This window comes from Orussus abietinus, unplaced genomic scaffold, assembly GCF_000612105.2.
Source record: "Orussus abietinus isolate OABI.00-Male unplaced genomic scaffold, Oabi_2.0 scaffold196, whole genome shotgun sequence".
Lineage (NCBI taxonomy): Eukaryota > Metazoa > Arthropoda > Insecta > Hymenoptera > Orussidae > Orussus > Orussus abietinus.
The window spans coordinates 57,397-186,493 of NW_019394398.1; the positions used below are offsets into that span (position 1 = coordinate 57,397).

The 129,097-nt window shown below is 47.3% G+C and overlaps 1 protein-coding gene across 1 annotated transcript; it reads left to right on the plus strand.

The window, feature by feature from the left end:
* The first annotated feature begins 53,240 nt into the window (after positions 1-53,240).
* On the plus strand, positions 53,241-105,815 carry LOC105700089 (fibroblast growth factor 17). Its single transcript, XM_012425674.1, has 5 exons — positions 53,241-53,411; positions 92,497-92,542; positions 95,241-95,373; positions 102,401-102,507; positions 103,329-105,815. Exons 1-5 carry the CDS (start codon positions 53,392-53,394, stop codon positions 103,755-103,757), a joined length of 735 nt encoding a protein of 244 aa, XP_012281097.1. The 5' UTR covers positions 53,241-53,391; the 3' UTR covers positions 103,758-105,815.
* The last annotated feature ends 23,282 nt before the right edge of the window (positions 105,816-129,097 follow it).

Genomic DNA, 129,097 nt, shown 5'->3' on the forward strand with positions numbered 1-129,097 from the left:
TAGTTTCGGTTAGATTTACGAAAAATCCAGGGATCTGGGGACCTTGGGACACTACTTCCAGATTGTCCGTCAACGCTTCTGCGGGTCGGGGTGCGTCTCGTTGTTGATATCGCGAGATAGGCCGTCGTGGGCCCGCGTAATGCCCCGCCATTACGGAGGACATGTCCGGGCCCTGTTCCTAACCGGTCCCGTCATTTGACAAAGTCCGGAAAGATGAGAACCTCTGCCGCCTCGTTAAACCTATCCCGAGAGCGATTTAGATCGACATCGACACTCCTAGATCTCCCCGAAGATCCATTTGTTGTTAACAAACCTACCCATTTCGCGTTGGCCCTTGGAAAAAGACATCTGCATTCTTACTCAAAATCCCTACCGCGGTAACAATTGCACAGACGGCAAGAAATGTTTGTTATTACGCAAGTAATAATTGCTAATTTAACAAATGAATTTCTAGGAACCGTGGGGGAAAAAAAAAAAAAAGAATATCGTCAACGTTTCATCCAATTAGCGGTACGTGGTATAGTAAAGAATATTGCTACTGTCGGTGTAACAGTTTTTTTTTTTTTAATTGTTCATCCTGGGAATACAGTTGTGCAAAAAAGTGTTATCATTTTCCTAGTGTTCACGTCGAAGTGGCATTTGTTATCAGGGCCGTGAATTATTTTTCTACGCGAACGGCGTGGCCCAGTGGACGTTTCATTTTGCGACTGGAGTAGTCGATAAATTGCCTACGAATTTGATTGTCTTATCAGGGCTGATAGAGCCGCGTTTTTTTTTTTGTCCTTTTTTTTTTCCCCGGGATGTCGCTCCTGACGCACGCTCGTAATCCCGATTATTTCCGATCCCGTGGGAGTGGCGGTGAATCAGGAGGAAGGGTTTACTCGAGTCGATATCTCGCCCACGTGGGTCCGGTACGCAAAATAATTCCGGGAATGATTTCCCGGCCTATGACGCGACATCCGGGGATATAAATCTGATAGAGCGGGGAATCTCCTTTGGAGAGTCCTTAATAAGGAAATATCTCGAAACGTAGCGCTTACCCCCAGGAACCGGCGGGAGGGAAAGAAAAGTACCCATCGAACCGAGGAAGTGTATTGTTAATTCGAAGAATAATTATTAGGCGTCGAGTGAACCGAATTAAATTATCATAATTCCGAGGAAACGTTGCGTCCAATTTATTCCAGTTTACTTGGGTCTGGTAATTATCCCTTGGATGAAGAAAATCCTTACTTTGGTCGATGAATTCTTTTTTCTTTTTTTTTTTTTTTCTTTAAGGTTAAGATGCCGGGACGCGATATCTCTCTCGCGCTTATCTTTCGGCACGAGTTGGAATTGTTGGGAAAAAGGGGGGAAAAAAAAAAATGAAGTGTTAAGAATTCCCGAGCATGAAACCGACGTGGAAAAACTGTGTCATCGCACGTTGTGTCAGGACGGAGCTACAGGGTCTTTCAAAAAGAGCCTTGAGATGTGCTTGGGACGGTGCCAGGCTTGGCTCTTTAAATCTCCCTTTAAAGACGTTACTTCTTAAGGTGATATGAAAGTGTAATATATATATATATATATACATGCCAAAGAGAGAAAATATTTATGAAACTTTTCGCCAAACTGGGTGCGAAATAATTGTCCGCAACCTTAACACGTGATTATGGAGGCTCTAAGGAAGAACGCGCCGAGCTAAAATGATAAAAACAATAAGGGCATAATTTTATAAGAATTTCATAAGGCACATTCTACAAAATCATGAAACGGTATCATCAAATTAGGAGCTCATCTCAGAAAGTTATAAACATCGTCTACCAAGGGACTTCCGAATATAAGATTTATAATTATCCCCACAGAATTTAGAAAATATAACGTGTAACGTTAGAAAAGTGTAAATTTATTATTCGAAGTTCGCAATATATCTATACTAATTCACTTGTAAGACATCGAATTTGTAATCGCATTACAACCTTATATACCGAAAGTGTATGAATTTTATGAATGTTTTTTTTTTTTTTAAACCGTGTTCTTTAATCGTGTTTTACACGTTTCGGTACCCTAAATTCAGAGTTTCATGAACGATTGACTCCTCAGGTGCCACTTTCATGTCACCTTAAGGGAGTTGGCAAGTTCTTTTCTTAGAGTTTCTTTGTAAACCTGCGACACCCTGTACAGGCTGTTATTATTTGTAAGTCCGTGGCATGCATTGGTACGTGCGTCGAGGCGTGCGTGAGCCAAGCGTAGAAAAGCCCGTCTGGTGCGTTTATTTTGTATTTTTTTTTTTCTGTTTTTTTTTTTCCTTTAATTTTATGCTCGCACTGACCTGCCTCAACGCCTGCTCTCGTTCCTTCCCCTTGTACAGACTGCTTGTGTAATGAAATCACTCTTAAGTCCCGCACGTGACCAATTCGAGACCGGGGCAAACGGGCTTCATTACCGTGAGAAAAATGAGATGAAAAAAGGGAAATACTCGGTACACCGTATGATCACGCAGTACCGAAGTTACATTAATTGCCAGTAACGGTATTTCGAAAAGATTCCGCTGGTCCATTATCAACATTTGCTGAAAGCAAGTGGAATAGCTTATCGAGACCGGGAATTATTCTTTTTTTTATTAAGGATACGCGCTTAATTAGAATCGCCCGCGAGTTGACTCTTTGGTTGCTAAGTGCGCCCGACGTTTGGTTCAATATTGCCTGCACGGTCGGACGAATTTCGCCCGTATGTCGAAGTGGGTCCGTGTTCAAAGGGTAAGCAAATTCGGGGGAAAGTTGATTTTTAATTAATTGCGATTACATCGTGGGATGGCGGGAGGGATTTCGAGGTCCCACGGGACCCGGGGCCGAGGTTTATGTCCCGGAAAAATGGTTCCTCGAGAGAGAGAGAGCCAGGGCGGGAGTCAACATCGCCCACGATGTCGCCACCCAGGGGATGCCCATCGCAAATGTCAGGCGATATCGCGGCGATACTCCCACGGGTTTCGGAAACTGGGGCAGAGGCGATTCATTCACTGCTAGTCACGGGGGTGGGAACCGTGGGCGAGTCTTACGAGGTTTCGGCGGAAAAAGTTGGCGAGTCGGACCTCATCAGGAGTCCCGAAATCCGCGGATGACTTAAGGTGAAGTGAAACCCCCTTCAAATCAGTCGATTCGAATACAACATTTTTTTTTTAAGGGTATTAGACCAAACTGTCCGAAACTTTGACACATCACTCCTGATCATCTAAGAATTGTCCTGACGCATTCAAAATTTGGATATTTGGACAAAATTTGTTAACTTAGCCCAGACCAATGCGGATGACTTGAGGTGAAGTGAAACCCCCTTCAAATCAGTCGATTCGAATACAACATTTTTTTTTTAAGGGTATTAGACCAAACTGTCCGAAACTTTGACACATTACTTCTGATCATCTAAGAATTGTCCTGACGCATTCAAAATTTGGATATTTGGACAAAATTTGTTAACTTAGCCCAGATCAAAACCAAAGTGGCGTCGAGTTCTCATATTTCGATCAATATACAATTATCGAAGGCTCTGATATGAGAAACGAAAGGGTCAGGACAATTTTACGACAATTTAGAACACTCCGGTAATCGATAAACTCGCATTTGAACGGGATAAAGGCAAAAAAAGTGTTGTATGCGCTTCTATGCTAAAACGATGAGAAACGATGAGAACCTTCCTTACAGCCTCCACATTCATGTTGCAAGATTTTAAACAATTCGTTACCCCCCCCCCCCCTCAGTTCGATGAAAAGTTTCATAAACAATCGATGTCATTTCCACATCGCCATAATTAAGAAAATTTGGCAAAATTTCAATAAAGCGATTCCCAGATGGAGGTCGGATGCAGCACTCATGGGATGCTCTCGGGAGGGGTCCTATGCACCGGGGTGCATCTCGCGATCGGACTTCCGGTGCCTGAATGGCCGCTTCCGGTCGCGTGCACCGCGTAGCCGGGTGTATCTACATCGCGGAAAAAGCACAATACCGTCTGCGGTATTCTTGCGGCCCGCCACCATCCTTCCCTCCACCTTTTCCCACCCTTGAGGAACTTGGAACTCCGAATTGCACTTCCGGTGCATCTCGTAGTCGGCGCATGCGCCGATTATTATGTCAGAGGGCCCTTAATCGACGCCCGAGTGCATCGGGCCGATCGTAAATCACCTGGCGCTGATAAATATATTTCAAGGAATGATTTAACGGGGCGTTACGTTCAATCCGCGCGGACGCGCCGCGTGCGGTCGGGCCGATCCAGTTATCACCTAAATCATCCGCGCAGCCAATTTGCATATCAAGGCCGATACGCTGCATCGCGATACCTCGCGGTTACCTAGGCTCTCTGGAAAGGTGTCACAGAGTTGCGGAAAATCCCGATGCATCGCCATTGTGGGAATCGCAATCCGGAAAGTCGTCCCTGATAACGGGCGAGACCGTATCACTCCGTACGAAAGGCCGAGTCCTTTGGGAGGGAAAGGATTGTATCCGTAAAATGAGAGGCCATGCTCTCTTCGTAAATCGCGAGATCTCATTTTGCACAATTTACATTTTTATATCCTACATACATACAAGTTATATATATATATATATTAAACAAAGGATGCCTGGAGCATTCGCGGTATTTCAGATATCTCATTGGATTTACGAGCCATCTCTTGGTATTAATATTTCTTGTCGGAGAGGGCACGCATCTTCATGTCATATGTACCCATAATAATGAAAGTGGGCTAAGTCAAAATTAAAAAAAAAATGACTATCAGTTATTTCACGCCATATTATTTCAAACGAAATTGATTCAATGTAATTTCGAAACAAAAAATATATGACTTAGACCACTTTCATAATTATGGGCACATATCACGTATGAAGATTTAAACAAATTAATTGGATCGAATCAAGTACTAAACTGGTTCACTTCGATTGTGCATCTTTTTCTTTGATATACGAAAGAACGCCGCGCTTTTTGATTTTTGTTTTGTTGTTTTTTTTTTTTTTTTAATTCAAGCCGGGAGGGGTATAGTCTCGATTCGGCGACGTGGATTGTCGAGGAGTGTAAAGAGATTTTCGAGTAATTGTTTATGCGTGCCAGGCGAGTTATTTGGCACGTGGCCGCGAAACGGTGGGAGGTGCGATACGGCACCCACGTGGCCGCACCGGCCGGCCGCATGCGGCGCGAGTGCACCCTCCGATGCAACGAGGTGCATCTCCGGCCCCCGAGGTGCATCGCGACTCTAACCCGAACTTACTTTACTGTACTCATTGAACCATTTGATGAAAGTCATGAAAACCATCACGGCCGATCGTCCTTACTCGCAGCTTTGGATACCTCGGGCGAAAATCCCCCGGTGGAGGGCAAAAACCGGAAGTGCCGATCGATTTCCAAAATTCCCGAAATGCAGAAATATTTCCCCCAACGGATAATTTTCCGACCCGATTACCGCTAAGTGCGGCCGACGTTTCCCCGTTAAATGAAAATTGGAAACGGGGAGGTCAATTTCGCGTTGCATTTCGAGTCTGGGCTCTCGAGGGCTGCGCGGGAAAAAAAATGAGATTTTCAATTCGTAACAAAGGGATAGTTGCACTCTCACTGCAGTCATGATTGCACTGACACGAGGAATATTTGCAATCGCGCCAAATATGGTGATAAGGGAGGTACTTTCGGACGGAACGCTTGCTAAGTTAGGAAATGAAATCCATTCCCTTCATTTTTCTTGGTAATTCTTTAATTTTTCATTTAAAAAAAAAAAAAAGAAAAAATGGATCTCCATGGGTTTCAAGAGCTTCCTCGGGACCTCCGGACTCACGAGGTGAAATTTCAAACGATTCGGAAGACCCAGTTCGGAGGAAAGTTTCATAAACGAAACCCCCTCGGTCGCGACTTTCATCCCGCCTTTAAGGGGTGGTTCAAGTTGCCCGATTCGCGGCGTCGGGGGAGAAAAAAAGAAATGGGGAAAAATCGTAAGAAATCGTGAAAAATCGTGAAAACTCGTGAAAAACCGTGAAAAATCGTCCCTCGATCTCGGCTCGGCTCGGGGGGCGTCCTCGACGTCGGCGTCGGCGTCGAGACTTGGGCTGGTGGGGGTTGGTGGGGGTCGAAATAAGGGTAGTTTGCGGGGGGTTCGTCAGTTTCCGGGCCGTTCCGGAGTGCGCGAGGGCGTCGCGAGGGCGTCGCGGGGGCGGCAGGAGCCGCGGGCCACGACGCGACGCCCGGCGTCGCGACGTCAGTAGAGCGCCGCGCTATCGACCACCGGGACGGGAGAAGAGACGAGCGCCGTCGGATCGACGGACTCGAGCGCCGAGAGAGCTCGGAGCTCGCCGGAATCGGAAGTGGCCCTTTCGCCGGCCGGAAGCGTCGCGCGGCCCCCCGCGCCACCCCCCGCCACCCCTCGCGATCCCCCGCGAGTGACTCCGCAAGCGGCGACGGCCCCGCGTGCGGCACCGACCGCTTGCGGCGACCCTGCCGGGACATCTCGACCCGATGACTGTCCATCCAGGGACGACGGGACACACATGTTCTTTATAAGGTCAGTCGGCACTTTCGTCGCGAACATTTTTACTGTGGAGATTTTCCCAAATCCGCGGAAAATGATTTGCAATCGTTACAGAATTGTAAAACCTTGAAAATTAGGCAGCGAAATTATTTTCTGGAATGTTCTTTGTTGCATTGAGAATAATTGCAGGGATGACAGGATGCACATCTTCTTTATAAGACCAGTCGGCACTTTCGTCGCCTACGTTTCTACCGTGGAGATTTTCCCAAATCCGCGGAAAATGATTTGCAGTCGTTACAGAATTGTAGAACATTGAAAAATGGGCAGCGAAATTATTTTTTTGGAATATTCTTTGTTGCATTGAGAATAATTGCAGGGATGACGGGACGCACTTGTTCTTTATAAGGTCAGTCGGCACTTTCGTTGCCTACGTTTCTACCGTAGAGATTTTCCCAAATTCGCGGAAAATGATTTGCAGTCGTTACAGAATTGTAAAACATTGAAAAATCGGCAGCGAAATTATTTTTTGGAATATTCTTTGTTGCATTGAGAATAATTGCAGGGATGACGGGATGCACTTGTTCTTTATAATGTCAGTCGGCACTTTCGTCGCGAACGTTTTTACCGTGGAGATTTTCCCAAATCCGCGGAAAATGATTTGCAGTCGTTACAGAATTGTAAAACATTGAAAAATGGGCGGCGAAATTATTTTTTGGAATATTCTTAGTTGCATTGAGAATAATTGCAGGAATGACGGGATGCACTTGTTCTTTATAAGGTCAATCGGCCCTTTTGTCGCCTACGTTTCTGCCGTGGAGATTTTCCCAAATTCGCGGAAAATGATTTGCAGTCGTTACAGAATGGTAGAACCTTGAAAATTGGGCAGGGAAATTATTCTCCAAGATATTTCTCGTATCGATAATGGAAAGTGATTTACCGGGCAGCGAAAAATTCTAATTCGTAGTTGCAATATTCTGTACCGTGTAGAGTTACGACAGCATATCGCTCATTCGATCGAGGAGGGACAACGACGTCTTTTCGGAGGATTCTAAAAATCCATTTGCCAGTTTACCAGTCATTTCTGCGCGAACGAAATAGTTTCCGGTTATGACTACGTTCCACGTGATTGCGGATATTTTTCCTATCGGTGGGGTCGGCGTTGCAGTCACGGGAAACATGACCGGGAACGTTGTTCCTTCCCGAAACTGCAGATCCAATTTTCCCGGATTTTCCTCTCATTTTCCTCATCTCGAGAAAAGTCGAAAATGACTCTTACCCATGTAACGAGGTTACGTAATTTCCGGTTGCATTTCTCGAAATTCGCGGAGGCGAGTACCGGAAAAAATGTCGGTATACCGACAGCCGGAGGCGATATCGCGGAACCGCCGGGAAATTCGGGCCACCCGGGGGTGAAAATCCGGTGAAAAGCCGGTACTTCCTTCCGGGACCAGTGACCAGAGGGGTTGGAAATCCTGGCTCGGTTCCAACCCCATCTCCCGGACATTACCTGGAGGGGGAGCAGTGGAGTGCACGTCGGCTTGTTTTTCCCCTTCCTCGGGAAAGTATCTCCCTGAATTTTCTCGGATTTCCCCCAGTTTTCCCCGGGATTTGGGCCACTGCGTGCGACCTTTGACACGGTTCCCTGAATTCCCGCGAAAGTCCAGCCGAGAGTCCTGGGAATTTCGCGAATGAGGAGAAAACGAGGAAACGGGAAAAGGGCTCGGAGCGAGGAGGGAACCGTCCTGGCGATAAATAAACACGAAGGTCCTGCAGGACTCGCGGGATTCGCCGAGCCGGTCGCGCAAACGGCTTGCCGTAAAGTAAGGCCCCGGCTTTTGTGGGGCCTCGGGCCCCGCGGTTAAAAAACTCCCAGGACGCTCCTCTTTCTCCCTCGGCGATGCTCGCAGGTCTCGCAGGACTCCCAGGACCCGGGGTCCCACGGTAAACTCGGTTTATACTGCCGCTCATCGAGTCGGCGGACTATTCGCCTACCGATTGTGCGATCCCGTGGACCTCGAGGCTTCATCGATGCTCGTAAAATCCCCGGCATCGCGTTTATGCACCCGTGCACCCGTGCACACGGGAAAAAAGGACATTTGCAGCCCGGGAAAAAGGACGTTTGTCCGCCGAGCAAAGGACAGCGTCGCTGGTCAAACTTCCCTCTTATTGTAATCATTTCGATAACGGCGAAACTAATTAGACTCGTTTGTCGGCGGACGTTTCGAAGAGCTCTCTTTAGAAAATAAGAGGATTAATTTATACAAAGTGAATCAAATTCCCGATATGTTTGTTCTCCCGGGTAAAGAACCCTGCGGCCATGTAACGTAATTTACAAGAAATGCGACAATGCAGTCGTGTACTTGCATCGGGATGCGATAGATTTCCCAGGAGTGTAAATTAATTTCCTCGGTGTTTATTGTTAACCGGAGTTGTCTTTGGGCTCTCGTAGGATTCCATGGGAACTATACTTTCAGTTAGGGAAATGTTTCCTTTGGGCCGATGACATTTCTTCTTTTCCTATCTCAGTGCGATAATGCAGTCGTGTACTTGCATCGAGATGCGATAGATTTCCCAGGAGTGTAAATTAATTTCCTCGGTGTTTATTGTTAACCGGAGTTGTCTTTGGGTTCTCGTCGGATTCCATGGGAACTATACTTTCAATTAGGGAAATGTTTCCTTTGGGCCGATGACATTTCTTCTTTTTCTATCTCAGTGCAATAATGCAGTCGTGTACTTGCATCGAGGTGCGATAGATTTCCCAGGAGTGTAAATTAATTTCCTCGGTGTTTATTGTTAACCGGAGTTGTCTTTGGGTTCTCGTCGGATTCCATGGGAACTATACTTTCAATTAGGGAAATGTTTCCTTTGGGCCGATGACATTTCTTCTTTTTCTATCTCAGTGCAATAATGCAGTCGTGTACTTGCATCGAGGTGCGATAGATTTCCCAGGAGTGTAAATTAATTTCCTCGGTGTTTATTGTTAACCGGAGTTGTCTTTGGGTTCTCGTCGGATTCCATGGGAACTATACTTTCAATTAGGGAAATGTTTCCTTTGGGCCGATGACATTTCTTCTTTTTCTATCTCAGTGCAATAATGCAGTCGTGTACTTGCATCGAGGTGCGATAGATTTCCCAGGAGTGTAAATTAATTTCCTCGGTGTTTATTGTTAACCGGAGTTGTCTTTGGGCTCTCGTAGGATTCCATGGGAACTATACTTTCAGTTAGGGAAATGTTTCCTTTGGGCCGATGACATTTATTCTTTTTCTATCTCGGTGCAATAATGCAGTCGTGTACTTGCATCGAGGTGCGATAGATTTCCCAGGAGCGTAAATTAATTTCCTCGGTGGTGTTTATTATTAATCGGAGTCGTCTTTGGGGTTTTCGTCGGATTCTATGGGAGCCATGGGACTCGGGGCATGGTTGGATAGTCGGGAAAGAGCCGGGGTGGAAAGTGGAAGACGCGGAAAACCGCCAGGAGCCGTGAAAAGCCCCCGTGGCAGAGTTTCCACCTCGGCACCTCCGTAATATGCCCCGCGGTGGGAAAAGAGACACCTTGGGGTGGAGGGCACCTGTGGAGTCCGAAGCCACCGGTGAGAGGAAGCTTTTGTTCTTCCTACTTTCTCTCCCTCGGTCTCTTAACACCGGGTTATCTACCTGTTGTCACCGGCCTAAAGGTGGCTCGCTTTAAAGGGATTAGTCCCGGCTCAGGATAAGGACACCCTCGTAAAAGGAAATTTCTCTTTCCAGGACTTGCATTAGCAGAGAAAAAAATTTCAAATTTCCCCGGGAAAAAAGAAAAGTCCCTTCGCTTGAAGAAACATGCAATACGACAGCGAAATTCTGGGATTTAATGCATCTGAAAATAATGTTAGATCGAATCAAGATATTGATTACTGATCTCATTCCGTTTGATCTCATTTCATCGATATAGCCAACATCTAATAGGTCTAGATTTCTTTAAAGGGATTAGTCCCGGTTCGGGATAAGGACTCTGTCCAGGCCACCCTCGTGAAAGGAAATTTCTTTTTCCAGGACTTGCATGAGCAGAAAGAAAAATTGCAAACTACCCTGGGGAAAAAGAAAATTCCCTTCGCTTGAAGAAACATGCAATGCGACAGCGAAATTCAGGGATTTAATGCATCTGAAAATAATGTTAGATCGAATCAAGATAATGATTACTGATCTCATTCCGTTTGATCTTATTTCATCGACGTAGGCAAAATCTAATAGATCTAGATTTCTTTAAAGGGATTAGTCCCGGCTCAGGATAAGGACACCCTCGAAAAAGGAAATTTCTCTTTCCAGGACTTGCATTAGCAGAGAAAAAAATTTCAAATTTCCCCGGGAAAAAAGAAAAGTCCCTTCGCTTGAAGAAACATGCAACGCGACAGCGAAATTCTGGGATTTAATGCATCTGAAAATAATGTTAGACCGAATGAAGATAATGATTACTGATCTCATTCCGTTTGATCTTATTTCATCGATATAGCCAACATCTAATAGATCTAGATTTCTTCCTCTTCTTTTTCTTTTCTTTCCGTCGCCCAGTGAAGGAGGAAAACTGGAAGGGCAGGGACTTATCGGGGAATGGCCATTTCCATTCGCCGGTTAATAATCCCGGCTATTCCAGCGGGGGGGAAAGTCCGGGAAAATAGGAGAGCCGAGACGCGCAACCCGTCAGGATTCGCCCGGATAATCCCGCCGCCGGGTATCGAAAGGACTCGTTCCTTTTTCTCCCGAGGGAACCCCGCGCCAGGAGCGCCCGAGGAAGCACTCGGTCCGAGTAGAAACTTTCCCGAGATTCGGGGAAGATTCCTCCCCTCCTCCCGAGAAAACAACTGGCTCCCGAATTGCTTCCCAGAGTCGGCATGAATTCGTACGTTCGTATATCCGCATCTAAGGACGAGGGTCCTTACGAGACCCGAATGCACCCTGAGGGGAAAAAAAAAAAGAAACTTGGTTGACTCAGAGATATGCATCGTGGCAGTAAAAAAGTCCTGCGATCAAATAGGTCGAAAAAAGTGTCAGACCGAGACAACGGAATTCATTTAAATCCACATGAATTTTTCCTCTCAACAAAGTAATTGTTTCTTGCAGTTATATATAATTTGGGGAATAATATATATGTTTATGTATTTATTTATTCCAGTCAACCAATCTCTATTCTCTGTACACCCTCGTCTATCATCCTCCGCGTCGTGACTATTTTTTGGAAATACTAGAAATTATTGATTTTTCCTGGTTCACCTTCGTCCTTTTTTTTTTTTTTTTCCATCAAAGGACCTCCTCGAGGATGCTCGAGTCGATTTCCCTCCCGCGGAGGGATAACTTGTGGGTGAAATAATTCCTGGAAAGATAATAACCCCTTTGGAGAAATAATTTTCCCTCACTGGTTGGGAAAATAATTCCCAGGGGGAAAGTCGGCTTCTCTTGCGGTGTCCTGCGATCGCAGAAAATCCTTAAAGTCCCTGCCGAGCGGGATGCACTTTGATCGGCGAATTTATGTCCGGTGCGGTCACAATGCCGCCGACCGTCCATTAAATTCCGCAGCGAGTTGCCGGGCGTAAAGCCGGATTCCCATCGATCGGCGAAGGACCGGCTTCCCTCCTGGAAGTGTCCTTTCATGAAAGGACCTTCTCGAGGGAAGTCTGGAGTCTCGGCGTCGCGACGCCCTTGCGCTGGCTAACTTTTTACTCCGCCCCCGCGAGTCCACCCCCGCCCGCCGATTCGTCTCGCTCGATGTAAAAAGAAATAATAATCGAAGGCCAAAAGTCTCGCCGCGTAATTTCCGCGCACCGAGGACAAAAAACAAGCTCCTTTTTGATTGGAAGAAAAGCATGGTCCCTTTGGAAAAACGCTTATCCGGATTCCTTCGAACCTCCGTTCAAGGAAATCATTTCATTGAGGGGGAAAGAAAATTTGCCATCTCGGTGGACTTCTGCGGAAAAGCGATTTCCATTTTTGGGGGGTGGGAAAATGCTCGCCACCCTTTTCTAGGCGTCGCTCTGGGGAACTAGTTTCATTTAGCGGGGAAAAAAGAAATGTTTCTTTCTCGGTGGATCTCTGCGGAAAAGCGATTTCCATTTTTTGGGGGGTGGGAAAATGCTCGCCACCCTTTTCTAGGCGTCGCTCTGGGGAAGTAGTTTCATTTAGCGGGGAAAAAAAAAATGTTCTTTCTCGGTGGATCTCTGCGGAAAAGCGATTTCCATTTTTGGGGGGTGGGAAAAAGCTCGCCACCCTTTTCCGGGCGTCGCTCCGGGAAACCCGGGCGTGTCTTTACGGCCAGTCGGCGCTGGGGACAATGAAAACATCTCGGTAAATCAGGAGAGACGGCCGGTAAGGAGATTAGCGCAGCTTACACGGCATTACCGGATCCCGAGGGAGGGGAGAGAGAGAAGGAGCGAGTCTCTCGCACCCCGAGAGTCTCTCGACGGACGAGACGGAGTCGAGGGCAAGCTCTCCTCGCTTCTCTCGCCGCTGGCCACTCGCTGCGTCTCTCTCGCTCCCGCGCGGCGCGCGATAGTGCCCTCTCGCTCGCACTCGCGCAGCCCCTGGGAACCGCTCTAACGCGGACTTAACCACCCGTGAAGCGGCATAATATATCTCCCGGATAATTCGCTCGTTAGGCTCCTTGCGTCGGTATTAATTCGCCAGGCTCGAGTCAGGCTCCCGCGAGCCGCGCACAACGTGTCTCCATTCCCCGGAAAATCGGCTCGAGGGTGTGCCCTTGGCGCGCGGACTCTACGCGAGGATCCAATCGTTTTGCCTTTAATTTCTCAGACTTTCCTATTTATTATGTAGAAAGAAAAAAAAATCGTTTTTACTGTGTGCTCTTGGCGCGCGGACTCTACGCGAGGATCTAATCGCGTTTGCCTTTAATTTCTTAGACTTTCCTATTTAATATAGTGAAAAGAAAAATCGTTTTACTATGTGCTCTTGGCGCGCTGACTCTACGCGAGGACCTAATCGCGTTTGCCTTTAATTTCTCAGACTTTCCTATTGAATACAGTGAAAAGAAAAATCGTTTTACTGTGTGCCCTTGGCGCGCGGACTCTACCCGAGGATCTAATCGCGTTTGCCTTTAATTTCTTAGATTTTCCTGTTTAATATAGCGGAAAGAAAAATCGTTTTACTATGTGCTCTTGGCGCGCGGACTCTACGCGAGGACCTAATCGCTTTGCCTTTAATTTCTTAGACTTTCCTATTTAATATAGTGAAAAGAAAAATCGTTTTACAATGTGCTCTTGGCGCGCGGACTCTACGCGAGGACCTAATCGCGTTTGCCTTTAATTTCTCAGATCTTCCCTTTTAACCCGGTGTAAGTGATGCGCTTTACCTACGACGTGAAAAAATTCCGGGGTTTGGAGAACGCCGCGTCGCGTCGCGTCGCCGGCGCCGGGAGAGAAGTCGCCGGGACGGTGGACATTTCACGGCACTTGTCGCGGAGCCGATGCCCGCGATACGGGCTGTCACTTGGCCTCGATTGATCGGTTCTCGCTTCTTTCGATACCTCTCGATGCGTCGATATACGCCTCTCGATCCCTCCTCTCTCTTCCTCTCTCCCTCTCTTTCGCTCTCTCTCTCTCTCTGGGATCCTTTTCTTCTCCCGACCGTGTCTCACTAATTTGATATACGAGAGCGCGGCGAGGCAAAGGCGGCTTCGCGGAAGCCTGGGCCCGGTGGGGCCCGAAAAGTCCCGATAGCCGGGCCTCACCTGGTCGGAGCCATTTAGTTTTATAAATAGTTCCCCTCTTAATTCCGAAAGGTATAAATATTGGTGAGGTTTGGAATACGAGATCCGTGGGGAGGGTCAGCGTCTCGTGGTCCATGGGGAAATTAAAAGGTTTGTTCGCTTTGTCTGCACTTTCTACCCTCGAGGGTAACGAGGGTACTGCACTTATCTTGAAAGGTGCAGAAGGGGTGGATGCACTTTCGTCGAGGTAACGAACGCCGGAAAGCTGAAGAAAGTACAAGATGGCCGATTTAGCGGGACAGTGCGCGATTTTGGAGCTATTCGAGTCGGATGATGATGAATATGCATATATTATCCCTGTCGTCACTTGCTAGAAGATGTAACGAAGGAAGCGTTACATCTTCTAGCAAGTGACGACAGGGATAATATATGCAGTAATGTATAATAATTGTAAATAAATAATGATTATACTTTTCAATGATTACGTAGAAAATTGAGACGCTGAATCGTTCCGGCACACGAAGAAAAATATATTAATCATTATTTCTATTTATATTATGTAGAGATCCTGGAAGATACTTTGTATCTTCCTGTTTGTTGGACTTTCAATTTTCAAATTTCCCGCCGAGTTCAGGACCTACGCTTTTACGGCATCTTGCCTTAGCTCGGAACGAGGGTAGAAAGTCTAGAGGAAGTGCACCCTCGGGATAGGTGCCCTTGCTAAACCAACATCGACGTCTGCGTCGCTTCCGTCAAAACGAGCGTCAAAGTGTATCATTTTCGTAAAAGTGTAGAGAGTGTAGGCACAACGAACAAATCTAAAGACTATGCTCGCGATTTGGTTCGACTTATCGTTAGGGCGCAGTTTAGGGGAGGCGAGAGTCGAGATAACCCGCGACAATGTGCGCGACTATCCTGGGGATCCTTCAGCGGGGCCGTAAAGTGGATTTTTATGGGGTTGTATGGGTTTTCCGAGCGGGCCCCGGCGCCGGGCTCGCGTCCGCGGATTCGCGGATCCGCGGATCCGCGGACTGTTAACGGGAGCCCTTTATGGCGGCCAACTTCCTTCAAACCCTCGTAAAACTTGCCCAGGGAGGCCACAAAGCCACCCTCCAAGCCGGCGAGTCCTTCCTCCCGGGCCGCCGCCAGGGTGGAGCCCCTTCGTAGGACCCGCGAAGTTCTATTGGGTCGGCAACTAAATGATTGCGGATCTCGTCGATAGATCCTTCTTATCAAAAATCCGCAATCACTTAGTTGCCAACCAGATATAAAGAGACGTAACGTCTATATCTTCGATTCCGCGGAAAGTGCCCGCGAAGTACTATTGGGTAGGCAATTAAATGATTGCGGATCTCGTCGATAGATCCTTCTTATCAAAAATCCGCAATCACTTAGTTGCCAACCAGATATAAAGAGACACCTATATCTTCGATTCTGCGGAAGGTGCTTCCTTAATCGTGATCCAAGGATCTCGACTTTTCGCCGATCTAGCTCCGATCCTGCAGGAGAAGGACACTTCTCATCAACTCGAATAACCTAAAGCTCTTTCAATTTCGCAATTAGGGTACATTGTACAGAATGTAGGGTTTTAACGAGACAAGGACTGGTGGATAATTGCTAATTGCAGAGGCGCTCCCTGCATTAGATCTCCAAAAATTCGGTTTCGGTACATGGCTTTATGCCCCCTTAACCCCTTCGCGATGAAACCTCCACCTCATCCCAGAAGGGAAGGATCCTGATCCTTAAGGGGATGTGAGAGTGGCATCGGAAGGCTGAATCGTTCATAAAACTTTCCTACGAACTAGGTGTCTCAAATCGTTTCATACTTTAATACGCGAACATGGAGACCCTAAGATAGGTCCTGAAACTCGCGAAATTTCATTTTTTATAAACTCTTTTTAAAATACCTATAAACAAATTTGAAAAGAATTGAAATTTCATGAGTTTCAGGACCTTCCTTATAGTCTCCCTATTCACGTTGTAAAGTTTCAAACTATTCGGTAAACCGAGTTGGGAGAAAAGTTTTATAAACAAAACCTCTTCGACGGCACTTTCACATCACCTTTGAGCGCTGTGAACGCATAAATGCGTCCGACGTTTGGTCCAATATTGCTTGCACGCCCTGCTGAAATTCGCCCATACGCCGAAAGCGCTCGGCGCTGAAAACGTTAAGGTGATGGCGAAAGCAAGTCTCGTTTATGAAACTTTTCCCCGAATTTATCTTTTTTTTTTTTTTTTTTCATCGAAACTCGCTAAAACCGGCAGGGAGCGAGGTTTTCCTGAGACGTGGGGGAAGGTCGTAGGTTTTTTTTTTTTTTTCATCAAAATTGAAATTTTACGGGGGTCGAGACTTGCCTTACCGCCTCCATATTCAGGTTATGGAGTTTGAAGCTATTCGGTACATCCAGTTTGAGAAAAAGTTGCACGGACGATTCCACCCCTCGGGTGGCACTTTCACGTCCCCTTAAGTTGAATTATTAAATGTGCCCATAATTATGAAAGTGGTCTAAGTCAAAATTGAAAAAAAAAAAAAATGAGTTTATCAGTTATTTCACGCCACATTATTTCAAACTAAATTAATTCAATGTAATTTCGAAACAAAAAATATATGACTTAGACCACTTTCATAATTATGGGCACAAATGATTCCCGATATTATTATTAAACGAAGCCCGTCGGTTTCGGTTTTAAGGTTAGCTCTTCCTCTCTTTCTCCTCGAGACAAATCGAATACGAGGGCGTCACGTCGATGGGCTTTCGGTGTGAGTAATCGAAGGGGGCCCCGAGAAGACGTCACCTAGGTGGCGCTCCGCGAGAGCGAGAGAGGGCGAGGTGGGCCCCAAAGGAGGGGGGTCGGGCCCAATCCTGCCAGGCCAGCTCCCATAATCTGATTGAAGTCCCTCGATGGCTAATGAGCAACGTCCCTGCATTCCGTTCTCACCTTCCCGGGCCCCTTGTACGCGTGCCATTATCCGCTTTCGAAACTTTCCGAGCGAGTTCTCGCGAGTCTTCCTTTTCTGGCCGCGACGGTGCATCGAGGGGCCCTAGGGGCCTTAGGGCCCTCTTGGATTCCGCGGCCTGAAATCCTCGACAAATTGGACCCCGTCGTTAAGGCGATGTGAAAGTGACGAGGTCTCTTTTATGAATCTTTACTCCGAACCGCGGGTACCGAGTCGTCTCAAATTTGACAACGTGGACATGGGAGCTATGAAGGAGGTCCTGACACCCATGAAATTGTAATTCTTCAAACAATTTTCTTTATAGATGTTTTCAACAATTTTTTTTACAAGAAATGACACTTCTCGAGTTTCAGGACCTACCTCAAGCTTTCCATATTCACGTTGTAAAGTTGGGATAGAAGTAGCGTCTGAGAGGTTAATGGTTCGCGAAGGATTCCTCCGAATTGAGTATGCCAATTTGTTTCAAAGTTTACCGCATGAACAAAGAGGCCTTAAGTAAGGTCCCGACACCCATGAAATTTCATTCCTTATATGTGCCCATAATTATGAAAGTGGTCTGTCAAAATTGAAAAAAAAAAAATGAGTTCATCAGTTATTTCACGCCACATTATTTCAAACTAAATTAATTCAATGTAATTCCGAAACAAAAAATATATGACTTAGACCACTTTCATAATTATGGGCACATATAAGATATCCGTAAAGAAATTGTCGAAAAAATAAAATAAGAAACATTGAAATTTGACGGGCTGACTGAAATCTTATGAAAATTTGGTCGTGACGGGAAAGCTTTTTTAAGTGAAATTTGAATAGCCACGGTGGTGAGTTTCATCGGGTTTCCCTTTCTCGGGAGAGAAAAGTATCGGACAATTAAGACCATGGAGACTTGGACGACTTCCTCGGCAAACGGTTCCGAAAGCCAGGAATGGAAAAAAAGTTGGCGTCGCCGTTTCTTCACCCTTCCGATCGCCTATCGATTGCCTATTTATAGGCGCCTATAAATTCCCGTGCATTCCCTCCGCGTTCGGTTAAACCGCTCCAATTCCGCTAGGACGGTCTGACGGGAATTCGGATGTCCAGGAGTCCCTAAATCCCTGGGGAAAGAGAGGGGGGCCCCGAAAAGGACCCACCTTGGGCGTGATTTCTTTCTTGGGGACGGCCAATCCGTAATATACGGTCATACTTTGGAATATACGGTCATATTTGGTTATCTACGGTCATACGCGGTAATATATGGGATACGAGAGATTGCCATCGAGCCGTTACCACGTAATAATCCCGGGATAAACTTTCTTCCTCGGTGCGGTAACACATTTCTCGGGGTGATTATACGCCGAAACCGGTAGGCGGTAATGGTACTACTCGACGAGCGCGCACTTACCGTCCGATCTTGCGAGGAGCTTTTCACTTAATACTCCTGCATGTACTCGCCCTTAAGGTAATGTAAAAAAAAAAGAAAGCGTCAAAGAGGTCTCGTTTATGAAACTTTTCCTCCGAGCTGGGTGTACCGAATCGACTGAGACGCGACAATATAAATATAGCAGGTATATGGAAGGTCCTGAAACTCATGAGATTTTAATTATTAAAACATTTGTCCATAGATATCCTTAAAATTTCCTGTAAAAAAAAGTGAAATTTCACGAATGTCAGGACCCTCCTTATAGCCCCCGCATTCACGTTGGAACCATTCAAACGATCCGATTGAAACGCGACAATATAAATATAGCAGGTATATGGTAGGTCCTGAAACTCATGAGATTAATTATTAAAAAATTTGTCCATAGATATTCTTAAAATTTCCTATTAAAAAAAAAAAGTGAAATTTCACGAATGTCAGGATCCGATTGAAACGCGACAATATAAATATAGCAGGTATATGGAAGGTCCTGAAACTCATGAGACTTTAATTATTAAAACATTTGTCCATAGATATCCTTAAAATTTCCTGTAAAAAAAAGTGAAATTTCACGAATGTCAGGACCCTCCTTATAGCCCCCGCATTCACGTTGGAACCATTCAAACGATCCGATTGAAACGCGACAATATAAATATAGCAGGTATACGGTAGGTCCTGAAACTCATGAGACTAATTATTAAAAAATTTGTCCATAGATATTCTTAAAATTTCCTATAAAAAAAAAAGTGAAATTTCACGAATGTCAGGACCCTCCTTATAGCCCCCGCATTCACGTTGGAACCTTTTAAACGATCTGGCATCCCTTAAGGGGACGCGAAAGTCGCATCCATGGGGTCAATCGTTCATGAGACTTTCCTTCGAACTTTCGTCCGAAATGTTCGATGAACATTTTTCTTCTTTTTTTCCTCTCAAATTATCAATTATGATATTTATGAATTTCCTCCTTTACGATGATCCTCGGTACGTGTACAGTGGCGGACACGAGGGCCTTATCATAGCTTCCTGGGGACGGCACCTCTGGCGTTCGCCTCCACCAGGGTACACAGGGAGGTGGAGACTCGGGGCTAAGGACTCGCGGATAATTGTTTACTAAAACGATTGGTGTTTTTCTTTTTTTTCCTCTCTTTTTTCTAATAATCGCGAGCTCTCCTAGGCGGTCCTCTCGGTGAGTCGAGGAGCTGGGCAGAGAAATTTACGAGCTTTCGGCCATAACCGCGCCGTTTAACGGGACGGTTAAACGAGTCCGATGTAGGCCTGGCTCTCTTTACTGCTCGGGCTTATTTACGCTGATTTTTCGCGCGCCCTTAAATAAAGCCTAAACGAAACGGCCGGACAATTAAGTTGGACTGTCAACCGGCGCGCGAGATTACAATCTCGCCGCTCGTTAAACGGCCGCGGGCGCCGTATAAGCGCCGACATCGGACGAGGCTCGTCGATTTGTTTTAACGGGCCATTTTGCGCGCTGCTCTCTTGCACCGAGTGTCATGCTCGTCATTAGGGTCGTCCCACGGTAACGAAAAAACGGTCGAGGTGGTTCGAAAAGAGGCAACGGCTCCCGTTGGGCCTTATGGGTTCCGACCGAGGGGCCCACACTCTGGGGGATGAGGCCAAATTTGGCGAGCCCCGTGGCCGAAGGTTAGTCGAAGTGTAGGAAATGCCCTAGGCATAACTTAGGCGACGGGAAATCTTCCTTGGATTTCGGGCCCAAAATTCGGAAGGATTCGAAGGGATCGAGTCCGAGAGGATTAAGACGGAGCAATTAATCGGGGGGGCCCGAAGCGTAAAGATGGCAGCGGCGTGGTTTACAGTTACGAAAAAACGGTCGAGGTGGTTCGAAAAGAGGCAACGGCTCCCGTTGGGCCTTATCGGTCCCGATCCAGGGGCCCATACTCTGGGGGATGAGGCCAAATTTGGCGAGCCCCGTGGCCGAAGGTTAGTCGAAGTGTAGGAAATGCCCTAGGCATAACTTAGGCGACGGGGAATCTTCCCCGGATTTCGGGCCCAAAATTCGGAAGGATTCGCTTCGATCGAGTCCGAGGGGATTAAGACGGAGCAATTAATCGGGGGGGGGCCCGATAAGTCCCGCGGCGAGGAGATGTAAAACCCGGGCCCGAGGCGTAAAGATGGCAGCGGCGTGGTTTACAGTTACGGGCCCGGCGAGAGGCCCAGGGAGCGGGCCTTTTTTCTCGGGGCCTTTTTCTTCTGGGGCCGGTCGTATCGGTAAACACGGCCGTGTCGCTGCTGCTCGGCCGCGTGTTCACCGAGATGCCGAATCGGCCTCCTTTGGTAGCAGCTAGGGAGGGGCCGGGGGCCCGATGGGCCCGATGGGCCCGATGGGCCCTCTGTCGCCGTGGGCCTCCTCGTCGCCGTCTCGACGCCGAGGCGTGGTCCTGTCGGGCCCGTTCTTAACATCCTTCGGGACACACGTCCCGGCCGGAGAACACGAGGTGCACGAGCAGCCACCCGAGGCGGGACCGACCCCCCGAACACCCGATAATCGATCGATTAGGCGATCGCCCCCTATTTTTGCCTACCATCGACGAATGTTGGACACCGTCTCCTCCTTTTTCCCACGTGGTTCTGGCCCAGATTTCCCTGGACCGAGGAGACCGTCCAACGACTGCAAACTGGTAGAGCCGAAAGAGTCGCTCCGGAATAACGATCGATTAGGCGATCGCCCCCTATTTTTCACTACCATCGACGATTGTCGGACACCGTCTTCTTTTTTCCACGTGGTCCCGGCCCAGATTTCCCTGGACCGAGGAGACCGTCCAACGATTGTAAACTGGTAGAAAGCCGAAGAGTCGCTTCGGAAATATCGACGAGTTACGTTAATCGATCGATTTTTGCGTACCATCGACGTATGTCGGACACCGTCTCCTTTTTCCCACGTGGTCCTAGCCCAGATTTCCCTGGACCGAGGAGACCGTCCAACGACTCTAAGGCTACGTCTCGAAGAGGGACTTATACCATCAGTGCAAACTGGTAGAGCCGAAAGAGTCGCGGCGGAAAAATCGACGAGTTACAATAATCCATCGATTAGGCGATCGCCTCCTATTTTTACATCCATCAACGAATGTCGGACACCGTCTCCTTTTTCCCACGTGGTCCCGGCCCAGATTTCCCTGGACCGAGGAGACCGTCCAACGACTCTAAGGTACGTCCCGAATAGGGACTGATACCATCAGTGCAAACTGGTAGAGAACCGAAGAGTCGCTTCGGAAAAATCGACGAGGTACGTTAATCGACCGATTAGGCGATCGCCCCCTATTTTTGCCTACCATCAACGAATGTCGAACACCGTCTCCTTTTTCCCACGTGGTCCTGGCCCAGATTTCCCTGGACCGAGGAGACCGTCCAACGACTCTAAGGCTACGTCCCGAAGAGGGACTGATACCATCAGTGCAAACTGGTAGAGAGCCGAAGACTCGCTCCGGAAAAATCGACGTCGAGTTATGGGGACCCATGGCCACTCGCCGGCCCTGACTGAACCGGCTATGGGACCTCCGGGGAGAGATGGACCTCGTCTTCTGGATGTCGATCGACGAAGTACACCTGGAACTCTAGGGCCCTGACTCTTCCCCTTGGTGCACGGGAAGATCGACACTTGCTCAAAATCAGCAAAGCACCCCATTGCGGATGGTATCGTGCCAGGAAATAATTGTATTTTTAATTCAAGGAATAATTACTTCCCTCGAGTTGTCACAATTCTAAACAATAGAGCTACTAGGATTTCTTTTTGCATAGGATGGGCCATTTGAAACCAGTCATTTTGACTGGTCCCGGTAGTTCTAGGGTTAAGAAACGTCCAATTTATTCGATTTTGACTTTGGTTGGATGGATTTTCTTTTTTTTCCTGGGTCGTTCCATGGGCACCATGGGTACCATCGGGCCCCTGGGTCCGCCTTGGCCCTTGGGGCCAATCATAATAAACGGTAACGCAACTTTATTACGTTAACGCTCTCGCGTTAATGGAATTAGCCACGCCGGTCCCTCTCGGCTTCTTATTCGGTGCAAAACCCGGACCTCGCAGCGCTCCTCGTTATAACCCGAGGACGAGGACGAGGACGACACGGCTTTATTACGGCGACGATGTAATGGCCTCTCCCCAGGCTTCCACCGAGGAGTCATTTTCATAAGTTAAACGGCCCCGCGAATTTCAACCTCCGCCGCGGCTGCTCTCGATATGTTTATCGCTATTTATTAATAACGCGCCGAGGAGACCCGGAGGGGGCGGGAGGATTCCCCGATGCTTATCTGCGAGGATTCCGTTTAATCCTGACCCGAGTCCTCGAGGATTCACGGCCTTGGACCGAGACGAGTCGCGGGGACTTTATTAATAAAAATAAAAATCCACACCGAAGGGAAAAGGAAAAAGGATCCGCCGAGGGAAATTAATTATTTATTGTAGCCCCGGAGCAGTTAAGCGTAATGGGCACTCGCGATGATGGTTGACAATCGGTGGCACCTTGTTGCTTTTTCTTTTTTCCTTTCGATCTGGAAGGGGTCGACTTTCGATTTTTGCGATTAGGGGGAGGAGGGAGGGCTCGGATGGGAAATCGTTCATGGGGAAGGCGGGTTTTGGCTCGAATCGATGGGGCGGGGTTCGAGGGGACGTTTACGAAGTTGTTTCGCCCATTTGTCGGGAGGATTTCTGTCGATTGGAATGTTCGATAGGTCGCCAAACTGGTCGCACGCATCGACCGAGAGAGTCCTTCGCCGATCCTCGATGCAGCTCCTCTTTTTCTTTCCCGGGACGATTCGAGTGACTCGGGGCCTTTCTTTTTCTTTTTCGGCCATAAGGCCTCTGGGACGTCGACCCGATTTTCCCTCCGATCGAAATGGGTCTCATGGCGATGTTGCGAATGTTTTCCTCCCTCGCTAAATTCCCGACCCGTGGTCTTTTCTCTTTTTCTTTTTGGCCCTTATGGTCTCTGTGACATCGACCCAATTTTTCCTCTGATCGAAATGGGCCTCGTGGCGATGTTACGAATTTTTCCTCCTACGCTAAATTCCCGATCCGCGGTTTCCTTGGGGCCTTTCAAGGGAGTCCAGAGAGAAACGACGCTCTTCTGGGTCCTCGGGCCCAAAACGTCTCTGTACGTCGGGACGTAATCGCAAGCTCGAGAAGGCCCTGGATCGCTCTGGGAAATTTTCTCCAAAATTCCCTCCGAGGATATGGAAAGTTAATGGCGTTCTCGGATGAGTTTGACGAGCGGTGTCTCTCCGGAGGTTGGGCCATCCCTCGGGATATGACCCCTGACCCCGCGGGAACGTCGGTCGGGGCCTTGCCAAAGGGCCGGGCCCCTTTCCGGGACGTCTCTAGTCGGGCTCGGGCCCTTTGGGACCCTCGTCCCTCCCTTTTGGGACCCGTGAGATTTAATTTCTCGGGCCCCGGGGCCGCATCGGGCCCGTCTCGCGGCACTTCCGAAATTGCAAATTAAATCCCTCCCGGAGGTGCTAGGGGGGCGCCGGTGTCTGCTTTTTGTTCAGCCCGGCGTGTGGGACGTTCCTTGGGCCTTTATTCGCTTCTCAAAGTCGAAAAGGGAAGACTGGACCTTCTCTCGAATTTCTCGGACGTCTCGAAGAATTTCGATTCGGGCATCCGAGTAGCTCGTCCAGGACGGGCTTATTAACGCAGCTTAATCACTACCTATCGCAACCTCGACATTTGCCAGAGAATTTCTCACTCCCTTGTGATCCCGAGATCTCGTTTCTTGATGTGACTCTGACGTCACATTTATTTTTATTCACTTTGACGTCACATTTTTTACTTACTCTGACATGATCGGTACGATAAAGAGTAAGGTTAGTGTACCAGTGGTCGAACACCACCTTAAATATTTCCTTTTATTAAGCATTTCATGGATAATGGCTCTTCAAATACTGGTACGTTCGACTTTTCCACCGTCTTCGCGGCATAAATAATAAATGACTCAATATTTACATATATATATAGCATGCGTTTTGGAAAATGAAGATTCTGTTTTTTACACTGCTTCAAGTCATCTGTACCTCATGTCGGTCTTTGTGCTTAATCTTGATCTGAATCTGAACGGCGTCTTAAGAGGATATGAAAGGCGCTAAGAAATTTAATCGATATCGATAAAGTAAGATTCATCTATTTTTCATTTTTTATTTTCTTTTTCGATAAATGAAATTTCACGGGCAGCGCGCTCTTCCTCGGTGCCTCCGTAACCACGTGTTAATGTTTCAGATAATTCGGTGGACCCAGTTTGAAGAAGAGTTATATAAATATTTTCACTTTTTCTTATGTATATATCACAGTTTTATATCACCTTAAGTGTTTATAAATATTTTCACTTTTTCTTATGTATATATATCACAGTTTTATATAACCTTAAGTGTTTCGGCCACTGGGACACTTACTTGAACCTCGCGGGAAAAACCGATGAAGGTCGGGCACGTGTTAGAAAAGAAGAATTTCATTCCGCAGTGCGGAATTCCTGCGGGATGCAAGACGAAGGAGTCGCAACTCGCGAACGAGCGGAACGAAATCGGCGGAAAGGAAAGAGGAGCGAAGGGGTTAAGGAGCAATTTGTCAAGAGAGTCGACTCGCTTTGGGAGCTTAATCAGGGCCGATTAAGATACCTCGATAAGACGCAGGTTAAATCTGTAATTGGCAATGGCGGGATAAATAAATGAACGAGAAAGCCCGGTCACCGATCGCGGGAGAGAAATAAGAATCGCGGCTCTCTTCGTCGAGAGAGAAAAATGACCGAATTTTCGGGCCCGATCGGCTACTCGTGCTTCTCGGGCTCCTTGCCGTGTAAACGCCTTCCTCGCCCACGCATTTCTTCACACAGCTGACGAGACGCGTGTTGTACACGCCAGCCTGGTTACACACGCACCCACGGTATTCGCGGGTAATTCCGCGGGGCTTAATGCGGCCATCCGCGGGCGTAATCGCGATCTCTCGGTATTTTCTTGCCGATTTTATTGCCCGGATTAAGCGCACCACTTTGTACCGACAGTTACTTATGCGGGGATTTAATTCCGAGGGCCGTTTAATTTTCCCGTGAATTTTTTAATCGCCCCGAGTGATCGGGATCGATCCGCCGAGAGGTCGGGGAGCGTCGATGTTGATTGCCGGTAATTTGAGAGCGATAACGAGATAAGAAGATCGACCCGAACTCGGTGCGAAGGGTTATACGCGTTCGCGGTATCGCGCACCGAGTAATTGAAATTCACTGAACCAAATTAACATTTCGTTTAAATTCAATGAATTACTCGGATAATCTGGAATTAATTGGATGAAACATTTCTTCGGAATTGTGACGGCAATTGTTATTATTACAGCAATTATTGTTACGGCAAAGGGTTACTCGTTCGCGGTATCGAGCACCGAGTAAATGAAATTCACTGAACCAAAGTAGCATTTTGTTCAAATTCAATGAATTACTCGGATAATCTGGAATTAATTGGATGAAATGTTTCTTCGGAATTGTGACGGCAATTATTTATTACAGCAATTATTATTACGGCAAAGAGTTACTCGTTCGCGGTATCGAGCACCGAGTAAATGAAATTCACTGAACCAAAGTAGCATTTTGTTCAAATTTAATTAATTACTCGGATAATCTGGAATTAATTGGATGAAACGTATCTTCGGAATTGTGACGGCAATTATTATTACAGCAATTATTATTACGGCAAAGAGTTACTCGTTCGCGGTATCGCGCACCGAGTAAATAAAATTCACCGAACCAAATTAACATTTCGTTTAAATTCAATGAATTACTCGGATAACCGCGAATTACTCGTTCGCGGTATCGCGCACCGAGTAAATAAAATTCACCGAACCAAATTAACATTTCGTTTAAATTCAATGAATTACTCGGATAACCGCGAATTAATTAGATGAAACGTTTCTTCGGAATTGTGACGGCAATTATTATTATTATTACAGCAATTATTATTACGGCAAAGGGTTACTCGTTCGCAGTATCGAGCACCGAGTAATTGAAATTCACTGAACCAAATTAACATAATCATTCTGAAGTTTCTCTAGACGCATTTGATCACAGAATCTTATAATTGCACGTTTCGATAAATCAATCATTTTTTCATCTAAGGATAGTTAGAGCCACATAAGATCATTTAGAGAAACCGTTGGCAAAACCGGCAAATGGAATATCTAACGTCCCTAATTACCGAATCACCTCGTGTATCCCGTGAAATCAATCAATATCGATACAACTCGCTTCGTAAAGAAGGGCATCGTTTTGACTGATTTCCGAGTGAAAGCCCTTCGAGAATCGATCGGAGTGGTCCACGAGGGTGCAACGTTTATCCGAAGATCTGGACCACCACCGATCCGGGGATCGGCCCTGTCAGCGCGGACATATCGATCTCAATCTGGGCCCGATATCGGCGATCGGGCCTTATCATCGATCGCGACGAAATTATAGTCGAGAGCCGATACCTATACCTACAGCGAAGGGCACCCCAGGTGGAAAAATGATATACGCCTCTCGAGACAGTTATCAGAAGAAAGGAGGAACATTAATCAATTTAATTTGAGGCCCAATTACCGATCTGAGATCGGTCCCGATTTCTCTCCACAGGGAGATTACACTTCCCCGCAGGGAGAGGTTAATGAATCCGTTGGTGGAGGATTGTTTAAAGAATAAAAAGAATTAAAAAAAAGAAAAAGGGACCGATAAAAAGATTCGGGGCTTTCCCACAAGCGAACAGGGCCCGAGGGGACCGTAAAACGTTTGTCCGTCCCGTCGTAAAAACGCATTTGCGTTCGCAAGTCCTCCCCATGGGGAGGGGGGGCATGACGCGTAAGGCCCCGCAAGAAGTGCAAGGGGCGGGGTACATAAAGGCAACTTTTATGGCGATATCGGAACACCTCGGTGAGGCCCATCGGAAGAACTCGGGCCCTGGGAGCGCGGAATTTCTTCCCATGCTGAGGAAACGCGACTCCACCCTGCGAGCACCTTGCGGACCCAACCCCTGGGGCGTCCCTGATATACGCCCTCGTAAACCTGCGGAATTGTGCCAGAAGTATCGGGTGATGTGTCCATTACGGTGCCGGGAAATGCTGAAGAGGACCCTGAAGAGGTTCCCGTGGGAGAAACGGGACAAGAGGAATATATGCACGAAATATCCGGGCCCGATATGCCGGGGGTCGCCCTTTAAGCGACACCTCCACCTGGGAAATTTGCAATTGCATTTTGAATAATGTCACGACGTGAATTTATTCTTTAACGTCCCATCAATTAGATCGTGATTAGCGACCGGGACATATCCGGTAGCTTGTTCTTTCTTGCCTTTTTTTTTTTCTTCATTAATAAGTGGGTCAGCGTTTCGCCGTGTTCGCAGGTTGATTTAGTCGTACACGTGGGTGTCATTGTGAAGTGTATCGTGGGTGGATTCTCGTCTAGGAGTCCCGTGGGGAACCTTGGTTCCGGCTTGGTAAAGGACTTTTTATTCGCGAGGGAGCTCGGTAACACGTAAAAAAAGCTGTTGGACATCGTTGTAAGAATCCAGTCCGAGCAATCGGCGCATCTCCGGGTCCGGTGCACCTTGCAGCCCTAACCGGGTTGACGGTGGTCCCAGGATTGATGCGCTCCCCGGGAATCCCTGATATACGCGACCATAAACCCGCGAAATCGTCCCGTGGCCATCGGCCGATGTTTCCATTACGAGCCGGTGATGTTGTTACGACCTCCCCTTAAAAGTGAGAAAATAAAGGAAGGCTCCCAAAACGAAGGTGATCCAGAAAGCCGACGGAGGGAGGGGGCCTCTTCGGGTACCTCTTCAGGGTCGAAATTCCCTCGCAGCCGAGGTCGGGACGATTTCCGCGAGTCGGCATAACTCGTCAACATTCCTTGCCCTCCCCCCGAATCTTAAGCATTCCTTATACTTCCTTAATTAACGTCTTCGAGTGCGTCTTCGACTCGTGGACTCGGAATTGGGCCCCGGGGTCAGGGCCCCAAGATTGCTCGGCTCTTTCTCGAGCGTACGCTCGCTTCGGTCAGATATATGGAGCAATCGTAAATCGTGGACGGTTTCTCCCTCCTAGTCCCCTTTTCCTCTCCCTCCCCCCGTCGATTCTATTATCTAAATGTGTCTGTTAAGCGCCGATGGCCGTGACCCCCGGTGAACTTCCACCTCGGCCGACGCCGACGACGTCTCTGAGTCATCGGGCATTTTTCCTGGGAGCAAACGCCGTCGCCAAATGCCTCCAGGACTGGAAGAGTTCCCTACGGGCCCCGGGGTGGGGGTGGGGGGAGGGGCCCTGGGGCCCGTTTCATCTTAGAGGGTATTTCCGCGAGTCGGGCTGAAGGGGCCAGTTCCTGGTCGCACGTCGGTTCGCCCTTTGGCTTTTCGTTATTAATTCTTTTTCTTTCTTTTTCCCCCTCTATTCCCGTCCCTTTTCCTATGGGACTTATACTCGCGAAAACGATTTATCTCGCGAGCCTATCGGCGCGGGACCCCTTTCAAATTTTTAGTCGTCCTGTTTTGCGGGCCCCGCGCTACCCCGGCATTCATATGCTAACAGGATCCCGAGATGGGGTTGCCGGGGCCTCATTATCCTGCCGAGGGTGTTCAAATACCGACGGGCCCATTTTTCGGGCCGCACGGCTCGACGGAAGGGGCGGTTGAGATCCCTCGGTAGAGAACGGCTCCGTGCCGAAAGCGCTATAAAAATTCAATCCGAGAATTTTTAGGGGCCTGACGCGACCCTAGGCCTCGTGGCGCTGGAACGGGCCCAAACCCTTGGGCCCGACTCAAGGATTGAGACCCTCTTCCGAGGAACCCCAGAAGCACCGTCGTCAAACTCGATTAGTTGATTTCGCTTTGGGACCCCGGGCCCGAATCTTCCCTGAAAGCCGGACGATGGGTTCCCTCAAAATTTGGGACCCACGGAAATTCACGCCGTCGATAGGGCCCAGCCCAAGCGAGAGATTATTCGTCCCCTGTTCGTAGACACTTCGCAGGAACGTGTAATGAATATAGATTGTAATTCCCTGTCGTTTCGATATTGACTTATCGGGAATTCGTTGGGCCTTATAAGGGCCCCTTTCGATTTTACGAGGTTCCGGGGATTTATTTCGGGATACCGGCCACGTAGATGGGGTAAGTGAATCGCGCGAGTAGTTCTCCCCAGTATTTCGGTAGGATCGGGCCCCCGTTTGGAGTGGGTCCCGAGGGGCCCCTTGACACCTTTGGCCTCTTTAAAAACCACGCAACCAGGACTGCCGATCGACGCGTATCGATTATTTATTATATTTATTCAGGAATCCCTGAACGGGGCGAGCGCTCGGGGCCTTAAAGCGAGGCCCCTTGGGCCTTATTCTCCCGGAATGGATTCCACCCTCGGCCGGCTTATTCGGCGACCGATTAGGTAAACTCGGTTTCGACCGGCCGGGATTTAAATAATTTATCGGCCATCGTTTTGCAGACATTTCTGCCCCCAAGTGCATACCGGTTCCCAGGGGCCTTAACGATGCGCGCGTGGCGGGGCCCGATGAAGAGCTCGTGCGGCCCGATTGATACCCGATCCGATCGCCAATCAACGATCGGATGGACGTATCGTTAACCCCCGACGTCGCGGATCGATTTAATATTCTAACCGGTAATAAAGTCTTCGCTCCGATCCCTGACCGCCCCCCGGGCCCGGTTCGCTCTTGATACGATGGGAAAATTTAATAAATGCCAACTAAACATTTTTATCGGCGCAATCTATGGCGAGCCTGACAATTGCTTATCCCGCAGGAAAGGGGGGCGAGATTTTCAATTTATTTGTACGGTTACGACCGTCTTCCATTTTTTTTTTCTTTTTTTTTTTTTGCTACGGTCGTCAGATTTCCTCCACCTCGAGAAAGGAGCGGTGAGGTGCAACCAGAGAAAGGCAGTCCTTGGGAAACCGCCGATAAATCGGTATCGAGCCATCCAGGACTGTCGTGGGGGGGAACCGAGTGCGTGAGCATTGAATTATCGTCCTTGCATCGCGGTGCCAAAATGTTTACTGCCTTTGCGTCGCGGCGCACTCGAAAACGCAGCTTCAAGAGGAGGCGCCGCTCTCGGCTCGGTTAGTTACGACTTTGCTAAAAAAACGAGCCGCCTTCCTCGAAGAGGCTCTCTCCCCCTTGCTTCCCTCGGGACCGTTCTTTATTTATCCCTCCCATTGTGCCGCTTCATCCCCCCAGGGATTTCGCAAAAATGAATTTCGCGATGGGAGTGATTTTAAAACTCGAAAAAGAGGTTGATTCATTTCTCCCGGCATCAGCCCCCAGGGACTTTTCAAAATGAATGTTAAAGTCCCCCGACAAAGTTTCGCGTGTCATTTACCCCTTGCATCGTCTCGCTACATGGGGATTTCGCAAATATGAATTTGGCGAAGGGACTCATCTTGGACGTGCATCCCCTTATTTTCACACGGACAAATTACTCCTACGGAATCCCCGCGGATATGAAATATGGTTGGGTGGAGGTAAACTTGATTCGTCCGGTTAGGGATGGCGGAAAATTCGGGAATGAGATTTCGGAGCGGGGTTCTATAAAATCCTCATAGGTAGTCGTCGGTATTCCACGGGAGGATCTCGAGCCCAAGGATCAAGGATCAGGATCGGAAGGGGCGAAGATCTCCGCCCACCGACCCCGCGACCTGGGGCCCGTTCGAGAGAAAAGGCGCCGACGCGCCATTAAATAAGCGCCGCAAACGCACCCACACATTCGCCCCCCATAAGGTATGCCCAACCATGGGCACAACCATACCGCACAACCATAATCGCTGCCCCAACCTCGGTACCGAGGTACCGAGCCGCGAGTATTGCCCTTTCTTTCCCAGAGGTGGTCGAATTTCGGCCCTCCTCCTTCTATCCTAAGCCATGATAAGAAGCGCACGATTAAAAAGGACGAAATGGGAATCTAGTCCTCGATTAATTGAGTGTAACCACATTCGCCCTCCATAAGGTATGCCCAACCATGGGCACAATTGTAATCGCTGCCCCAAGGTACCTTGGTACCGCTTCTCCCCCTTGTATCCTAAGCCACGATAAGAAGCGCACGATTAAAAACGACGAGATAGGAATCTAGTCCTCGATTAATTGAGTCTAACCACATTCGCCATCCATAAGGTATGCCCAACCATGGGCACAATCGTAATCGCTGTCCCAAGGTCGGTATCTTGGTACCGCTTCTCCCTCTTGTATCCTAAGCCATGATAAGAAGCGCACGATTAAAAAGGACGAAATGGGAATCTAGTCCTCGATTAATTGAGTGTAACCACATTCGCCCTCCGTAATGTATGCCCAACCATGGGCACAACCATGCCGCACAATCGTAATCGCTGCCCCAAGGTCGGTACCTTGGTACCGCTTCTCCCCCTTCTATCCTAGGTCACGATAAGAAGCGCACGATTAAAAAGGACTAAATAGGAATCTAGTCCTCGATTAATTGAGTCTAACCACATTCGCCATCCATAAGGTATGCCCAACCATGGGCACAATCGTAATCGCTGCCCCAAGGTCGGTACCTTGGTACCGCTTCTGCACCTTGTATCCTAAGCCACGATAAGAAGCGCACGATTAAAAAGGACGAAATGGGAATCTAGTCCTCGATTAATTGAGTGTAACCACATTCGCCCTCCGTAATGTATGCCCAACCATGGGCACAACCATGCCACACAATTGTAATCGCTGCCCCAAGGTCGGTACCTTGGTGCCGCTTCTCGCCCTTCTATCCTAAGCCACGATAAGAAGTGCACGATTAAAAAGGACTAGATAGGAAACTAGTCCTCGATTAATTGAGTCTAACCACATTCGTCCTCCATAAGGTATGCCCAACCATGGGCACAATCGTAATTGCTGCCCCAACGTCGGTACCTTGGTACCGCTTCTCCCCCTTATATCCTAGGCCACGATAAGAAGCGCACGATTAAAAAGGACGAGATGGGAATCTAGTCCTCGATTAATTGAATGTAACCACATTCGCCATCCATAAGGTATGCCCAACCATGGGCACAACCATGCCGCACAATCGTAATCGCTGCCCCAAGGTCGGTACCTTGGTACCGCTTCTGCACCTTCTATCCTAAGCCACGATAAGAAGCGCACGATTAAAAAGGACTAGATAGGAATCTAGTCCTCGATTAATTGAGTCTAACCACATTCGCCCTCCATAATGTATGCCCAACCATGGGCACAACCATAATCGCCGCCCCAAGGTTGGTACCCTGGTACCGAGCCGCTTCTTCTCTTCCTATCCTAGGCCACGAAAATAAGCGCACAATTAAAAAGGACGAGATAGGAATCTAATCCCCGATTAATTGAATCTAACCCGGGTTAGGATCGGGCCCCGTAATTCCAGGTTCGAAGGGGCCCGAGATCGCCGAGAGCCATCGTTACCTCCCCAGGTGGTCGTTAAAGGCGCCGCGCAGCATCCCGGTCCAGCTTTCCGTGGATCTCCTCTCCTGGGGAGGGATTCCGGCTTTTATATAGCAATTAGGCGAATATCGTGCCGGCTAACGCACTTGCCGGAACGTCTCTATTAACTGGGGGGATTAACTTTGGAAGTAACGGCGATGTGGCGATTTTCGCGGCGGGGATGGGGCCCGCTCTCGCCACGAAAGTGGGCCCTCTCGCGAGGGCTGGGGAAAATGTCGAAAAAGCTGGTCCCAAGTATATCAGTCAATTTGATATATACATATTTGTGCCCATAATTATGAAAATGGTCTAAGTCAAAATAAAAAAAAAAAATGAGTTTATCAGTTATTTCACGCCATATTATTGCAAACGAAATTAATTCAATGTAATTTCGAAACAAAAAATATATGACTTAGACCACTTTCATAATTATGGGCACATTTCATAGGATTTAACTTGGAGTTTATAATTATGGAGTCGAGGAAAGGGTTGGACCAGGGGGAAAAGTTAGGCGAAATTTATTTAGGTACGCGTTTACAGTTTACTTAACCCTTTTAATGCCGAATGAAATCGTTGGCACTTTTCGCCGGACGATATATCTCGACATTAAAAGGGTTAAGAAGGGTAATTTTAAGAGTCGTAAAATCCTCCACGCTTATCTGGCAGTCCCCTTGAATTTGTCCTAATTGAAATCTCTCCTTTCGAAGAAATGCGAGGAGATGCCGGAATTTTTTCAAATGTCTACAGGTGTACCTTCCAATTAATTGTCGATTTTAATTCCCGACGCCGCTCGGAAGCGCCACCGAGTTTCCCGGCGAGAGCGGGGCCTTACCGGAGGACTTTGCCGAGGCAATTTGGTCGGGCCTCAGGCGCGAGCTGAGAGTGGCTGGGATCGGTACGCGGCCATATTCGGAGAGACACTCAATCAACGTTAAATCATTGCACAGCGGCTCAATAATGTGAGAGCGGCTTGCATACGGTTAGCGTTTACTCGGTTCCCTTGGGGGACCGATCGCTCGTAAGGCCCCGTTCCGCGCACTCGTAAGGCCCCTTCTTTGCGTACCGGCACCTCTGTAATTAAATCCCGCGAGATCGCTCCTCGACTCTAACGCTCGCTTCGAAAATCCCGATCGGAATTATTGGATTAAAATCATAACTATTGAAGGGTATAAGGCCCTTTTTTTTTCATACATACCGGTGCGTCGGTAATTAAATCCCGCGAGATCGCTCCTAGACTCTAACGCTCGCTTCGAAAATCCCGATCGGAATTATTGGATAAAAGTCATAACTACTGAAGGGTATAAGGCCCTTTTTTCATACATACCGATGCGTCGATAATTAAATCCCGCGAGATCGCTCCTAGACTCTAACGCTCGCTTCGAAAATCCCGATCGGAATTATTGGATTAAAATCATAACTATTGAAGGGTATAAGGCCCTTTTTTTTTCATACATATCGGTGCGTCGATAATTAAATCCCGCGAGATCGCTCCTAGACTCTAACGCTCGCTTCGAAAATCCCGATCGGAATTATTGAATAAAAATTAGTTGTAGGAGGATAATTTTCCAAAGTAGGAGGATATAAGGCCCCTCGGTATGCATACCAGGCCGGTAATTAAATCCAACGAGATCGCCACTCTAGGACTGTCGACTCTGACGCTCGCCTCGGAAATTGCGATCGGAATTGCCCAATAAAAATGATAATTATCGGAGGGTAATTCACGCTCGGAAGAGGGCGGAAGGGCCGGCCGATTTTTCCGCAGTCCCTATTTCCGCCTCGAATCCGCCGGGCGGTCCTTCATGGTGGAGCAGGGGGCTTTTATGTGAATCGCGAGCCGCCGGAATCCGACTGCATAGAGACTTGCCAGACCAGAAACAATTAAGCTCTCTGCCGTTATCAGCACCGGCCACGCGGATGAATTTGCCGGATGCTGGGCCCTATCGAGATACCCCTTTTCCTCCTCCCAGGAGGATTCCGAGAAGAGAGAGGTAAGCCTGAATATTCAGCAGTTGGTCCTACAAAGGAATGACCGATAGAGACCAGCCTTGACACCCTTTCGATCATCTCCTCTTCCTGGGTCCTGAGTCCTGGCAGATGTCCTTTTCTCAGGGAGGCCGAAACGCCCTCCGAGATCCCGTCTCCTTCGTACCTTGAATTCTCCCGTTTGCCTTTTCGAATCTTTTCTTACACTCGAGAAGTAAAATCCCGAGTATTGTTACCGTATCGGTAATTTCCAGCGATTCCCAGCGATCTCCCCCAAGTGTTACCCCGAGAAAAACGAAATTTCATTGAACCAAAGAAATACATCCTTAATTCAAGAAATGATTCTTCGACTCGAAGTGTAATAAATAGCCACAACTCCGAAGAAACGTTGCATAGAATTTATTCAAGTTGATTTCACTCGGATGATTATTCATTGAATTAACTTGAACTTGGAAAAAAGAGAATATTTCCTTGGCACTATTCGAAGAAATATTTCTTTGGTTCAATGAAACCTTTTTTTCTCAGCGTTGGAATATCATTTATTTTTAGTATGTCTATGAAGCTCAAGATGGGCCCGTTGGGCCTAATGCCTCTCTCGGCTGGGCCAGCTGGCGCGTGGCAGGGCCGGAGGGCCGGCGCGAACCTCGCGTGCCACAAATTGCTTTGGCTCTCTCGCCTTCGGCTCGGCAGAGAGCCATTCGCACGCTTACTTACTTACTTAGTTACTTACTTACTTACTTACTTACTTGGCTGCTTACTTAGTTACTTACCCGCGGTCTCTCCGCTCGTATAGTCTCTATAGGCTCGGATGATTCTTCACAGCGCGCGGAGGCGCCGCCACCGGGCTTGCCCGGAACTAACTAAATTCGGATAGTTCCAAATTTTCTTATAAAAAATATGAAATTCCCCAAGGGTCAGGACCTTCCTTGTGGCCTAACTATTCTCACCGCAAAGTTCCAAACGATTCGGAAGACCTAGTTCGGCGAAATTCCAGGAGCGATTGGCGCCTCGGATGCCGCTTTAGCATCCCCTTAAAATGTAAAAGAACTAACTAAATTCGGATAGTTCCAAATTTTGTTATAAAAAATATGAAATTCCCCAGGGGTCAGGACCTTCCTCGTAGCCTAACTATTTTCACCGCAAAGTTCCAAACGATTCGGAAGACCTAGTTCGGCGAAATTCGACGAGCGATTGGCGCCTCGGATGCCGGTTTAGCACCCCCTTAAAATGTAAATCAGGGTTCCAAGAATTTGGGCCTTATCTCGGAAAGTAAGGTCCCGAGGGGACGAGGACCGTTGGGCGGCTCCTGCGAAAAGTAAATTCGGTCCTTTGAGAGCGTTCTCGGCCCGTAAGGCCCAAGGGAAGGAGCAAAAAGTGGGCCCACTCGCGTCTAAATTAGCCGAGTTAACGCCGCGGCGCGAAACGGCGCCGCTCGGTGGATTTGGGCCTTTCGGCGTCCATTAGTCAGGGCCCAGAGCGACGGGAGTCGGAATGGGCGTTGGGCGCCGTGGGCCCGGCGGGCCCGGGGCCTTACGTCGTTCCCGAAACCAGCTACCAGCTACCAGCTACCGGTCCTTCCCCTCCCGCGGCGTATATAACCTCGCGTATGATACGAGAAGTAACCCGTTTTCGCGAAGGCGGCCTCCCAGCGATCTGGGCCCGAGCATAAATTCTGGGCCCGCTTGTTAGTGGGGTAATGGCCGCCTTTCGGCCACGCCGGGGATGCACCTTACGACCCCGGCCTCCCGGAGGGCCAATTGTTTCGAGCATTCCACCGGTTGAGTTATTTTACGCGAGGCGATGCGCACCGGGAGCGCCAAGTCTCGTCTCGTCTCCTCTCGGGAGGACTCCTGGGAGGTCGGGCCCAATTCCCTCCCCCGAGGGGCCTTAACCTTGGGAAGAGAATTCCAGAATTTAAGTTTCAGCTAGAAATTTCATCGCAAGTGCCATTCGATGCTATCGCGGCCTCTCCTCCGAAGGATTCTAACCTCAAAAAGGAAATCCTCGCAAGGAGCCTAACCTCAAATAGAAAATTCTCAACTAATTTACGTTTGATTTCGAGTTCGATCGAAGAACAAAGGAAAATGTAGGGAAATAATGGAGAAGAGGGACCTCTCTCCCTCTCGTAAGTTCCGCTCTCACCTCTGCTCTCGGATTTCGCAAGGATCAATTCCGAGCGCGATGGCGTCTCGACCTCCCATAAATCCTCGGTTGCAAAACCGTTCGGAAAAGTATTACGCGTATTAATAAGCGTTCCTTGTCATAATTCGCGTTATTCGCGGTAGTTTCGGGCGGTATGTTATCGGGAGGATTGGTATCACCTGTAACGACCAGGGCCAGATAGGTGGCGATCGAACCTGGGGATATATTCGTAAGTTAAAAACCGAGAAAGGGGGCGTCGGTCGAGGCGCCTCGTCCCGACGGTTTGCCCTTTCTCTATCACTTAGCCAGATATATACGACGCCGCCTCGTAAACCCGTGACAGTAATGAATAGTAATCATAGGCTATGCTCGGTGCGCAGCCCGCCCCGCTCCCTTAAACCCGAGTACATTGCGTACCGAGCGCGTGCTGGCGGATGTTAAACGCAGAGACTTGTCCAGGAAATCGAGGGAATCTCCTTATAAGGCCCCATATATAGCGGGTAGATTTTTCAGACCCGCCGGCGGACATTTTGCAGGGGTTCGCAAGGGGAATCCAGGGATAAGCCGGGATTCCCGCGGGAAAAGGACGGCTCGAGTTAATCAGCTTATGGCTCCTCTTCGGGGCGCACTTCATGCCGACTGGATTCTGTCGGGATACAGTTTAGTTCGGTTGACACCCGCGACAATGGGACCTCGCCGAGGGGAAGGAAGTAATGGAGGGAGATTTTAAGGGGGTCCAACAATGCCGACCATAAGCGGCGCGGCAACTCTTTTCGGGACCTCCTAAACGCTTACCGGCTGATCCTGCTCGGCTTTGGGCCCAAATGTCACGATCGGCACGAAGAGCTTGACTCAATGCCGAGCACTGGCCCAATGAGGCCCATTGAGGCCCATATAGGGAAGAGGATGAGGTGCCGCCCCGAAGGAGCGAAAATTCTCCGGCCCTATTAATGGGCCTCGTGCCTGATTAAGGGGACGGGAATTACCTTTGAATCTGGCGCGTTTTTGATGATGTCATTGGATCACTTTATTTACTTTCGGTTCCCTCGAAGAAGGGGAGTTTTCGCGCCGAGGATTTCCCGCAAATTAAGACGAGGATCGTCGCCGGAGATCGGAGACGACTTTGTGGTCCATTAGCTCGACTCCGCTGGATCCCAGATTACCTCGGAGATTCTCTCCTTCGTCTTCTGGCCGAGTGGTACAAATTGCAGGGCCGTATCGTGTCTTCTCGACAATTAAGATACGCGCGTACGCAGCGTGGGGTCCCCACGAGGGACGATTCTTCCGCCTCGAATGTCCTCCAGGACGAATCCCGACTCCCCGAGGATCGAGCTCGTGTCGCTTTACGAGCCCGCGAGTTTGCAGGACGTCCTTTTTATTCCTCTATTCCTTGGGGATGCATTTATATTCCGCTTTGCCCCGTGGCGAAGGTGGTTCCATTTTTCCCGAACTCTCATTCGAAATTCTGGCTAAAATCGATGAAATATATTTTTCAGACACGAAAGCTTCACTTTCAAACTTAAGCGTTTCGGTGAGCTCTTTCATTTTCGTCAACCTTGTGTTCATTCCCCTGACTTGTTCATTGGTTTAATATTTTCCTGAACCATGATTAAATATTCAAGTTAAACCCGATGAAATATAATATCAGGACACGAAAGCTTCACTTTCAAACTTAAGCGTTTCGGTGAGCTCTTTCATTTTCGTCAACCTTTATGTTCATTCGCCTGACTTGTTCATTGGTTCAATTTGTCCTGAACCATGATTAAAAATTCAAGTCAAGCCCAATGAAATATAATATTAGGACACGAAAGCTTCACTTTCAAACTTAAGCGTTTCGGTAAGGTCTTTCATTTTCGTCAACCTTGTGTTCATTCCCCTGACTTGTTCATTGGTTTAATATTTTCCTGAACCATGATTAAATATTCAAGTTAAACCCGATGAAATATAATATTAGGACACGAAAGTTTCAGTTTCAAGCGTTTCGGTGAGCTCTTTCATTTTCGTCAGCGGTTTTCACTGGGGTGGTTTCGGGCCACCCTGTGGCGAGCACATTTCTCCCGGGTGTTCGTCGAGGTCCCTGCCCCCGGATCGATAATCGATGGGAGCAAAAAGTCGGAATATGTTTACAGTTTAGTAACCCAAATCAGCCGGCAAAGTCTGTCTCGAGCCGTGGGGGTTGCAACCCCCGGTTTCCTTGCTCCTCGAGGGCGCCGTCACAGCGCCGAGTTTGCAGGGTGCATTTGTCAAACCGCGAAACAAATTGGCAGTCAGCTTTCTCGCTGTCTGTCCTCGTATCCGAGATTCCGGGTGTCTGGGTGCACGCAGCCATCCACCACGAGTGGGTGCAAACCCTCACCCCAGGGTAAGAACGAGTGTTTGCGAGCGCGAGGCCGCGAGATATGCTCCTCGGATGCGAGCAGAAACTACCCCTTTGACTAATGTGTTGTTCCCCCAGGACACGCCTCATGTACTCCACATCGGGGATGGATTTCGCGTCTTCCTTCCTGGACTCCTGGACTCCTGGACCCCGAGGTGTCGGCGAGGTGTCTCCCTCCGAACTCGCAGGCCCCTTCGTGGGCTCAGGGTGGATGAGGAATTCCTACCCTCTGACAATTCTCGTGGGAAAAAAAAAAAACAATAAAAATTGTTCACGGGAGAATTTCGGTTTAATAATGGGATGACAATGAGTGGGCTCATGCTTTCAGGGTAGATTCTCGCAAAACAAAAAAAAACAAAACTAAAAATCTTTCACGCTAGAATTTCAGTCCAAAAATGGAATGGCGATGAGGTGGGCTCATACTCTTCAGGGTGGATGAGAAATTCCTGCCCTCTGACAATTCTCGCGGTAAGAAAAAGAATAAAAATTGTTCACGCTAGAATTTCAGTCCAAAAATGGGATGACGATGAGTGGGCTCATGCTCTTCAGGGTGGATTCTCGCGAAAAAAGAAAAAAGAAAAAATCTTTCCCGCAAGAATTTCGGTCCAAGAGGGATGACGACGAGGTTTCACCGAGAAGAAGCCACGAAGAGGATCTCTTCAGGGTTCTAGACAATGGCCAGGGGGTGGTCCTCGGGGAAACGGAGTTCCAGGGTTCCCCGTCCTGGAAGGACTCGCTCGAAATGGCGAGAAACGTCAAAGGGAATATAATGGGGTGTCAAATATTTCCCACCATATTTCCCCCTTGATATCCAATCGGGAAACACTCGGCTCCGGTTTCGGGATTTCCTTTGCCTGGACACCTCGAGAGCCCTGGGCTCTCTAATCCTTCTGACTCGGCGCTTTCTTTCCTCCTTTCGGCCCAGGAAACGCACCCTGCGGCCTGTCCGCTGCGGATTCGCTGACGGAGGAGCCGCGATTTTATGACTTATTGACTCTCTCCTCCGTGTTTACCGGACCCGGCGCGGCGCCGCGCGGAGAACGCGGCCACCTTTTTCCGCCGACGTTTCCGCGGATCGATCTCTCGGGTTTCCCGGTTCCTTCGGGACCCCCAGGGACTTCCTTTCCGCCGCGGAGAAATGCCAAATCCTTCCGCGGAAACGAAATCCTACCCCCTTGGAGGTATACAGAAATTTCGATAGTGGGAAAAAAAAAAAAATGAAATCTCCTCCCCTAGCAAAGACTCGGCAAGAAAATCTCCCTCCGAGTGCAGTGATAATTGCGATGATATCGAAACTACTAATCGGCTCTGCGGTACCCTTCGTCGCCATTTATCCCCAAATTCCCCGGTAAATAATGCGTCAAGATTTTCGGGTACTCTCTTCCCGGCGGAAATCCGGAAGTAATGATTCCTCCCCTCGAGATTTCAATTCCAGGAGTAGCCTTCCCTCGAAGTCGTTCCTTACCCTGAAGAGGACGTCTCCACTCGACCCGGGCCGTGAACGAACGGCAAGTTTCATTCGACTTGGGCTTTCTGAGAAGTTCTCGAGATGTTCCCCGGGTTCTTCTCCGCTGCGGCGAAACTCGAGCCGCGAGCTCGCCTCGGCGGAATTCTTGCCTCGAAAGCAGATTTTTGCCCGGCGTTATTGGAGGAACGACGCAACTTTGCGATCCAAGAGGGCGATTTGTATATTTTAGTGCCTAACCCTTTGCGACCGGCAAATTTTTCTGATGGTAGTAGTTTAGCTAATCGGATTTTTTACTTTCCATGTATAAATTACAGAAAGACCGTTTCATGATCATTAATGACATGCACTTCTACGACGACTCGCGAATGTCGGCATCGACCGCAAAGGGTTAAATTTAACCCTGGACATGTGTAATATTTTCTACCCTAACTCACAACTAAGAAAAGAAGAAAAAAAAACATTTATCGACCGATTTTTAGCTTAACAAATTCTTAGCTTACAAGAGAAATTCTTAGCTTTGAGCGAAGTATCGTTCGAGGAGACCTAATGGGGAGGGTTTATCCCCTTTTTATGGATTCTAGGGGTAATTGGCAATTATTTTGGACTTCACCCCGTGGAGTATTTATCAGCTCGAGGAATGTCGACTTGCTAAACCCGGGGCGAATGTCGATGACGATTCGATGACGATCGGGAATCCGTATCGAAGGTGGCGCAACTGTCCGTACACGCATCGCGTTTATCGAATGGGATTAGTGCATTTATTGTTGGCGCGACGATTGCGCGGCTATCAGGAGCAAGGTAAACACACCTACGTTCCACGGGGCTTTTTATTTCGCAGCGTTTCCTTGGAAGCGAAAGAATGGCACGCCGGAAGCCGGGAGGCCGGTGATATTGCTATCGGGGCCAATTTTTTTATTGGTCATTTTAACCCACCGCGTGCACTCGCATTCGGTCGCCGATTACTTCATACCCCAGTCCCGATAAGGAGATGAGAAAAGGGAAGCGGAAGATCTACGAAATTCTTAGCAATTATTTCCGTCGTGGTACCCTCAGAGATAAACCATTTTTTTTTTTCGCCAAATACAGCTGGGTACATTTTTTGGATTACTTTGTAGAAACGAAACCCTTGTGTCGAATATTTACGAAACGTTTAAATTGCCTCGAGTAATGAATCTCGCCTGGAAAATATATTTTTTTTTTTTCGTATCGTTAATGTGAAAGACGATTTTCGGGACATCCTGATTTTGATTATCCAATTCAGCAAGAAATATTTAGATAACCACAAGTAATGGATTTGGCTCAGAAAATTTTCGCTCATTATCAATGTGCAGGTCGATTTTAAAGACTTTTCGCTCATTATCAATGTGCAAGTCGATTTTAGAGACTTTTCATTCATTATCAATGTGCAAATTGATTTTATAAACATGACTCTAATTATCCAGTTCCTGGATGTTCCTCCCTCGCGTTGGATTTATCCCTCGGGAGGAAATGGAGGAACGGATAATCGAATGCGGCAAGTGTCGAGAGCGTTATCACGTGCGAAAGGGAGATCGGCAGGACTGTCAGGTTGCCAAGAAATTTCTTTTTCAAGAAATATTTAGATAGCCACAAGTGATGGATTTGGCCTAGAAAATTTGTCCTCCTTATCAAAGTCGATTTTATGAACGTGACTTTAATTATCAAATTTCTGGATGTTCCTCGCGTTGGATTTATCCCTCGGGAGGAAATGGAGGAACGGATAATCGAGTGCGGCAAGTGTCGAGAGCCTCATCTCGCGCGAAAGGGAGATCGCTCGGACGTCGGCAGGACCCTCAGGGTATCCTTAAGCGTCCCTCGGGGAGAGGCGGGAAAATGCGAGGACACGGGGCCTCGTGCAAACACTTTTAACCGGACGTTGTGTGAGAGCAGTCTCGTCGGGCGTGCAAGAAGGCGCGTCTCCACGATGCCGGACTCCTTCTGTTTGCCCGCGCTCGTGTTTGCCCGACACATTCCAGCCTCGGTTTTGCCACGAGCGATTCCCTCGCGTCCAGGCCCAGAAAACCGCTCCGAGGAGTGCACCTCGTCGGTTCCGCGAATCTCGAGAGAGAGAGAGACCACCTCGAATTTCCGCCCTGGCTGCCATTTTGGTACCCCATAACGCTGACACACAAAGCCGGTGTTATATGGTCGCCCGATGACGTTGGCGGGCTACATCGCGGATTAATTCGGAATAACATCGCCGATAAGGAGGCCTTAATCGCCGGACCCGATACGCCGTCTTAAGAGGCCGATATCGGACGCGGATTAAACGTACCGGCCATTCCGCCCCGTCGAGAATGCCGAGGAACCGCACCCGGAAGAGCCCCAAGGGTCAAGAACCTCGAATTCCTCCGTCAAAACTCTCGCGAAAGAGCGGGGAGAATTATTTTATAATATTTCTATAATTATTCCTATTATAATTAATGAGTGATTTTACAATGTTCTTATCGATACTCGCCGGATGATCTCGTTTCGTCGCGGGTTGGAGAGCTTATGGTGACATTCTATACATATATATATATGAAACGTCAAAATGTTCATGAAACTTGCGAAATTTCAGTTATCGAAGATGAACAATTCTTTCGTTTATCCCGGACGAGGAAAGAAAGTAAAGTAATTTCACGGAATTATCGAAATATTTCTTTGGTGTCGTTCTAGGGTATATTTCTCTGGTTAAATGAAATTCTTTTCTCAGAGTATCAACTATCTAGGCAGGATACGGAATATTTCGAAATATTTCTCGAAATATTTCTTTGGTGTCTCATATCACGAAATATTTCTTTGGTGTCTAATATCTCGAAATATTTCTTTGGTCTCGTTCTAAGGTATATTTTTCTGGTTAAATGAAATTCTTTTCTCAGAGTATCAGCTATCTAGGCAGGATACGGAATATTTCGAAATATTTCTCGAAATATTTCTTTGGTGTCGTTCTAAGGTATATTTTTCTGGTTAAATGAAATTCTTTTCTCAGAGTATGAACTATCTAGGCAGGATACGGATCGGTGGATTTTTTTTTACCGAGGAAAGAGCTTTTTTCCTTCGGGTGGATTTTCATCCGAAGGAGAGGAGGGAATGTCCGGCATGCGTCTTTTTTTCTAGACATATCGGAGGAGGATCCCTTATCGAGGAAGCTCGTCTCGAATACCTTGCCGACATGTCGAGTGGCATCAAAACAAACATCGGGCTACTCGATCGACGGATAACGATGCGCTTTAATGAACCGACATTGTGCGCACATCGGGACGATATCACCGACGTGGAAAGATCCGGAAAGCTCGGAAAAAAGCCCGCCGATCGGGAATCTCGAGGGGGATCAGGACGATCCCGGAGAAGCTCTCGGAAAATGTATTTCCAGAGTTCCGCGGAAAATCGAGGAAATTACCGAGGACGATATCGGACCTGAGTTCTCTGAACGTCGGGGGAAAAAAGCTGAAAAAGCTGGAACTCGAGAGGCGGCTCTTCAAGTACGTCGCTCGATGAGAGTTGCATTTTCTCGTCTGCCCTGAGAAAGAAAATTTATTTCTTTCGAGGAAATTATTACTTCGAACGTAGTTGAAGGAAACTGCGGTATAAAATCAAAGAAATGTGGTCTTTGTAAAAAAAAAACCCGAATGTTTAATGTTTCCTTTTTTTTTCTTTAACGTAGATACACCGAGTTGCATTTCCTCGTCTGCCCTGAGAAAGAGAAATCATTTCTTTCGAGGAAATTATTTCTTCGAACTTAGTTGAAGGAAACTGCGGCATAAAGTCAAAGAAATGTGGTCTTCCTTAAAACAACCTCAAATGTTTAACGTTTTGATTTTTTTTCTTTGACATAGAAGTACGTAAAATAAAATGATCATTATTAGGTAAAATTGTCGGAGTGTTATCGAGGGTGTAAAATGAATAGTGAGTAAATTGTGGAGTTCATTAACTCGGTCTGTTATTTCTGACCAAGGTATTAGCGTTCGTAATCAGCGGCCAATCCTCGCGGCCGCAACTTAAGATCGCTCGCAGGTTTCCCGCCTTAATGGAGACCGTGGCTGCGATCGGTTTTATGGGCGGTAAGGCAGCCTTAATCCTCGATTAAATTGTCCGAGATAAGTCAGGCTTTCCGACTCGCATAACAGATACCACGCTTACGTAAAGCGCATCGCGCGTTTAATTAAGACGGCCACCGCTCGATGTTGCGGAATTGCCTGAAGAGGTACCTGAACTTCGCACTCTTAAATTTAAGGCTTAAAATTGACACCCGAAGAGTCTTAATGAAACTTAACTCCAAACAGTATGTACCGAATAATTTCAAATTTTACAACGTGAAGTCCTAAGGAAAGGCCCAACGCCCATGAGATTCCACATTTTCTATTACATTAGTTTACAAGCATTTTCGAAAGATTTCCAGAAAAAATGAAATTTCACGAGTGTTGGGACCTCCCTTAAGGTTTTCGTATTCAGGTATGAAATTTCAAACGATTCGGTCCCTTCATTTCGGAGGAAGGTTCCATAGAACGATTGACTCTTCGGTCTATTTTGTACCGCCTTAAGGTTTCCAAATGAATTTAGTTAACTTTTTTTTTATTTTATGCTCGTTCGGGGTCGTGGGACCCTGAAGAGTTCCGCTGGACGGAAACATTTTCCGCGTGCGATTTTCCTCACTTCTTTGACGGCGACAGATGGGAGGCCGGGCAGATTCCACATTTTCTTCTACATTAGTTTGCAATTCTATTTCGTACCGCCTTAAGGTTTCCAAATGAATTTAGTTAACTTTTTTTTTATTTTATGCTCGTTCGGGGTCGTGGGACCCTGAAGAGTTCCGCTGGACGGAAACATTTTCCGCGTGCGATTTTCCTCACTTCTTTGACGGCGACAGATGGGAGGCCGGGCGAGAGATCTCCGTCAATGGAAATCTTGTGGAACTCTCCGCACTTTCTTGCGCGAACAGAAAATCCATTCACACGTGCGGCTGCGTACAAACACGAGGAGTAATGCTCCGCCACTTATCGAGGCGCCATTCTAAGCGTCCGTTACCTGTTTGCAAATATTTCCTGGCATCCTGGGAGCCGGAAAACCCGGGAAACCTGGAAAACTTCCGGCCAAATTCCATCGGGGGGAGGATCGAAAGAAGGGCTGAAATTCCGAAGAGAGAATCCAACAGAAAAAAAGAAATCCAGCCAATGAATTATTTCTTTAAGGCGGTGCGAAAGTGGCGAAATGAGGTCTTATTTATAAAGCTTTTCTCTCATTTTTCGATCAATATACAACTATGGAAGGCTCTGATATGAGAATCGAAAGGGTCAGGACAATTTTAGGACAATTTAGAACACTCTGGTAATCGATAAACTCGCATTTGAACGGGACACAGGCAAAAAAAGTGTCGTATGCGCTTCTATGCTAAATCGATGGAAATACGAGGTCTCGGAGTGAAAATTTAATTGACTTGGAAATCACAGATGGCGCAGGGGGTCCCTCTGCAGTCAATTAGGGCCTCAGAAACCATGAATCCAGAGGATTTCTGGAGTTTTACTTCGATTTCTTGATATTTATTGTAGAAAAGCGACAGGTGTAGTGTGCCATTTGGTACAATACCCAATATAATTCGACCCAGCTGTCGATATAAAAACCAACGTCGGAAACGTAGGCATTTATAATAAATCTTCTTTATCGACGTCGACCAAGTTCCTCGACGTGTTTCACTTCACCTTAAGGCTCGCAGAATCCGAGTGCGAAAAGTTGAGCGTCGCTGGCACCGGGCCACACATGCAGTATTATTGTTGCAGAGTGGATCTCCAGTCTCTCTCCGCGTGTTACAAGAGGGGGAAGACACGTTCCCTTTACAGAAGAGGCGCGTGTTATTGCAGCGGAAAGTTGTGGTGTCACAAAGCTGCGGTGGGTCCGCGGCGAGTCGCCATTTTGCAAAGGCGAGTTTAAGGTTAAGTGAAACCCCTCGAGGAACTCGATCGACGTTGGTAAAGAAGATTTTTCTAAATACCTACACTGCCGACATTCGTTTTTATACGGACAGCTGTGTCAAATTGAGTACTGTACTAAATGTCGTACTCCATCCCGACATCCATGAAATTTCACTTTTAATACAAATTTATGAAATACTAATACATACATTTTTTAACAATTCAAATTCCATGGGTGCCAGGACCTTCCTTATAGTCGTCATATTCACGTTGTAAACTTTGAAACGATCCGATGCACCAGTTCAGGGAAAAGTTTCATACACGAGACCTCTGTGGAGCCACTTCACGTCACCTCAAGGAAGGATCGCATGAAATTTCCCCATCGCCTGGATCTATGAACAGTGTTTAATTTTCTACGGAGTGAATTTATGAAATATGAAATGTCCCGAGGGTCGAGACCTTCCTTAGAGCCACTAGATTTAAGTTATGACATTTTGAAACGATTCGGCGTGACCTGTTCGGAGGAAAGTTTCATATACGATCGACTCCTCGGATGGCGCCTTCGTGTCGCCTTAATAATTTTCATAAAAATAGGGGAAGGAGAAAAATGGAGGAAGGTCAAGATCTTCCTTAGAGCCTTCAAATTTAAGTTATGACATTTTGAAACGTTTTGGCGTGCCTAGTTCGAAGAAAAGTTACGTATACGATCGACTCCTCGGATGACGCTTTCGTGTCGCCTTAATAATTTTCATAAAAATAGGGAAAGGAGAAAAATAGAGGAAGGTCAAGACCTTCCTTAGAGCCTTCAAATTTAAGTTATGACATTTTGAAACGTTTTGACGTGCCTAGTTCAAAGAAAAGTTTCGTATACGATAGACTCCTCGGATGACGCTTTCGTGTCGCCTTAATAATTTTCATAAAAATAGGGAAAGGAGAAGCGAGCCCGGAGGAAAGTTCCTGCTCGGAGGAGGTCCTGGCGAGGTACTGGAAGATCTAGGCAGACTCGAATTCCACTTTTATATTCGCAATAAGAAAGTAAAGACAAGAAGGAATGCCATAAACCGCGGAGACCAGGATTTCGCTACCGGGAGATCCAAGGACCCGTAGTGAGTCCTAGCTCGCGATCTTCCGCGCCTGGGATGGGAATTCGAGACAAAGCGAGCCATCCCCAGGGAAGCTGGGAGGGCAATAATTTGGGGACCATCCTGGACCACACAGGGTCGAGGACACCCCCTGGTCGGATCTCCAAGAGTCCTCTTTCGAGAGTCCTCGTTATGAGCGAGAGCCTCCCGACACGTTATGGCGCACTAAAGCAGGACCCGCGCGTCACCTGAGAGTTTCTCGATTCCCGCGGGGACGGTTTCCCAGAAGTTCAATCTCTTCCGTGAAAACCTCCACCCTGGGTTTGGAAATCCACCAGTAGAGTTAAAAGCGAACGACGCGAATTTTCGATCAGACTTTTGGGTGGTCCCCATGTATGGGAGTCCCATGAGAGGGACTTTTCCCCTTGGAAATCAAGGGAAACCATTTTCTTTTTTCGTAACCGATTGCCTTTCACTTCATACAATAAACAATGCGATTCGGTAAGAAGCGATGTTCGGTCCGACGTTTGGTCCAATATTGCCTGCACGGTCGGACGAATTTCGCCCATATGTCGAAATGGCTCCCTGTTCAAAGGGTTAAAATGATTTCCAGCTGATTTCCTCGTGATTTCTAGATTTGATCCATGCTCTCCTGTGGGAATATTTCCTCGTTGGTTCTTTGGGCATCATATGGGACTCGAGTTGGGAACCCTTCGACGGTCCCTTTGCAGAAACGAGTGCGTGCACTCGTACTTGCACGCGTCTCGTTGCGCGTGCGGGAGTTGAGTTACGCCTCGAGAAGGACTTAAGGGCGGGCTGCGACCGCAAGCTGATTAAATGCGGTTTCCACCGGCCGCGACTCGTGCGAACTCTCCGCTCGCGTTCCTGAGAACCAACCCGAGTGTCCTCGTGGTTTCCTCGCTTTCGTCTGCGCCTCCGTCCGAAAAATCACCGCCGAAGATGCGTTTCCACCGCACTGAATCTCGAAAAAGACTTCTGACGTTCTCAAAAGTCGCCCTCCCTGCCGATAAAATTCTGGAAATGAATATCGTGGATGCGGTTCATGGAAAAGAAAATGATTATTGCACATTTTACCCTTTGAATACGGAGCCATTTCGACACATGGACGAAATTCGTCGGACCGTGCAGGCAATATTCGACCAAACGTCGGACGCCTTTAGGCACTCTTGGGAGCCAAAGGGCTAACTAAGCATGGTATTGCTGACAAAAATTGCAAAGTGTTTGCAATTTTATCGGACGTAGATGTAACCGCGGAAGAACCTCGTAGAATAAATAATGCCCTCAAAATTAGCAAATGATTTTCTAAAAGTAGCCAAAATGCTACCTTTGCCTCCATCTAATTGAGGGAGCGACATAACGTTGCAGAGTAATTTCCACGCGTTTGCAATTGCCGAATCGAATGAAATTTCTCATCATGAAATGTTTTCACCGCGTTTGCAATTTTATCGAACGTAGATGTAACGGCGGAAGAACCTCGTAGGATAAATAATGCCCTCAAAATTAGCAAATGAATTTCTAAAAGTAGCTGAAATACTATCTTTGCCTCCACCTGATTAAGGGAGCGACATAACGTTGCAGAGTAATTTCCACGCGTTTGCAATTGCCGAATCGAATGAAATTTCTCATCATGAAATGTTTTCGCCACGTTTGCAATTTTATCGAACGTAGATGTAACGGCGGAAGAACTTTGTAGAATAAATAATGCCCTCAAAATTAGCAAATGAATTTCTAAAAGTAGCCTAAGTACTATCTTTGCCTCCACCTAATTGAGGGAGCGACATAACGTTGCAGAGTAATTTCCACGCGTTTGCAATTGCCGAATCGAATGAAGTTTCTCGAAACGATCATGAAATGTTTCCGCCGCGTCTCCTCCGCGCCTTGGTAGGAAAAAATGGTCCCCGAAGAAGCGTCACCCCGAAGCTCGGAAAACGTCTCCGAGAAGGCGGAGACGCCGCGTCGTCATTAATTACCCGGTGTCCCCGATTAACTTTTATCGCTTAAGGTAGCACCGAGACAAGGAGTCGGCAAATCCAGGAGATGTCCGTTCCGGATCCTTTGTTTCCCGGTAAGGATGAGCCGGCGCCATTCGCCGATCCCTGATAAAGCGAGAAGGATTCTCTCCGGAAAGAAAAACGAGGGGCCCTTCTTCTGCCTCCAAAGGGGCGCGAAGGGCCCGTTCGTGTTGGTCCCAGTCCCGGGAACAAAGAGCCCCTTGTATTGTTCTATGATTTACGCCGTGGAAGCGTTCCTCGCGGATGCGAAAAGACCCCTCGGGAGCCCCGCACTTGTCACCTGCGTAATTAAGCTCGTCCTGGGCCTTAAGGGGGGCCTTAACGACGCCGGGCCCAATGGGCCCGACGACTCCTTGGGCCCATCCGACCGACACGGATCCGTCAGTCTCCAAAAGCGAGCTATGGAGACGCTCAAAGATGCCGATCGCTCCTGTCGCGACAATTTGGTCCTTGCTCCTGTATCCTGCCATTAGGATGCTGCCGATTACCTGGATAGATAACCTCCATTTTCTCTCATGTTTTTCGAATCTCCTCGAAAATGGCTGTTTCGTTAATTCCACGCCCGCAGAAAAGAGAAACAATTCGGTTCATGCAACAAATTCCTCTCGGGGCATTCGATTGATTTAAAAAAACGATTCGGTCGAGCGAATTGAATTTTTTGAATTCACTCGACTGAGCTCGTTCTTGAAAAAATGGAAATTTGGGGGTCCACGTCCTTGCGGTTCCAGGACTAATTCGGAGGAGTTTATCCGGGCCAGGTTTGCGGACAAGCTGGTGGAATTTCAAGCCTAGTCCTTTATAAATCCGCGGATCGTTCCGGTGGCGGAGGCGCCGGTATAATTTGTCTCGGGTTTACGAGCTACACGACGTCCCGGAGGGGACAAGCCTAAAGTCCCCTGGAGTCCCGGGTCCCTTTGGCAAACCGATCCCGGAGGATATCTAATAACCTCTCGTTAATCATCTCCAAAATCATCCCAAGTTTAAAAATGGAAAAGATTCCTCCTATCCCTTGCACCGAGAACAAAGACAAGTTCACCGAAATAAATAAATAATNAATAATTCCGTCCCCTCGATCTGACATTTCTTTCAACGTATTTGATCCTGCGAATGATTTTGATTTCATTGTCGTAATATTTCATAGAGTCGACCTACGTATTTTTCCTCAGAGGGCGTGAATTAATAAATCCGTATAATTTGGAGATTTTTAACCAGCGATCTAGGCGAGTTAGTCACGTTTAGGCATTTCGGGCCTTTCGGGTAGTCGGCTAGATGGCCGAAACGAGCTTATCGCGCGTCGCGATAAAAGATACGGATTTTCATAGCGGTTGAGAGAATTCGAGAGAAAGAGAGAGATGGAGGGACGCGCTCGCGTCCGCTTGAAAACAATCCGCGCCGGCTGATAAATTCTATCTGGCGGCTGTCGTCGGCGCGTTTAGCCGTTTAATCGTCGCGATGAACCCCGGAGGCCCCGGGGTCCTTCCTCGGCCGCGATTCCGAATAAACACGGCCAGTCGCAGGCGGCGCTCCGACGACGCGACGCGACGCGCCGCGACGCGTCTCACCGGCCGGTTGCGCAACGCGCCGGTTTTTATTATCAGGGCGCGATAGCCCTACCCTTTGATATCGGGACCGGGGGGGAAGGGTCGCGAAATCACGTCCTTTCGATTAATCGTAGACCGGGAGTGCCGATCGAAAAGGAATATTTATATGTGAGTACAGGAAAAAAAAACAAAAAAAAAATGAGATAATTGTACTTTTGAGAAAGGGTCACGAAATCACGTCCTTTCGGTTAATCGTAGACCGGGAGTGCCGATCGAAAAGAAATATTTATATGTGAGTACAGGAAAAGAAAAACAAAAAAAAATTGAGATACTTGTACTTTTGAGAAAGGGTCGCGAAATCACGTCCTTTCGGTTAATCGTACACCGGGAGTGCCGATCGAAAAGGAATATTTATATGTGAGTACACGAAAAAAAAAAGAAGAAAAAAAAGATAACAAAATGAGATAATTGTACTTTTGAGAAAGGGTCGCGAAATCACCGTCCTGGAATTATTTACAATCGAAGAGGGATATTTATATGTGAGTACGGGAAATGAATAATGAGATAATTGTAGTTTTGGGAAAGGGAAGCGAAATCACCGTCCTGGAATTATTTACAATCGGAAAGGGATATTTATATGTGAGTACATGGAAGTAAATAATAATAATAATAAGATAATTGTAGTTTTGATGAGTGCACATCGATGAGTGCGCATCGCAGTAGGTCCCAGGTTCCCTAACAAACGCATGATTATCCAAACGACAAAAAAAAAATGGTTAATAAAATTTCCCCGGCCTTCGATCGAGGCTTTAAAAATGATTTATCGCTCGAGATCGGAGCGATAAATAATTTCTCGGCATAAATTAAAAGGAAAGAAAGCGGAAGCGAGTAGGGAGGGTGCGAGTCTAGAAAAAAGGAGATGAACGATAAATGCGCATCGACAAGAAAATGGTTAATAAAATTTCCCAGGCCTTCGATCGATGCTTTAAAAATGATTTGTCGTTCGAGATCGAAGCGATAAACAATTTCTCGGCATAAATTAAAAGGAAAGAAAGCGGAAGCTTCCCGGAAGCGAGTCGGGAGGGTGCGAATCTGGAAGAAGGAGACTCGCGACGAGTGCGCATCGCAGTAGGTCCCAGGTCCCGAGTCCGGAGGGTTCCCGGGGGAAGTCTCGGTCTCCTCCTCCGCGTCCCGGCTCGTGCGTGCGTGCGTACGCCCGGTGGAGGGGTGCGTCCCGGGGTGGGGGAATGCTCTAGGCAGTTAGGAGGGCAGGTAAGCCAGGTAAGCGCGGAGCGCGATCGCTAAGCGGGGCCGACGCGGGACCGAGTGGGGCCGAGTGGGGCCGAGACCCCGAGTCTTCGGTGGGACTCGGTGAGGCTCGGAGTTGCCCGGAGTTCGACGACGAGCGCGCGCCGCCTCCCGGCCGAGAGTGCGCGTCCGTGCTGCCGCGAGTCGGCGAGTCCCAGCGGTCCCAGCCAGGAGCCGTCCGCGGTCCGGCCCCCTCGGCTCGCGCGAATGCCCCCCGCGGGCAGGACGCGCGCGCCCCCGCGCAGGATGCGCGCGCCACCGAGGAGGGCCCGTCAGGCCCGCGCGCCCCCGCAGTCCGCGCGCGACTGAGCCCCCGGCGCCCGCATCGCGACCACCTGCGCAGGGTTGCCGGTGCGCCCGGCTTGGGGTAGGTCGCGAGCCCCCAGGCGCCAGACCGCGCGGCGCCGGGAACCCCGGTGGTGAGTTTAGAGTTTCTCCAGTGAGGTGAGAGTTCGACCGACGGGGGTTGGAGCTGTCCCGGGAACTTGGTGCGCTAGTCGGCCGGACGCTTTGGTGCGCGGACCCGAGGCAGGCGCAAGGATTTTCCTAGCAGCACCGAAGGCCAGCCCGACGCAATGCGTCGAAGCTGCTGACGCAACGCGCCTGGATGCGTCTCTCTCTAAGCACGTGAGTGTCCCGAGGGAGGAGGTGGACTTCCGGGCCGAGATGTGCCCGGAAGGGAATCCGACATTTTTTAAGGGGGGCCGACACCTCTCGAACCAAACCGAATCGGTTCGATCTTCGCCACGTGACCGGGGAGACTCCGGACCGTCGGGGAATTTCACGTTCTCTCCTCTGGGACTTCTTAAACGCCTGCCAAATTTTCGAGTCATTTCATCAGCGTCGGGACATTTGTCGGAACCTTCAGATTCACGTCGTGGAGATTGAAACGTGAGGGCCCTGGGAGAGAAGGTGGATTTATGCCCACCGAGATGTGCCTGGAAGCAAATCCGATACTTTTTAAGGGGGCGGAAGTGCCATGCGGTGGGTTATACTTTTAGAATGAAATCCCTTTAAACGGTGAAATGAAATCCTTGAAACCTGGTTCGCGGCTCACGGGGGAATGTTTCGTTTCTGTTTTTCTCTTTTTCTTGGTGCACCGCCGCTCTTTTTCAAGTTCCACTCGTGGTCGGGCTCTTCGGGCATGTAAATCGACGGATCGTTAGCTCGCGGGGAAATTCTCGGCCATCTCCCGCGACGCGGGCCGCATTATACAGGCAACTACGTAATCGTTTTAACGATAACTACGTGCATTTTATTCCTGGCGTATCGACACTCCTGCCTATTATATCACGAGGGAAGCAGCTGGCTAGGTTCTCGCCGGAATAATTCGAATTGCTCGGTGGAGGGTAGTGCCGTCGGAAAAGAAAAAGAAAAAAAAAAGAAAAAGAAAAACGCCGGGAATCCGGAGCGGCAGGTGCCAAACTCCCTGAACCGCCATTTCCCCGAGGAGAGAGAAACTTAACCGGACCAAAGAAATATTTTCCTAATTCAAAGAGTAATTACTTCACTGGAGTAAATATTAATTCTTAATTATTAGCTATTAATCATTTTAGAATTAAACCCCCTTACGTGTCCAAAGTGCAAGATCAAATCCGTATTTCCTAGGTCTTCTTCTCGAGCAATGTCTCTCGTTACGGAGGCGGTTTAAAATAAAAGTCGGAAAAATCGCAGAAATCCCTGAAATTCCTAAAATCCTAAAAATCGCTACCGACTCGTCTCGAGGGTAGAGGGTTCTCTTTTTATATCTCTTTCACCCCGTGAAGGTATTTTTGCAGGCCCCCCGAGTAACGGTCCCCCGGCTCAACCCCGGCGGGGTGGAACCCCCCATGGGGCCCGACGACTCTCCCCAAGAGCGTCTTTCGTGCTTCTAGACGACAATGCGTTTGTTCCGTCTTAATCCAACGGGCGAAGTCGGGCCCAGGGGCCCTTTATTCGATTTCCCTTTGCGCATCCCCATCAGGCCCCTGGATAAAGATTTCTCAACCCTTTAGACGCGGCGACGTTGTCGGGCCCGTCGAACGACTTAATTTCCTCTTTTTTTTTCCCCCATCCGTAGATGAAAGTTCCTCTAAAAATTGGGGCGAGATAAGGCCCCGATTTCGGAGGCCGCGGATAACCACGGAGATCCGCTAAAATTAGGTGGACTTTCGATCCGGCGATAGAGCCGCTCTTATCGAGGTCGATCGTATCGGCCACGTGCCGGGAATTGGATCATACGATCTGCATTCGGGGCCCGGGCCCAGGGTGGGCCCAAAATCCCGGGGGGCCTCATGGGTCGCGATTCTCGAACCGCGCGCATCCCTTGTGCGCATGCGCGGTACCCTCCTAGTCACTCGCGAGCTAGCGTCGCGCAATCGCGCGAGCGGAATTCCATCGCGGCGACGTTTATCGGCAAAGTCCGATCGGCCAGTTGTCGGGCGGAAAATCTCCGATAACCTGACATTTTTGAGATAACGCGGACTCGCCATTAAAATGCCTTAGAGATGAGAGGCGCTAACGTCGCGACATTTCGCAAGGCCCCGACGGGCCCCGGCGAGCTCGACTCGACCAAAAGGAAAACCTGTCCCCTCTCGATTATCCTGATTACCCTGATTACACGTTACAGCTGACTCGTACAGGTAAAACTGTCTCGGGCGAGCCGAGCTTCTTGGAAAAATCTGCCGGGGATACCGTTCGAGGGAAATCTTTCTCGCGGAATTACTCCTAGAGATGCCCTTCTTCGTCGTCGGAGTTATCTTCGCGAAATTGGAGCACGGCTCGAAGGACTCGATCCGAGGAAATAATTCCAGGGAATTATGGATATATTTCGAGAAATTCTCCTGAAGGAGTTTTCACGTTTTCTTCATTCAATGAATTTTACTTTACGCGGATTAACTGGAATGAATCGTTATGATTTTGGGGACATTTTGCATATTGTTTGTTCGGCTTTATTTCAGTCTAATAATTAGTCTTCGAAATTCAATTTCTTTAATTCAATTCATTCAATGATTTATTCCTTTACTCGGATAAATTGAAATGAATCTTTATGATTTGTTCGGCTTTATTTGAGTCTAATAATTAGTCTTCGAAATTACGAAATGTGTACTCGGTATTATTCGAAGGTATCTCTCGATGAGATTTCTTTTTTTTTTCTCAGGGTACGTTGACGGTGTTATCGCGTCTCTTTATTCGTGACTTCCTCGGCGAGTCGGGAAGTGCCGGAAATTCCGTCGATTTCTTAATTCAATGAATTATTTTACTCGGATAAACTGATATGAATCGTTATGATTTTGGGGAAATGTTGCCTCTTGTTTGTTCGACTATATTTGAGTCTAATATTTAGTCTTCGAAATTCAATATCTTTAATTCAATTCATTCAATGAATTATTCCTTTACTCGGATAAACTGAAATGAATCGTTATGATTTGTTCGGCTTTATTTGAGTCTAATAATTAGTCTTCGAAATTACGAAATGTGTACTCGGTATTATTCGAAGGTATCTCTCGATGAGATTTCTTTCTTTTTTTTTTTTTTCTCAGAGTACGTCGACGGTGTTATCGCGTCTCTTTATTCGTGACTTCCTCGGCGAGTCGGGAAGTGCCGGCAATTCCGTCGATTTTGCCGTACCTATTTGCACAACTGCTGATTCGGCCTTCAAGCTCACGATCGGTAACACATCACGTCCATGCTGACGTAGAGCCCGATGGTGCCCGTTGCACCGGGCATTGCATTGCTCCAGATGCGATTAGTTACCCAGATGCGATTTTACGTGGTCGCGATAAGGCCCAGCTCGGGCCTTAAGGCCCCCTCGACTCGCCTTAACGCGTTCCCACGACGATTTCGTAACAGCCGAGTCTGAGGAGTCGACGTTGATGTTTTCCTTCTCTCCTTCTCTCCTAAGAATAATTCCCCCCGATAAGGAGATGCAGTCACTTGGGCGGAATCCCGAGAACCTTAGTTGCACGCATTATCATTTACCCTCTTTCAATATCCGCCAAATGGCCTAAGATTCGGTACTCCCAGAAAATGTTTCGCGGAGGATCGATCCCTCGTATGGCACTTTCGCCTCCCCTTAAGGTGAAGTGAAACACGTCGAGGAACTTGATCGACGTCGATAAAGAAGATTTACTCTAAATGCCTACGTTGCCGACGTTCGTTCTTATATCGACAACTGTGTCGAATTATATTGGATATAGTACCAAATGATATACTCCACCTGTCGTTTTCGTACAATAAATATCAAGAAATCGAAGTAAAACTCCAGAAATCCTCTGGATTCATGCTTTCTGGGGCCCTAATTGACTGCAGAGGGACCCCCTGTGCCAGCTGTGATTCCCAGGTTAATTTAATTTTCACTCCAAGACCTCGTATTCCCATCGTCTTAGCATAGAAGCGCATACAACACTTGCTTTGCCTTTATCCCGTTCAAATGCGAGTTTATCGATTACCAGAGTGTTCTAAATTGTCGTAAAATTGTCCTGACCCTTTTGATTCTCATATCAGAGCCTTCGATAATTGTATATCGATCGAAATATGAGAACTCGACGCCATTTTGGTTCTGGTCTGGGCTGAGTTAAACAATTTTTTCAAAAAATCCAAATTTTAAATGTGCCAGGACAATTCTTAGATGATCAGGAGTGATGTGTCATAGTTTGGTCTAATTCCCTTAAAAAAAAAGTTATTATTCGTATCGACTTATTGGAAGGGTGTTTCACTTCACCTTGAAGGTACCTTTTTATCTGTCGCATTGTTGCAAAATTTCGCGCAATAAATTGACGGTGAGTTGCGAGGATGTCGGGGGGTTTTCCTGCGTTCAATTTGTCCGGGACGCCGCGAGGGAAAACCTCGAGGAGATACCTCGAGGTTCATCGAGCGGATCGTCCATCCGCGCAGCATCCGACTTGGCGCGTCGTCCTTGATGACAAAAGTGGCCACCAGCCGGGGTCACACCACCGGGCAAACATTGTAAATCCCGAGCATACGTGCTAATGCGAACAACGACGGGACAGAGGAACGATTTTAGCATTTCGCTATCCCAACGGCACTTCGGCCGTGGTAATTCGATAGGAATTACAAGGAGACTCGAGGAGCCTTGCCGCTCCCTCGCGACGTCCAGGGGCCAATCGGATCAGGGAAACAAGGCCGCGATAATGCCATTATCCGAGGTGTGTCAGGGATTGATATCGAAACGTCGAGGGGCTTCCCCGGAGCTTTCGTCGGTCCCCCGTTTTGCCCCCTTTCGCGACCCGCCGTTTATTTACCATTTCCTCGGGATCAAGCGCGAGATAATGCGGACCGTTCCTTATCACCGGTTATTTCGATTTCTGACAGAGGATTCCGTTTCGTGGGCCGGATACATCTTAATCATCTTGCCAAGCGTGATCTATAAGGGAATGATTAATTTTTTTTCATCCGCCAGATTGCAAAGGGACATCACTGAAAATATCATTCTGTGTACAAATTCTTTGGATGACATGATTAATTCACGATACAAACATGGTTAAAATTAATGCTATGGTTTTTTCGGTATTTCTTTTCGAAGTTTGAATTCCATCAAATTGACGGCTCCCGTAAACCTAGTGTTAATCATCTTGCCATGCGTGATCTATAAGGGAATGATTAATTTTTTTCATCCGCCGGATTGCAAAGGGAAATCACTGAAAATATCATTCTGTGTACAAATTCTTTGGATGACATGATTAATTCTCGATACAAACATGGTTAAAATGAATGGTATGATTTGTTCGGTATTTCTTTTCGAAGTTTGAATTCCATCAAATTGACGGCTCCCGTAAACCTAGTGTTAATCATCTTGCCATGCGTGATCTATAAGGGAATGATTATTTTTTTTCATCCGCCGGATTGCAAAGGGAAATCACCGATCGTTTTCCCAGTTGCGAGGGTCAGGGCTAGATGTGTACCATCTCGTGTCAGCAATTTTTTTTTGAGCTTCAACGGATGATCCCGTTTCGTGGATCACCTACATCTTGGCCATCCTACCAAGTGCGGTCCAGGGGACTTGTAAATATTCCCAGCATCCGTCCACTGGACCCTAAGGAAAAATCCCAGCCCGTTTACTCGCAACTAGTGGTTGTGATCTCTTCCTGCATCTCGAGTCGGCGTTCTTCAGGATGCTGGGAAAGATGGATCGCCTCGTCGAATCCCCTCTCCCACGCTCTCTTCGGCTCCTCGGATCCAGTTGATGTGTCGGACACCTATGCCTCTTATTGGCCCCCTTGGGAGCTTTTCATTAAATCCCAGAGGTTATTCTCAGGGTCCTAGGTCAAGAGATTATGGATTTTAATGCCAAAAATCACGCGGACTTCAGCTGGAAATCGTTGGAACCGTCATTGTCAGAATGTTACCCCTTTGGCTCCTAAGAGCGCCCGACGTTTGGTCCAATATTGCCTGCACGGTCGGACGAATTTCGCCCCTATGTCGAAATGGCTCCGGATTCGGAGGGTTAAGACCGATGCTTACTTTTTACCGAATTACGTTATTTATCCTATGAAATGATAATAGGAACTCCTCAGGGTCCTAGGTCAAGAGATTATGGATTTTAATGCCAAAAATCACGCGGACTTCAGCTGGAAATCGTTGGAACCGTCATTGTCAGAATGTTACCCCTTTGGCTCCTAAGAGCGCCCGACGTTTGGTCCAATATTGCCTGCACGGTCGGACGAATTTCGCCCCTATGTCGAAATGGCTCCGGGTTCGGAGGGTTAAGACCGATGCTTACTTTTTACCGAATTACGTTATTTATCCTATGAAATTATAATAGGAACTCCTTTCCCCTGATTATCCGAGTGAATATCCCCTCGGTCGCGACAGCGACCTAAGTCGCCGTGTCGCGTAACCCTGAGACGAAGGGCTCCTTCTGCCTCTCCGAGGCACGCACGTCTGTAATCCAACTCCGTGCGTATCGTTACCTTCTATACCGTATTGCTCGAGCACCTCGGTGTACTGCGCACTTACTCGCGGCCTCCGTCGAGAACTGCGGTAGCATTAATTGCGCGCGAGCGAGGTCGAAGTTCCCCTCGAAAGGGCCGAAATGGCTCGAGACCTCCGCCGAAAGTACGCGACCTGGCCCGCCAGGAAACGAGGATTTCCTGGCCCCGTTTCGGTCGTCCTTGCGACACAGAGATATAGACCGGCGAATCGATAAGACAAATCGACGGTTGCATACCGGATGCGCAATCGGTCGATGACGTCCGGCTTATCAGGACGGCGCGAGCTAGCACGCTCCGGATAATCCGGGGGACTTTTTCTCTTTCCCCTCCCAGGGCTTTGGGGCAGGAAAAGTCCCGCCTTTCCCTGTTCGAATGAATTCCGGGGGCCCCATCAGGGGCGACGTCAAAGGCCCCGACACGTGGGGCCCTCGGGAAAAATCAAGGGTATTCCTGGAGGCGCCCGTTCGTGTTTTATACCGTGCCGTATATTCCGCCTGTATATATATACATATTCGTGGGCCCCGTTGACGCTATCCGGCCCCCTGGGCCCCTTAACAGGACAAAAAGGTGCAACATACACGACTTTGTCATTTCATCTCGTGTCGCCGGTCGTTTTTATCCGAAACGGAGGTCGTTTCGACGCGGGTCCTTGCCCGTAATAAACTGTTTCGGAGGTCCCACCCTCCACCGAGGGTTTTCGAGTTCGATAGTCCTGGAAATAGCGCGATACTCCGCGCGATAACGGCCGCGATTGGCCGGGCTGCGTGCATTTTATTAGTCGCATCTCCAGAGCGGAGCCGAGCCAAGAGGGGCCCATTGGTGACGGTCGTTAACCGAACACTCCAGGGTGCATCGGAGCAACGGGCTATATTGCACTTTTAATGCCGCCTTTCTGGGAAATGTCCAAGAATCGGCCGCGGCCGCATATGGAGGGCACCCGCGGAACGGCCGCGCCTCCTCCGCGAGCGGATTAATTCCCTCTTTTTCGCCGCACACCCGGGAAATGTCGTATTTCCCATTTTCAACGGCACTCCGAATTCTTGACGATGTTATATCCTTAAGGTCAAGTGAAACACCTCGAGGAACTTTATCGACGTCGGTAAAACAGGCTTTTATATATTACCTCCCTTGCCGACGATCGTTTTTCTACTGACAGCCGTGTCGAATTGTTTTGGGTATTGTATTAAATGGCATAACGACATCACTGTCGTTTTCCAAATTTTCAAAGTATCAGGATAATTCCTAGGTGCTCCCGAGGCATGTGTCAAAGTTTCGGACAGTTCTATCCAGTACCTTGAAAAAAAAAAAAAAAAACATGTATTTTATTCGAATCGACTGATTTGAGGGAGGTTTCACTTCACCTTAACGCCGGTAAAAATTCCACCGACTGTAAAAATGTGAATGCATAATTCCGTTTGATCCGATTTATTTGAATTTATTTCAATTATATCANATATATATTTCGATAATTCAATTATTCATCGAATTAACGAAATATTTCAATGGTTCAATGACATTTTTTCCTTGGTGCAGAAACTGCCAGGAAAATATCGCCGTCGTTACTCGATCGGCACAAAATGTTATCGCTTGTAAAGAAATGCTGCAAGTCCTAATAGAATTTCGATTTCGCCGTGACGGGTATGGCTTTTTATTATCGCCTTATGAAATAGATTCGGGGAAAAGAATTTCTTTTATCGTTTCCGATCCGTTTCTAAGTGCGCTCGAGTACGTAGATTTGCCGGAATGGAAAGATAGTGGGGTATTGCATGTGATTGTGAATTATCATTTCTGCGTATGAAATTATGGGGTGACTCGTCCGACCAGGTTCACTCGTCCCCGCAAAAAGAAAAAGGAAAAAAAAAAGAAGTAAATGAGGTCCTCGGAATTGCGGAGAGAGTTTCACGGTCTTTGCCGGGCGAGAGCGTGCCTTTAATGCCGGGATTTTGGAAAATGGCCAAGAGTCGGTCGCGAGACCGTATGTGCCATGAAACGCGAGCACCCACCCCGATTAATCGGCCCCCCGCGAAGCGATTTCTCGGGGGGTTTCTAATTTGACATAGGAGGACCTGCGGGTCGTCGCCGGGGAAGGACAGACCTCATCTCGATTATTCGACCCGGTTGAATCACTCCTTTTATCCTCCGAGATCCCGGGGAAATTCGGTCGTGGATTTGCGACACATAAATGATTCACTCGGTGCCGAACCCAAGTCTCGTCGCCACTCGGAAGTGCCGATGATTCACGCTATCTCAAATGGAATAACAAACCCGGCTTCGTTCCCCTGAATTTTAGAGATTTTAAACGAGCCCTTAAGGCGATGCTAAAGCGGCGTCGAAGAGGTTTCGTTTATGAGATCTTTCTTCGAACGGGCTTACCGAATCGTTTTAAACTTTACCATGTGAACATGGAGATCATAAGGAAGATCCTGACCTTCCTGAAATTTCAATTTTCTTTTAAATTTCATTATACATATTCTTAAGATTTTGTGAAATTTCAATTCTCTTTTAAATTTCGTTATACATATTCTTAAGATTTTGTATAGGAAATGAAATTTCACGAGGGTCAGGTCCTTCTTTATGAGCTTCATATCCTCCTTGTATAATTTCAAACGATTCCAGTACACCCAGTTAAGCGAAAAGTATCATGAACGATCGACCCCCCCAGATGCCACTTTGACATCCCCTTAAGGCAGCACGAAAGTGGCGTCCAAGAATCTTTTTTATAAAACTCCTCCGAATTGGGCGTACCGAATCATCTCAAACTTTATAATGCGGATAAGGAGGCAGGTCCTGACACCCATGGAATTTCAATTTTTTTATAAGAAATATCTTTACGCCACATTTCTGACATGACTAAACTCCTGCAATTAAGGTCGACGGTTATCTCGATATCCAGTGGCGTTGATTTTCCCAGATGCGCGTCCTGTCTCGGCTCGAGACGCCCGTGCAGCATCCCTGGTCCGGCCTATCTCCTTTTTTCTCCTCTTCCGTTGAGCGTCTATCAACTAGATCGCATCTTGATTGGCAAAACCTACATAGTTAACGGTAGGAGGTCGAGGGCGTGATGGCGCGTAGGGTGCGCCCTCTTTCCCTGGACCGGCTGCAGGGATGCTGACGAGCCCGAGGAGTGCTCGAAGGAGTGGAGAACCGGAGTTCGGAGATGGCCGACGAAGGCCCGGGTAATTGCCGGGCGAGCTGGTTCAATTAAAAAGTCAATCAGCCGGCGGACTCGCGGCATTCCGCTCGCCCCGAGGACTTCCCCCGCGCGGATCTCGCGAGTCCTTCGAGAGCGATATCTCTCCTTATCATTGTCCACCAGGTCGGGCATCATCCCATTGAAAGGACATTCCCGGACTGGAACGGCACCCCATCCGTTAAATTAAATCCCCGAAATTCAGGAGCTCCTTGCATTCTCATTTTCTTCTCCAGGAACCCCTCTGGTCTGAATCAGCTGTTCGTAATCAAGGGTGTCAGGCTGATACGTAAATGGGGGAAATGAGAGGAAATGAGAGGAAAATGACGAAAAGTCTGAATGGCATTCGTTAAGAAATATGTTTTTATATTTTCTATGTAAGTGGAGTTGCAGCTTCCACGTTCGGGTTGTAATGGGCGAGACGATTAGGTAAACCAAGTTATGAGATAAGTTTGAAGAACGGGTGAGACCTTGGATGCCAATTTGATGTCCCCTTAAATCCAAATTAAGGTGCTTAGGGATTAGGGGTAATAGATTCGGGGGTGGTCAGCCCACGGGGGTGATAAAAGTTCGCCAGAGGGTTACTCTCGGCATCTCCGGCTTATCCTTCGTGTCCTTTTCTGTTAGGGATCGCGCCTATTCCCCGGTTTATCGCCTCGGGTTTTACGGGCTGCGGGATCGTCCTGTCGCCGGCTGCTGGCAGGATCGAGGTGGCCCGGGGTTAAGGAGAAAATAAGGAGTCCTGGGACGGATAAATGGCCGTACATTAGCGCCCGTGTAAACACGACTTGCGCACCGCCGAGCCATCAATTCGCGCATGACCGAGGGCGCATTCGCGTGTATATTAGCTCGAGGTGTCCTGGAAAAAGGACACCTCGTGTGCGGACGTCCTGGCAAAAGAGATCCCTCCACGGTCCTCCAGTTTTGAGATCCCGCCAGAACGGCCAGGAATAATTCCAGAGCGTCGATTCTCTATCTCCGACAAGAGAGCTTCCTCCTCGCCCAATCATCTCACGTGACTTCATTCACTCGAACGTCCTCCCGCGAAGTATCTCACATTTTCACCGCGTCCCCCATGGGTGATTTTATTCACCCGAACGTCCTCCCGCGAAGTATCTCACATTTTCACCGCGTCCCCCATTTCGCTCATTGTCAGTCATCTCACGTGACTTCATTCACCCGAACACCTCCCGCGAAGTATCTCACATTTTCACCGCGTCCCCCATTTCGCTTATTGTCAGTCATCTCACGTGACTTCATTCACCCGAACGTCCTCCCGCGAAGTGTCTCACATTTTCACCCTAGTCAGGGTCACCGAATCGCGGGAAGGCGCTCACTTTTGGGATTTTCACCAGTCTCGAGTCCCAGAATCGAGCATCGGGGATCGAACTCGGAAGTCAAGCGTCGGGGGTGGATAAAATCCAAGTAAACGGGGTAAAAATGGGTATGGGGAGCCAGTAAAAATGCGCCGGGGGGCGAGGGGGGGTGGAAAGAAGCGCCCTCGACATCCGAGCGCGTCTTTCGCGTTTACGAGGAAGGACTTCTTCACTCGACTGGTTTCAGGGGTGGTCCCTGGAGTGTAACGATCCTCTATTATTGAGAGACCTGTTTACAAATTGAGCCCGAGTCGATCGGGCGGTCCCTCCCCCTTTCCCCAGGTTCCTTCCCTGGAGTATCGGAGAGCCGATCGGGGGGCGATCTCCCCCGACAAGTTTTCGGGCGCCGACGGGAAAACTTTTCCCGCTGACTTGTCGCACTCGGTGCGTCTTGTTTTGTCGTGGGACCCCCGGGGGTGTCCTCCACCTCGGGGGCGTTTTCCACCCCGGGGGCCGTCGAACTCGCGGCGTTAGCGTCGCCTTCCTCCCCCTGGGGGGCAACCACCCCTGGGAGACGTCGCAACTAAAAGACACCCCTGGAAAGTGGAGCAAGAAGGAGACGGAGAGAGAGTGCACCAGGAGACGATGATATACGAGAGTGCAAGGGTGACGTCCCCCACTTTTCAATTTCTGTTTTTCCTGTTTTTTTTTCCCTTTCCTTATCACCCAACCAGGAATCTTGTCGTTTAAAGTTAACCTGGCGAATTTAGAGTCCTGAGAGCAGGGTTGATAAAAATCCTGATCGAAATTACGATTTTTCTTTTCAAATGTCTTAATTATTTATATATACTCCTCGTTTTGAGAGATTGGGTTAATTCGATATTACTAAAGAACTGTCGTAATTTGTTTCCTAGATTTGAAAACATACGATCCGATAATTCCCATTTTGTGCGTTGTAGCGTCATCTTCAGAAGTGTTAAGACAAAAATGTTTTCCTTGTCCGCGCTTGTACGTTCAATTATTGGGAATGTATACTGAACAATCAAAAAGCATCTAAATTAGTACTTCCGTGTGAACATTATCGCACTTAAGCTACTCCTCATTTTTACCTTTCCAATATGGCAGTGCAAACAGGGCGATCACTCTTTTCAGTACTCGGATTGTATAACAAAAAAAAACGTGATTTTTCAAACAAGAGAAGTGAAAAATTCACGATGAAAATATTTAAAAATTCACGATGAAAGTATTTAAAAATTCTCGGTGAAAGTATTGAAAAATTCACGATGAAAGTATTGAAAAATTCACGATGAAAGTATTGAAAAATTCACGATGGAAGTATTTAAAAATTCACGATGAAAGTATTTAAAAATTCCCGATGAAGGTATTGAAAAATTCACGATGAAAGTATTGAAAAATTCACGATGGAAGTATTTAAAAATTCACGATGAAAGTATTTAAAAATTCCCGATGAAGGATTGAAAAATTCACGATGAAAGTATTGAAAAATTCACGATGAAAGTATTGAAAAATTCACGATGAAAGTATTGAAAAATTCACGATGAAAGTATTTAAAAATTCACGATAAAAACCATCGATTTTAATCAAATGGTTTCCATCGGACCGAATCTTCCCAGAGGGAATAATTAATTACGCGGCGTTAATACAGTCGGGGCTGCACCGGTGCACTGTGTAGCTCTCCCTCTCTCTCCCTCTCTTGCACCGTGGATGCAAGATGCACGGGGAAGGAGAGAGAGAAAAGAGGCGCCGGGCTCGGACAATATGAGACGACACGCGCTACTATCGCGAGTCGTCTCGGCTCGTAATACGAGACGATAACGATAGCGAGTCCGAGATGCGTTATCGCACGGCGCTCTCCGTATGCACCGGAGTGCATCGTGGACCGGGATGCACCCGGCTGCGCTTTTGCGCTCGTGGCGCAAGGAGCCGCGTGACTTGTGCAACCGAATCGCGGTTGGGGCAGGTCAGTGATCGATCGTAAATATTTAGGATACAAGACCGATACCCGAGGTGGTTCGATGCACCGGGTTCCTTGCACTCATCCTTATCCTCCTCGTCTTTCTTTTCTTGAGGATGACGCGGCCTTTGACACCCGAGGGAAGGCGCAAATGCGCAGGAGATCGTAAAAATCGGGACTTCTACCTCCACGGCGAACATTAAGGCGGGATTAAAGCGCAATCCGAGGGATCGATCGCGGATGCATGTTTTCTATGAACTGAATGCACCGAGTCGTTTAACTCTTTGCTACGAGATTATGGAGGCTGGACGGGAGGTTTTGACGAGCATGAAATTTAATTTTTCATGAAAAATTTGAAAAATGACTGTGAGGAAATTTAAGAAAAATTGTAATTTCATCGTTGTCAGGACATTCCTTCGCGATCAATCACGGATGCATGTTTCCTATGAATTGAATGCACCGATTCGTTTAAGACTTTGCTACGAGATTATGGAGGCTGGAAGGGAGGTCTTGACGAGCATGAAATTTAATTTTTCATGAAAAATTTGAAAAATGACTGTCAGGAAATTTTAGAAAAATTGACATTGCATCGTTGTCAGGACATTCCTTCGCGATCAATTACGGATGCATGTTTTCTATTAATTGAATGCACCGAATCGTTTAACACTTGGCTACGAGAATATGGAGGCTGGAATAGAGGTCTTGACGAGCATGAAATTTAATTTTTCATGAAAAATTTGGAAAATGCCTGTGAGGAAATTTTAGAAAAATTGACATTTCATCGTTGTCAGGACATATCTTAATCTCTATAGTCACGTGGTGAAGTTTGATATGATCCGGAACACCCAGTCCGCGGAAATGTTGCATATACGATCGACCCCACTTTCGTGCCGCCTTAATGGATTTTATTCTGGACTTGATCATATTTTTAGATAGCAGGAAGACAATGCATGCAGGGTAGGGGAACATCGCGAGTAAAGAGGAAATGGCCGGGGTAGAAACGTGGCGAAGACCAAACACTGACGTTTCTCGGAGCGATATCGACTCAGTGACAACGACCTCTTGGGTTCGAGTTCTCAACAATTCATGAGACCGCGAGCGCCTTTATACGCCGAGTCGTAGGTTCCTCCTGTGGACGACCGTCGACTTCCGTTTCCGCTTTTCGAGCCCTCCCCTCCTGATCCGGTCGATAGGCTCTGAATCTTTAAGGCGACACGAAACTGGGGTTCGAGGGGTCTCCCGTATGAAACTTTCCTCCAACTGGGTGTACTGATAAACATATTGACCCTTTCATATCACCTTAACTCTTTGTCTCCTAAGACCCGACGTTTGGTCCAATATTGCCTGCACGGTGAGACGAATTTCGCCCGTATGTCGAAATGGCTCCGTGTTCGAAGGGTTAAAGGCCTCTGATTGTACCTCGGAGAAAAATTCCGAATAAAATTGAGGAAAAAATCGCCAAGTCCGGTAAATCAGAGGATCGAACGATATCGGGACGAGGAAACTTATTCGGAAGGTTTCCACTCGTTTTCACGGAGGCTTGTCATTCCTCGCGACGCCTCTCGGCATCGCGACGCAAACATCACGCCCGCGACCGATAACGATTACGTCTGCCAGACTGCAGGACCGTGCTCGAGAGTCTCGATGATGAGCCCTGCTTTCCGAAATTTCCTCCCAGGTATGGGAAAAGGTATAATTGCGAAAAAAAGGTGGAAATGTCGCGGGTCGCGAAGGTAGGGTCGATGAGGCCCGACGTCGCGCGCATCGGGGCCGCGCATATGGGACCGTCGGATGTATAATATATAAAGCTGAAATTGCCACTTTACCGCAAAATCAATAAAATTTGTTGCAAAATTTATTGCTAATTCATTGCTATTTTATTCCACAAGAAAAAGATTTTTTGCTCTTATACTTTTCCGAAAAATGGTGGCGACGTCAGCTTTATATAAAGCTAGCACTGCCACAATAAAAAACAATTATTAAGTAACTGTTCATCGATGAATTATATGCCAGAATTACATTGCTAATTAATTGCTCGCAGAAAAACCAAATTTCAATTTTTTTGCTCACCCATAAAGGGGTGAATCGCCACCCCCTAGTGATGATCGCAGGGGAGAAACTTGAAAAACATGGAAGAATCGAACTACTTGTTCATTAATCATTCGAATTAATCGCTAATTAATGTAGGTTTGAAAATTCTATTTTTACGAAGATATTGGTTCTTCTCGGAGCAATTAATTAGCAATTAATTCCCACGTGAAGAAACAGTTCGATTCAGGTGAGCAAAAAAATTGAAATTTGGTTTCGCCGCGAGCAATTAATTAGCAATAAATTCTGGTATACAATTCATCGATGAACATTTACTTAATAATTATTTGTTATTGTGGCAGCTTTGTATAAAGCTGACATCGCCACCACTTTTTGGAAAAGTATAGGAGAAAGAAATTGTTTTTCTGGCGCAATGAAATAGCAACGAATTGGCAAGAAATTTTGCAAGAAATTTTATTGAATTGTGCTAAAGTGGGAATTCCAGCTTTATATACATGACCGCCGGGGCCCGGTGGGGCCTGACCTCGTGCCTCGGGCCCCGATGAGGCCCTCTCCTTATTCCAGCATGTGCCGTCGGTTCTCTCGAGGGTGCTTCATGGCATTCTTCGTGGGAAAACCAAACAAACATCTCGAGCCCTCGAGCAGCGGTCGCGTCGGGATAACGGAACGCCAGCGGCGGAGAAAAAAACGCGTCCCATCGTCCGCAGGTCCCCTTTTCGACCGGACCCCTCCCCTTCCCCCCGTGAAATTAATCACTCGATAAAAAAAAAAATTACTACAATTCCTCCAGGGAATTATTAATCCCCCGTTACGCCTCCTCCGACGTTCGCAATGCTTCGAGCTAACCGGATCTCGCTTTTCGATTTATTTCCTGGCAATCGATTCCTTTCCGCACTTCGGCCGAGGGTTGACATTTCCGTAGGAAGGTTCCTGGAGTCGGGAGAAATTTTTGCCCGATTTTCAAAATCGAGCTTTGCACCTTTCACGGGCCAAGGGGAGGGTTCTTCCTGGTTTTCAGGAAGAGTCTCGATTTTGCACTTTCGCTTTCAAGAGTTACCGCCTCCCGGTGTTCCGGTGCATCTTCTCGGCCCTAATAAGGTGGGCAAGGGGCTGGGGGAAGGGATAATAAAAAATCGGCGATCGCAATCGATTAGCCCGGCCCGACAAAACGATCTTTCGCGGCTCTCCTTCTGGCCGCCGCTTAATGGACTGTTATTTGGCGGCCGGGCGGGCGCAATTACATATTCAATCAAAGAATAATAATTTCCGATCGATACATCAGACGCGTAACTGATAATCAAGCATGGCCGATCGGGGAAATCGGGAGAAAGGGGCGAGAGTATCGCTCGAGTCGTTACGTATAGGGCCGGTGTGGTTCCGTCCTTGTTTCACGTCCACTCGTGGCATTTACCCCTTTCTCTGTACTTCCCCTTTCTTTTATTTTCGATTTTCTCTGTTTTTTTTTTATGCTCGAAACCACGTGAAAATCGGCGGGAAATTGTAAGGAAAATTCAGGAGGAAACCGTTGGAATTCACCGGGAGGTCACAATTTTAAGGGGAAGTGAAACACGTCGAGAAACTTGATCGACGTCGATAAAGAAGACTTCTCTAAATGCCTACGTTGTCGACGTTCGTTTTTATATTGACAGCTGGGTCGAATTATATTGGGTATTGTACCAAATGGCATATTCCACCTGTCGTTTTCGTACAATAATTATAAAGAAATCGAAGTAAAACTCCAGAAATCCTCTGGATTCGTGCCTTCTGGGCCCTAATTGACTGCGGAGGGATCCCCTGCGCCATCTGTGATTTCCAGGTCAATTAAATTTTCACTCCGAGACCTCGTATTCCCATCATTTTAGCAAAAAAGCGCATACAACACTTTTTTTGCCTTTATCCCGTTCAAATGCGAGTTTATCGATTACCAGAGTGTTCTAAATTGTCGTAAGATTGTCCTGACCCTTTCGATTCTCATATCAGAGCCTTCGATAATTGTATATTGATCGAAATATCAGAGCTCGACGCCATTTTGGTTCTGGTCTGGACTGGGTTAAACAATTTTTTGGAAAGATCCAAATTTTGAATGCGTCAGGACAATTCTTAGCTGATCAGGAGTGATGTGTCAAAGTTTTGGACAGTTTGGCCTAATACCCTTAAAAAAAAGTGTTGCATTCGAACCGACTGATTTGAAGGATGTTTCACTTCACCTTAAGGCCGATCGTAGCTTCTTATCGAATCACGTTTATCATCGACGTCTAAGGGTGTCGGTTCCCAAAGAAGGAAATCGGTGGAAACGATTCCCGAGGGTATAGCCTCTCGCCGAATTCGAATACGAATCCTGTGGGTCCTTTATTTTTTTCGGTTAATCTCCCGCAGCCATCGTTAGGGGCCCCCAGAGAGAGACAACTCTTTCGGGGCCTGATTGGAAGTGCATCGGCGGCTGCGCTCCGCGATGCACTGGCCCGCGGGCCTGAGCGGCGTCCAAAGTGATTGTAATTACCAGATATTTTGTGCTGATCGCACTTTGCATATCTTAGGGGCCGATATTTATGTCGGAATTATGTTTGGAATGTTGATGCGGCCGGTCGGGCCCGCCCCTGCGGGGCCCGCGAACCGAAGTCGGGGCCCGATCGGGCCCCTCTTCGAGAACGACCTGCGACTCCCGAAACCGCCGATAAAGGCTCCCGGTTTATTCCTGGATTTTCGAAAAAAATACCGCATTCGGGGACCGATCGGCCCCCTCGATCGCCGATCGGACCGATAATCGATGCACATCCGCGGGATGATCGATCGTGCTCTCGATACTCGTTAACTCGCGCCATTTCTTTTGCTCCTCGTTTCGCTCCCTCTGTCGATCCAGGGGCAAACCGATCGATTACATCGATCGGCGCGACGTCCAGATCTCCCGGAATCCCTTATAGATCCCTCGAAAATCGCTGATTACCTTTTATCGCTCGATTTTAGTAGTCAATAACCCTTCTTTTCCTCCTAGTTTCGCTTCCTCTGTTGATCATGGGGCAAACCGATCGATATATTCGATCGGCACGACGTCGAGATCTCCCGGAATCCCCTATAGATCCTTCGAAAATGGTATGGCAAATCGCTGAATACCTTGCTCGATTTTAGTAATCAATAACCCTTCTTTTCCTCCTAGTTTCGCTTCCTCTGTTGATCGATGTAAACGATCGGCACGACGTCGAGATCTCCCGGAATCCCCTATAGATCCTTCGAAAATGGTATGGCAAATCGCTGAATACCTTTTATCGCTCGATTTTAGTAATCAATAACCCTTCTTTTCCTCCTAGTTTCGCTTCCTCTGTTGATCGATGTAAACGATCGGCGCGACGTCGAGATCTCCCGGAATCCCCTATAGATCCCTCGAAAATCGTATGGGAAATCGCTGACTAACTTTTATCGCCTGATTTTAGCAGTCAATAACCCTTCTCGAATCTCCCGCCACTCGGGGCAGAAAAAGGTCCGATTCGCGATCCGTCACGCTCGAGAAATCTCCCCGTTCGAAAGAAAGGAACGCGGGCAAAAGGAGAGGAAAGGAAAAAAAAAAAGGAGAAATCGCGATACGAGGCGCGAGTACAATGCGATTGCGCGAAGATCGATTTCATCGACTTCCGTCTCCCTTGCGATCGTCGCCGAGCAGAGGGACCTGACTTATCGGCAGATTAGATTATCACGGTGCTGACCACAATGGCGCCTGGTTATCGGACGTCTCGGAAAGAACCGGCATTCCGCGAACGGGCAGCCGCGATTCCGCGGGCGGATTCGCGGAACCGATCGCGATATTCGGAGATATTCGCGAGCAAGGTCCCACGTGATAACCGACGACACATATATATGTTACCGTGAATGACCGAAATTGGGGAATGTCGACGTTCACCGGTGAATGTCAACAGATACCAAATACGTCGGTGAAAGATCGAATATTTCATTAGATTGTTGTACATTCGGACCCTCTCCAGTGTGTGTCGACAATCACAGATATTAGTGCATGGTGACTGTCAACATTTACCGGTGTAAGTCAGAAATAAGGGTATTTAGCAAATGTTTCGGACATACACGAAGCGACTATGTGAATGTTGACATTCGCCGGTGAAAGTCGACGTTCTCCAGATTTCGGGGTTTCACTGTAACATATACATTGTGACGTTATTTCGATTTCATGACTCTCAAAAGAAAGCCTGACACTAATAAATGATCTATAAAATAAGCTCCGTCTCTATTTTACCAATAATATATATATATTGTGACGTGGCAAATATTCCGTGACAATAAATTTTCAGGCTAACAAAATGTTTGTGTCACAACTTTCGGGCCCCACGTTGGGCGCCAGTTGTGACGTGAAACGAACAACGGGGCCTTTACTTTAAAAGAGCACAAAATTGCAAAAAGGCAACATAGTTTTACCGAAACCGAATTTTCAGGACTCAGAAAAGTATACCTTCCCAAAACGCCAACAACTGAGGAATTCTTTTGTACATCCAAATTATTTAATCTTGTCGAGCTAAGAAATTTTTCGGGCTTCTAATTTTTCGCACCAACAAATTTCAGAACAACAACTCTCGGGCGACAAATTTTCGAGACAACAACTTTCTAGCGAGAAATTTGTCGCAGCCTAATCTTCATGAAATCGTCCTCGGCAAATAATAAATTTTTAAGCCGTCTGTAATTGTTCGTGGCCACAGTGTTCCGAAAATTGTTGGTGGGAAAAATTAGAAAAATTTTTTAGCTCGACAAGAATAAATAATTTGGATATACAAAAGAATTCCTCAGTTGTTTGCGTTTTGGGAAGGTATATTTTTCTGAGTCCTGAAAATTACTATATATATATATATATGATTGCTAAATCGATTGTTTTGTAAAACGTGGGCAGATCTTCCTTCACTCGGCTTTACCATCTGGATTTTTAAAAAATTGTGAACCTTTCGGGTTTGGCAATTTCCGAGGCACCGATTCCGTCTTTCCGCGTTCTCTCCGCGCGATCGTAACGCCGCGGAATGTCCAAGGAACGTCCAAGGAACGTCCAAGGGTGCCGCGAGGCGATCCGGCGTAGGAAATATCGCGACTCGTTAATTCGACGCGAATTGTCATTAGCGCCGGCATTCGCGGATTTCTTTGAACTGCGTTTAGAGGGGCCCCCTTTGCCCCTTTGGGCCCGATTCCAGCCAATCGCTTGCGAGGACTTGCTTCTCGTGTATTGTCCCGTCTCGGAGTGGACGAGCAAATATTTTTGGCGCCGCCAGTCGGTACCAGCGGCGCGTTTACCGCGTGCTCGGCTCTCGGTACTCGCACGCATCCTCTACGCACTTAAGTAGACCTGTATTGACCGAAGGTATTATCGCGTGATGGTGGAATAACACGCCGGGTTGCTCTTTAAGGATCGAGGAAAATCGCGACCGATCTCTGACCCTCTCCAGTCTCCCCGATAGATCCTAATTGTTAAGTGGTAATCGTCGAAAATTCATTTTTTTTTTTTTTTCATGAGAAATCATTTTCGGGACATTTTTAACATGTTTCGGGACTGTCAATCCTTGAAGGTTTGCACTTTTTGCAATTTTTACTGCATTCTTTTCTTTTCTTTTTTTTTTCCCCCGGACAATTCCACATTTTTCTGACATTCAATTACTCGGTGTGCCCTCCGTTTGCATCTACCCTGTATAAGGAATTCATTAAATTCAGTACATAAGGTTGCAGTAAATTTATGAATTTCATGTCTTAAGAGGGAATTAGTGTACATTTGTTATGAAATCTCTAAGTGAATTCACAATTTTATAACGCCGCGGTGTAATATCATGAAATTGGGGGGAAAAATTATAAATTCGATATTCCAATGTCATTTGTTATGCATTCTTTGGACAATTTTTTGACGAGTCTCTTGATTTTATGATCGTTTACGTAAGTTTATCTTTAAGCATATTTAATCGAAAGATGACAGGTATCGGTGGTACTGGCGGAGAAGCATTGTAGTGACATTCTCGAGCGCGAGAAATATATGAATAATATTTAAAGAAATTCTTACAAACAATGCAAAACTCCGGTAGCATCATGGACACGTACCTGCTACTTTTCCGTGAGTTCCGGGTTCGATACCACGACAATTGCAAAAAGATTTATTACGGCGTTTAAGATAGGGCTGTCTCTGAAATCGTCCTCGAACGTGCCCGGAACATGTCAAATTTGTTTGCAGAAAAAACGTTTAACATCAAGTCCTGATCAACACAAATGTACAACATATATTATAAATTTATTACACAGGCGTACTAAATTTATAATATATGTCGCACATTTCATTTGAAAATATCTCATAAAATTTGTATACCATCTCTGAATGAAACTTCGAACAAAAAGTGATATATCAAATTATAATATCTTTTTTAACGGGGTACGATCGCTCTGGAACGCCCTAGCTCCGCGCGAAAGAAAAAAGAAAGAGAGAAAAAGAAAAGGAAGAAATTGTCATTGCAAGAAGCGTGAAATGAAATGTCGAGAGTGTGTATCTAGGTGATATTAATTCGAGCCCGGAAATTTCTCCGCGTGTAGGCCCGCCGAGGTAGCGGGCCCGACGAGTGTTCCGCAAACACGATAATGTATTTATAAAGGGAGAACGACCCCTCCGCGGGCTCTCCGCGGCGGAACCGCCGCGGCCGAACTGTCACCGGCTGCCCACGTTGACAGTGATGTCAATGACAATGTGTACAAATGGGAGAGTCGAGGCATTTCCTCGAGAGGCCCCGAGATGCCTGCGTTTTTTCCGCCGCGGAATCGCCGCGACCTCTCGCGATCATCTGCCAGGTCGTCGATAGTGCATCTTGACAGTTACGAGGGTTACGGCAGACCCGGGTGGTAATTAGCGCCGCTTAAATCCGAATTAACGAGAGACGTATGAACCCCCTGTATACGAGGAATGCACCTACGCGCCTCTTGCACCTGTGCACCTGTGCCCCGGTGCATCGTCGCACCTGTCGGAACGCCCGCGGCCTCGGGGTATAAATCCAAGTTCCTCCGATTTCCCTGTAGATTTTTTACGAATTTTCTCCATTTTTCTCGATTTCCAGGGCGGCTTTTCCTTCTATCTTAACCATTTGTACACGGAGCCATCTCGACATATGGGCGAAATTCGTCTGACCGTGCAGGCAATATTGGACCAAACGTCGGACGCCTTTAGGCGCTCTTAGTAGCCAAAGGGTTAAAGAGGATTAAGGGACAATGCGATTAAAAATGACACCCAGGTCGTCGATTATCTTCCAAGGGGCACGTACGGCCCGGGGGGTAATTAGTGCCGCTTAAATCTGAATTAAGCTGGCGTACGTGAACGCGGAACGCACCTACGCACCTGCACCTGCGCCTGCACCTGCCGAGCTCTCCCCCTTTAAATCATTCCCGCCTTTCCCGAATTCCGGATCGCGTTTATCGAGGTCCCAAGATATATCTCCCGAAAATTCCTCCGCATCCCTCTGGAAGGCCATTTCACATATCTAGGTGCCGATGCCGCCCTGTTAAAAAAATTCTGGGAATTTTGTAACTTTTTTTAGAACATAGTTTCAAACAAAACATAATAACATGCGTTATAAATTTAGTACATACGTATGTAGTAAAATTATTAAAAAAAAAAAAAAGGTAATAACTTTATAACACGCCTATCAGAATTTTATAGTAATTTTACAAGATTATAAAATAGCGTTATAGAATTGAAAACTCATCTCAGACAATAATAAACAATGCGTACTAAGTGACATCCGAGGATGAAATGTATAATTTTCCCCCAGAACTTCACGAAATTACAATATGATGTTATGAAATTGCGAATTCATTTAGAAGTTTGCAAGAAATGCATACTAATTCACTTTTGAGACGTCAGATTCATAATTTCACCGCGACCTTATGTACTAAGAGTGTACGAATTTCATGAATTTATTTTTTCTATAACAGTGCTTTTTTATAACATCTCGGGAAAAATTCGAGAACGGACGATTTCCGCTGAAAATTCCGCTCTCCTGGCTCCTTCGAAATTTATTTCAGGAGTTACGGGAGAGAGATAGAGAGAGAGTTTGTAATACATTATCCGCGTGTGTTATTAACGATGTAACCGGCACGTTTACCACTCCCTCGGGCGTCCGTCTATTTATTTATCCCCTTGCATTAAGTCGGCCGTACAGGCGCGTACGTTACGCGTGCGGTTATTACTCGCGTCGTGCGTTACGCTCGAAACGCACCGCAATTTGCCGGTTTCGCTCGATCCTCCCCCGGATTTATGCCTCGGGCGTGTGCTTTGCGGCGCGTGCTTTGGATTTATAGTTACCTCGCGACGAACGGGGAGATCACTTCGATCCTTGATCCTCGATCCTCGACTCGCGAGAGAATCGCTTTACACTCATGGATCGCAAAGATCCTCTCGCTCCTCGCTTTCCAGGATTTTCCTTTCATCGATGTTCATCTTCTCAAAAAGAAGTCCAGTTAAAATAATCAGAACTCCGATTAGTGCACCTGGATTCAATTGTTCATGGGGGATGTCATCTTTGATCTCGCTTGATGTGATCTTTGGTCTCGCTTATGACACTTTTCATCGAATTGAGGGCACCGAATCAATTAGGACTTAACAACGTGAATATGGAGGCTGTAAAGAAGGTCCCTACACCCAGGAAATTACATTTTCTTAAACAAGATTTAAGAAATGTCTGCGATGAAATTTAAAAATAGAGGAAAACTTGAAATTTCATTTGTGTGAGACCTTCCTTATAGCCTCCACATTCGCGTTGTGGATTTTGAACCGACTCGGTACCCCCAGTTTGGATAAAAGTTTCATAATGGAGACTTTTGCATCCCCTTAAACCGTGCTCCACTATTTTGCGAGTTAGCATTTACCTGGATTTCATTTTTACCGAAGTCGAGGCGGCGTGTATGGGCCATGGGGCCCAGCGCGAGGGCCCGTTGGCGAGGACCCCCCGCGAAGAGGCGGCGATCGCTCGCGCGGAGACGCTCCTTTTGACGTCACGGATTATGTCATCAAAAAAACCGGAACATGTTGCCATCGGAGCCTGGCTCGCGCGAATTAATCCCCTCGCTCACGGCGTTTTCTCCTTATTTGCATTTACACGGCATCGATATTTGTAGAGTCGATTAGGCGGCGTCTCGATTGTTTGCTCGGCGAGAGGCTGCCGGCGGATGAGCGGGCTCGGCTCGTAAAAAGCGCCGCGACGGGCCCGCCTCCCTTACGGGCCCAATTCAATTCCCGAGCGACCCCTTCGGGGCCTTTTCCCCGGAGAAACTTCGCTACGAAGAGAGCCAGAGAGAGAGAGAAAGAGAGGAAAAGTCGGAGTAGCAAAATCGAGGGATCCAACGAAAGGGGAAAAGTGGGCCCTACGCGGTCGGAATGGGCCAGGGGTGGGCCCCGAGAACGAGAGGGGTCCTGGGCGTGGCGGGCCCGGGTCATAACAAATAAGCCGAACGTTTCAATCCCGACGTAAACGGGGCAGAGGGCCTCCGGGGGCGACCGCCCCTGTGGGCCTTGTGGGTCTTGTGGGTCTTGTGGGCCCTTTGGGCTAGGATCGCCCGGAAAGCAGCGCCCCTTGATCCGTTATAAATTATAACGGCGGACACGCGGCCTTTAAGGCAGCCCGGCGCTCCTCCCCCCTCGTAATTGATTGCTGCTTAGGCCAAGTGAAAACCCGGCACGGGGCCCGTTCTAAGGTATAAATTATAATTGAATTAGCCTGAGCTCTTAATAAGACGCGGTCGGGCCCCGCAGTGGAGACGCGCGGTCGTAAGGACGCGACCCGTCGAGCCCGCGTCGCGTTCTCTGCCTTTCCGCCGGGGCCTTACGATCGGGCCTCTCTCTCGGGCCCCTCGCGGGCCCCATAGGGCCCTCTCTCTTGGCCGGTCCACCTCCCGCGAGGTTATTTACTACGGGGGCGGTGCTGGTGAGCGTCTCCGCGAGATGCGACTCCTCCGCGCGGGGCCGCCGGATTCTGGGCCCGACGGCTACCAGGAGGGCCTCCTCTTCGGGGAACCCGGCTCGAGCGGGCCCCTCCAGGGTGGTCGGAGTTTCTAATTTCGAAACTCCTCGTTTTGCCGGGAAATGGGGCCCAGCTAAGTGGACCGCTCGCCGCTCCGGAACAGATGTCCGGCCGTACGCGCACGGCCATTACGAGTCGTGATTAATACATCGGGCCCCGCGGAATGGCATGCGAAATCCCGACTCCTAACCCCGGGAGGTGGCGGGCCCCGAAGGACCCTTCGACCATTTTTAAGAACCCCATCTCGAGGGCCCATCGGAATTTCCTTCGTCCTTTAGCTTACCTTCCTCCCCACCATCTCGCCATCGGGCCCAATTTTGGGATAAGTCCCAGCGACCTCCACTTTTTCTCCGTGTCGATCGATTGTATCGCCGCCGAAGGGAAGCCGATATCGAAACTGGGACTCGTCGCTCTATATGAGATTACTCCGTCACTGGGTCCGACATGGCGCCGAGAAAAACAAGGCCCCTCTCGCCTGCAATCACGCGGCCGTGTAATTAACGAGATAACTATCTGCACCGCGAATTCCGGCGGTGTAAAACATGTACCGGGCCCCATGACGACGGATTCCCTCCGAGTCCCCTCGAAAGTGGGCCTTACCGCTTTTCCGCTCACGGGTTCCCCGGGACGCCGCTAAGGCGGCGATACCGGGAACTCGTCGAAATGAGGCAAACAGAGTGTCAGTAAAAATAGCCGGGATTCCAGGAGGTCGGCGGTGGCCACCGGTGCGAAAAGTCACCAAAAATATCCGCCATGTTTAATTCATGCCCGCTCGTCCTCTACCCACGCGAATTCGCGAGATAAGCGACTCGCGGCCCACCTGAGGAATCGTGAGAAAATTTCCCTCTAATGGGAAACATCAACATTGATACATATCAAAGATGTTAAAACATGACCATATAAAAGCACTTGGAAAAATCTATAAACTAATCTTAGAAAAAATTTTATCGGTGTCAGGAATCACCTGAGGAATCGTGAGAAAATTTCCCTCTAAAGGGAAACATCAACATTGATACATAACAAAGATGTTAAAACATGACCATATAAAAGCACTTGGAAAAATCTGTAAACTAATCTTAGAAAAAATTTTATCGGTGTCAGGAATCACCTGAGGAATCGTGAGAAAATTTCCCTGTAAAGGGAAACATCAACATTGATATATAACAAAGATGTTAAAACATGACCATATAAAAGCACTTGGAAAAATCTATAAACTAATCTTAGAAAAAATTTTATCGGTGTCAGGAATCACCTGAGGAATCGTGAGAAAATTTCCCTGTAAAGAGAAACATCAACATTGATACATAAGAAAGATGTTAAAACATGATCATATAAAAGCACTTGAAAAAATCTATAAATTAATCTTAGAAAAAATTGTATCGGTGTCAGGACCTTTGTTATAGCCTCCGTATTAACATTGCAAAGTTTGAAGCGATGCGGTACACCCTCTCCTGAGAAAAGTCTCAGAAGCGGGATCTCTTTGACGCCATTTTCATAATGTCTTAAGGGAGCGGGACATCCGTCAAGACTCGTGGATTTCGTTTCCCCTTTGTTTCCCTTCCCTCGGGATTCGGGAGCGGCCAGGGCGGGAAGGGGTTCGATCGTTGAACCTGAGGGAAACGGAGCGATCAGCGATACTGCTCGTAAATCTCCCTCTGCTCGTAAAAACAAAGGAGAATTTCGGGAACACCGAACTTACCCCTCGTAGAACGGGAAGAACGGGAAGGGGAAGACGCGGTCGCGTGCGCGGATACGAGGGCTGGATTCGGGGGATGATTCCTGTTTATCGTGGCGGAGCTCCTTTAATGAGGACTTCACCGATGCTCCGCCATCGACGACCCCCGTTAACTTCACGTGTAAAATTTAAGTTCGACGGGAAACGACCATTCCGGAGATTGGAGAGTTTCCGTGCAAAGAAACCCCCTTAAACCCTGGTCAGCAAGCGGCTATCTCCGAAAGTGGGACCAGCGTCTGATCATCACCGAGCTAGATCCACTTGGCACTGAAATCCAGATCCCAAGGGCCTCCCGCTTAAAATGAGGATTGCAGCCCCCTTTAATCGACCCTGGTTGGCTATTCTTCAATTAAGGCGATGCAAAACACGTTGTCTATGAAGCTTTTCTGATCATCACCGGGCTAGATCCACTTGGCACTGAAATCCAGATCCCAAGGGCCTTAAGCACAAAATAATGATTTAATCCCCCCTTAATCGCCCCTGGTTGGCTATTCTTCAATTAAGGCGATGCGAAAGACCTCGTCTATGAAACTTTTCTGATCATCACCGAGCTAAATCCACTTGGCACTGAAATCCAGATCCCAAGGCCCTTAAGCACAAAATGTGGCTTTAATCCCACCTTAATCGCCCCTGGTTGGCTATTCTTCAATTAAGGCGATGCGGAAGACCTCGTCTATGAAGCTTTTCTGATCATCACCGAGCTAGATCCACTTGGCACTGAAATCCAGATCCCAAGGCCCTTAAGCACAAAATGTGGCTTTAATCTCACCTTAATCGCCCCTGCTTGACTATTCTTCAATTAACCCTTTGACTACGGAACCCTTTCGACATATGGGGGAAATTCATCCATGCTTGCGAGCAACATTAGACTAAACGTCGGACGCCTTTAAGCGCCTTTAGTAGCCAAAGGGTTAAGGCGATGCGAAAGACCTCGTCTATGAAGCTTTTCTCCGATCTGGGTGTACCGAATCGCTTGAAACTGTACAATCGAAATATGAATACCATAAGGAAGGTCCCGATACCCATGAAATTTCATATTTTTTCAATTTGTTTATAAATGTTATGAAGATTTTTTTGTACGAAATGAAATTTCACGGGGGTCGGGACCTTCCTCGTAGTCTTGATATTTTGATTGTAAAGTTCGAAACGATTTGCTACACCTGATTTTCGTGAAAAATCGGCGTCGCGACGCTAGTCGGTCTCGCCGGTGTCCCTTGCTCGTTAAGAAGCGACCGGGAGGCGTCGCGTGGCGGCTCACGGGAAACCGGGACGTGATCCTCGTTTAGTCCTGCCCACGTCCCGGCGGGACTGGCTAATTAAGAAATAAGTCGGACCACCCGCGACGACGCGGCCCGCGGCGGATAGAGATCCCCGTCCTCGTCCTCGGCCTTGTCGATGTTCGATAGATACGCGATCGTCCAATCCGACGCGTGCCTTTCCCCGGGAAATATTCCTTCACCCAGTGCCAAAGAAACATTTTGTCAACTAAAAGAAATAAATTGGACGCAACATTTCTTCAGAATCATGACAATTTAGTTTGAGTCTGAGTTGAGTAACAATTTCTTCAATCGTATAAAGAGAAATTCTTCGGTACCGTTCAAAGGAATATTTCTTTGGTTTAAGGACGTTATTTTTTGGCAGCACGAACGGGAGGAACAGGATCGTCGAAGTTCCCGGAGTCGATCGGGACTAATTGGAGGGATCCTCTCCCACGATTGGCGATCGATTCCCCGCGAATCGATCCACCGTGACGAAGTCCCTCCTCTCGCCGAGGGCGGACCGCCGAGAAGAGCTGTCCCCGATTCGAGAGAGCCGTTCCTTTCGATCCCTCGATCTCTCGATCTTCCCGTCCCTCGGCCCCCTCTCCGTATTCCTTGCACGGCGCAAATCACCCGCTAATTGCATTCGAGACGACTTGCACGCGCACGGCGCACGCGTGAGTGCATCCGTGCGTCCGGAGTCGCCCACACGGACGGGCCAGAGCTAATGGCGCCTCCGCAATTATGCATATCGATGGCCGGCCTCGAGACCGGGATTGATTTCGCAGCTAATTCCGACCAACCACCCGACTCTCTCGTTATCACCGAGCTGGTTCGTCCTCTTCGACCAACAGCCTCCATTTGGCGAGGAGGGAGGCTCCTAAAACTCTCTATTTATCTGTTGTGTGTAAGATCGAAGAATAGATGCGATATTTAGATTACTTAGGCGAGGCGCTCTAGTTTGAGTATAATGAAGGGGGGTGTAGGTGCATTTTGGGTCGAGTAAGGCCCAAACGGGCCCAGGGGCGCGTGGGTCGGACCGCGCCACGCGTGCACGCGGCCGTCTCCCAGGGACGTCTCGGGTATCTCGCTAATCCTGCGTGGGACCGATAAAGAATTTATTTATACTCGGCCCGTGGCAGCGCATCGATCGTGGGCGATTTCGACATCTTCGATATCGGGCCCGATAACGGGCCCCGCGCCTCGCTGCCCTTTCTGGGTTACGCTGACGCGCAATCGTCGAGATTTAAGGCGGGACTTCTGACATCCGACTGCTTTCGCCGATTGCTCCTCTTTTCCCGTTTCATTGTGCGTTTCCCTGGTGAATTTATTTAGGGACTTTATTTGTGGAAACGATCGCTCATTTTCTGGGGGATTTCGGACGGTTTTTATAACCAGAGAGAAAGAGTAGGCGTACCAATATGCGGATGCGCCCTAAAAGTGCGGCTTTCTTGTGACTTTCCATGGTGAATTTATTTAGGGACTTTATTTGTGGAAGCGATCACCCATTTTTTGGGAGGATTTTGTGACTCTTCGTGGTGAATTTATTTAGGAACTTCATCTTTGGAAGCAATCACTTATTTTTTGGGGGATTTCGGACGGTTTTTGTAACCAGATAGAAAGAGTAGGCGTACCAATATGCGGATGCACCCTAAAAGAGCGGCTTTCTTGTGACTTTCCATGGTGAATTTATCTAGGGACTTTATTTGTGGAAGCGATCACCCATTTTTTGGGGGATTTCGGACGGTTTTCACAACCAAAGGGAAAGAGTCGACGTACCAGTCCCGAGGGTAGCGATCGATCTCTCGAGACTTCTCGGGTTGCGGATGCGCCCTAAAAGTGCGGCAGGGCCCTTGTGCGGATTCTCCTTAGTCTCGTATGACTAACGCCGGGGGCTGACTCATCGTCGGTCATGGCCGAATATGAGAATGGCGCCCTTTTTTTCCCCATGCATTTCGACGAAATCGCCGCCACCTTGTATCCATGGTCGTTGAACCAACCCGGGTTGCGTCGAGCGCGTGTGCCCCCGACCTCTCGCTTCTTCTCCGGAAGAGAGACAAATCGCTTCTTTTGACCCGCTCCTGAAAGGAGGCTTCGATCCCGGCCGTGTTCCCGGCTTTCCTACGCCATTAACCCCGGTGGTTCGATGAACCCTCGGGACGGAATTTCGAAATCCCCTCGAAATGTTTCCCTTGCGTAACCAACGATGAAAGAAGCGCTCCTTGGAGTTTCGCACCCACTCCGAAAAGAAAAAAAGAAAAAATAAATAAATAAAAAGACCCACCGACCCAAAGAAATATTCTCTCGACTACTAAGTAAATATTCTGACGATTCAAAGAATAATTACTTCGACTTAAATCGACGGCGATAAATTGTCGCTACTCCTAAGAAACGTCTCATACAGTTCATTCGAGTTGACCCTAGTGAAATTATTCATTCTTCTTCGAACTAACAAAATATTTCTATGACAAAATAAATGTATCTCTCGTTCGATGAGATTTCTTTTCTTCTTAACGTAGAAATTCATAGTCTAGAGTAATCAAGTAACCGTATATTCACCCAGATTTCGGAATCTCCTGGTCACATTGATCGGACTTTCTCGTTAATAACCAGAGATCTTTTAACCAGACGCATCTAGTGACATTAGGCGGAACTTTTTTTCTCAGCGTAGAAGAGACCTATGGAGAGGATAATCTCCGGAAATGATTTTTTGAGCACCAGCGAGGACCATTAGAGATCAGAATTGTCTATAGGTCCGCAACGAGACCCTGAAGAGGGCCCCCTTCTTTTCGGTGGTGCTCGATGGTGTCTTCCTCGTCGCTCGGAACCGTTTCCGAGGTTCCAAAGTGGAACCCGTTCATCTAGGAAGGAACTAGCTCGGTGTTGGTGGACGCGCTGGGTCTCTTCAAGTAGGAAGAAGAGGCGCCACGAGTCCCGTCTCTATCGGCGCCTCTCGATCCATTTCGCAGTAAGCAGAGCGAAGTAGGCCCGTTTCTTTGGGTAGTGATGTCACCAGCCCTTTCCCTCTCGTGAAAAGGAGGGCCTCTTGTGAATCATTCAAATCGGATATTAAACGACGACCTTAACGAGGCCGAGTCATGCGCATTACGTGGCCGGGCCGGGAATCTCGGCTTTTTATCGCGCCTTTTTATATCCGCTTCCTCTCCGCGAGATCTGTCAACGAGTCGGTGAAACTTCTCCCTTTCCATTCAATTCCGGGGCGAGATACGAAGAAGCCTTAAGGTGAAGTGAAACATCCTTCAAATCAGTCGATTCGAATACAACACTTTTTTTTTAAGGGTATTAGACCAAATTGTCCGAAACTTTGACACATCACTCCTGATCATCTAAGAATTGTCCTGAAACATTGAAAATTTGGATTTTTCTAACAAATTTTTTAACCCAGTCCAGACCAGAACCAAAATGGCGTCGAGCTCTGATATTTCGATCAATATACAATTATCGAAGGCTCTGATATGAGAATCGAAAGGGTCAGGACAATTTTACGACAATTTAGAACACTCTGGTAATCGATAAACTCGCACTTGAACGGGATAAAGGCAAAAAAAGTGTTGTATGCGCTTCTTTGCTAAAACGATGGGAATACGAGGTCTCGGAGTGAAAATTTAATTGACCTGGAAATCACAGATGGCGCAGGGGGTCCCTCCGCACTCAATTAGGGCCCCAGAAAGCATGAATTCAGAGGATTTCTGGAGTTTTACTTCGATTTCTTTATAATTATTGTACGTAAACGACAGGTGGAATATGCCATTTGGTACAATACCCAATATAATTCGACCCAGCTGTCAATATAAAATCGAACGTCGGCAACGTAGGCATAGACACGTGTTTTACTTCACCTTAAGGTGGGACGAAAGTGGCATCAATCGCGATCAGTCGCAGCCATATGAAGCTTTTCTCCGAAGTGATTGTACCGATTCGCTTGAAATTTAACTACACGATCAAGAAGGCTCTAACGAACGTCTCGGCACCCGTGAAACCTTGTTTTTTAATACATAATTCTAAGGAATATCGATAAACGAATTGAAAGAAATTGATATTCCGAGAAATGATGTAGCAAGCGATTTCATGCGCCCGGTTCGGAGAAAGGTTTCATAAACGAGACCCCTTTGGTAGCCCCTTAAAACCTGCCAATTCGTTAATTCGTTTACAGGCTGATTCAAGGAACGCGAGATGTGGTACCTCTCTTCATGGGGGAATGTCGCGATGGGGTCCGCCGGAGAGCATTAATTTCCCCCCTTCTTTATTTCTCCATAAAACGCTAAGTAAGTTACGGCGTATCTCCGGGGCCTCTTCGACGGATATCCCGTGGGTTCTGGGAATTACATTTATTACCCGTGAATTACCTTTCCCCAACGTGGCATTCGAAATCACTCGGGGGCCCGCTCTCTCGGGGCCGTATCACTCCCGGATATCGCTCAAAGTCCCCTCGGAATTTTCCTGGCGCACCGAGCGGGCCCAAAGCCGCAGCTATCGGCTCGAAGATGAATTCCAAAAACTCAATTAACGGATAGTTCCCTTCTGGGGCCCGATCCGTAACGAATGGGCCCCAAGCGCGGGGCCCGATGGGCCCTGATTCTGGGCCTCGCGATATCCTAAGAGCTTCGGCCCATTCAACCCTTTTAACTTGTCCAGTTAACCTCGAGAAGAAAGTCCCGAGAAATTCCAGATATATTCACGGAAACGCCTATAAGGCCCACTTTGATCGGTGAACTAAAATAGGGGAAAAAATGAGGAAACAAATGAGAAAGAAATTAGGACAAAATTTGAAAAAATTCCCCAGGAGCCGGAGAAACATGGCGAGTCATTTTTCCATCTCGAGGGAAAGACTTTCCGCGGTTTTCCCGGGATTTCTCCGCACTTTTCGTCCGACCCATCTCGGCCATAGATTATATTCGAACTGAATCGGCGCCCCCCCCCCCGTAACTGCCGTTCCGGACTTATGTTTATGGTGGCGCTTCACCGGGTCCTCGTTGCCGTTTTTCCACGTCGGGGGTCGTCCATGGTCTCCGGGCCCGGAATGGATGCGACGCCGGCGAGGCGTCGCTGCTCGCGGGGCAAAAACGACGCCGGGCGTCCTCCTCGCGTGGGCCGCGCGCGCCGCACTTGACGCGCGTCCTTTCGAGCCCATCGGTTTCTGCGACCACTTCTTCAAGATGACGCCGACGACTTCCCCATACCGCGCAATTTATTTAATTATGACCTAGGACTCGTAATAAAAACACGGCTCCGGTTAATGTTACTACCCTGAGATAAAAAAAAGTTGGCGGACTCGAAGAGATATGCTCCGTTGTAACGATTCCTGCGTTAGGTACGTCGGAAGAGATATGTCAGATCGAGTAAGAGAATGATTTAAAATCAACAACAATTAGTTCAAGTCGACGTGAATTTTTCTGCTCGACGATATCATTGTTTCTTGAATTTACATATGATTCAGACGACGATATATATACATATATATCTCTGTTTCGGTCAACAATGTATATTTATATTGTAAAGTTTCAATCGATTCGGTACACCCAGTTCGAAAAAAAGTTTTATAAACGAGACCTCTTTGACGTCACTTTCACATCACCTCAACGAGGAAATCTGATTGATGTGGTTATAAAAAATAGTTATCGTTATCTGCGGATGAAATTGTCATTGAATTTACCATAATATTAACGCAACTAGGTGGTATTCTACTGAAAATATCTGACACCTTTAACCAGAAAAATGGTAAAAAGGCAACCGAGGTTAGGGTTATTTTAACTGGACTTCTTATCAAGTACGTATTTATGGAAAATGGCTGGCAGATGGGGAGGTGATTTTTGGAAAAGTTGACTTTTAATGAAGAAGAGATATGGCCCTACTTTGTAGAGAGAAAGAGGGATGCTTTTGGTCCATTGTCACGCGGGGTTCCTCGAAGAATCGGGCTTTAACTGAACTTTTTATCAAGTACGTATTTATGGACAATTACTAGCAGATGGGGAGGTGATGTTTGTAAAAATTGACTTTCAATGAGAAAGAGATGTGGCCTCACTTTGTAGAGAGAAAGAGGGATGCTTTTGGTCCATTGTCACGCGGGGTTCCTCGAAGAATCGGGCTTTAACTTGATTTTTTATTAAGTACGTATTTATGGACAATTACTAGCAGATGGGGAGGTGATGTTTGGAAAAGTTGACTTTTAATGAAGAAGAGATATGGCCCTACTTTTTAGAGAGAAAGAGGGATGCTTTTGGTCCATTGTCACGCGGGGTTCCTCGAAGAATCGGGGTTTAACTTGATTTTTTATTAAGTACGTATTTATGGAAAATTACTAGCAGATGGGGAGGTGATGTTTGTAAAAATTGACTTTTAATGAGGAAGAGATGTGGCCCTTCTTTGTAGAGGGAAAGAGCTTTTGGTCCATTGTCACGCGGGGACCGGGTGACTCGAAGAATCGGGCCGATGGTCCCTCGGCCCATTGATGGTCGATTTCGCGGTCTACTACTCAATGAAGATGTCCTTCCTTTGCCGTGACGGGGGCGACAGTAGTTCTCGGCCGTGTCGGTCGTAAAACGAGTCTAGGGGCGTTCGGATTGAAAGAGGATTTTACGGTACCACGCGCGGACACGCGCGTGGCCTCCCGTTTTCTCCTGAATGGCGCGAACGACCGTATACATCGTATTTATATTCTCTGTATANAGGAAATAAAGAAAAGAGGAAAGTGAAGAAGCTAGGTCGTCTCGGCACCCGGCCGTGAAGCAAATTGACGGGGACACCTACGCCCCCGTAGAGAAAAATTAAAACTTGCACTTCTGGCGAAAAACGGATAAAGTTCCTACCCCTTTTACCCTGACAATTGCAACGACAACGAAGATGTCTTAAATTTTATCGAAGACATGATTACGAAAGACCTTTGTTTAGGAAAAGTGCTTCCTAAATATCCAGAGGAATTTCCAGAGACCAGTGAAATTAATATCGGTGACATCATCTAGATCGACTGGGCGAGTCGGTGCATCTTTTCAGTGCAATGACTTGAATTGTTTCTATGCGTGTTGCGCACTCTGTGCAGCAGTTCTTTGCACGTGGATGAAAATTCCTGAAGCCCGCAAGATTTCTAAGATTCCTAAGGCTCGCGAGATGCATTAACTTCCTAAGTTCATGAAGTCCCTAAAATTCCTAAGACTCGTACTGTTTATATATTCTTAACACTAGGTTTACGGGACCCGTCAATTTGACGGAATTCAAACTTCGAAAAGAAATACCGAAAGAACCATAGCATTAATTTTAACCATTTTTATATCGTAAATTAATCATTTCATCCAAAGAATTTGTACACGCAATTATTTTTTCCTAAGCCTTCTAATTATTAAAATCTGTATGTAGTATACCTATCTCTACGAAACCCGTCAAATTGACGGACTAGCTAATTTCATAAACAATCCATATATATTTGCTTCGTTGCAGGGAGTGTAAGGCGAAGATGAGAGTGAAAGTTTGCATTGAAAGTGGAGAAATAGAAGGATCTTCAGATAGGGAAGAGGAAAACATCTTGAAAGGGTGTCGTAGCAAGAAAAGGATGCGCATTCTTTCTAGTTCCGACTCCGAGGATGATAGGACGAGCATTCCAATCATTTCCGTGATAATTTTTAACAAAAGGACTTTTTACTTATCAATAATTAATTTCAACGTAAAGCCTAGTGTTGTCTAATTCAGACTTAATTTGAATGAATCGATTTTTTAAAGAGAATGCGTGTTTTCGTTTACCCGTCAATTTGACGGATGCTCGTAGAAACAGGTATATATAAAACGCCCGTAAACCTAGTGTTAAAATTCCTGGAATCAGGAAAAATTGGTAAAATTTATGTAAAAAAAAAAAAGAAAAGGAAAAATGATGGGTTACCAAAACACGGCAGCCTAGGAGTATCGAGGCAGAGCGTCGCGACGCTAGCTGCGCAATTACCCGTGCTTTTTCTCCACACAATAAGTGCGCGTCCTCGAGTCGGAGGAGAGATATCCTCGACGGCGATCGAGGCATCCGCAGGCGGGACACAAAGTGGTCCAGCTGAGGAGAGCCGGCGAGGTCGGGAGCCGCGTTTTTCATCCGGCGGCCTATTCAAGTGTTGGCGGTTTTTCACACGGCGACAATCCCCACTGAAATCCCTTTTAGGCGGGCCCCCACGTGCCGGGGTGTCGGGGAAGGATCCTCTCGGATTATTCGCCATTCCCGGTGTCGATCTCGCGCGGACCGGCTCCGCGTTCCGTCGACGTCGATCCGCGATAGATCCGCGTCGCCGACGTGTCCGGGTCTGCGGTTTAGAAACTCGAGGAGGCGGATGTCGCGCCGAGGGAAAACGATCCGCGATCCGGCGATCGCTCGATCGGACGGCGCGCAGTGAGTCGGTCGCGGAGTCGATCAGCTGATCGATCGCCGATGATCACCGACGAAGGGATGAGCCGCCCTCTTGGAGGCTCGCAGAGATGAGCCCTGCCTTGCGGTGAGTCCGTGCCCTGAGAATAAAAAAAGAAACCTTCCTCGTCCCCGAGGAAATCCCCCGATCAAAGGTGTCCGATGAAACGTCCGAGTACGTGAGATTTGAGAAAATCGAGGGGGGAAAGGAAGAAAAAGAAAAAATGGAAAATCCAGGAATCCGTTCTCTGATACTCGTCCCCTTTCCTGGAGAAATCGAGAATGAAACGGCTCGGCGATCGTCCGAGGTCGAGCCGGTCCTCGAATTTTTTTTCAGGAATCCGTCCTGGCGCCCACGAGGTCGTTTCAGTTAGACACCTCTTTTCTCGGTACCGGGCGAGCCGCGTTTGCGCAACTTCTCTCCCGACGTCCGTATATATCCCACTCTCGCGGGATTTCTCGAAAAGCGGACCGACCGCCTCTTCTTCGACCGTGGGAGTAGATCGGTCCTCGGAACCGATCCCCGACTTTCTCGCGGGTGCGTTATCGCCGTGCCGGGAACGCAGGGTTAACCCTTTCGTTACCTTGGACGAGATATCTCGCGACCCAATACTGGCCGATTAACGCTTTTGACGAGATATCTCGCAACCCNAATCGGCCAGTATCGGGTCGCGAGATATCTCGTCCAAGGTAACGAAAGGGTTAAACAATTGAGGCTGAAGAACTCGGCACGGCTCGATAATTGAGACATGAAAGTGGCATCTGAGGGCTCGTATAAAAGAATCTCTTATTTCACTTTCATATCACCTTAACACTAGGTTTACGGAACCTGTCAATTTGACGGAATTCAAACTTCAAAAAGAAATACCGAAAGAACCGTAGTATTAATTTTCACCATTTTTTTTATCGTAAATTAATCATTTCATCCAAAGAATTTGTACACGCAATTATTTTCTTTCACTTTCATATCACCTTAAAATCGTGAAACTCGAGACGGGACTTCCACCGAGCCGAGCGCGATTCGCCGCGGGTCGACCGCGCGATTGTTCCGCGACGTTTGCTCGAATGGACGCTTTCATATCCGGAATGCAAACCCTGGTCGGATCCGCGGCGTGACTGAAAACCGCGAGAAAGAAAAGGAAATTAAATAAATCTGACGCTCTTCGAGAAATCCCACGTTTTGGAGTATTTATAGTATTTGGAGTAGTTATGGGCGAGGAAATGGATTTCACGATTCTCATTACTGTGAATTATTTTTCCTATTATCCAATGATTCTCATTACTGTGAATTATTTTTCCTAATATCCAAACCCTGGTCGGATCTGCGGCGTGACTGAAAACTGCGAGAAAGAAAAGGAAATTAAGTAAATCCGGCACTTTTCGTGAAATCATACGTTTTAGAGTATTACTAGTATTTGGAGTAGTTATGGACGAGGAGAAATGGATTTCACGATTCTCATTACTGTGAATTATTTTTCCTATTATCCAATGATTCTCATTACTGTGAATTATTTTTCCTATTATCCAAACCCTGATCGGATTCGCGGCGTGACTGAAAACCGCGAGAGAGAAAAGAAGATTAAGTAAATCCGGCGCTCTTCGAGAAATCCCACGTTTTGGAGTATTTATAGTATTTGGAGTAGTTATGGGCGAGGAGAAATGGATTTCATGATTCTCATTACTGTGAATTATTTTTCCTATTATCCAAACCCTGATCGGATTCGCGGTGTGACTGAAAACTGCAAGAAAGAAAAGGAAATTAAGTAAATCCGGCACTCTTCGTGAAATCATACGTTTTAGAGTATTACTAGTATTTGGAGTAGTTATGGACGAGGAGAAATGGATTCCACGATTCTCATTACTGTGAATAAGTTTTCTACGTGGCAGGCCGATGGTAGGAAATAGTTTAAGGAAAGTTCCTTCGTGGTCTGTCGAGGTGCAGGTGTATATGGTTTACCTGTGCTCTCCGGTAACGGAGGCGATTGCGCAACTCCACGGCGGTCGTGCCGAGCCGGTAGTTCGCGAACTGGGTTATTATTACTTTTGCAATCCCCAGGGAGGAAGAACTACGGCCTGGGGTTTAGCAATCTTATCCCGTCCAATTAACTGGCGAAAATCTTTGAGGTTAGCCCATGACGATTCGTTTCGTCCTGGCCGATCGCGTTCTCCAGGACCAACCTTCGTTAAGGCGGGATGAAAGTGCCATCTACAGGAGCAATTGTTAATAAAGCTTTCCTGCGAGCTCGATGTATCTAACCATTTCAAGCTTCACCACGCGAGGGTGGAGGCCCTAAGAAATATCTCGACCCTCGCGAAACTTCGGTTTTTGTAGAAAGATAAGAAATAATAAAAAAAAAAACAATTCCCGCGGGAAAATTTCAAACGATTCGATACACCTGGTTCGGAAAAATGTTTTATATACGTGACAACTCGGAAGACACTTTCGTATCACCTTAACCGGGAGAGGCAAAGGGCGGCTCGTCCCTTTGAGGCTCTACGCCGCTCTTCCTTCCCGCAATTAGTTATAAATATATTATTTATCGACGACGAGGGGACATGGTCTTCGGCTTCGACAGCGTGAGAATACGCGGCGCGCGTTCGTCATCGTCTCTTTGCGATCACCCCGACTCGGCAGGACTCTCTCTCGTTAACCCTTCCTTCCGAGGAACCTCCTCCGAGGCTTGGCACTTCGGTATCTTCTCCGAGATGATCTTCTCGGGCGCTTAAAAGCTTCGCCCTTCCTTATTACCTTGTCGTGCCCTGCGGTATAAACGTATTCCCTTCCTCGATCCGTCGACCTGGAGGACCGAGCTAACAGTCCTCTCTTCTGTTCCAGGTTACCACAGCTTGCCGTCTTAGCGAAGATTTTGTGCCTCCTGATGGTGAGTATCTATCCGAGGTGCACTAACGAATTACTTATCCTTTAAGAAGTACATTTTTATACCCTCGGGATATTTTTCGAGTTTTCCCGCGAGCTTTAATACATTTTTGGGGCTTTATCGGAGGATTTAGCGACTCCTGGAACACCCTGAAGGAGCCTCTAGGGTGACTGTGATCATTTTTTTGTGCTACTTGATGGGCTGTGCCCATTTGACATGCACCGAGTTATCGTTAAGAAAATCCGTTTTTATACCCTCGGGACATTTTTTCGAGTTTTCCCGCGAGCTTTAATACATTTTCGGGGATTTATCGGAGGATTTAGCGACTCCTGGAACACCCTGAAGGAGCCTCCAGGGTGACTGTGATCATTTTTTTGTGCTACTTGATGGGGTGTGCCCATTTGACATGCACCAAGTTATCGTTAAGAAAATCTGTTTTTATACCCTCGGGACATTTTTCGAGTTTTCCTGCGAGCTTTAATACATTTTCGGGGATTTATCGGAGGATTTAGCGACTTCTATAACACCCTGAAGGAGCCTCCAGGGTGACTGGGTCAGATCGACGATAACCCCGGCCTGGTGAGAATCGCGTGCTGGGAGCTGCGGCGATTACGTTGGCGTCGTGCCTACCTGCCGCAGATTAATGATCGGCGTCGGCGCTCCTACGCGTTTACACCTTGCCGATTTATATCGGAGCAAGCGTCGAGTGCTCCTGGTGAGATCTCGACCTGAGCACCCCACATTGCGCAGAAGCGGGATCCATCGATCCCCGGCGACCCTTCGATCGATTCTCGATGCCGATTAAATTAACTCAAATTAACACAGAAGACAGATTGCACATAACTTTAATATCTTAAGGCGATCCGAAACATGCGTCCGAGCACTCCCATTCGAGAATGATTTTGTTCCCATTCGTCTGACATTTGACCATGTGGAAAAGGAAATTTCATTTTAATTTTACAAAATTAATTCGCAAGCACTTTTTAATCTCCTTGTGAAAATCGAGATTTCGGATGTACCCTTAATGTTTTCATGCATTTCATATTTTAATATCGGAGAGATTCAGGGTATCTCGTCTTATCGGTCGGTCATTTGGTTATTAAAATAATAAATCATGGTTACATAGAATGAACTGAAATTTCAGTTTCCAAAAATTCATTTATAAACATTTCCCAACGTTTGTATAGAAATTGACATTTCAGGGGTGTGCTTTCGACTCACCTTAATATTTCCATGTATTTCATATTTTAATATCGGAGAGGTTTAGGGTACCCCGCTTTATCGGTTGTGGAAGGGGGTCTTGTCATTTGGTTGTTAAAACAATAAAACGCAAGAGGACCGCCATGACGAACGGCCAAGTTCGACGGAAACGCGGCTAAGTGTTTCTTCCTCTGGGCCCGATGATCCAGAACCGATCAAGATCACCGATCGCGATAATAGCTCGTGCCCGGCCGATAAGCGGTCAGATTCGAATCTCGCCAAACGAGATTTATGCATCCTCCACCTATGGAGTAATGATCGAGGGCCCAATAAATAATTAGCGGCCAGCGAATCGCTCAAGTCGCGACTTCCGCCTCTCTCGCGATTATAATCAGCCAAGACTGGCGCGAGTGATAAGGACCCTCTGGGGGAGACCTCGCGTTTTCGGGGGACTTTTCTCTCGCTAATGGCAAAAGGCGTCGTTTGCAAATCGCCGAGGAGTTCGACGCATCTCGAGGCCGAGGAGAAGGCGATATTCGCGAACGACTATGGCGGCGCCGCCGGTCGTAAAATAATAAACCGCAAGATTGTTGGGAAGATGAGGAGCGCTCCCTTTACCTGGCTATCATCCGAAGTCCCCAGCAGTGCTGGGACATCGGGCAAAAGAATACCGATGCTTTAAGGTGACGTGAAACCCCTCGAGGAACTTGATCGACGTCGGTAAAGAAGACTTTTTTTTTCGAAATACGTTGCCGACGTTCGTTTTTGTATTTTGACAGCTCGGTCGAATGATATTGGGTATTGTACTAAATGGCATACTCCATCTGCCGTTTTCGTAATTTTCCAAATTTTTTAAAGTATCAGGGTAATTCCTAGGTACTTCATGTCAGAGTCATGTGTCAAAGTTTCGGATAGGTCTATCTAGTACCCTTAAGAAAAAGTGTCTTATTTGAATCGAATGATTTCAGGGGGGTTTCGCTTTAGTTTAATCACCGGTGTGTCGAAAAACGAAATACCACCGATAAGCAGGGAAAGTGATATTCACTCGATACTTCCGATATTTTCACCGAATGGTCAGGATTTATTCATGTATTTTTTAACTTTATCAGAGCACGACCCGCGTATATGTGTTTTTATCAGTAACGAGAAAGCGTTTCCATATTGCATTCGATTAATTCATTGTAAACGGTCACTCCATGATTCTTAAATAAAGAAATGCTGATAGAAAATCCCGTGATTTGAAGGTTAGATTATAATTGTATGGAGTTATTTTTATATTTGTTTATCGTGTAATCTTATTTTTATTCCCGAATGCTGTAAATAAGACAGGACACCGCGGTTACGTGGAGTATCGAAATGAGTAGACGACTGAGGGTATCGTGGTTAAAAAATCGACATGTCGGGATGTAAATACCAATATTTTCGGTATCTCCATGATTTCGGGATCATCCCGGGGAAAAATGAGAGATGCAAGTAAAGACTTTATGCATCGCAATTGCAGGTGGTGATGTGCGGGGCGGTGCCGGCGATGGTGCGCTCCGTGAGTCTCTACTCGACTTGCAGCAGCGGCAACGTTACCGTAAACGGCCGCTCGGTGAGGGCCATGGTGGGAGACGAGGAACACGCACCTTATCGTAAGTACGCTTATCAAAGCCCTAATTAGACAACCCTTTGTCAGTAAATAAGGGACCAAACACATTAACCTAAAAAATTCGAGAGTAAGCGCATCGCTCTCGAACAAGACTCGACTTCGTCAATTTCCTTGCACCGAGAAAAATGAAATTCATCGAACCGAAGAAATATAATTATTTGGACTGAAATAGCTTATCGCAATTCCGAATAAACGTGTCGGGTCTAATTCACTGGATTTAATTGTCAGTGAAACAATTATTCTTTGAATTAACGTGGTGTTTCTTTGGTACCGTTAAATGAAGTATTTCTGCGGTTCGATGAACACTTATTGTTCTAGTTTCTTTTAGTTTGGGATTTTCTGGGGGTTTTTACGTATGCACTCGGTGGTCTTGCGTTATCCGGGGATTTCTTCCAGGGGATGAGCAGGGATTACCGGGTGCAGGGGTCGCGATAGAAGTATCCTGAATTATGGTCGCGGAATCGAAACGCTCGTCTCGCCCCCGGTCGACGACTCGCGTCTCGTCTCGCCTTGGCTATTGTCTTCGACTAGACTCGGTTTGTCTTGCATTGGCACCAGTCGATAGACCCGGTCGTTTCAGCCTTATTTATCGCAGCCATTGCACCGGGCTAGGACCTCCGCGGATTCCCGGCAGTTTTCAGGGCCATTGTCGCGGGTCTCCGCATTACTCCCGAGACTTTCCCCTGTTTTTCCCGGGATTCCTCCTCGAAGAATTCCTATATTCTCTCCATCTTCTCGAGGTCTTTTTTCGATCCTGATCGCTGATGATAAAAATCCGCAATAGAAAGGTTAGAATAAAAATAGGAAAATCTTGAAATCGGTGCTTCGAATCTCCATTCTCTGAGTATTCCCCTGTTATCCTAGGATTCCTCTAAAAAATTCATATTATATATCCTCTCCCGATTCCTGGGTACAAAAATCATGGCATAAAAAGTAAAAAAAATGGTTAAACAGAATAGAAAGAGAAGAGGGTGAAATCTCGAAATCGAAGCTTTTCCTCTCTTCTTGCATTTTCCTCTTCCCAGGATTCCCTAAAAGAATTCCTATTGTACAACCTCTCCTCCTCTCCCGATTCCTGGATACAAAAATCATGGCATGGAAATTAAAAAAAAATGGTTAAACAGAATACACAGAGAAGAGGGTGAAATCTCGAAATCGAAGCTTTTCCTCTCTTCCTAGGATTCCCTAAAAGAATTCCTATTGTACAACCTCTCCTCCTCTCCCGATTCCTGGATACAAAAATCATGGCATGAAAAGTAAAAAAAAATGGTTAAACAGAATAGAAAGAGAAGAGGGTGAAATCTCGAAATCGAAGCTTCGCTTCTCCTTTCTCCCAGCTTTTGCACTTAGCCGGAGGATGCAGGATGGACGGCACAAGGCAGAACTTCCTTGGTCTGCGGTCGGTGTTTTTCGTGGCTGCGGCTTGGTAGCCGGTTGGGAAAGTGGATGAGGCGTCGCGGCGGTTTACACGCACACGGGGGTTTACACCCGCGCCGGTTTACGATCGCGTTTCTATGCTAATAAGCGGGCGTAAACGAGCGGGTATTTTCGTGGCCCTCCGCGGCAAAAGCTTTGCCCCTCGTTACCGATCGACGATCGGCAATCGCCGATCACCAATCGCCTCGTTACTCGTCCGGGAACTCCCTTGCGTGCATACGAACGGCGCCGTATTTATTGAAATGTAAATGCATCGGAGAGAAGAAAAAAGAAAAAAACACATCGGATATTTGCCTAACCCACGTGGGACGGGATTCCGCCCTTAATTGTTCGCGGGGAAATTAAGGCGACGTGAAACCCGTCAAGAAATGCCCTCGACGTCGGTAAAAAGGATTCCTCTAAACACCTAGTATTGGGATAACATTTAAGCCAGTTCGGTGGAGTACCCTTAAAAAAAAGTGCCTTATTCGAGGCGGCCGATTCTTTCTTATTTATTTTGTTATTTTATATTTTTTTTATATCCTAATTTTCAGTGTCAGGATAATTCCTAGGTGCTCACCAGTCATCTGTCAAAGTTTTGGTCAGTTCTATCCAATACCCTTAAAAAAAAGTGTTGCATTCGAATCGACCGATTTGAGGGGGGGTTCACTTCACCTTAAAACCGAGAGCAAGTGCCAGGTCTGAAAAAACACTTGTGTGGAAATTTAGTACTTTCAGTTTTTTCGAATTTCTAAGCGGAACCGGATCCGCAGTTTTATCCAATACCCTTAAAAAAAGTGTTGCATTCGAATCAACCGATTTGAGGGGGGTTTCACTTCACCTTAAAACCGGGAGCAAGTGCCAGGTCTGAAAAAACACTTGTGTGGAAATTTAGTACTTTCAGTTTTTTCGAATTTCTAAGCGGAACCGGATCCGCAGAATCCGCGGACGGGAGGCATGTAGTCCGCTGAGATTTAATTACTCGTGGTACAGGGCCGTAATTACCGCGTCAGGCTGCAAACCAGGCTTTTCACCTGTCGTCTCGAGGGGCCTCTATGAGCGATAGGCCCATGGCTTCCGACCTGTGTCGGCCTTATCGCGCTTTTAGGTGTTAATGATAGGGTCACCGAGTACCTTCGTAACGAGAAAGCCACCCCCCGTTCGGCAGGGTGCTCGGTTTGCATTATGGCTCTCCAAAACGCCGACGGAGCCCACAGTGCCCCTCAACTTCTCTAAACTACCTCTCGAATTCTAATTTCAACGGCCCTTAACCCTTTGAACACGCCACCATTTCCATTTCCACATAGGGAGCCATTTCGACATACGGGCGAAATTCGTCTGACCGTGCAGGCAATGTTGGACCAAACGTCGGGCGCCTTTAGGCGCTCTTAGTAGCCAAAGAGTTAAGGGGATACGAAAATGACAATTTCTCTCGAACTGGGTGCATCGAATCGTTTCGAACTTCACAACATGAATATAAAGGCTATAAGCCCTTGCAAATGAAAATTTTTAATATATGTATAAACAAATTGGCAAAAAAATTGATATCTCACGGTTGTAAGGTTTGACACGGTCCGGTAGATCCTCTTCGGAGATAAGTTCCATCTGAACATGTTCTGCAACGATGCAAGTCGCCTTTGAGTTTCTCGACGAAGTACTTAAGGGGTGCTTTTCATTTCGCTTTCAGGAGGTGAAGCCACTGTCGGTTTTCCTTTGGCAGGGCATCGGGTGGTGAATTCTCGTCGGATAGTTGCGAACCGATGCACATTCCGCGAATGCGATTCGGAGCCGCGAGAATACGTAGAAGTAATATATGGGGCCCGATCCTGCGTTCCTTGGGCCCGGGATCTACGCCGGCCGCTTCGGGCCCTCCCATCGGTTATTATTGGGGGGTAATCGTGCCTAAAAGCCGGTGCCCGCTTTTGATTAAAATTGGCTTTTAATTCATTTGGCAGCCTCTAATCTCGCGGCGGCTGCGATCAGAGAGGAGACTCGAGAGGCCGCGATCGCTCCTTCGGCGGAGGTGGAGGCTGCGTGCCGAAGAGTATCATGAATAAATTCCTCGTGCACCGTGCACATGCTTTTCATCGTAAAACATAATACCAATCGCTTTCAACGAGCCGTTTAAAGGAGCGACGCGCAAGCAGGGCCCTTCAAACGCCGCCGAGCCCTATATGCACTTGCACCTAACGGAGTGCATCTTTTCCCCCTGCCTCAAAAGTGCATCTTGAGTATGATTATTCACTTGAAAACCTGGAAAAGCTGTTTAAAGGAGCGATGCGCAAGTAACGCCCTTCAAACGCCGCCGAGCCCGACATGCACTTGCACCTATGTGCACCTAACGGAGTGCATCTCTTCTCCCTGTCCCAAAAGTTCATCTTCAGTATGATTATCCACTTGAAAACCTGGAAAAGCTGTTTAAAGGAGCGATGCGCAAGTAACGCCCTTCAAACGCCGCCGAGCCCTATATGCACTTACACGTATGTGCACCTAACGGAGTGCATCTTTTCCCCCTGCCTCAAAAGTGCATCTTGAGTATGATTATTCACTTGAAAACCTGGAAAAGCTGTTTAAAGGAGCGATGCGCAAGTAACGCCCTTCAAACGCCGCCGAGCCCTATATGCACTTACACGTATGTGCACCTAACGGAGTGCATCTTTTCCCCCTGCCTCAAAAGTGCATCTCGAGTATGACTATTCACTCGAAAATCTGAAAAACGATGACCTTCGTTCAGAATATAAAATATATTATTCCACATTAATTTGTCGCGTCGGGACTTCGATAAAAAGGAATAAATAGTAGTAAGATAGAAATCGATCGTCCAATTTGTGCGAGAGCCGGACGTGATAAGCGACTCTCGATGTTCGACTTTTCCCCGACTCTTCTTGGTCTGGTTCGCGCGAGCACCCCCTCGGGGGGTTAAATCGAGCAGAGAAAAGCCGACTTCCGGCCATGAATGCGCCGGCATCGATATGCATGGGACCGAGATATCGAGGCCGATAGGGATATTCAATTAATTAAGGGAAGAGACGCGATTAATCGATTCTCGATGTCGCCGTACCTCTTCGTCTCGGCCCCTCGTGCCCTTGGCCAGGAGAGGGGGAGAATGCTCGAAGGAGGTTTACGAGGTAGTTGGAGGATATTCTTGGTGTTCGATGTTGCAAAGTCTCCCTCAAGATCGAGGCTCCTTCGCGTTTATCGAGGTCCGGTGGTCCGGATGTCGGAGAGGTGCCTTCACCCCGATTCTTCCTCAGGGCTCGAGGGGTTATTAAAAATGAAATTTCATGATAGTCGAAACCTTCCTTAGAGTCTCCATACTCACATTGTCAAGTTTGAAACGATTCGGTACACCCAGTAATTAGAAATGTTGAACGAGTACTTCTCGTATGGTACTTTCGTGCCGCCTTAACGTCCCTATTCGGAGGTACTCGACGTGGACTTGTTTCGACGCGGTTTCGTATCGTTCCAGGGTGATTCGAGGTGGAAATTTTCCGGGCCCTATGGGCCCTAGGGTTCCCTCGCGAATCCGTCTCGAGTTCGTTCCCGGGCCCCGGGGTCGAGGCTCGCAGGGTCCGCTAAGTGGCGGAGCACACACCGGGCCGTCTGTGTCTCCTTCATTAGCACCAACTAGTCGCGCTAGTCGGTCTTTCTTCTTTTGCTCCGAGCCGATGCCTCCGAACCGACGGACGTGCCATAAACCCACGGCTGGGTTTCACCTTCCGAGAAACCCGGCCGAGCGGCTCAGCGCGCTGCCACCCTCGGCGTGGCCAGCCTAGTGGCGTCTCTCTCGCACTCACCGCGCGGCCGCGCGCTCCGTCTCCCTCGCACGGCGCGCCGCGCGCGGAGCCCTCGCGAGCCGCGCGCTCGGGACTCGAAATCCGAATTTTAACGTCCCCCTCGAGTTTCGGGGAAGCGGCCTCGTCTCCGGGCCCCCCGGGAACGGCCCTCTAAATCTTACCGCCGACAGCTACGCGCCAATAAAGAATTCCCCTGTCCGTCTCTCGATAACGACTCTATCGGGCGAAACGACCGCGGTTTTATTGGACTCGGGTGTTTTATTAATCCCGGGCCCGTGCTCGCGCTTCTGCCGGGCCCTGATTTATCTACTGGCGGCGGTTTAGTGCGCGCTCGTTAAAGGGTTTATCTCTAAGTAGGACTAATCCCCCGGCGACAATGTCGCGCCTTGTGAGGCCCCGAATTCAATCTCTTCCTCCGCTGCGATAAGGGGGGGATATATAATATCCGGGAACGACTCGTGGCGAGGGCGCTTTTCTCCGGGATGGGTCCAGTCGACGGTGGGGCCCCACTCGGCGAGTCCTGGAAACCCCCAAAGGCCTTAAGGCGTTACGAAAGTGGCGAGAGGTTCCACTTTTCTCCGAATTCGGTGGGCCGAATCGTTTAAGACTTTACAGCGTTAATGTGGAGGCTGAAAGGCAGGTCCCGACGCCCATGAAATGTCATACTTTATGAGAGAAATGTTCGAAATGTCTGGAAAGAAATTATGAAATAATTGATACGAGGCTCGGGATCTTCCTTATAGCCTCCATTTTCGCGTTGTATGGTATTTCAACGAGTCGCACCGGGAAAAGTTTCACGAGACCTCTTTGACGTCGCTTCTATGTCACCTTAAGGTGAAGTGAAACCCCCTTCAAATCAGTCGATTCGAATGCAACACTTTTTTTTAAGGGTATTGGACCAAACTGTCCGAAACTTTGATACATGACTCATGATCATCTAAGAATTGTCCTGAGACATTGAAAATTTGGATTTTTTGAAAAAATTCTTTAACTTAGCCCAGACCAGAAACAAAATGGCGTCGAGCTCTCATACTTCGATCGATATACAATTATCGAGGGCTCCGATATGAGAATCGAAAGGGTCAGGACAATTTTACGACAGTTTAGAACACTCTGGTAATCGATAAACTCGCATTTGAACGGGATAAAGACAACAAAAAGTGTTGTATGCGCTTCTATGCCAAAACGATGGGAATACGAGATCTCCGAGTGAAAATTTAATTGACCTGGAAATCACAGATGGCGCAGGGGGTCCCTCTGCAGTCAATTACGGCCCCAGAAAGCATGAATTCAGAGGATTTCTGGAGTTTAACTTCGATTTCTTGATATTGATTGTACGAAAACGACAGGTGGAGTATGCCATTTGGTACAATATCCAATATAATTCGACACAGCTGTCGATATAAAAACCAACGTCGGCAACGTAGGCATTTAGAAAAATCTATATCGGCGTCGATCAGGGTCCTCGACGTGTTTCACTTCACCTTAAGGCCCTCGAAGATGAGTTAAGGCCCTCGGGACTCGGAAACAAAGTCATTGTGCGCGCACGGTGGCGCTTGTCGACGTTCTCACGTAACCGCCTCTCCCGCTCGTTCGCGCGCAATTAGCATAACGCATTCGCAAGACCGCTCGAGCGTGCGCATACTTTTCCCTAATTGAGACGGACAATATTTTTTGTTCCCCGCCGAGTATCTCGGGATGGCGGCCGTTGGCGCCGCCGTTGCGCAACGTCTTCGGCTACCTCGCCGATCTTTCTCACGGTGGTCCCCACTCCGATTGTCTGCTTTCCGATTACAGAGAAGCTGACGACGCAGTCCGAAGACTTCAGCAGGAAGCTGTACATCTTCGCCGAGAAGACTCAGCGATACATCTGCTTCAACAAGCGGTGGAAACTCGTCGGCCTGGTAATTCTCTAGGATTCACTTATTCCCCGATGATCCTCTAACCCTTTCGCGGTGACTCGAAGGAACCCTCGCGCGGCCGCGTTCGTATGATACCTCGTGATAAGTACCCCGACTCAGGGGAAGTCGGGAATGAAACGCATGGTTGGTTCCTCAGGCGCAGTGGTATATAAAAACGTCCGGGGGATGCAGTAGCCTTCGCCAAGCCTGAAAAAATTGAATTTCTTGGGTTTAGCTGAAGAAGCAGCGGTATATAAAAATGTCCGGGGGACGCAATAGCCTTCGCCAAACCTGAAGAAATTGAATTTCTTGGGTTTAGCTGAAGAAACAGCGGTATATAAAAATGTCCGGGGGACGCAATAGCTTTCGCCAAGCCTGAAGAAATTGAATTTCTTGGGTTTAGCTGAAGAAGCAGCGGTATATAAAAATGTCCGGGGGACGCAATAGCCTTCGCCAAACCTGAAGAAATTGAATTTCTTGGGTTTAGCTGAAGAAACAGCGGTATATAAAAATGTCCGGGGGACGCAATAGCTTTCGCCAAGCCTGAAGAAATTGAATTTCTTGGGTTTAGCTGAAGAAGCAGCGGTATATAAAAACGTCCGGGGGATGCAGTAGCCTTCGCCAAGCCTGAAGAAATTGAATTTCTTGGGTTTAGCTGAAGAAACAGCGGTATATAAAAATGTCCGGGGGATGCAATAGCCTTCGCTAAGCCTGAAAAAATTGAATTCCTTGGGTTTAGCTGTAGAAGCAGCGTTATATAAAAACGTCCGGGGGATGCAATAGCCTTCGCCAAGCCTGAAAAAAATTGAATTTCTTGGGTTTAGCTGAAGAAGCAGCGGGGCCCGATGTGCCAGTTCTACGAGGAGTACAACGGGGCGTACCTGAGGTACCGCAGCGCGGTCGAGGGCACGCGGTACCTCGGCTTCAACAAGGTGGGCAACCCGATGAAGAACCCCCACGGGCGGCAGGGGTGCTTCAACTTCATAAAGTACAACCCGCACTTCAACATCACCAACCACAACAAGCGGCTGACGCTGAGCACGGGAGGGGAGCCGCGCTCGCCGGCGGAGTCGCCGGCGCCACGTAAGGCGGAGCCCTCGACCCGGGCCAGCAAGAACTCCCTGCCGCAAGGCCCAGCCAGGGGCCCGGGGGCCCACAGGGTGCGCCACCGGCACTGGCAGGCCCGCCACGCGGACTCCAGTCCCCGGAGACGGCCCGAGAGCCGCCTCGTGGGGGTCTCCGGCAAGTACTGAGCCGCCGCCGCCGACCCCGAAGACTGCCTCTCCCCGGGTCGGAGAGGAACCAAGATGGCGTCGGCCCGCGGCGGGCTAGGCCCTCGCGCCAAACGCTGTGCTAATGCTGCTATGTAGTGTGTACGCGCAGTTGTCGCCTCGGGCGTCCGAAAGGGCCGCCCGGCCCCGTGTGTGCTGGCTGTGTGCGCTTCGCCGAGGGACCGCTCGCCGCCATCTTGGGCCGCCTGGCGTCCTCCACCGGCCGCCATCGCGGCCTTGTACGATATACCCCGTTCAATGGACTCGATATCTCTAGGACGCTAACGCAGACTGTATTATTAGGATATAGGTACGACATGACGCGGTGGCGGCCCGAGGGCCTCCTCGGCTGCCGCCTAAGGAGCGCCCCCCTCCCCGATCCGCTCCCTAGGTAGCTTATTTATTGAAGACCTCTAGCTAATGTACGGAACCGTCACCCGCGCGACTCTTACCCCTCGTGCGTGTCCGGAGCGACACGCTGCTCTCTCTCTCTCTCTCTATCTCTCTTCTCCTCCCTCGCCGCCCATCCACCTCTTCGACCGCCGGGAGCGACCTCCAGTGGCGACCGAGCCGAAGAGTCGAATTCCCGACCCCGGTCCTCGCGGACCTTGAAAATACTCATCGCCAGTAATTAGTTTAAATTATTTTTATTCGACGTCGGAGGAGGGCCGAGCGACTTCCTCGGGGACCTCTCCGTGGCTAGGCCCTTCTCCGTCCCTATCTCTCTCTCTCTCTCTCTCTCTCTCACCTCGCCTCATATCTGTCTCTGTCCTCCTTTTCCCCCAACGAAATTTCCACCCCGCGAGCGATTCTCTCATTTTCCGAGCGACCTTACCAGTACGTACTTTTGTACACCGAGTTACCAGAGAAGTATTTCCGCCTCGAGCAACCGCTGTTCGGACCTCGACCTCGGCGACGAGGTGCGCCGACCGCGAGGGAGAACGTCTCACTCCGACGCTTGTAATTTAATAAGAAAACGCCGAAAACTGATAAAAAAGAGGGAAAGAAGCCCGGGTTATTCGTCTGCCGCGGTGCCGGGAAAGCTCGCCGGGTCTCGGTTTCCCTAAGGACGAGGCGCGGTGACCTCTTCGCGGCACCAGGAACTGCGGGACTTCGCGAGAGCCCACGGAGCGATGGGAAACCAGAATCTGACTACGCTAGATAGTGTTACGTATACATTATAACGAGGACGACGAACACGAGAAACAAGAGACAAGGTAAAGTATAAATATTATATATATATATATATAAAAGGTAAATATATGAAAGACGATGTGTATTGTAAGATATTTAATACCGAAGCGCGCGTTATAGGGACACTCGGGAGGACGTCGTTACGTACGACGTACGACAGCACCGTTCGCGTTGTAACATAGGTGCGTACTCTTACCCTGACCTCGCCCAATCCATGTACTTCCCGACCCCTTCGGATCGAAGCTCCTAGTCTCGACGGAAAATCGGAAAATGAAAAAGGAAAGAAGACGAGAAGATAACGTGGAAAAGGGCGACGAGTCGCGCCCGCCGCTGGGGCCTCCTCGCGTCGCGCTCTTCGGGGTGTAAGACATTCCCCTAAATTATTGTCCTATTTGTAAAAGCCACTCGGAGCTCGGTGAGATATGTGCCCATAATTATGAAAGTGGTCTAAGTCAAAATTGAGAAAAAAAAAATGAGTTTATCGGTTATTTCACGCCACATTGTTTCAAACGAAATTAATTCAATGTAATTTCGAAACAAAAAATATATGACTTAGACCACTTTCATAATTATGGGCACATATGATCAAATTGGACTGGGTGCTTCGATTCGAGCCCTCTCCCGTATACCTCTCGAGATCGATGTGTCGATGTACCTGGGCGTGAAAATAACTCGATCGCAGGCGGTGCGACGTGCAGGTGTAACGTGCGTGTACTCGTTATCCTATGCACCGAGAAATGAATTTCAACGGACCGAAGAAGTGTCTCTCGTCAGTTGACACTAGGTTTACGGGACCCGTCAATTTGACGGAATTCAAACTTCGGAAAGAAATACCGAAAGAACCATAGCATTAATTTTAACCCATTTTTGTATCGCAAATTAATCATTTCATCCGAAGAATTTGTACACGCAATTATTTTTTCCTAAGCCTTCTGATTATTAAAATCTGTATGTGGTATACCTATCTCTACGAAACCCGTCAAATTGACGGACTAGTTAATTTCATAAACAATCCATATATATTTGCTTCGTTGCAGAGAGGGTAAGGCGAAGATGAGAGTGAAAGTTTGCATTGAAGGTGGAAAGATAGAAGGATCTTCGGATAGTGAAGAGGAAAACTTCTTGAAAGGGTGTCGTAGCAAGAAAAGGATGCGCATTCTTTCTAGTTCCGACTCCGAGGATGAGAGGACGAGCATTCCAATCATTTCCGTGATAATTTTTAAAAATGGACTTTTCACTCATTAATCATTCATTTAAACGTAAAGCCTAGTGTCGTTTCATTCGGACTTAATTTGAATGAATCGATTTTTTAAAGAAAAACCGTGTTTTCTTTTACCCGTCAATTTGACGGATGCTCGTAGAAACAGGTATATGTAAAACGCCCGTAAACCTAGTGTTAAAAACGGCGTTTCTTCGGATGAACTCCAATAAATCGGATGCAACGTTTCCACGGAATTCTGACACGATCTATTTGAATTTACTTGGATCCATTATCGGTCAAGTAATTGTTCTTCGAGTTAAGGATATAATTTATCTTCGGCAATGTTCCGGGAGTGGTTTCTTCCGTTCGGTGGATTTCTTTTCTAGGGGTATCAGGGCGTATTTACCGATTAGTGCTAAATATCGATATTGGCTGATATGCAAATCGGCTCGATTTACGGCCCCCTTTGGATAAATGCAATCGACGAGCTGCTGCACCGTTGCAACCGAGCGATGCACGCCCGGCCGCAGCCTAGCAATAATCACATTCCAACGTAAACCGCATACCGCGAGTTCTGTACTGTGTGCCGCCGTACGTGAAGTGAAAACTGAGGAAAATAAAAAAAATCTGAGACACTGTCAAATACACGCTCATACACTGCTATGCAAGGGACTTCTCATTTCCGGATACCCCATCAGTCTCGAGATTTCAGGAGAGGAGGTGAACGAAGAAAGGAGGAGAATACGGAAGACCAAAGCGAAAGGTAAGAAGACATTTTCGTTTTTTTTTTCTTTTCAAATTATTTCCAATTTTTCCTTATAAATGGTGAGGGGCTACTATCTCGGAAATCGGTCGAAACGAAGTCTTCCTTTGAGAATCGGTTACCATTAAGGTGATGCGAAAGTGGCCTGAAGAGGTCTCGTTTATGAAACTTTTCTCCGAACTGAGGGTACCGAATCGTTTCAGACTTGACAATGTGAATTTGGAGGCTATAAGGAAGGTCCTGACGTCCATGAAATTTCAATTAAAAAAAAAATTTGTTTGTAGATATTTTCAATATTTTTTATAAAATATGAAATTTCATGAGCTTCAGGACTTTCCTTATTGCCTTCATGTTCACATTGTAATGTTTGAAATGATTCGTGGCACCCAGTTTAGAAAATTGTTTCATGAACGATCGACCCCTCCGATGCCACCTTAAGGTGATGCGAAAGTGGCGTGAAGAGGTCTCGTTTATGAAACTTTTCTTCCGAACTGAGGGTACCGATCGTTTCAGACTTGACAATGTGCATTTGGAGGCTATAAGGAAGGCCCTGACGTCCATGAAATTTCAATGTTTAAAAATTTGTTCATAGGTAATTGCACACGATGTAAAGTTTGAAACGATTCGGTGGACCCAACTCGAAGAAAAGTTTCATGAACGATTGACCCCTCGAATTACACATTCACATCTCCTTAAGGAGATGTGAAAGTGACGTCAAAGAGGTATCGTTTATGAAACTTGTTTTCAAACTGTTAGTACCGTGAATCGTCTCAAACTTGACAATGGGAATATAGAGGCTATAAGGAAGGTCCTGAAACCCATGACATTTCAATTATAAAATAATTAGATAATAGATACTTTCAACAATTGCAATAACAAATGAAATTTTGCGAGCTTCAAGACCTACCTTAGGGTCTCCTTATTCATGTGGTATAGTTTGAAACAAAGCGGTACCACCCCATTCGGAGAAAAGTTTCATGAACGACTAACCGCGAGTGAGTAACCCTTCGTCGTCTGGGAGAGGGAAGGACTCGATCGCTGATTTGTGCCCATAATTATGAAAGTGGTCTAAGTCATATATTATTTGTTTCGAAATTACATTGAATTAATTTCGTTTGAAATAATGTGGCGTGAAATAACTGATAAACTCATTTTTTTTCAATTTTGACTTAGACCACTTTCATAATTATGGGCACATTTATCTCCCGAAGGATCTGCGATCCAGGACTATGGGCTTTCGGGACCATTCAGACAAACCGCTCTAAAGGCCTTGCTCGGAAAGCGAGAAAACCATCGGCCTGTATTTTCGATTCCAGGGCCCCTTCCCTTCGTAATTATTTGCCAAGGTGGTTGAGAACACATTAGGACCCGAACAACGCACCCTTCGCGCCAATCTCGACGGTTGATTTAGTCCTGGCGAAGGGTCCTGGAGGGTCCCCCAAATAATGTCAAAAATCCTCCAAGCCCTCCTTTCTTCGAGGACGGAAGAAAGCCACCCCATTCCGGTCTGCTTCTTGGCACCCCCTCGAGTGCTTGATCTGGAAATCAGGAGTTTAAGGACCCTGGAAGCCGTTAAATTCTCGCCCTTCGCGAGTCGTTCTCACCCCATGATCGAGAATACATGGATCGTTATAGTCTAGATCGAGAGATCTGGAAAGGAACCCTGAAGTCTCATTTCGCTCCTATGCCAAAAATCCAGCTAAAAGAACCGGAATTCCGATTATTAGCACTGGATTAAATCCTTAAACGTGTCCTTTCAATTTTTTTGGTTAACAATTTAAGATCGGTATAAGTGTCATAATCTAGATCGAGAGATCTGGAAAGGAACCCTGGTCTCATTTCGCTCCTATGCCAAAAATCCAGCTAAAAGAACCGGAATTCCGATTATTAGCACTGGATTAAATCCTTAAACGTGTCCTTTCAATTTTTTCCGCGTCAATCATACTTTCTCACGTCAATATTTCTCATAACCAGAAATATTTCACTCGGATATATCCAGTAACGATAACTAGAATTTTTGTTTGGAGTGCAACTGGGAATTTCCTGGCCAGTTTTGGTTTGGATATATAGAGAGTTCCTCCTCGGAAAGAAATTGCGATAAATTACCCATCCACTTCTAAGCGAGTTTGGACCTTAAGGAAGACCCCGAAGAGCGTCTTCCCGTTTCTAAATGAAATTCCACGGCTCGGCTCGATATTCGAGGACTGGAGAAAAGAGTCTCGTGTTCGGGATGTCTTTCGAAATCCGAGATTGCTCCTTGATCTCCGATCGGCGATCGTTCCTCGTCGACGACTCGGGGGTTCCGTCCGTCCAATTAAGATCTCTCAATTAGCGTATCTTAACGCGCGTTTGCTTACCGGGAACAGGTCCCGAGATTTCTCCCTGGAATACCAGAGGTTATAGGGAAAATGTCCTCCTTCCTCGGATCGGTTCCCGGATACCTCGGTATGCACTTTACCGAGCGGCGAATTATCCGCTCGTTAAGGGGAAACGCGAGACGAGAAGAGAGGGCCCCGTTTAGTTTCGGACTTTTAATGGAAAGATTCACGTGGGACTCTTTTAAAGGACCCCACCTTCCTCCCAAGGACCCCGAAACACCTTGGCGCCCCGTTTTCGGGGTCCTTTTCGCTCCTCCCATTTTTTCTTAGCCGCTTTCTTTCGCTCCTGGCCCACCACCCTAAAAAAACAAAACGGAACAAAAAATTCAACCAAAGATGCACACCCGTCCCTCAATTTACGCGTAGCATCCCCTCCACGTGGACTCGTTTTACGCGAATGAAAATCCCGCAAATAGTCTCTCGGGGCAAAAGGAAAAATAATTGATGATGAAACGATAGTACGTATAAATCATAGAAAAAAGAATTTATTTTAAGTAGCTTAACCCTTTCATTACGCTAGACCACCGCCACTGAACGCGACATTGCTCCGAAAGGGTGCACATTGCACTTCGGCAGTTTTCGGTGTTCGAACTTACGTCTTCCACCTGAACAACGCCTCTTTAACTACCTTTTGTATGTACACTTTTCTAAGAGTTAAAAAAACATCTGTTAGGTATCAATCATTGAAATACGTATTTATTTCAAGAAGCTTAACCCTTTCATTACGCTAGACCACCGCCACTGAACGCGACATTGCTCCGAAAGGATGCACATTGCACTTCGGCAGTTTTCGGTATTCGAACTTACGTCTTCCACCTGAACAACGCCTCCTTGACTACCTTTTGTACGTACACTTTTCTAAGTGTCAAACAACAACTGTTTCATCGTATTATTACATTATTAAGCTTCCAAATAAAAGTCGTCAAGTGCGCCGAAAGGGTGCATATTGCACTTCGCAGTTTCCGGTATTCGAACTTACGTCTTCCACCTGAACAACGCCTCCTTGACTGACTTTTGTATGTGCACTTTTTTAAATGTTAAATAATAATTGTTTCAGCATTAAATAACAACCCCGTGGTGGGACAATATTGCCGACCGGGAGTTATTTTCAGTTTTATAATTTTTAAAATGTCCGCTCAGGGTGATGCAAAAGGTAATGCATGTATTAACTTTTAATACATAATCATAAAATTAAATTAACTTTTAAACAATTATTAGTGATAATCTTTCAACGTACCCTACACGGGGTAATCGATTGGAAACGATGCGGCAAAATTAGTAAGGTGGTAGTAAACTAATACAATACGCCTTTGACTTTAGTATTCACTGGTGCTGTCACCAAGTAATTAGGTATAAACCAAATGTTGCAAGCTCAAGTTCATAATGTTTCAGTCGTACGGCCATTTGTTAGGGTATGTTCTTAAATATCGTGGTTGTATATATATATACCCTACTTTACCCTATCGATTTGCAGTACTCAAATTTACCGAGACTATATTTATTTATTCGGTACGTTTAACATCATTGCAAGGGAATCCTTCGCTCTTTGAACTATCAGATCCTTGAACTTATGGCAGATTAATTAGAAACGTAATTAATACTTCTGCAAACCGCGGTTTAAAATTCAGACCGGTGCATTGACTGAATGGCGGGCCTTATCGGGCCCCTGGAAGGTGTAAAACGAGCATGCGCATATATCATGCCCGCGTAATGCAATATCGGCGGGCCCTATTGGGCCCAGCGGGCCCCGCTGGCGAAAGGGCCCACGGGGCCCGGCGACGCCGACTCGCTGCTCCCGTCTAAGTGTAAGTAATGCCCCCTATTTGCCGGGTATTAGTTTTTGCCCCGGCCTAACTTATCGGCCTCGTAAACTCCCGGACAATTGCGAGCCCCGGGCCCATCCCGGAGCCATCTCCCGAGGAACAGTTTGGGCCCGTCTTCGGGCCCCATCGAAGCCGATCATTTTATCACTCCGGATTTATCGACTCGCCGCGGTCCCTCGACTTCCGTAAACTTTTTCGAAAAAGGGATCTGCAGAAGAGGAAACATCACGCCGAGAAATAATTTACAATCGTAACGAGATGCTGCTTTTGCAAATGAAAACACTTATAAATGGGGCAGCAATCGTTTCTTGCTGATCTTTTTATGGATAACCAACGACCACCATCGGACCGTCGGAAATTCTAATCGAATGCGATGCTAATGCGATGTTATTTATTTGTTAGTCCATCATTATATCGTAATTGTTTGTCGTTACAATGAACCATACGTCGGATAGTCCAGCAGGGAGGACGATTCTTTTCTCGCCGGTTTATAGAAATCCATTTGGAAATTTGGCGAGAATTTTTTTCCTTTTTAATGAAGTACCATGGTAGGTACCATGGCAGATGCAATTCTATACGATTTTGATGGCGATGAAATTGTTCATTATTATTAGGCGATAACTTTATCGGGTGCTGTCCTTTGATGAAAGTGCAAATGTCATTTTTTTTTAAACGAAGTACCATGGCAGATGCAATTGTATACGATTTTGATGGCGATGAAATTATTCATTATTATTAGGCGATAACTTTATCGGATGCTGTCCTTTGATGAAAGTGCAAATGTCATTTCTTTTTAAATGAAGTACCATGGCAGATGCAATTGTACACGATTTAGATGGCGATGAAATTATTCATTATTATTAGGCGATAACTTTATCGGGTGCTGTCCTTTGATGAAATTGCAAATGTCATTTCTTTTTTAAATGAAGTACCATGGTTGGTACCACGGCAGATGCAATTGTATACGATTTTGAATGGCGATGAAATTATTCATTATTATTAGGCGATAATTTTATCAGGTGCTGTCCTTTGATGAAAGTGCAAATGTGATTTTTTCCCGAGGGATCGAGGATGAGAGGGATCCTTTAATATCCGCCTGGACATTTTTGGCGAACGGTTTCGGGATTGTAAATCGTTAGGGGGCGAAGCCGAAGGTAATTCGATTCCAGGTCGATCTATACGATTTCGGGGGAGAGAAAGAGAGAGAACAGGTGAACAGGTTTGGGTCCTGCAGAGGATCTCTTCTGTAACGGCAGCCATTTTCTCGGCGGCAGCCTTTGTTCGGAATCACGAAGGTCCTTGTGATCGTTCAGACCCGACGAGGATATTTCCGGCCCGGAATCCACGCCCGTTACCAATAATGGCACCCGATAAGGACGATTACCGAAAATAAGGTGGCATTTCGTGCCACTGGCCCAATTAACCAAGCTTTGATGGAGGCCATAATCATCCGGGACCGATTCTGCGTCTCGGCCGCACGCGGAATCGAGGTCTCCTCCGATTTTCGATCTTTTGTCCTTTACCAAAAAAAAAGAAGATCGATACTTTAATTATACGTAAATTAAAAAAGTGTCGGTGTAATCAACGTTCTCGATCTTCTCGATATCTCTCCCCTGAGGATGGAAATGAATATTTCTTTGAACAGTACCAATGAAGCATTTTGATAATTCGATGAATAATTATTTTATCCGAATGAACTGAAATAAATTGTCACAATTCCGAAGAAACGACGCATCCCATTTATTCCAGCTTGAGTCGGATAATTAGCCTCTGAATTAACAAAATACTTCTTCGGGGCTATTTAAGGAAATATTTATCTCCTTCAATGAATTTTGTATAAACTCGGCGATTTATCCGTCATTACCGCAGTCTGATACGACATATCGGGCTGTAAATATCCAGATTCCGAAATCAATATCCCATCACTAGATCGTGAATAAACGAGGAGTCATTACCGCAGCACATTCGAGTATAAAAAAATGATTAATAAAGTTAGATATGCGGGGGCTAGAATATGGATCTCTGATACGACATATCGGGCTGTAAATATCCAGATTCCGAAATCAATATCCCATCACCAGATCGTGAATAAACGAGGAGTCATTACCGCAGCATCCGCGAATGGACCACGAAATGAGTGTCAGGAATACTTTTACAGAAGAATCGTCATTGTAGTTCCATGTAAGGTGGCGAGTGGACAATAACGCGGCCCATTATCCACGGTCGATAAAGTCCTTGTCATGGGGAAATTATCCGGCAAAGCTGTAAAAACCGTCGGACTTTCTAACGCCGCTCGGCCGTTTGTCGAGGGAAAGGGGAGATCCGACACGGACTTTTCCCCGGAAGCGCGCCGTGGAAAGTCGCACCTGGGAGATGCACCCCGGTGACACTTTCCCGACTCCCCGGAAAATCGGGAGGCCCGCCCAGGAGGGTACATAAATTTCTCCGGATCGCCGCGACAATTAGAGATGTCCGAGGCGGCACAATGGCGGAATATTTACGGGGACCCGACTCATTGTCCTGGGCCAGGATGCCCGAATTTCCGGAAAACGTCCTCCGGAAACGTCCCGCTACCGGACGGAATAAATTTCCATCCTGTCAAAATCTACTTCCAGAAAAAAAATCTCTCGGGATAGAAAGATTCCCAGAGAAACAATAGATCTTCCCCTGGGAGAGAAAGTCCAGTTAAAAGGAAGCCGTCAGGGTACCGACATTCTTACCGGTTGTCATGTATGAATGAAAATGAAATATGAATTCGTTTACTAAAACATCCAGCCAAACTCATTTCTATTATTATTTTGGTCAATCGGGTACAATTTATCCAACTTTTACCCTACTACGCCGAGAGAAGAACAAGTTTCCTCGATCCAAAGAAGTATTTTAATAGACTAAAATACACTCGAATGAATCCGACGCAACTTTTCCTCGGAATCGTGACAATTTATTTGAGTGAAATAATTATTCTTCGAATTGACAAAGTACTTCTTTGGTTCAATGAATTCCATATCTCGGTATACTTTCGTCTGTAAATGCGCTTTGGATCACCGTACGCCGTCAAGAAGGGTACCGACATTCTTGCCGGTTGTCGGGCCCAAGTACGCGCAAGTACCTATATCGGTACCTATATTTGCGAGTACTCGCAGGTGTGCGCGAGTGCGTGACAAAGGCCTGGAGGAGGGGGCGAAAAGCTATTACCAGGGGGCGACGACGAGAGGACGAGGGGCCCGGTCCCCTCCGGTGGAATGCGCGAGTACTCGCGAGTACTCGCCAGTACTGTAGGTGGATGCTTTACAGGGCACCTTTTGTGCAAACAAGAAAGCAACTCGGGGAAATCTCGTCGTCGAGCCGATGTTCCTGGAGAACCTAGAGAAATGCCACTTGCGTTATTAATAACCGCCACGATGCTTTGACGCGTCCCTGGAGACGATTTTTCTACATACCATGTACGTGTATATCTTTTGAGGAATTATTTTCAGGTTCGAATTTCATGGTTCGATGCAAGGGTAAACAGGTGTGCCACTGCGCGATTATGTACTTTAAAAAGACAACCATGTCTGATACTCAATGACGCTCTCAAGGTGTTACGAAAGAGTCATTCTTCTAAATACGTCAAACGTCAAGATATTAACACTTTTCTGCAAATTCGCTTTACCGAATCACTTGAAAGTTCAGCACGTGATTACGGAGGCCCTAAAGAACAGCGCGATGCTCATGAAATTTCACGCTACAAATATAAATATGTGTTCTTGGTTCTAGTCTGGGATAAGTACAATTTGATTCTTCAAAAGAAATGAAATGCTGAGGTTTGAAATCATTCGGTGGGAATTTGTAGAAAAGTTAGGTTAATATTTTCACGTTTCATATAATATACATAGAATGACCCTTTCATAACGCCTTAATATGCGGCGAGGTTTTCCAGGGGAACAAGAGGGGTAAAATAGTAATTAGCCTTCCACGTTAGTATGCCTAGTTTCGTTTCCATGATGGTAGACAATGCGCGTCCCGCGGGATTCCGCGAGACGTTTCAGCCTTGCGGAGAGATTCCGCTGGAGGATAATTTCCGAGCACATCGAAGGTAGCCGTAAAACATCTATTATGGCGGTAATGGGAGCGCGAGTCATGCGGCAAGTGTTTTATAGGGCGGTTTTGCCGCTTAATTGAGACATTAGCGGCCATCTTTAATTGGGGCGCGCCGAGACGGGAGTCGGGAACGAGATGGACGAGACCGGAGGAAGATAGGACAGGATAGACCGAAATAGATGGAAATAAAAAGGCCAGACGAAAATAGACTACGATCCGCGAGAAAGGGGATGTAAAGACGGGGGGAGACGGGAAGAGAACCCCCTAAAAAGCGAACCGCGAGGGGGGAGGAAGACGGAACCGCGATAGACTGGGAAATTCGATGGAAACGGGAGAATTTCCGGCGACGACCGGGAAGGGTTGGAAGTCGGCCAGTCATCCTTTGGGACTTCAGGGTTCACCTAGGGATTCACCCCGAAGACGTCTCCGCCACTTTCGACCGGCCACAAATTATAAATCCGAGTCTTTCGATCTCTATCTCGATCCCTCGGGACTCTTTGCTCCCTCTCCTGCTCTCCTCGAGTTATTACGGGAAGAGGGTCCTCGCCCTCTATCCTTAGGGATTGTCTCCGGCACGTCTCTCCCGGTCTCAAAAAAGCGAGGACGCCTCGCTCTTGATTCCATCAGATATCGAAATGTGAGGATAAAAAGGGAACGCGTGGAACTCTGGATGTGAAACTTTCTTACTTCGGATGAAAGACATAGTATTAGCGGTTTTTCAAATTTCATTGGATCTACAAATAATTTCTTGCTCTTAGTATTTTCCTTTTATATGGGTACGCATTTTTCGTGCCTTGGTATATATGGAATATTAAAGAAAAAGAGATCCGTCAGATATCGCAAAGTGACGATAAAAAGAGGACACGTGGAACTCTGCAAGTGAAATTTCCATATTTTGGGTAAAAGACATAGCATTAGCGGTTTTTCAAATTTCATTGAATTTCCGAGTAATTTCTTGCTCATAGTATCTTCCCTTTATATGTATACGCATTTTTCGTGCATTGGTACGTATGGAATATTAAAGAAAAAGAGATCCGTCAGATATCGCAAAGTGACGATAAGAAGAGGACACGTGGAACTCTGCAAGTGAAATTTCCATATTTTGGATAAAAAACATAGTATTAGCGGTTTTTCATTGAATTTCCGACTAATTTCTTGTTCTCAGCGTTTCTCTTTTTCACGTGGGTATTACATTTTTCATTCCTCGTTACATATAAGAAGCTTAATTAAAAAAAGAAACTGTCGAATCCAGCCAACTATTTTTTCTATCCGAAGCGTTTTACCATTTTGGTCTTACGCGACGTCGAATCGAATTTACTCTCTGGTTAAATAAGTGTCACGGAGAAAAAGTGTAGGGAATACGTAAGTACGAAGTGAAAATTCCCGGTTATCCCTTGTTCCTTCCCACGGGAATCGTTGGCCCTTTCGACGGGTCGTTCGACGAGGTGCTCGCGAGTAACGTGTGGCTAATTTTTCGCATAACGTCCCAATGATTTCAAGGTATTACTGGAGAGCTGGAGTGTCGCAGTGGGCGAGGTCCCCGGGAATAATGGAGGAGTTAAAACCAGCTCGGGATTCGTTCCTGATTCATCCCGAAGGAACGCACCTATCCCACATACCGGGTCCAATATTCCCGTTTTCCCGGCTCCCGATGACGCTAATTCCAAGACGTCCAAGGGACGTCGCCGTAACTTACCGACGCGTGTACACGTTGCGACGTTAATGGTCATGAATTTCCGAAACTTCGACAATATCCGAGTCCGAGGAGGAATCTTATTACTACGGCGCGTATCTTACGAGCCATCAATTCTAATTTGACTTTCGTCATCGATCGGCCGTAACTCCCCCCAGGGGCCCCGGAAAGTTTTGACAATCCTGGGGGACGTTAACGTCCACGTGCTTTACTCGGTGCATATATCAAGAATATGCACCGCGACGTCATGGGGATGCACTTAGATTTTCGACAAACTTCCGGGATTTAAGGCGTTATGAAAGGGTCATTCTATGTACATAGAAAAATTTCAAGATATATATGAAACGTTTCTCAAAATCTTGTCACATGATTATGGAGGTCCCAAGGATTCTTTTGAAACGCATGAAATTTGATTTTTCAAAAAACATTTTGAATCATCATGCATCGCGACGTAATGACGATGCACTTAGATTTTCGACAAACTTCCGGGATTTAAGGCGTTATGAAAGGGTCATTCTATGTACATAGAAAAATGTCAAGATATATATGATACGTTTCTCAAAATCTTGTCACATGATTATGGAGGTCCCAAGGATTCTTTTGAAACGCATGAAATTTGATTTTTCAAAAAACATTTTGAATCATCATGCATCGCGACGTGATGAGGATGCACTTAGATTTTCGACAAATTTCAGGGATTTAAGGCGTTATGAAAGGGTCATCCTATGTACACAGATAAATGTCAAGATATATATGAAACTTTTCTGTAAACTATATCACATGATTATGGAGGTCCCAAGGATTGTCTCGAAACTCATGAAACTTCAGTTGTCAAAAAGCTTCTTTTTTTATATAGGACCTGTCCTTTTTTGGAAAAATCAAATTTCATAAGTTTTTGAACGTTCCTTGGGGAATCCATGGTTGAAGGTTTCAAATGATTCGACGCACCCAGTTTGAGGGAAAGTTTTATAAATATTTTGACGTTTTGATATATGTCGAATGACCCTTTCGTAATACCTTAAGGGTTCAGGGATTTCAGATCCTGAGGGGAAGAAAGCCTCCGTAATCCCTTAAATCACCGTTACGTGGTCCCGACGCGATCCTGGATTTTAGGGGGCCACCCTCGTTATAGATTTAACCCCTTCGGGGACAACCCCATGGGTAACCCCATGGAACCGAGAAGTGGCTGCGAAGCGCCGTCATAAATATTCATCCCCCTCGTAAGGGGGTTCCATCACCTCCCAAATCCCGATACGTGAGACAGGACGATCCGATGCTCCGTTTCCTGCGGGAAAGGATCCAGGATTGCGAGGACGAGGACAGGGAGACGGACGTTCCTCCTCTCGTTTCCTCCTGATTTGGCACGGGCGGAGGAAAAGATCCCAACAAACCGGAGAAATATTTCTTTATCAGTGCCGAAGGAATATCTCGTCAATTCAAAGAACAATTGCCCCGAATAAACTGAAATAAATTATCATAATGGCAAAAGAAAGAACGTTGCATCCAATTTATTTGAGTTCATTCGAGCCAAATAATTATCCTTCGAAAGGAAATATATTTTCGCTATCATTCAAAGTATATCTTCCTTCGGCATGATTCCATGAAATTTCTTCATTGGTACCATTCAATGAAACATTTCTTCGGTTAGGTGAGCACGTCTTTTTTCTATTCCGCGACGTAGAAAATGACTTTTTTATTCGAGTCAAATAACAATCCTTCGAATGGAAATATATTTTCGCTATCATTCAATGTATATCTTCCTTCGGCATGATTTCAAGAAATTTCTTCATTGATACCATTCAATGAAACAATTCTTCGGTTCGATGACACATCTTCCTTTCTGTACCGCGACGTAGAAAATGACTTTTTCATTCGAGTCAAATAATTACCCCTCGAATGGAAATATATTTTCGCTATCATTCAAAGTATATCTTCCTTCGGCATGATTCCATGAAATTTCTTCATTGGTACCATTCAATGAAACAATTCTTCGGTTCGATGACACTTCTTCTTTTCTATACCGCGACGTAGAAAATGACTTTTTTATTCGAGTCAAATAATTACCCCTCGAATGGAAATATATTTTCGCTATCATTCAAAGTATATCTTCCTTCGGCATGATTCCATGAAATTTCTTCGTTGGTACCATTCATACCAATGAAACATTTCTTTTCTTTTCTATTTCACGACGTAGAAAGTGACTTTTTCGCCCGGGAAGTATTGGGTCGAGAAAAGAAGGCCTCTGAATAATTCCCCTTAAAGATCCACTTTAAGGGACGGATAAAGATAAGCGGTAACGGCGAGCATTGCTCGCCGCTCGGAGTATTAAGAGCCGCCAATAAACCTCGCGCGCGAGTGGAATGCTAATAAATTATCCTGGACCGATCCTTGCTTCGGAGGTCCGAGAGACCGGTAACGAGTTCGAGCGGCTCGAGAGGGAGAGAAGGAGAGGCCCAAACCGAGAGAGACCACCCGAATCCGCGAGACCAGCTCCATACGTCTTGTCCGCACTCTCCGCATATTCAACTACGATATTCACCTACGAGGGACTAGGTGGCGAGACAGGGACGAGGGTGATACGCGTGTCAATTTATCGTCGAACCGACTCCGGATGATTTCAAACATTTCAACAATTTCGACGATTTCAGCTATTTTAGCGATTTGAACGATCTCGACGATTTCAACGATCTCAACGATTCCGCGCGAACCTCGGAAGAAATCGAGAAATAATTATTTTAGGACGAGGAGTGAGTTATGCTGCTCCGTTTGGGAGGTGGGTGGTGCAGGACCCTGAGGATGACTCTTCAGGGCGATTTGGGCGATCGATAGCGGATGGGCCCTAGAATATCGTAATAGATATGACGTGGCTCAGTTTGGGCGCAAACTCTACGGGACGACGAAGGACCCTGAGGACGACATCGAGTTTTCCTTTTCAGAGGACTCTTCAGGGCCCTGGCGTGATTAGAACGCTCGATACCGGATCGATTCCACATGGGCTCTAAAATATCGTAATAGATATGACGTGGTTCAGTTTGGGAACAAATTTTACAGGGGGACAAAGGACCCTGAAGAACGATTCCTTTTCAGTGGACTCTTCAGGGCCCTGGCGTGATTAGAACGATCGATAGCGGATCGATTCCACGTGGGCCCTAGAATATCGTAATAGATATGATATGGCTCAGTTTAGGAACAAACTCTACAGGGGGACGAAGGACCCTGAAGACGACATCGAGTTTTCCTTTTCAGAGGACTCTTCAGGGCCGTGATGTGATTAGAACGATCGATAGCGGATCGATTCCACATGGGCTCTAAAATATCGTAATAGATATGACATGGCGCAGTTTGGGAGCAAACTCTACAGGAAGACGAAGGACCCTGAAGACGACATCGAGTTTTTCTTTTCAGAAGACTCTTCAGGGCCTCGTGATTAGAACGATCGATAGCGGATCGATTCCACATGGGCTCTAAAATATCGTAATAGATATGATATGGCTCAAATTGGGAGCAAACTCTAAAGGGGGACGAAGAACCCTGAAGAACCTTGCCACCGTAGATATCCTCCACGTCAGGCACTTTGTCCCGCTTTAATGTAGGTATCCAGTATTCCCGGGACCTCGTAATTTGTTAATTGTCAAAATTGAGCCGGTTAGTTTGGAGACACCAACAGGGCAGCTGATAACGAATGCACGGGCACGTCGGATACGCGGATGCGTACCCCCCACGGTACCAAACGGGCGACTGCTGATTTGTGTACGCACTCGGCGCATGTCCTGGAATATGCATGACACCGTTCCCTGGGATAACAAGGGAAGGGATCGATTTTTTTCCCCACATCCCGTGGGACTCCTCGAAAGCGCTCCAGTTCTGGGCTCCTCTCTCGGTCAGAAAGTCGGGATCGCCTCTCGTTAGGTTAATCCCGAATTGGCCGCTAGCCAGGTCGCCGGCGAACCGGAAGAGGATTCCCCCGGGAATAACGAGAGGGGACCAGCTGGACCGACACGACCTCGTCAAGCTGCAAGCCGAAATCCTCGAAAGCGGCGCCCCCTTTTTGCTCCTATGCGATCTCCCTTTTCCCCTAGATACCCCCATCCAGTAAATTAATACATATATTCCCCATTGTCCATTTTTCAATTTCCTCGAAACCAGTCTGAGTTATTTCGCTTTTTTGTTTCTCTCTCTCTTTTCTTTTTAATTTTTTCCACACCACTTCCGGAACTGGCTAGATTCTGGAGGACTCGTTATCACTAACCGAGATGTGCAAATGCAAGTGCAGAGCCTCGCGATAAATAATCCCCTTCTTGCTCCTGTGCGATCTCCCTTTTTCCCTAGATACCCCCATCCAGTAAATTAATACATATATTCCTCATTGTCCGTTTTTCAATTTCCCCGAAACCAGTCTGAATATTTCTCCTTTTTTGATTTCCTTCGTTTCTTTTTTTTTTTTTAATTTTCTTTCACACGACTCTCCGAACTGGCTAGATTCTGGAGGGCTCGTTATCACTAACCGAGATGTGCAAATGCAAGTGCAGAGCCTCGCGATAAATGAGCGTCAGCTCAAAGAGAAAGAGGCAAAGGGGGAGATGCAAAATGAGAAAGAAGGAGGGCCTTCTCTCGCAGTCGAGAGAAGAAGGTGCCCGTTCACCTGCAGGAGTCTGGCTTTACCTGTACTGGCATTTGATAAGCCCGCGGCGCGCGATAAGCCGCGCAATAGACGAGGGTAATGCACTCGCGTTACGTGCGCGTACAGGTCCCTTCAAATTACACGCACTCGCGTTCCATTAAATCGCCTCTCCTTCCGCATCGAGAACCCTTCCATACGCTGATTAATACCTCGCATAATGGAAAATATGACTTGCCTCGACAAATACTTGAAAATAGGCTAGCAAGAGACACGATTTACCACCATAAAAATAAAAAACAATATTATTAGGACTACGCAAATTTTATCCATGTCCGCAATATTCCTTACGCAATAAATCCGCATATCGCTGATTCGATCGAATAGGAATAATGGCATTTTTCTGAAAATCGCCACAAATTTATTGTCCAATTTAGCAAGAATTCTCTGTAGATCTCTCCTACGGTAGCATCTATGTTTAATCCAATGTATGTCGTTACTGCAATTATTCTTACGAGGTGAGTGAAATTAAAATTAAAAAAAAAAAAAGAGAAAAGAATTGTAAAGTATTCCAAGAAAATTCAAAAAAAAAAAAATTCCAAAGAACTTTCAAAACGCGGGATCTTCGATACGTAACCCTCGATAAAGATTCCAGCAATCGATAATCGCCATGGCGAGTCCTAATCGGCGAGCGTAATTTACGGGAGGCCGCGCGTCGTCGCTCCTCTCGTTCGCCGGCGAGCGAGCGAGAGAGAGAGACACACTTACCCGCGTCCCGGGGGCGAGAAGAAGAGAGCGATAGAGGAAAGCTGCTCCGAGACCGACTCGGATGGCAAAGCGTGGGTGTAGATGCAACGATATTACGCGGAGCGCGGAGTCGCGTGGCCTCTCCCCTCTCCGGGAAGATCCGAGATGCTGGACCACGCTCTCTCCCCTCTCCCTGGAGGATCTCCCTCCCTGATCCCCGTTCTTCCTGGCGGGCGCAAAATACGTCCAGGAATTTTAATAAGCCCACCAATGCGCGCCAACCGTTCCCCCAGGACGCGGCCCTGGACCCAGCTCGCACCATCCAGAAGGAGATTTCGAAGTGACCGCGGAAGTCGGGAGGAATGACGGAAAGGACGCGGATCCCGGAGGAAGAAGACGCGCCCGGAGGTCCTAGACATCCGGACGAGGCTGGGGAAAGAAATTCCAGAAAACCGGGATTTGCCTGATTTCCTCGAGGCGACTCGCTGCACGGCCCGTCCGCGCATGGCGACATTAAATTAGCATAAACTGCGTCACGAGTGGAAGGTTCTTCTCCGGTGGGTATTTTTTTCTCTCCCCCCACTGAACAAACAGAAGAAAACATATTAGAAAGTAATTTACAATCCCTGTCCATCGTCAGCTAGAAATGCGCGGTTGTGGGCCCCCTCCCCCCCCCTCCTCCTTTCGAAGACCCGACGCGGAAGGCTCGCCCGGCATTGGGCGAGTTTTCCAATTAATAAAAATCCTCATTAACGTCCGGAGGTACATGGAAGATCGTGCAACCCGGAGGACGCCGGCCCGAAGACCGGATTAATGGCGGCCGCCTCCGATCTTTACGGCGATTCGGCCAATCGGGGCCCGATTAAAGCCGAGTTTCCACACCTCTCGGGTTCCCTGGGACCCGACGGAAGATCAGGAGGGCCGATTAGGCCCTGGGAGCCTCGCAGGAATTTTGGCCGAGCCTTTGATCTCCCTAGGATCGATTTGTCACCGTGAGCGGGCTCTATTAGGGCCCTCCGAGATTTGCGTCGACTCTACCTCCTTGCGAACTTTCCATCTTTCTTTCCTCTCTATGTACGTTTTTCTCGATTAACCCTTTCGTTACCTTGAACGAGATATCTCGCGACCCAATACTGGCCGATTAACGCTTTTGACGAGATATCTCGCGACCCGACTCGTCAAAAGCGTTGATCGGCCAGTATCGGGTCGCGAGATATCTCGTCAAAAGCGTTGATCGGCCAGTATTGGGTCGCGAGATATCTCGTCCAAGGTAACGAAAGGGTTAAGGATCGACGAGGGCGCTCCCGTTTCGGGGAGCGGGAGCCGGTAGTCGGGGATGAAATAAGGTTAGGATCCGCTCTTGGAGTCTTGGCCAGGCCGAGACGAGGACTCGCGAGCGATTAACCCGTGGCGCCGTGCACGATCGTAAAGGCCCCGAGGCCGGGACGGGCCCATCCTCGCGAGGTGAGTTCTCATCCGCGTCTTCCGCGGCGGCCTTTATCTCCCGCGGCGGTGGCGCCGCCTGGCGGGGGAGAGCCCCTGCGAGACAGCGTATCGCATTAGCGAGTGTAATTACAAATCACTGGACGAGCTGGAACGGGCCCAGCCGCGCCGACCGCGAGGGGCCCGAGGGGGAACCGGTCGGGAGCGCTACCGATCGAGTCCCTAGGGAACCCCTACTCCTGGACGAGAAGGACTCCTGGATGAGAAAACCTGGCTAAGGCCAGGCGAGGTCGGATCGTAGGACCCGGGTTTGGACGAGGGCCCAGGGAGGGGAAAAATGGGCCTTGCTCCGAGAACCTAGGTATTCCCATTTTCGGTAGCTGTACATCATATTCCAATATGATATGTGCCCATAATTATGAAAGTGGTCTAAGTCAAAATTAAAAAAAAAAAATTAGTTTATCAGTTATTTCACGGCATATTATTTCAAACGAAATTAATTCAATGTAATTTCGAAACAAAAAATATATGACTTAGACCACTTTCATAATTATGGGCACATATACAAGTACCGAAAATCGGAATACCATTGTAACAATGATATGATATCATATTCCAATACGATATACAAGTACCGAAAATCGGAATACCATTGTAAACTGTATTTGGGCATTATGTTCTATTTATGGAGTGGGGGATATCGTATGGTTTGGGTCGAGGCGTTTAATCCTATTTTCTGTCATCGTTAATGGATATTTCGAGGATTAAGGTGAAGTGAAACACCTCGAGGAACTTGATCGACGTCGATAAAGAAGATTTTTCTAAATGCCTACGTTGGTTTTTATATCGACAGCTGGGTCGAATTATATTGGATATTGTACCAAATGGAATAATCAACCTGTCGTTTTCGTACAATAAATATCAAGAAATTGAAGTAAAACTCCAGAAACCCTCTGGATTCGTGCTTTCCGGGGCCCTAATTGACTGCAGAGGGGACCCCCTGCGCCATCTGTGATTTCCAGATCAATTAAATTTTCACTCCGAGACCTCGTATTCCCATCGTTTTAGCATAGAAGCGCATACAACAGGTTCTAGTCCATGATACATAAATAAATGTTGTATAAACCTTCATATTCTCGTTGTGAAATTTGAAATGAATGGGTATGCAAAATTCGACGAAAAGTTTGANTTGCCGCTGACGTGAATTCACGTCATTTTAAATTCTATTCCCGATTGCCGCTGACGTGAATTCACGTCCATGACGATACGCGATACAAGTTTGTGGCAACCAGTTTTAGAATATATCATTATTCTCGCCGCTGACGTGAATTGTGCCCATAATTATGAAAGTGGTCTAAGTCAAAATTAAAACAAAAAATGAGTTTATCAGTTTTTCACGCCATATTATTTCAAACAAAATTAATTCAATGTAATTTCGAAACAAAAAATATATGACTTAGACCACTTTCATAATTATGGGCACAATTCACGTCTTCAAGTTCTATTCCTGGTTGCCGCAGACGTGAATTCACGTCCATGACGATACACGATACAAGTTTGCGGCGACCAGTTTCAGAATTTCATTATTTTCGCCGGTACTCGGTATTTGATACGGACAAAATTTACCGGTCGCGAATGTGTTATCATAACTCGACAGAAAACGTATTTGGCTCGAAGCGCTACCGAGTTTCTTGATTGCGACCCCCCTTTTCCTTTCTTTCGGCGTCTTTGACAATTCTAACCGAAGTAGTTCTCGAGCAAGCCTCGCCTCGTCTAAAACGGACCTTCCAGTCGAAACCGACAGGATTCGAATCCTTGCAGGCGACCAGCAAGGATGCGAGTGCAGTTTACGACCTGGGTAGATGTAACCGGGCATATTGCCGTGACATCGCGCCGTTTGCCGCGACGTAACGCCTGATAAAACATGGCGAGCATCGTCGATGGGTTGTACGCGTGGGAAGGAAGCGACGAGGTCCTCCAGGACGCCCTCGAGATGGCGCGGGGTCGGCGGGACACGGTGCACATCCGACCCCATAAATTCGGCATCCTGAGTGGCGAGATCGCTCCCGAAACTCGTTGACTGGACCCGGCTCGTAAAGAGTCGCCGAACATTTATCGGGCGCCATTTTTCCGCCATCTTTGCGCAGCCGTGCCGAGCTTACGACCGCGAACGACGAGATCACCGAACCCGGTGTAAAGGTATATCGCTGAAGAAATGTATTTGGCTCGAAACTCTGCCGAGGATGTCGACAAATGTCCGTGATCGTTCTCCACGAGTAATTTATCCACAGGGAAAAAAATAACTCGGCTACAATTACTACTTTAACACAGCTAAAATATGGTTGCAACACCCTGAGGAAAAAAGTGACATCGAACCAAAGAAATATCTCTTCGAATGGTATCAAATAGATATTCTGTTGATTCAAAGAATTATCGTGGTGGAATCATAATTTCGCCTTACACAGCCTTACAGCGATTATCAGAATTGTGATTATCCTGGGAGTTCATTTCTTCCCTATAGCGCGACAGACAGCTCTCAACGGATTCGCCATTTTTACTTTTACTTTTACTAAGGACTAATTTAAGACACTCGGAGGAAAAACACGTACAAGATGTGTATATATTCGAATATTCCTCCTCCTGTGAGGTCTCCTCGGGCGATGCTTAGTCCCGAATTAAGGAGTCCTTAAATCGGTCTAACGTAACTCGAAGAACGCACTCGGCCCTGAAAGGCAACACCGAATTAGGCCGAGTTCCAGAAGAAGGTCCCGGCACTCCATTCCCGGAATAATTTTTCTCATATTTCCGTAAGCGATCCCAACGATAAGGAGAAACGCAGGAGGAGGCACTTTACGATCGAGAGAGGAACATTTTTTCCCGGGACATTCGAGCCGGGATATTCAAACGGGTCGGCGCGTCCTTAAGGCTGCAAATGGCGTCCTCGAAGACTGCCGGTCGTCACGAGAGACGTCGAATTATCCTCATTTTTTCTCATATGCCGTCCGATTTCGGGGCGAAAACTATCCGCCAAGGATAGCGGACATATTGCCGAGTCAGTTTGCGCGAATCGTAAGCTTTAATGCTGGCCAAGTGGAGAATAAAGATTGGAAACCGCGGTATCCAAGATGGCGGTCGCCTTGGTCCACTTCTGCGCCGAGCATTGTCCAACAAGTAGCCTCACCATCGGCTACTCGTTTTATGGGCAATCTCGCGTAAACGTCACCTACGACTACCCATCTCGCACCAGCGTGGGCGAATCACCCGCGAATCTGATTTATGGCCGATGGCTGTTTGTATAAGCGACTCGCATGACTCGAGCCGCGGCAAGTGCATATCTGCATTCTCTCCGAGGAGAAAGAAACGCGGATAAGTGTCCCCCCGCAATTACGAATCGACTCTTAAATGGACCTCTCTTTTGTCCTCGTGATTTATTGCGGATCTTTCTCCTGGTATTTATGTACATCGATTTTATCAAGATTTTCGTGGACCCCTCTGGAGACGCTGAAGAGAGGAAGTATACGCCACCGCCATCTGTGGGAGGAAGATGGCGTCCTAGGATTTAATTCCGTGGGAATTATAGAGAATACGAGGGGTTAGAACCTTCCAGCGAATCTGGTTACTCCACACAGTAGAGGTGGTAATTTAGAGAATCGTCGCGAGATGCCGGTGGGCGGCAAAGTCCGAGGAGAGTGTACACGAGAATAGTCCTCCTAGCGCCGCGCTGCGAAGGAAAGAGGAACTAAACTTGAGGCGTCCATTCCACCGAGTTCTCTTTTACTCCTCGTCGATAATATTACCGATGCACTAGTTGCAGTCAGCAGAGATGAGTTGGGAGATTGCTCACGGGCAGGGTCGCGCGATCGCACCGTGTGCTGCCCTCTGATTTCGTACGTTAGCTTTCTCCGTCTTTTGCCCCCAAGGGCGGCACAACGAATTACTGGTAGGGGCTCGCGCAATCACGATGGCTGTGCCATCTACCAGTTGCCGTNACCTCGTATTCCCATCGTTTTGGCATAGAAGCGCATACAACACTTTTTTTGCCTTCATCCCGTTCAAATGCGAGTTTATCGATTACCAGAGTGCTCTAAATTGTAGTAAAATTGTCCTGACCCTTTCGATTCCCATATCAGAGCCTTCGATAATTGTATATCGATCGAAGTATGAGAGCTCGACGCCATTTTGTTTCAGGTCTGGGCTAAGTTAAACAAATTTATCCAAAAATCCAAATCTCCAATGTGTCAAGACAATTCTTAGACGATCAGGAGCGATGTGTCAAAGTATCGGACAGTTTGGTCTAATAGCCTTAAAAAAAAAGTGTTGTATTCGACTTGACCGATTTGAAGGGGGTTTCACTTCACCTTAAGACCGTGATACCGATTTCGGCGGCTAGAAGGGAAGACTGGGCCCAGGTTTTGGGCCCGAAGGAGCCATCTCCTGTCTGCGGTTTCCGCGAGGAATCGCTCCCTCCCACGCGGCGATAAAGCTTAGTAATAAGATGCGCGCATTATGCGAGCTCCCTCGGGAGGAAGACTTCCGTCGAAATTAATCGGATCGGGCCCCCTCGGGGCCCGAGACATTCCGAAACGAGACGGGCCCCGAGAGGCACACTTTGTGTCCAGCGTCGTAAATTACCGGCATCCGGACTTGCGCACGCGGGCCTTATATGGCGGCCCGTACTTTATTTCCGTGGGTTAAGACTTCGAGGCCGGGGCGCGACTTCTGGGCCCGAAGAGGCCCCGGCTCCCGGGGGCCTTTCGATTCGAGGACGAGAGGCCCCGATCGATCTCTCTCTCTCTCTCTCTCTCTCTCGGCCAATTATTCCGCTCGTTCCCTGCCGCCAGGGTGCCGCATACTGCACTGGGTCGACCCCTTCCGATTGGGCCCCGATAATGGGGTCCGAGCCTTCCGAACTCCACACCTCCGCTCGGCCGCATAATGCCCCGGGCCCGATGGATCCCCTCCTCCGAGGGCCCCGCAAGGGAAAAAGAATCATTTCCTCGCAATTACCACAGCAACATTGTCCAAATATTGTTGCAACAAGAACCACAGAAACGATGAGACCGATCGCATCGAATGGTCAATGTTATCTCGACAATTGTTGCCACATCCACGAGGCTGGGTTAAAAAGTTGCAGGACGGAGATTACCATTATTGCCTTGCACCGTCGTTAGAGTTAACACATTCGCGACCGCTGACGTGAATTCACGTCTTTCGGGTCGCGAGATATCTCGTCAAAAGCGTTGATCGGCCAGTATCGGGTCGCGAGATATCTCGTCAAAAGCGTTGTTCGGCCAGTATCGGGTCGCGAGATATCTCGTCAAAAGCGTTGATCGGCCAGTATCGGGTCGCGAGATATCTCGTCAAAAGCGTTGATCGGCCAGT

Excerpts from the sequence above, each read along its gene's own strand:
- LOC105700089 (XM_012425674.1), top strand. The coding sequence starts at position 53,392 with ATGCGTCTCTCTCTAAGCAC. Across the intron at positions 92,543-95,240 it reads AGATTTTGTGCCTCCTGATG|GTGGTGATGTGCGGGGCGGT; the intron begins GTGAGTATCTAT and ends TCGCAATTGCAG. Across the intron at positions 95,374-102,400 it reads CGAGGAACACGCACCTTATC|AGAAGCTGACGACGCAGTCC; the intron begins GTAAGTACGCTT and ends TTCCGATTACAG.